At 39.5% G+C, this 117125-nt stretch overlaps 3 protein-coding genes across 4 annotated transcripts; 1 reads left to right on the forward strand and 2 right to left on the reverse strand.

Moving 5' to 3' along the window:
* Positions 1-702: 702 nt before the first annotated feature.
* On the reverse strand, positions 703-22185 carry AMDHD1 (amidohydrolase domain containing 1). Of its 2 annotated transcripts, none has more exons than XM_061205144.1 (9): positions 21849-22013; positions 19984-20090; positions 18533-18597; positions 16276-16553; positions 13961-14186; positions 12854-12978; positions 8460-8553; positions 7694-7854; positions 703-822 (listed from the first exon to the last, which is right to left on the reverse strand). In XM_061205144.1, the coding sequence occupies exons 1-9, from the start codon at positions 21983-21985 to the stop codon at positions 759-761; spliced, it is 1257 nt and encodes a 418-aa protein (XP_061061127.1). In that variant the 5' UTR covers positions 21986-22013; the 3' UTR covers positions 703-758. The 2 variants fall into 2 exon arrangements, with proteins under 2 accessions (XP_061061127.1, XP_061061128.1); XM_061205145.1 differs by lacking the exon at positions 703-822 and adding an exon at positions 5544-6369 and having other exon boundaries at positions 21849-22185.
* Positions 21984-65460, forward strand: CCDC38 (coiled-coil domain containing 38). Its single transcript, XM_061206638.1, has 14 exons — positions 21984-22178; positions 29393-29558; positions 31077-31141; positions 34201-34364; positions 34476-34556; positions 44991-45148; positions 47274-47363; positions 49574-49631; positions 52751-52820; positions 54369-54520; positions 55817-55952; positions 60846-61051; positions 63160-63253; positions 65347-65460. The coding sequence occupies exons 1-14, from the start codon at positions 21984-21986 to the stop codon at positions 65458-65460; spliced, it is 1749 nt and encodes a 582-aa protein (XP_061062621.1).
* Positions 65461-66533: 1073 nt separating this feature from the next.
* Positions 66534-74570, reverse strand: SNRPF (small nuclear ribonucleoprotein polypeptide F). Its single transcript, XM_061206639.1, has 4 exons — positions 74340-74570; positions 72300-72425; positions 67268-67332; positions 66534-66664 (listed from the first exon to the last, which is right to left on the reverse strand). Exons 1-4 carry the CDS (start codon positions 74568-74570, stop codon positions 66598-66600), a joined length of 489 nt encoding a protein of 162 aa, XP_061062622.1. The 3' UTR covers positions 66534-66597.
* Between the last annotated feature and the right edge of the window lie 42555 nt (positions 74571-117125).

The following is a 117125-nucleotide window of genomic DNA, read 5'->3' on the forward strand; positions in this document are numbered from 1 at the left end:
TCCTTAATATGTCTTTGTAAACAACACTTTTTAAGTCATAATTAGTTCTTAAGCTGCTTTTTCTTTTATTCATTGAATCATAGTAAAGAATAGTCAATAGGTCAACAAGAGATTCTGTGTAAAGGAGTTAAGGAATGAATATAAAGATTGCTATTGGAGTGGTTCTCAATGAATTGTGCATTTCATATTTATCAAATGTCACTACACATATCAAAAAAAGGATTCAGATGCTTTTAAACTGCAGTAGGAGGTTAGTGTTATTGCTACTTTACCATGTGTTAGTACTCTATTCACATTCTTGTAATAACCCAGCTTAAGAAGCCTCATTTCACAGGTAAGGAATCTGATGTTCAGAGTTAACCAACCCCCTCTCTATAATGGTAATCATTAAAACAAGGCCCCGTTGACAAAGGTCAGATGCGCCCTAGGATGTTACCCAATCTGTTCCCTCCCCTCCCCCAAAAGAAGATAAAGAACCTCCTGGAAAGGCTTAAGTGTAATTGTCCCGATGAAGGATGGGTCACATGACTTCTTGGCTTCCCGAAGCTGTGACTTTGCACCCTTCTGTGCAAACATGAGCAAGGCGCTTTCCAAGTGCAGGAATGTGAAACCATGGCTCTAACAACTGCAGCTGGTCAAGGAAAGGACAGGCACACTTGCCAGCTCGCCTACCTGATTACAGCCTTTTCACAGTAGAGTCTTCTCTTAGGTTGCAGCCTGTCCACAGGAAAGGTGGAGACAGGAATGCAAACCAAAATTCAGTGAAGCAAAATGTCCTGAGGAACCTGTTTGCTGAAAGGTGGTTCTTGATGCTGTTCTTTGCTGAAATGTAAACACACAAATGAAGTTTATTCATTCTTATCCACGAGCTGCAGTGGAGCCAGTAAACCCAGTGGTTTGATGGCTGTTCGTCACTGGTATGGGGCGGGCTGGTTTCCCACATGCCCGCGCGGTCCTCTGGGGCCCTCTGTCATTGAGTTTTCTATACAGCTCTGTACTGTGCCATCAAGGGAGTTTCAAGGTAAATGTGGAATAAACTAAGGCTCAATTGTCTTATGTCATTGCTGTATTCTTAGATTTTTATAACAAAGTTTAACACCTTGTCAGGGAAAGGTTATTCTAACTGCAGTTAATTACATTTCTGTAAGATTTCGTCAGTGAATGTTCACACGGTACAAAGTGTCTTTAGAAAATGTGATTGATTCGGTATGCATTCTCTCTCTTCCCCATTGAGGAGCCCAGAAGAGCTGGAGGCATCACAATTTCTGCCCCAGTGAGCTCACCTGGGCTTCTTCACCTGTTCTCTCGGGGCAGCCACAGAGCAAACCCCAAAGCGCAAGGGATTTTCAAGCTTCTTTTGTGCCACATTTGCTAATGTCCTGTTGGCCAAAGCAAGTCACGCATCAAGCCCAAGTCAGTTTGGGAGAGTAACACACAAGGGCGTGGGCGTGTGGTTTGGGGGCTGTAGCTGTCACAGTCTTCCGCATACATGAAATTCCACACACAACCTGAAAACTTCCCAGGAAGCTACTTTTCATTACTACTTAAAACTTGTGTCTCCTTTCCGAATCTGGTCCCTGGATTATTAGCTTTTTTATTAAACCTTCTAATTATCTCATGAATAGCATGATCATTTTGCATTTGGGGGTTTACTTTGGTTGAAGGTATTAACTTATTAAATGGAAACACTGAAATTATACCAGAAAACAAAACCACAAAAAGAGTTGGAGGAAATTCGCTTCAGCTCAGGGCACAGGCCTGGTTCGTCTCAAGGGGGTCCCATTCCCTTAACTGGGTGATTAGTTCAAGAGACAGCGGAGGTTGCAATTTGGGCCAATGAGACAGAAGAATTTTACTGCAGGCTCGAGAAAACACTTTCTCTCCTGAGAGCCGTGACAGCCAGGCTTTCTCCCTCTCCTGCTTGACCTCAGTGAGAAGGCACAGAGCCCCTCTGGCTGCTGCCAGTCAGCCACACCTGGGGGGGCCTGGCCTTGGGGCACCGCCAACGCTGGAGGACAGAGCAGAGGGAGGGAAGGGATCTGGGTCTTCAGGATTACTGAGCGGCTGGGTAAACGCCTCCCGAAGCCTGTCCTTCCTGTGAAATTCCGAGGGGGAGCTAATGAACTTCCTTATTTTTTTTTTAACATCTTTATTGTAGTATAGTTGCTTTACAATGGTGTGTTAGTTTCTGCTGTACAACAAAGTGAATCAGCTATACGTATACATGTATCCCCATACGCCTCCCTCTTGTGTCTCCCTCCCACCCTCCCTATCCCACCCCTCTAGGTGGTCACAAAGCACAGAGCTGATCTCCCTGTGCTATGAGGCTGCTTCCCACTAGCTATCTATTTCACATTTGGTAGTGTATATATGTCCACGCCACTATCTCACTTTGTCTCAGCTTACCCTTCCCCCTCCCCGTGTCCTCAAGTCCATTCTCTACGTCTGAGTCTTTACTCCTGTCCTCCCCCTAGGTTCTTCAGAACCATCTTTTTTTTTTAGATTCCATATATATGTGTTAGCATACGGTATTTGTTTTTCTCTTTCTGTGAATATTTACTTCACTCTGTATGACAGACTCTAGGTCCATCCACCTCACTGCAAATAACTCAGTTTCGTTCCATTTTATGGCTGAGTAATATTCCATTGTATATATGTGCCACATCTTCTTTATCCACTCATCTGTTGATGGACACCTAGGTTGCTTCCATGTCCTGGCTATTGTAAATAGAGCTGCAATGAACATTTAGGTACATGACTCTTTTTGAATTATGATTTTCTCAGGGTATAAGCCCAGTAGTGGGATTGCTGGGTCATATGGTAGTTCTATTTTTAGTTTCTTAAGGAACCTCCATACTGTTCTCCATAGTGGCTGTATTAATTTACATTCCCACCAACAGTGCAAGAGGGTTCCCTTTTCTCCACACCCTCTCCAGCATTTATTGTTTGTAGAATTTTTGATGATGGCCATTCTGACCAGTGTGAGGTGATACCTCATTGTAGTTTTGATTTGCATTTCTCTAATGATTAGTGATGTTGAGCATCCTTTCATGTGTTTGTTGGCAATCTGTATATCTTCTTTGGAGAAATGTCTATTTAGCTCTTCTGCCCATTTTTGGATTGGGTTGTTTGTTTTTTTGATATTGAGCTGCATGAGCTGCTTGTAAATTTTGGAGATTAATCCTTTGTCAGTTGCTTCGTTTGCAAATATTTTCTCCGATTCTGTGGGTTGTCTTTTCGTCTTGTTTATGTTTTCCTTTGCTGTGCAAAAGATTTTAAGTTTCATTAGGTCCCATTTGTTTGTCTTTGTTTTTATTTCCATTTCTCTAGGAGGCGGGTCAAAAAAGGGTCTTGCTGTGATGTATGTCATAGAGGAACTTCCTTATTTTTCAAACCAATTTTAGTCAGGGCGTTTCACATTTCACTGTGCCATTTCCAGAGCTTTCCACCCAGATTTCTAGCACCTGATGCCTCCTACTGTCTCCACCAAAGGACTTGGTTAAGGTGTCTTGCCAGAGTCCACTCACGCAGCACATACCTGAGTGCCTACTCTGTTCACTAAAACCAGATTAATCTTTCTACCACAACATTCTTGTCCTGGGCCTAACCTGTTCAGAAACTTGCAGTGGCTTCCCCTGACTTTAAGAATGAAGTTCCGGGACTTCCCTGGTGGCGCAGTGGTTAAGAATCCGCCTGCCAATGCAGGGGACACGGGTTCGATCCCTGGTCTGGGAACATCCCACATGCCGCGGAGCAACTAAGCCCGTGCGCCACAACTACTGAGCCTGTGCTCTGGAGCCACGAGCCACAACTACTGAGCCCGCATGCCACAACTACTGAAGCCTGTGTGCCTAGAGCCCGTGCTCCGCAACAAGAGAAGCCACCGCAATGAGAAGCCCGTGCACCGCAACGAAGAGTAGCCCCCGCTCGCCGCAACTAGAGAAAGCCCGTGCACAGCAACAAAGACCCAACCTGAGTCGATCTGACCTTGTAGTCCCCGCCCCCACTGAACCCTCCACTCTAGGAGGACTCAGGCACCCCCCCTTTCTGAACACCCCATGATGCTCCATCTCCGGAGCCTTTCCCTCACATCAAAATCTTTCCAACCTCTCAAGCTGAGGATGGCCATGCCCCTTTCCACCCAGCCATGGAATTGTTTCTTGCTGGGTTTCACTTTTCCACTTTACTCCCCCATAAGCATCATCCATTATATTAAGGAATTCATATGCTTTTTCCAATATACGTAACAAGTATTTTCCTTAACACTGCATTCCTGGGTTGGCCTGCTGAGTATGTTTTAATAAGCAGTTTTTTTCACTAGGACCGTATGTATGCTTGTGCAGCCATTCATTAATTCATTCACTGATCACCTACTATGAACCAGTCACTACACTAGATCCTGGGGACATGACCAGGCCCCTGCCCTCTACTAACATGCAATCTAAAGGGAAAGACAGTTTGATTGCAATGCTATAGAGGCTATCATAGAGGGATGGGAGCTTGGTGTGGGGGGCAGTGGCTAGCTCTGATTTCCCACTTAGAGAAGAGAGGGCAAGCACTCCAGGCAGAGGGAACAGTGCTGCAAGGCCTGGAGCAGCAAAAACAAATGGCGATTTTGAGGCACAGTGTGAAAGTCCACGTGGCTAGGGTCTAGACCACAGCCCTTCTCAGACTTGAACGGACATACAAATACCTGTGCGCTTGTTAAGACCAGATTCTGTTTCAGCAGGTCTGGAGTAGAACTGAAGTTCTGCATTTCTAGCCAGCTCCTATGAGTTGCAAGAGCTTACAGGACACTGGCCTGGGAGGACTAAGGCAGTGCCGGGTGGGTATCTTCTTCTGCTTTCATTCAAAAAAGACATGAACACTACTTGTGTAGAGTGAATAACTCCTAGAAAGAAAATAGGAAGTGCTTCACCTTTTTATTCCATAGGTATAAGGATATACTTCTATGTGGCTTGGGTTCCAGGACAGACCTAATCTTTAGCTTTGGCCTTTATATGTATCTCCTGCATCCCAAACTCCCACCATCGACTAGGAAACCGGTCATAGGGGAGGCGTCGCCCACAGCAACTCGTGCTTCCCACACCCCCCTCACGGCTTCTTCGCCAAGCACGTGAGGAGCAGAGCTCCAGATACCCCACGCTACTAGCCAGTGATAGCGATGTGCCCTGTTACCCTTAACCTTCTGACAAGGGGTATCTTGAGTTGATCTATGTTGAATACAGTAAAGCCTCATTGGTTCAGGCTCTATTAACTTGAAATAGGTGATAATATGGGTAGTTAATGTTTACTTCTCTAGTCATTTCTTCATAAATAGGACAAAGTTTTATCATGCAGTTGTGATTGTAAGAATGATCAAAGCGTTTAAAAACATTTCAAGTAAACACATGGCTTTAGAAACACCCATTTATATAATCATCCACTTTTTCTTTATGTAATCCACTTTCTTCTGTAATTTGTTCATTTCCTAAAAGGTTCTAATAGACAACACCACTGATTGGCTTCCAGGGCTGTAAACAACAACAATAATAGTGACAGCAAGTATTTATTGAGAGCTATAGATTTTTTTATACATTTGTAATGTGAAGAATCAAAAACTTTAAAACTTTTTTAAAAATTACATTATTGGATTTGGTCAAAATGCATCCATTACAAGAAGGTCCCTGTACTTGTGTACAAAATGACAAGTCTTGAGCTCTGCTGTGAAGCTCTACTGCAAGGGTTGGGAAGAACACCGAAGAACACCCTCCCTCAGAGGACCCTAAGGCATTCGAAGAGCATCTAGAAAGACAATCTGCGTGGGGAAAAGAAAAACTATTTGCTTATTACAGATGGCTACATTTTAGCTTAGTTTGTGGCATTTGACTTGGATTTCCCACTTCCTCCCCCAATTTTCAGTAAATATAGTTTAAGAATTGAAATTTGAAAAGTAGAAACAAAATGGGAATTTTAAGCCATGTCTACCTATTTGCCAATCTGCATTTCCCCACAAAGGCATTTCTGTGATACTCCATCATATTAACCTGCAGAATATTTATAGAAAATCTTTGTGAAGTAATTTAATCCTTTGAGATTATCATCACAAATGGTTTACTTGCTTATACGTCCAGGTGCACATGTTAAAATAAGTGAATCCCCTGGGTTTTTCAAGTGGATAAACAAAATACAGAAATAGATTTAAGTGACATCATTCTGGTAAACTACTAAGGTATTTTAACTTTTAATATAACTGTACTGACTTATACAGTGGAACCGTGTGCTTTTTCCTTACAGATCAATCATTTTTTATAGATGACTTTTCCTTTAGCTATAACATAATCAATTAATTCGTGATGGCCTCCAAACTGGTAAATCAAATGCTCCCATCTAGAAAGAAATCAAACATAAATGGATACAAGTCAAAATTATCACTCTGTCAATAAACGCTAATTTCAAAATACATTCTCTAAAAATTTTTTTACACTTAGTAGTTAATATTTGGGCTTTTTAAAAAATGGTAGAGTACTATGATAACTAGTCTATGATAAATCCAATATTGTTTAATGATATTAAGTATTTGATCTTAAAATATTTGATTCACATTAGAACAATGACTCTAGATCAGTGCTTCTCAAACTTTAGCATGTATCTTTTTCACCTAGAAGACTTTTTAAGACAGAGATGCTAGGCCCACTCCTGGAGTTCCTGGTTTGGTAGACTGTCCAAGAGGCCGGAGAATTTGCATTTCCAACGAATTCTCAGAGGATGCCCTTGCTGCTGGGACTGCACTTTGAGAACCACTGTTCTGGACTAGGAGTTGGCAAACTGTGGTCTATGGGCCAAATCTGGCCTGCTGCTTGCTTTTTATTGTTCTTGAGCTAAGATAGTTTTGTTTGGGGTTTTCTAAATTATGACTTAAAATGAAAAACAAAGACAATAATATTCTGTGACATAAAAATTATATAAAATTCAAATTTCAATGTCCATAAATAAAGTGTTATTGGAACAGTAAAAAAAAAAAAAAATTTGCTTCAGTTAAATGATGCATGAATGGTAACATCAGCATCACTTTTGATAGAGACAATGGCTTATGACCCTTGAGAGTAGAATTATGGAGCCACTCTCTTCTGTGGAACATGAGGTCCAAGGCCTGGCAGAGGCTTGCTAGGGTCCAGACACCATAGGATTCACAACTTTAAGATTTAGAACAATAAGACTCAACTTGTTACACTGGAGGCCCAGGAGGCAGCAGGCTGTGAGTGAGTAATACAAAACAAGAGGCAGGAAAACTGAAGCAAGGCTTTTGGGATCCAGCAGGAATGAGAAGTCAGAGAGGTAATGAATCAGAACCAGGATGACAAGCCAGAGTTGGGACCTGCGTGGCCCAACACAAGCAGAAAAGGTCAGAACCCAAGAAGAAAAACAAACACAGGCCAGAGGGCACAAGTCCAAAGTCCAGGTAAACAGAGCAGAAACCTGGAGATCTATGAAAGATATAAGATGGATGAAGAGACCAGAAAAGTTGGTCTACCCTGCAGTTTAGGACCTGGAGGGAGACTTTTTGCTTAGAAAGGGGTGACACTGAGAAGACTGGGTAGCTGCTGAGCTTATACAGAGCCTGACACTAATAATCAGTGGAAAAGGGGTTTAAACCAAGTCTCCATATTACAGTGGGCATACAATAAAATGGCTCAGTTGGGAGAACACTCACCTGGATGAATTGATGATAATGAGATCTCCCTGTTTGCCTACTTCCAAAGATCCATGAGTGTGAGATTTTCCCAGGGCATAAGCGGCATTGATGGTGGCAGCGGCCAAGGCCTCGGGCATGGACATTCTCATGTTCACACAGGCCAGATGCATGACCATCGGCTAAGACGGGAAAAGAAAAGCATTGGAGAAAAGCAACAAAACGGCAGCTGCCACCTAGGACATTTCTCAACACAGCACAACAAATAATGATAGTTAAATGTATAAGTGGAGCTGGCTAAATTAGTATGAGAAAAGTTAAATTTACATTTACACGTAAAGATTCTTATGCTTTGGGGAAGATTCGTTTATTATAGAGATTACTTACCCACCCACCCCCTATATGTATTTAATATTTATTTATTACTTTTCGAAGCCACTTACTGTGTAAGATGAAGCTCACCTCCACACTTACTTACTAAAACTTACTAAACTTCTTGGAGCTCATGCAATTCTGAGAGGGGAAATAGGTTACTGTAAAACCACAATGCCCAAAGGCTGCATCAAAGCATAGTATCAATAGAACCTTCTCTCTCCTCTCTCAGCCTGGAGGCATTCAAGTGGCACAGAAATATCCAATTACACTGCTGTCCACACTCTTTTCTTGTTTCACAGGAAAATCTTTTCAGATCTTTGAAACATTTTAACAGTTAGTGAAATATTTTTAAATTAGTTATATGCTTGGTAGAAGTTTCATAGACTATGAAAGGCACATTAAAAATAATTACCATTGAAAAACAATATGCATTAGGGTTGAAATCGCTGCCCAGAGCGACTATTACCCCTTCATCTAACATTTTCCTGGCTCGAGGTTGCTTCAGTCTAAGGAGAGGGAAAAAAATGATGTCACTTCTAGAGAAGTAGAACTTTTGAAGAACAGATGTTCAGAGTTGAAGCAGACTTAAGATATCCAACCCCTTCGTGTTCTGGAAGAAGAAACAGAAACTCAAGATTAAGTGATTAGTGGTGGCGTCCAGCAGAACCCCAGGACTCCTGATTTTTATCATCCTGCTTTTGAAATCACTTGGCTATGGCTAACTTTTTAAATTTGGGATTATCATGACAATCTTTATATATATTCAGAGATTCTTGCGAAGGAAGAAAACTTAAAATTGTTTTCAAATGTAATAAACTTTTTTTGACTCCCAAATATAAACAATGAGGTTTAAATAATGTTTTTTAAATTAACATTTTGCAATTTTTTGTTCCTATCTCTCCCTCTCCTTTTCTGGGGGGGAGAGGGGGTCTCAAACATTATTATAGGTCCTTTAAATTTTTGAAGGCCCAAGAAACTAATATGTAAAATATTTGTGCTCCTTCCTGGATTGGGTATCTCCCTGACCTCCTTGCAAGTTTTTTAAAGTAACTGCTCTAAGAAGAAGTTCAAAGGCCTATCTGCCTATCACCAGGTTTTACTGGAACAAACAGTTAATTTTCCTGGCAGGTTGGGCTTTCTCAGACAGGTATTCTAAGGGGGCCTGGGCTCACTCTAGGGAGGCATCCTGGAGCTGTTAGAAACTATGCCATTGTTTGTTCAAGTATCATAATGTTGGGGAAGGTGGGTGAACAAAATCATTTGTGCTAAGAGTCTGTAGGTTTATAGGCAAGATTGAGGCTTAGTGGAGAGAGGGGCTCAGAGGAGCCTGAGTAAAGTTTGGTAAAGGAGAGACCTCCGCTGGGAAGCCTTCCCAGTCACCTAGTTGGCCCTCATTTCCTCTGGCTTCCCCAGCACCCCACACGCCTCCATTTTAGAGACAATAGCTATTGTTTCATGACAATGATAGTGGACTGGTGCTCAGCCATTATGAACCTGTACTGCCCAGGAGTTGTCTTTAGAAAAAGCTCCTGAGGGTAACCCTGACCCCTCCTTTGAGACCCTACTCTAGCCTTCAGTTCAATTTGATTGATCGGTTGGTTGTAAAGTATTGAGACTACTACAGCTGCCCCTCTGCTGGAAAGTCCAGCAGGGGCTAGGAATCACTGAAAGGATGATTTCTTTTTCTTATAATTTGTCCCAGCACCCAGTCCTGCCTCTGGCTAATTAATATTTTTGATTGAATGAATGAATGATACTGTTATATTCTAGGAGTGTACTAAATATGGCAAAGAATAGAATAACTTTATAGCTGTGCTCAGAATAGGTTCTATTTATGTTTTATACAAAGTCCACCTAAGTTTGGCATTCGAGGCTCCCCACAAGCTGAGCCCACACTTCTTTCAGGGCCTCCTTTCTCATCCCTGCCCTACGCAATACTGCCCTCGAACCACTGGGGTTTTCTATTTGTACATTTCTGAGTCTGCCGTTCTCCTTGCCTAGAATATCCACCCCTCCCTGAAATGCATTCATATTCCCAGGCCCAGCTCACATCTCGCCCACCCATGCTCACTTTCCCTGGTCACTCAGCCAGAAGTGATTATCCTTTTCATTACCTCTATAGGTCTTACTGTCTATTCATTTATCATGTTTCATATGCTTAGACTGCAAATTCCGTGAAGGACCATGTGTGTCTTATTCACCATTGTGTCTCTAGTACCAGCACAGTGCCTAGTATTAATAGCTGATCGATTATGTTTTGTTAAAGGAATTCTTTAATTTTTTATTATTGTGTTTTCATTGCACTTCAGTTTTATTTTCTCCCCAAAATACAGGGACTTCTTGGCAGCCTCAATGAAAAGCATATGGTATCTAACACACGGAGATCAATAAAACTTGCCTGGTCATTAATTCAGCCAGTCATTCTAAAACCATCCCATTAGTGAAAACTCTGTGCCACGTACTAAAGCCTCAGAGTCATCCTTGAGTCGTTTCTCACAGGCCACATCCAACCCATCAGAAAATCTTGTTGGCTCCCCCTTAAAACTATATCCAGAATGCAACTCATTTTTATATCCCTCTGCTACCATCTTGGATCCAAGTCATCATCATTGCTTGCTAGGATATTTGTTAAGACCATCCTAACTGGCTTTCCTGCTTCTACCCTCAAGCCCCTTAAAATATATTCTCTTCCTAGCAGCCAGAGGGATTTTTTAGAAAAATAAGTTAGATCATGTCGCTGTGCTTTTAACCACTCTCAGTGGCTTCCCGTGGGCTTCCTGTCTGCACCATGAACTCAGCCCTTCAAGAACTGCCCCTCTTTCTGGCCTTGTCTCCTATCTCTCCCTGCCTGGCTTGTGCCTCTCTGGCCTCACTCTTGTCGTTCCTCAAATACTCTCAGCGCATTTCTACCACTGCGCTCACCGTCCATCCACTCAGAACACTCTTCTAGTTATCCCGGCTCCTTCCCCCAGATACGGCTTGCTCCCTCACTTCCTGGAGGTCTCTGCCCAAATGTCCCCTCCTCCGAAAGCCTTCCCTGACCACCCTAAAAACACAGCACCCTCCCCTCAAACACTCTCTATCCTCTCGCCTCACTTGGATTGTTTTCGCGACACCAAGCATCACCTGACATTTTCTATGTTCATTGGTCGGTTTGCACATTGTCTGTCTCTCCCCATTAGAATGTAAGCTCCTTGAGGACAAGACTCTGTTTTACTTGTGGCTGGATCCACAGTGCCTAGAACAGTGCCTGACAAGTAGTGGGCCCCCAACACACGTGTTGAATACAGAAATTAATCAAGGATTGGGGGTACAGAGGTGACACTTGCCCTTGAAGCACTCCCAGTCTACGATAGGCAGTTTCCAGGACCACTTAAAATAGTGTTTCTCTGCTAGGACAATGCGTGAGAGAGGTGGGTGAAGCAGAGATACAGAGTGAGGAAAGGGTAGACGTTAAAATTTCCCTGCCGGTCACGCTGACGGCCTCCCCTCCCTTTCCTGAACTACTTAAGGAGGAAAAATATATGTATGTACAAGGCAGTAAAATTATAAAGGGGGCTCCAGATAAACTAAGGTGAATGTGTCCTGAATAAATTTAAATATTACACACAAAGATGCATAAAATAATGATTAAAAGAAGCCCTTGCATGGCATAAGGCAATGGTTATTCTGGAAATGAGAGTCAAGAGAGTTCAGGGCGCAGCAGGGAAACCTGCAGGTTCCTCCTGATGGAGAGATCAGAGAAATACAGAAACAGAGAAGCCAGAGAAGAGCGTGGCCTTCTCTTTGGTTGCCCCTGTCATCCAAACAGGATGCTAAACCCATCCTGTGGTGACGGCACGTGGCAGCTGCCACTGGCATAGGGACAAAGTTCAGACTTTTAATGCTGAACTGCCCTCCAGCACCGCAAGTCTCAGATTTTTGCTCTGTCTTAAGAGATTCAAGGCGAGTTAAAGGAATCCTTTTCTTTTATAAAAACTTATTCCTTGGGTGGTGGAATATTAACCAGATTAAGTCTTGATTGATGACTCTGATGACTATTGAGATTTGCAAGAAAAGCAGCTGATCATACTGAGAATAGTTATTGATGGATATTTCCTGATGGTAACCTACATTATGTCTACTCTTTAAGAGAATAGTAATAAGAGAAATGTATCATTTTTTATATATGTGTATAAAATCATAATAAATTTGAAAAAAGCACTGCAATATTCCTTTCTTCTCCCTTATAAAAGTTACTTGAACCTGTTTTTCCAATCCCTCAGGCATAAAAGATGGACTACATGGGCTCAATCCATTGAGGGCACACAGCCAAAGCCCCGGGGAGATGCCACAAAATATACTTAGACATCTCCTCTTTCCTCCCACTCCCAGGATTTATGAGGATTATGGTTCCCACTTGTATCCTCTTAGAAAGCAGCTCATTCAGATTCAGAATACTGTGAAATATCCCTAATATCTTATGTATGTTTTTTAAAGTATAAAGCCTATATCACTATTTTCTAATTATAAAAGTAATACATATTGCTTTTTAATTGGAAAATTCCAAAAATGAGGAAGAAAGAAAAAGAAAGCGCCACTCTCCCCAGTAATCCCACCACGCAAACACAATTTGGGTCTAAGCTCCTTCCTCGGGGTAATTCATTACAAATATCATACCAGTATTAGCATCTTCCATGAGCTAAGTTTTCCTGATCTGCATTTTTAAGGGATTTGTAAGGGTGATGAATATTTGGGTATCTTGGAAGTCTGTGTCTCCACAGCTTATACTTGCAGCTTTCATGCTGGGGGGAGAAACAACCTCACCTCAGCATGTAGGCCGTGGTGGGCAGGAGGACAGCAGAGCATCTGGCCGCTGCCATGGCAGCAATGCCTTCATCACTCACTTCTTCCAGGTGACTGATTGCCTGGGCTCCCAGTTCCACCCCGAGCTAAGCAGAATGGGCAGAGAGACAGAGAGAAGTTTCACCAACAGCAACAACAAATCGATAACATGCCAGCAAATGGTTTTTCCTGCAAAAACAAACAGCACTCTATTATTAAGATTTCTTGCCAACTATCTCTCGTGAGCACAAGCTCGGTGATCTGAAGTGGGCAGTGTTGTGAAGTGGATCCAGACATATTTAGGAGGAGAATTGGGAGGACTTGCTGGTTAGCTGAAATGCAGTAGGTGAGGGGGAGGGAGGAGTCAAAATGATATCCAGGGTCTCAACTTAGGCAACAGATGGATAATGGCATCATTCACTGGGGCAGGAAACACAGGCAAGATTTGGATGTGATATTAAGAGATCATATTGGACGTGTGGTGGTCGAGACACATGTAGAGTATCTACATCTGTATTTATGCCCCAAGGGCAGTTGTTTATGTAGCTCCAGGGCTTAGAGGAAAGAGCTAGACCCCCAACTGCAGGGATTTTGTGCATCTTACTGCTGAATTCTCAGTGCCTAGAAGAGTGCCTGGCACACAGCAGATACTCAAATATTTGTAGAAAGCATGAATAAATTAATCTGGAAAAGACATATAGATTTGAAAATCATCCTGTGGCCATTAATGGTATGCTCCACTAAAAGTCCTCTGGATGCTGCCACAGAAAGACCCTAGAAGCTACATGTGGAATTAACAGACTGAGCTAGGGTGGCTTTGTGTGCCAATCAAAATAGGTTGTGAATTTAGTAAATGAGATCACAAAGGTGCTTCTTTTTTCTACTAGTATCACCAGGAGGAAATAATAAAAGTAAATGATCAGCAAAAAAGTCTGGGATTCCAAGGCTCAACCACACCAACCTGCACATATTTCAAACAAATTTCCCCATTCTCTATCTTTTCAGAAGGTTACTCCTTCCTTTGAACAAACTCATTAAGTTTTCCACAGCACGAGTGTTGACAAAGGAAAAGCAAAAGGTCACCCATACCTCAGCAGCCTTCATTGGGTGGAGTTCATCCCCATGGAAGTTAATCTGTAACCCCATATCTTTCCCACTTTGAAGAATCCTTCTGGTGGAATCGAGATCAAAGACGCCCTTCTCACAGAACACATCTATATTGTCAACGTGTATTTCCCCATTTCTGCCAAGTTCCTTCAGCTTTGGGAGGTGGTTATTGATGATGTCATCAGCGGCTTCAGCAGCAGTTTTTCCTCTGAGGGGAGAAGAAAGTGAGATTACCGTGGGCAAGTTGGTTTGTTTTTATTTAAATTGGAGAAAGGGTTTTTTTGGCACTTGGAGAACCTGAGAAATTGTAGGTAAATGACCCCAAGCCTCAGAAAGGTAAAGAGAAGATCAAAGCTATAACTCAGGACTCTTAGCAATCAGGATGAGCCTACATAGAAGAGGTATTGATAAGACTTCTGTATACACTGACCCTATAGGCAGAGACTCAGATGGTTCATCCATTCTGGCACATCTGGGTTGCCTTTGGGAATGCCTGGCTGAAAAACTGAATCTTCTTGTCAAGGACACGTAGAGGACATCCTGGATGCTTCCCTGACAACCCAACCGTGAGCCCCTTACCTGGGCCAAGCTATTACCCTGACTTTTTCTTCCTCCACACTGTTTCTAGAAGCATCTGCCTAAGGCTTTCTGTCTCATCAGACATAGGGGAAGAAGATAGTAGGAGGCCCTGAAATTCTTTCTAAGATTCTGGGGTAATTATACATGAGAAAGTTCTGGGCTTTTGAAGTCAGACACAGAGCTGCGCCACTTGCTAGCCGTATAACTTTGGACACATGATGTAGACGTCATTTGGCATCCTCTGGGCCTCAGGCTTTATCTTCGGGGATCAAGATCAGACCTCAGAGGCTCACTGGCAGATGGGGAAATTTTCTGAAAACTTCAGCCTTGTATTTGGCACACAGAAGGCTCTCAGCAAAAACCATCTGAGTGGGTAGACAGAGGTGGACTCTGAGGAGACAGGTACTTATATATGCTGTTTCTAATTCTCGAGACAACCATATAGGATAAGGGTGTTATTTAGCTGATTTACAGATAAGCAATTCATGTTCAGAAGAGTAAAGTGATCAAAACTTAACTCAAAATCACCTAGCTGGAAGTAGCTAAGCTAGACTCGAACCCAGGTCTGGTGTCCCTCCAAAGCTGAGACTTTTCTGCCATGTCACATTGTCTTTCCTACTCAAAAAAAAAACCAAAACAGACTATAATAGACAGGATATCCCAAAAGTCTTAGTGCAGTTTCAAGCCATAATAATTTCGGAAGTATAAATGCTAAAAACATACAACAAACATCATTGGAAATATTAAGTATTTATATTTCTTTTCTACTTAGTTCTGTAAATTTTTCATAATAATTTCAATGTTAATTTTTTTAGTTCCTTTGATTAAAGATGATAAATGAAATATTAACATTAAAATTTTATTTGTCAAAGTTCACAGAACTAATAAATGTAAAAATTTTTTAAATGATTAACTTTAAATGATTTAATTAACTTATTAATATGATTTAATTAAATGGGCTATTTATGTGATTAAACCATTTTTGTAAGCCTGCAGCATTTATTATCTAAGTTAGTTATCACAACTTAAAACTGCACTAAGACTTTGGAGACACCCTGTGAATTTTCAAGTCCTGGATTTCTTTTGGATCGTTTGGTTCTGGGACTGCGGGCCTTCTGATCTAGTAATTCCAGGACGGATGAGATGCAGAAGCAGAAGGGGAGAGAATTCTCTATAGCAAATCCATACGGGAGGAACTTTTTAGATAAAGAGGAAAGCTGAAAAAAACATTGACAGCAATAAAACAAAAATGTTTGCTGCTAAACAAGCAAACAGATGAACAAAAATAAAAACCTCCCTAAATCATCTTGACTTCAAGATTTGATCTACCTCCCATGGGGTGTTACTCAGTTCCTGAAGTGCCTTTGTGCTCACTGTCATGGGAAACTATTTAAATTAATATCTGTCATTTTAAAGGACCTATCAGGGGAATTTCTTTTTGTTAACCAAGAGTTTTGAACACCTCCTCTTCCTTCACTATTAAGGGACTTGCAAACGGATGGGTCTGGTGAGGCCCGCCTTCCTAAACCCACGTGTGTGAGATGCCTGAAGGTTAGAATCAGAGCACCTTTCCAAAGGCTCTACTGGTCCCTCTGCAAGAGCTAATGTGCTGGTGCACCTTCACTCCCTGGAGAACGCAGCCCCACTAAGGCACCACATGAGCCCTTCTGCGTTCTCAATACCCTGAGTTAAACCCCGGTCCCTTCGGCTGAGGTTACTTTGGCACCGAGTGAGCCCCGCAGTAAGTGGCTGAGATGCCGATGTCCAGCTCCCGCCGGGCGCGCTCAATCACGCGTAGCATCTTGAGCTCCGTCTCCAGGCTGAGGCCGTATCCGCTCTTGCACTCCGCCAGCGTCGTCCCCGCTCTCATCATGCACCCAAGCCGCTGCCGGAAGGAGCTGAACAGCGCCTCCTCCGAGGCCTGGCGCGTGCGCTCCACCGTGAAGTTGATCCCTCCTCCAGCCTGGTGGATATCCATGTATGTGGCTCCTGCCAACTGAACACACGGTTCACCCTTAGGTCTGCAAAACGCAGGGAGGTTGCAGGCAGGTCTACAGAACCTACGTACAGGGGTGATATTCGACATGACTGACAATCGATATGGCACAGGCACCAACCGATCAGGAAGGATGGTGGGGCACACAGCTCTGGAAGTCCCTACTCTGCCAGGGTGGTGGGGAGTTGCAGGGGTCAGAGGTGTTTCAGGAAGGGACTGGGGTGGCAGAAATGGGAGATGTGGGGAGGACTTGGGGCCTCAGGCTAGCAACAGTTTGCCAACAGGCACAAAAGTATTTCGGTATTTTAACAACCCAGTCAGTCCCGGTGTGTACCAGCTAGTCTCAGTACCTATGAGAAAGCAAAGCTTAGGCGATTAGGGACCTCACTGTGGTTATTCAAGTCCCCACTAAGAGACCCAGAGCATTTCCACCCCTCAGTAACCTAGAGTTTTGGGCCCGACCTCTGTCACTCAAGCAAATAAAGAGGCTCTTTCTGGGATCCCACTGGACCCCTGTTACTCTGGGCAGCAGGGAGTGTGATGCAAACAAAGTGTGCCAGCCTGGGGGGCTCCCTTAATCACACCCTTCCCTTCTGTTCTTAATTCTGTCACGTTCAAGTTATTGCAAACTCGAGCTTTTAAGGAAAGTTTCAATGGTTTTATAATAAATGATCTTCGTTCATTTCGTGTTTAAAAAAAAAAAAAAAAAAAAAACCCTGATGGGTTGGGCCCTTTTTGCATCACTTTCTGCATCATAGAATGAGACAATTGGACCGTAAATCTCTAAGGTTGATTTTTGGCTCTGAAATTCAATGATTTAATAAAGTCTTAAAAACAGTTCTAGATTGTTGAGAAAGGTAAACAATTTTTGAAGAAATTTTTTCTTTTTCTGAAATAATCCAATTTAGCTGTTAGGCTGCACAGGTTTTTAAAAAACAGTGTGAAGAAAAGACATGGAGGGAACAACCTGAAAAGGCTACGTACTGTAGGATTCCAACTCTATGACATTCTGGAAAAGGCAAAACTATGGAGACAGTAGAAAGATCAGTGGTTGCCAGGGACTGGGGGGAGAGGGGGATGAATAGGCAGAGCAGAGAGGATTTTTGGGGCAGTAAAATTACTCTGTATGATACTACAATGGTGGGGGCATGTCATTATACATTTGCCCAAACCTAAAGGATGCACAACACCAAGAGTCAACAGTAATGAAAGCTATGAACTCTGGGTGATAATGATGTGTCAGTGTAGGTTCATCCATGGTAACAAATGTACCACTCTGGTCAGGGATGTTGAAAATGGAAAAGGCTGTGCTTTGGGCAGGGGGCAGGGAGCAGTGGTATATGGGAAATCTCTGTAGCTTTCATTCAATTGTTCTGTGAACCTAAAACTGCTCTAAAAAATAAAGTCTACTAAAAACAAGGAAATAAACAATGTGCAAATGGCTCAAACCAGGGATTTGAGGGTTGACTGCAGCTAATTAATGACTGACAAAGACTACAATTTATGTTTCTTAATAAGTCTCATTTTTCTGGAAAAAAAGCAGGAACAATATAAGACATTTTATTTTTGTGATTTATAATATGTTTTTCCAAGTTTGACCCCAATGAATGGTGATTTTCAAACTGTTTCCTGGAGTCCCTTCAAAGGCTACCAAGGGATTGAATGAGGAAAAGAGAAGAGAGGAGAAATTAGTGAGCAAAGCAGGGCAGCTCTATTTTAAAAGGAGGATTCGGCAGCTAAAACATCTTGAGAACTATTATACTTGAAATGACTGATAGCCCTGGGCACAGTATAAAGATTTGGTACCAAGTTATAAATTGGTTAATTTTGTTGTAATTTATTTCCATAGTCCAAGCCAGTAAAAATATCCGTTAAAAAGACATGTAGACATTTGTTGTAAAGTCTAACAGCCTACAAACTCTAGAAAACACGTCTATATTTGTGCTTTATTTTGATTTGCCATTGTTTATTGCAGTTACCTTCATCGCAAACTCATGAACTCTTTCACCAGCCCATACTGGATGTGTGTGTGCATCCACTAAACCTGTAATCAATAAATCAAATCACGTTTAAAGTTAAGAAACAGAAAGCACTTAGACAGCAGGCAGACTCTACTATACGGTTCTTAGGAAAGCATGATGGTGGTCAGCCATCTTGGAGGAGGGTGGAGATGGGAGAATTTGTGTGATTCCAAGAAGACTCCCGGCATGGTTGGTCTAGAAGGCTCTAATGGAGGAGGGTGACTCAACATGATGAAAATATCCCCTAAAGAAATACAGCTCCTTTTGCCCAATAAATCCATGCTCACCAAGCAACCTTTTAAAACAGGATGTCAAATCTATTAGCTGAACAAAACCAAGGACTATATGACCGAGGAAGAATCTGGGTGTGAAAAAGAATACTACTACCCCTACCCTCAACTTTGAGCAGGAAAAGTATAAAATCAGAAAGATGAATCTTTCTTTAAGAAAGAAAAATATTTTAATTCAAGAGAAACTATAAAATGGTCACTTGAAACTTTTGTTTATCCCGGTACAATTTGGTAAAGTCTGTCCTTCCAGAACATTCAAAGTGCCTTATGGATTAAATGGCTCATTAGTGGTTCTGATCGGAGTAAAATCAAAAGTCCCTACCATATATTCTCTACCATATTCTGCTCTTTCTCAGGAGGTTTCACCCTGACTTTCTCTCCTGACCCCCAAGGGCCAGATAGTAGAAGCTCTGTCAGATGCGCACAGCACGCAAGTATAAATCCTAGCCTCTGTGTTTGCGCAGAACTCAAAATTTGTGAAATTTGTTTCAGAGGATGACATAAAGCCATAAAACATAGAAAATGTAGGAGATGATGGCTAATAAACTGATTCTGTTATCAATCACTAAAGATACAAATGAACTTCAGTGAAATCTCTAGGGTTTTTTGGTTTACGTTTTTTCTGCCTGGAGATGGGTCCTTTGTTTCATACTCTATACAAATTTAGAGTACATTCTGGAATTACAGAGAGCAATTTGCTGTCTTTGCCTCCCCTATGCCATGGATTAATAAAATTCTTCCAACAGCTTTTGAACCCAAACCCAGCACAGCTGGTTCTCTTCAGCATATGAGTGGGAAGAAGTGGAGTGAATGAATGCGTGTGATTCCCAGCTTGCCCTTTACCTGTTTAGAGATCTTGGGTAAGATATTTCACCCCTAAACATCAGTGTTCTAATCTGCAATGTGTAGATAATGATACTTACCTTACAGGGCAGTTCGGTTTCATTCAACATGTAAGTGCGTTTGTAAAGCAGCTAGACATTTACTAGTAGAAATTCAACAAATGGTAGCTATTATATTTTCATATTATTGTGAGACCTTGTTTAAAACAAGCTACTACTCTTCCTCTTTACACTACTAAAACTGCTTTCAGGGCTTTACTGAAAAAGAGGTTAATACCTGGCAAGATGCATTTCCCGGAACAGTCAATTCTTTCTTGAAATGTTTCTTCTGAAAATTGTTTTTGGATAGCATCAGCAGGACCGATGGCTTTTATGAACCCATCTCTGAATAAAAATCAAGAAATTATTACTAACTTTGGGGGAAATATTGTGAAAATTTTGACCAATGATCATGTTATCGATGCCTTTTGGTGTCAGTCAATATTTATTGTATTTCCTTCTTGAGCATGTGTCTTTGGAAATTGACTCTAGCCACATGCAAGGCAAAAAGTCAAATCAGGTGTACCAGAGATTGCTAATTGTTCCCCAAGATCAATGTTCCCTTTTCCCACAGTGCTAGATTCCTAAAGTTTAGCTGGAGGCATGACCACCCAGAATAAAGACTACCTTTCCATGTCTCCCATCAGCCAGGTGTGGCCATGTGACTAAGTTCTAGCCAATAGGATCGTTTTCTCTGCCTACTTCCTACTGGCTGGAATGTAGACACCATAATGAGAGATGGCACAGCAATCCTGGACGTTGGCGTGCCTGTGAGCAAGAGGGCAGTGCTCAGCTGAGCAAGACAGTAGGGGTCTGGATCCTCAGAACTCCGTGGAGTATGGCCATCAACTAGCCCTAGGTTCCTACATCCATGCAATTCTGTTAACTCATTTTTACAAATTTTTGACAGTAACACTGGGAATGTTTTTATTCCTTCGTTAATTAAAAACAAACACACACAGAGTCCCTAAAAGCTGGGCTCTTACACAACCTTAAGCAGCCTCAGATAAGAGATGAGACTTGTGTAATCGCAGTGCCATGGGCTCTCCAATTCAGATGGGCACCCAACCCCCATTCCCACTCCAAGTCCACCCTTCCAAACTTTGGCTGTTCTTTTATTCTCAGAAGTTTAAATGAAAATAACTGAAAATGTCCTCTCTTGCTGGTGGCTGAATCTTAACTATCTATCATCCCAAACCATCGCCATCTAAACGTTTTCTGTGGTTCTCAAGCTTTGGGGTGCAGACGAAGGGAGTGGGAGACGTGCTTTGTAAAAATTCAGATCTCAGAACTCCACCCATAGAGATCCTGATTCAAAAGACCTGGGGATAGGTGGGGACGGGGTGGAGGGGATTGGATGAAGGTAGTCAAAATGTACAAACTTCTAATTAGAAGATAAATAAGTACTAGGGATGTAATGTACAGCATGATAAATATAATAAACACTGCTGTATGTTACTTATGAAAGTTGTTCAAAGAATAAGTCCTAGGAGTTCTGGTCACACGGAAAAAAATTTTTTCTACTTCTTTGAATTTGTATCTATATGAGAGGATGGATGTTCACTATACTTACTGGTGATTCATTTCATGATGTATGTAAGTCAAATCATTGCGCTGTACACCTTAAATCTATACAGTGCTGTATGCTAATTATATCTCAATAAAACTTGAAAAAAAGAAAAAGATCTGGGGATGGGGGGGGGCGGCATCAGAAGTCTGTCTTTAAAAAAAAAAATCTCAGGCCGTCTGAGGCAGGTGGTCCCCCGTCCACACTTCAAGAAGCATTGGAGAGAACCCCTACGCCTTCAGATTGCTGCAATTATATTTCATCAGCAGAGGCGGGATCTTGATGCTCCCCAGTGGAATGTGCTGCTTGAGAGAGGTTTCTTCAACTGAATGACAACCAGAGGCGGCCAAATACATTAGCAACAGGCGCCTAAAAGGCAGGCGTGCCAATGACTCCCTGGGTGCGGAAAGGCTGTTACCGCGTTCCCCTCCACAGCGCACAAGTTACAGAAAGAGCACCAAGCTGGGCCTTGGCTGACCGGTCCCCCCAGCACACGACCCGGGGCGCCCGCAGCTCCAGAGCGCGCGGCCACTTACGTGCCCACCACCAGGCTGGCGCCCTCCAGCACCGCCAGGCTGTGCAGCGCGTCCCGCGCCAGGAAGCGCTCGCCGCGGGCGCACACCAGCACCACTTGCCGCGCGTTCTCCAGGAGGAGACGGTGGCCGCCCGCCATGTCGCCGCGCACCGCAGGTCTAGCGGAGGCTGCGCGGCTCTCGCCGCGGGCGGCAGCAGGGGGTAGAGGGGGCAGGTCCGCAGGCGGCGCCGCTCGGGGCCAGCAGGGCGGGGCGGGGCGGGGGGTCGTAGCAGCTGCCAGTCCAGACCGCCTGGGATGCGCGCCTCCCCCCACTATCGAGCCGGCAACAGGAGTACCAGCAATGAGAATGATGATTAGTAATAAACGTTATAATGGAATCTTCTCTTTCCTGGTCGCTTTGTCATGCTCTGGGTAAATGTGGTAGAGAGTCCTGTCCCTACTTTACAGGTAAGGAAACTGCGGCTCAGCAGAGGGGAGAGAGAAAGGCGGGCTGCGACGATCACGTGACCTGGCGGAAGGGAGTCACCGAGGGCGAGGGGGCCCGGAGGGGGCAGAATGGGGGAGGAGGGGGACCTGGGTAGGGGCAGGGGCCGGAACCTGGGACAGAGTCCCGGGAGGGAACAGAGTGGGGTGAAACCTCTGCCGAGAAACTCGCGGCGGCCTGGGACTCGGGGGGCCGCCCGCAGAGGGAACCCGGGGATGGGGATGGGGAGGAGAGGGAGGCGGTGGGGGGGGGGGAGGGCGTCGCTCCAGGGTCCGCGCGGCCGCCAGTACGGTGGCGGGTGCCGCGCACTTTGCGGTTGGCCCCGTCCGCTCCCGGATTCCCTACCACACGGTCCCCGAGATGAAGGGGGAGCGGGGCAGGGGAGGATAGAGCCGAGACTAAAAAATCGATTGGCGCCTTCGCCCATCTTCCCCTAACGCCTTCCTGAAGGATAGGTTGGAACGGCTCGTGAATGCAAACTCGTCGAGGTAAGACTGGTTTCAGCTCAGTGTCGCCCACCGCAACTGTATCCGGTGGCACCTGCCCTCACCAAGATTGGAGACCAAATTAAGTTTGTTTAAGGAAGATGGTCTGTAATTCTTAGCCACATCTCTGCCTGCCTGTCAGTTGCTGTGAATACACTGGCAGGCACTGGGTTTGGAGTTTCTCAAATATTTTATTTTGTTTATACACTTTTATTAGAAGCTCTGTGTTAGGCCTTGTAGGACATTCAAAGATAGGAAGGCCCTTTCCCTGCCCAGCAAAAACTTTACAATCAAAAGGAAGACACTTTATGGACGCAAATAACATATGATAAAAGAAAGCTGCGGCCAGCAAACCCACAAAATATAAAAGTCCATTTTTTTGTCGCTATAAAGCCATTTAAAAACGAAGAACAGAAAGCAAAATCTCCTTTAAATGAACACAATAAATACGAATATACTTAAGCTTCATATTATGGCCATGAAAGAGACAGATCAGACAGGTAGGAAAGAGAGAAGAAAAAAGAAGAGGGGGGGAGAATTAAATAGATAATGTGAATAAAAGAGACCCTAAAGGGGAAAAAAATTCATAGATTACTCACAGCTCAGACACACAATCAGAAAGAGATGTGAGTCTTTCACAGTTTTAAAAAGAAAGGTATAATATATACAGAGAAATAATACTATAAGAGAAGTATAAAATCCAAACGGAACTTTTTGGCCAACCCATAGAAAAGTGGAAAATTGGGGCTTCCCTGGTGGCGCAGTGGTTGAGAATCTGCCTGCTAATGCAGGAGACACGGGTTCGAGCCCTGGTCTGGGAAGATCCCACATGCCGCGGAGCAACTAGGCCCGTGAGCCACATTACCGAGCCTGCGCGTCTGGAGCCTGTGCTCCGCAACAAGAGAGGCCACGATAGTGAGAGGCCCGCGCACCGCAATGAAGAGTGGCCCCCGCTCGCTGCAACTAGAGAAAGCCCTCGCACAGAGACGAAGACCCAACACAGCCATAAATAAATAAATAAACAAACAAACAGTGGAAAATAGAAACACATAAAGTCACTAATTCATAGAGAAATATTAACATTTTGTTTATAAAACTTCTGCTAAAGACTTGAATCTGCTACATTTTGCAATTATAGGCATATTTGCAGATTTTGCAATTAGAGGTATAAACTAAGCATGGGGTGAAATTATAGGAACATAGAAGGCTTTGGGGTTCAGTAAACTTGTCGTAATCACACTTCTGTAACTTATGAGCTATTTGACCTTGGGCAATTAATTTCTCTAAGCCTTATTTTCCTCATCCATATCATGGGGATAATTGATTCTACTTTATGGACTTGTTTGAGCTTTAAATAAGATGAAATGTAAATCACTCAGCCCAGTGCCTAGCTCTAAAGAAGTATTATTATTATTATTATTACTATTAGTTTATTTTAATCCTGCTATTTGTCTTGCTGGTCAATTAAGTTAAAGATTTGATTTCAACCAATAGTCCTTCAAAGAATATACCATGTTCTTAAAGCTTACAAGCTCTTGGTAAGTCTAAAAGAAATCATACTTTTTATTCATGGGAATTTATATCTGTGGGTGAACTGAGTGTATCCAATTACAGTCCAGATAGACAACATTCCCCAAAAAGCCCCTGCAAACAAGAGGTTTGTAGAAGCAAGAAGGTTAAGAGTGGACTTCTCTCCTCTGGTCATTGTTAAATAATTATAGAGGGGTGAGGATAACACTTTTTTCCTCAGAAGTAACCAGCATCCCTGTAGCACTCCTTGGTTTACAAAGTACTTTTCACATCATGGGACTCAAATTGGCTGATTTCTTTCCCCTACTCTTCCTTCCTCTTGAACTCCAGTAATATTTTCAGTTTGCAAAAGGTGCAGTCAGAAATGTCAACAGAAAAGTCCATACCAAATAGCTAGCTTGACGCCAGCAGGTCCTTAAAGGTCAAGCTGAAGGTAATTTCCTCACCATCATGCTCTGCTTCTGACCTAATGAAAAGAGGCGGGTCACGGAGCAGGCCAAGGACCTAGTGGCCCCCGGCTTTCCTGTAAATAAAAAATTGCTAGTGCTGGTCTCCACGCACTATCCCAGGACACAGTTCACAGCCCTTTCTCCTAGTATTTGTCCAAGTGGGCCGGAATGAGGTGGGAAAAACTTGAAAGGCATTGAGTCTGAGAGAATCTGTCTAAATCTTCATTTGCATGTGGGGGACAAACAGAGCTTTCTATCTCCTAATGAGAGAATCTGCAAATCCATTTTCACTGAATTGTAGAGAGAGTTGTCGAGAAAATCAAACACAAACTGCTTCAGATAACATGTGCTAGATATTGTTATTGTGAATTCATTTAGAATTGGTCTAGGACTTTAGGTTTGGACACTATAAAACCCCATTCCTCTTTCTCCACTTCCACAAAGACTGGAATAATAAGAATCAGCCCTAAGGTGAGTCAGATTCCCCAAATTTGTACGGATATTGGTGGTCAGTTCCTCTCAAAGGACCGGGTTTCAATAACTTTAATTCAGGGTTCCTTAGGAAAGCTAGTTGTCAGTTACCTCTCCTATTCTTTTCAAGTGCTGTGGTTATTCACAAGACAAAGTGGACCAGAAAGAGGACAGATCTGGATATCTACTCTGAAGAAAGTATAAGCAATTATTTTCCTATCAGTCTATCATGAGTAGGCACTTCCCATACATTATCTGTGCTTGGAAATTGCAACAAGGCTGTAAGAAAGGTATTAGTATCCATACTTGATAGAAGCAGCAGCTAAGGTGTGCTGAGTTTACTCGGGTAGGCCTAAGAGAAAGAGCTGGGTGGAGTCAGAGGCAGGATTCAAACCTGCCTGTTCCCAAAGGCCAGGGTCTTTCCACAGTGCCATTCATGCTGCCCCTACGATGACACGCATCAAAGGACCTGACTCAGCCTTTTATATAATGTAGTGACCATGTGTGATTGCATAATGTTAGAATAATGCAAGAATTAAACCAACCAGCATGGTGTTCACTTGGAAGAACAGTATATTTTATACCCACATCCCCTTAGATGTCTAATATTGATAGATATCTCAAACTTACCATGTTCTAAACTGAAACTTTGCTCTTCCCACCCACCCCTTCCCCCAGAGACAGCCTTCTCTGTCTCTGTTGATGGCAACTCCATTCTTTATTTCCTGGGCTCTTTATCTCATACCCCACATCCAAACCATCAGCCAGTCATGTAGTCTCTACTTTCCAAATATATCTAGAATTTGACCGCCTCTCACCACTTCCACTACTATCCCAAGAGACCCCATAAGCTCTTGCCTCTCAATGGCTGTAACCTCCCAACAGGTCTCCCGATTTGACCCTCAACCTCTTCTATAGTCTCTTCTCAGCTCAGCAGTCAGAGTGATTCATTTAATGATCTTTATTCCACTAAGTAAATGACCTACAGGGCCCTTGTTGTCTCTTTGACCTTGGCTGTCACTCCCCTTCGTTCACTGTGCTTAAGCTCCACTAGTTTCCTTGCTGTTTCTCAAACACACCAAGTATCTTCCCTCCTTAGAGTGCTTTCTCCATGAGCTGACACTTATATAACACTTACTGTGCTCCTGATGCTGTCCAAAGGGCAGGACATATGCTAACTCCCCTAACAATCCCACAAGGTAGGTGCTATTCTTACCATGTCTTTTGAAAGGTGGGGAAATTGAGGGGGGAGGATGACGGAGCATAATGAGAGTCCATGCTCTTAATCACAAGCCTGTGCTGCCTCTAAAACTGATGGCTTGCAATCACACACCACCATTTTCAATCCCTGGTTTTCTGAGCTCTTTATCTTTTTCATCCATCAGAAGTTGGATTTGTACATGTATTTTAGATGTGAATTTGCACGCATTTGCTGTGCAATCCAACAACATTTTCCCTCTCATTTGGGTGCAGAGCCTTTGTTTAGTCATTCTGCTATTTTTATTTTGCACAACAAAGACATTCACCAGCTTCTACTTATTTTTCCTGGTTGATACACCATATTGGTTTAGTTCGGGAACTTTATAATCCCTTCCTAAGCATAGCTGGTTCTCTTCTTCTCCTTTATGTTCATCACCAACCCTTCATTAATCAATAGGGGGATTAATACATATGGAAATATAGAAGTATAACAACTTCTAGGGACTACTGATTCTCTTTACGTGTACTATGAATTACCCAAGAGATGGAGTAAGAGCAGACGTCTGCCATTAGCAGTTGGCTTAGAGGAATGAGAACTTCTAGTTTTTCTATGAGTGAAAAAGTGCCAGAACCCATGAATAAAGATGTTTATTGCAGATAGACTTTTAGGATAAAGGGAATGAGAGTAGGGATGAGGAAGGGAGTAAATTTAAATAGATAGAAGGATTGAAGAGGGGGGAAATGTGACAAGAAAGAGGTGAGCAGAATCTTAAGGGTGGGGATGAGTGCTGAGCATAAATTTAAGAAAATCTCCTACAAATCTTTAGTATTAGCCATCCAAGTTCCAAATACATCAACCCAACAGATTGTTATCAATTTTTCACCAACCTTTCTTTTCTACCTGTCAGAATGAACCTAATGCCTGTGAAAAAACTTCAGTAATCTGGAAAAGTATAGTATCAATGTTGTAGGTTTTTATTCATATTTTCTCTTTTAGACACTTTAACATAGTTTCTTTTTCTCCCGTTCATCTTTGTGTTTATAGTCACTAGAAGTAAAATCACAGGCTAATTAGTAATTATTAGCACCTGGTAGCTCCCACATACTGAATTCATCCTGTATTCTAGGCATCCTGCTTGGTTGTTTATGTAAACCTCACTGAATCCTCATGAAAGCCTTAAGAGGTGGAACTGTTATTCCCATTTTATGAAAGGAAACTGAGGCTCAGAGATGCTAAGGGATTAAAATGTAGGCTCCATGAAAACAATGGTTTTGTCTTTTTTTGTTGTTGTTCTTTTAAAAAAAAATTGCCCTCTCCAGCACCCAGAACCGTGCCTGACACACAGTAGGCACAAATATAGTTTGAATGTTAAATGAACTTGCTTACACATCTGTAAGTACCAAATCAAGATTCAAAATCAGATTTGTCCACTCCAAAGTCTGCATTCCTGATCACCTGCTACAGTGCTGCTGGAACATTTGGGTCTTAAACGTGACTCATTGAGATTACGGAGGCTTATGTCAATATTTAAACGGGCAGGACTTCCCTGGTGGCACAGTGGTTAAGAATCCGCCTGCCAATGCAGGGGACACGGGTTCGAACCCTGGTCCGGGAAGATCCCACATGCCGTGGAGCAACTAAGCCCGTGCGCCACAACTACTGAGCCTACGCTCTAGAGCCCGCGAGCCACAACTACTGAGCCCATGTGCCACAACTACTGAAGCCCGCGCACCTAGAGCCCGTGCTCTGCAACAAGAGAAGCCACCGCAACGAGAAGCCCGCGCACCGAAACGACGAGTAGGCCCCGCTCACCGCAATAAGAGAAAGCCCGCATGCAGCAACGAAGACCCAACACGGCCAAAAATCAATAAATTAATTAATTAAAACAAAAAAAATTTAAACGGGCAGCCTGAGATAGGATGTTTTGTCCCATTGTTCCTGTTGTGAGCACATCCTTTTATATAAACTCCTGAATATACTTTTTACCTCAAATGAAAACATCATTGATATTTTTTTCATTGTAAAAATTACATAAGCTCATTGAGAAATTTGAATGATACAAAAAATATATATAAAAATCTGGACAAGGATTAGGGTGAGGCAAGTGAGGTACTTGCCTTGGGTGCAAAATTTACGGGGGAGGCAAAAACTCAGCAATCAGAATAAGCAACATTTTAATTCACTATTGTAAGAAATTAAAATTAATGCAAAAAAATCCATGATGAACAAAATATCAAAATTTTAAATAAAGACAAGATCGGTGGGCTGGGACGAAGGTGTGGCAAGTAAGGCACTCACTCTCAGGGTCATACAAGTACAGAAGCAGATCCATGGTTTGGATTTCATGAGGTTTGCTTTGCTTATTACTAGAAGTAAAGGTTGATTACAAAAAATTTTTTAAATCCTAATTAGAATGAGGGGAAAAAATCTAGAAATGCTTACTAACCAATTCAGCTGTGAGGTGATGGTTTTCTGCATGTGTTCTATAGTTTGAAAGTATCCGATATTGAGAAAAGATTCAAGAAATGGGAAGCCTGATTTTTTTTAATGTCTACTGGGAAGGTCCATTTGCTCTCAAGTTTTCAGTTCCACAGAACCAATCCTTTCAAATCGGTGGAATCTCCAAGAGACCTGCATTTTGAGCAAGACGAGATCGTGAAAATAAAACCAGAACACTTTCCAGTCTCCTGTTCGTGAAGTTTATGTTTAATCAAGGTTGAATGTTCCTATCTTTGTGCTCAGCTTCATATGAGAAGGAATTGAAAACTGGCACAATCCTTCAGACAAAAGAACTTGAAGTTGCTTGTTTAACGAATTAGTAATGAGAAAAGGGCTTGTTGCAGATGATAATTTTATATACAATCACTATTTTAACACATTATTTTTGTATATTAGAAATTCTGTTAAACTTTTTCACTTGGGCAGGAAAAATTTATGAACCACAGCATGAAAATCTACCAAAAGTCTACTTTTTCATCCCGAATGAAGAATCGTTCACACCTGGGCCAAATAGGAATCTTCGCTGACAACGGTGGTACCTCAACTGAAAAACTGGGGCTAGATCCCACTCTTATTCTCAGATTAACAGAAGGTAAGGCTAAATTACTGTTTGATTGAGAATATTGTTTTGAATATTTACTGTTAATGTTAGGTTTGGGGGCTTTTCTGGAGGTGAGAAAAACAAAGTATGCAGTCTCATAATATGATAGGGGGTCTTTGTAAATGGGGGTTGAGAGTTGGGAGGAAATCTATTTTAAATAAGAAAACATACCTTTTCCAAGAAATAGACTTGGGCTTCCCTGGTGGTCCAGTGGTTAAGACTCCATGCTTCCACTGCAGGGGGCGCAGGTTCCATCCCTGGTCAGGGAAGTTCAGTGGCCGCGAAGTGCAGCCAGGGAAAAAAAAAAAAAAAAGAAATAGACTGTGACTCATTTTCGTGGCTCTAAGGAAGAAGGTCACGGCCAAAATGATACAGTATTAGAGCTATTAGCTCTGGCCTTTTACACTCAGTTCTACCTTTTACACTCATCTCATTTCAGATGTAGAAATACAGAAACTTTCTAAAGAGGAGCCTTGACTGTCCAGGCCGTAAAACTCTTATGTCCAGAATCGGGAAGCTCATAGAATTAAGCAAGTTTGCCTGTTGTTGAAAAAAACATAACCTGTTTTAATGTTCTTTGAAGGCAACCTGTTAAAATACTACAAGCTATTCATTATTGCTCTATGAATGAGGGCAATCTGGTCATCAAAATGTCATGGGCGTTTCTTACTCATCAGATCAAGAAGTGTCTATAAATGAGATTGATAGCAGTTTTGGGTTTTTTTGTTTTTTTTTTTTGTTTGTTTGTTTTTTTTTGATAGCAGTTTGAAGCTAATGAGGTTAAAGTGGTTAATGGTACGATGATGGAGTCATAAAATCTTCCCCCAAATGTGTCTTGTCCAAATTTTTAAATTGAAAATTAAAAGGAAGGAAGGATGAACACACATGGAGTGCCCAGCATTTGCTGTGGTAACTAAAAAAAAAAAAAAATTTTTTTGGCTCCCAAAATCCATGTACTTTCCCAAATTGTGGGGAAAAAAAAAAAATCTTCAGAGAACAAGAAAATCACTTAGGAAAGGACTTTGAATTCAATAATTAATGTAGAAGAAGGAAGCCATGTCAACTTATTTAGAAGCTCTTGGAGGTGCATATTCTGCACTGTAATTGTATGAAAAAGAGGCAATTGCTGGGCAACACAGTGGTACCAGTGACTATACCTTTCTGCCACTTGTTAGCTGTGCAGTCTTGGGCAAGCATCTTGACATCTCTGAGCTTCAGGACCTCACATACAGGATGGGGATAGTAATAAGAACCTTACTGGGGTTATTAATAGAATTAAATTATATATTTAAAAAGTCTAGTGAAGTTCCTGGAATATGGGCATAAAATAAATGGTAGCTAATATTATTAAAGTAATTTTTCAGTGGTTAGGAAAAGGTTTATCTGAAGGTATTTTTTTTAAGTCAGATACATACTGTATGCAATAATTTAATTACATACCTTTTATTTTATACAACATCTTTGAGGGATAATGAACCAAACCTAAGTCTATTTCAATTTTCTTTAAAGGTGCAGACACAAAAAGGACTGTCCATGAATTTATTAATGACCAGAGAGACAGATTTATGCTCGAGGTAGTTAAAATAATTTCTTTCTCCCATTAGCCGAATAGAAGAATTCCTACATATACCTGCCAAATTTTCACCTGGACATTTTATTTTTCCATTTCATGCCCCAGATACATTGCCTTTCCTACCTTGAAGATCTAGCCTCTTCTAAACCCACTTCAATTGGGGCTTTTGTTCTCATCATTCCACCAACACCACTTTTTTTTTTTTTTTTTTTTTTTTTTAAACATCTTTATTGAAGTATAATTGCTTTACAATGGTGTGCTAGCTTCTGCTTTACAACAAAGTGAATCAGTTACACATATACATATGTTGCCATATCTCTTCCCTCTTGCATCTCCCTCCCTCCCACCCTCCCTATCCCACCCCTCTAGGTGGTCGCAAAGCACCGAGCTGATCTCCCTGTGCTATGCGGCTGCTTCCCACTAGTTATCTATTTTACATTTGGTAGTGTATATATGTCCATGACACTCTCTCACCCTGTCACATCTCACCCCTCCCCCTCCCCATATCCTCAAGTCCATTCTCTAGTAGGTCTGTGTCTTTATTCCCATCTTGCCACTAGGTTCTTCATGACCTCTTTTTTTTTTTTTTTTTTTTTCCCTTAGATTCCATATATATGTGTTAGCATACTGTATTTGTTTTTCTCTTTCTGACTTACTTCACTCTGTATGACAGACTCTAACTCCATCCACCTCATTACAAACACCTCCATTTCATTTCTTTTTATGGCTGAGTAATATTCCATTGTATATATGTGCCACATCTTCTTTATCCATTCATCCGATGATGGACACCTAGGTTGCTTCCATGTCCTGGCTATTGTAAACAGAGCTGCAATGAATATTTTGGTACATGACTCTTTCTGAATTATGGTTTTCTCAGGGTATATGCCCAGTAGTGGGATTGCTGGGTCATATGGTAGTTCTATTTTTAGTTTTTTAAGGAACCTCCATACTGTTCTCCATAGTGGCTGTATCAATTTACATTCCCACCAACAGTGCAAGAGTGTTCCCTTTTCTCCACACCCTCTCCAGCATTTATTGTTTCTAGATTTTTTGATGATGGCCATTCTGACCGGTGTGAGATGCAACACCACTTCTATTGCCAAATTCAAATGGTCATTTCACAGTCTTCCTTCTACTCACTTCCAGCAGGTGTTGGCCCAGGTGATCACCCTCCCTTGAAACAGTTTCTTCAGCTGGTTTCCAGGCCTCTCTATGTCTTGGTTCTTCCATGGCACTGGCAGCTCACGCCTTCATAATTTTCTTGTTCCTCTTCACCCTGATCTCCAAATGCTGGAATGCACAGGGCTCACACCTCACCCCACGCTCTATCTACCCTCCTCCAGGCTGGAGGCTTTAAATTCCACTGCCCTGTTAACAGCTTCCAAGTTTACTTCTCTAGCCTGATCTTCTTTCCTAAACTCCAGACTCACAAACGCAACTCCAGATTAAACAACTGTAATCGTAGTTCTTAACATCTCTACTTAGATGCTCCATAGGCATCTCAAACTTCGCATTTCCAAAGCTGCCCCTGCTATACCCTTCCCTGCCCCTGCAGATCTGAATCTCAGGCAGTGCTCCCTATCTCTGTAAACAGCAATTCCATTTTTCCAGTTGTTTATGCCAAAAATATTGGAGTTATCCTCAACTCCTCCTTCTTACAGCCCACACCCAAATATCCTTTGGAATATATTTTTTTCCAAATATATCTATAATCACACTACTTTTCATGACCTCCTCTGCTGCCACTGTAGTCCGTGTTGCCAGTAGCTCTTGTGTGAATTATTGTTAGAACTTGTGAACACTGGTCTCCTGCTCCCACTTTTGCTCTCTGTAGTCAGTCTGTTCTCCACACCTGCCCCTCCTTTGCTGAAGACCTCTGGTGACTTTTCTGGTCCCCAGCTCACTCGCTCTCTGACCTCATTCCTACCACTCTCTGCTCCATCACTCTGCTCCAGCCACACTGGCCTCCTTGCTGTTCCTGGGACACACCAATCATGCTCTTTCCTCAGAACTTTTGCACAGGAGGCTTTTCCTTCTGGGAGGAACATTTCTCCCTCAGATATCTGCATGCTTTGCGTCCTACTTCCTTCCAGTCTCTGTTTAATTTTCACCATATCAGTGAGGCTTTCCTGGGCTAACCCCCTGCCCTTGCCCACTGGACCACTTATTCTCCTTTAGTAGACACCCTGCTCTACTAGAGTGAATACTTCGTAAAAGCAATGCTTTTTGTTTTGGTCACTGCTCTATCAGTACCACTTAAAACAGACCTGGCACACACGAGACACTCAGTAACTACTTGGCAAACAAAGTAATAAATGAAATATTTTGGGGTTGTAAACTTGGAGTATCTAACTTTTGGTTGTTGTTTCTTTAAAGTTATCTCATTTCCATATTCTAATCCATTTATATTATAATATATGTGGCTTTGTTTATACTTTATTTTTCATGAATGGCATTAAAAACCCAAGTGGATTCTTATATTATGTACTAAAAAAAAAAAAAAAAAAAGCAGCTAGCTATCAAAGTTGTATTTGGGGATCTAAACAGGGTGCTCTGAGGCTGGTTAAACACCCCCCCCCACCCCCTTGGAGGAATCACTGGAACCTGACTCTCCCACGGTACTTCCTACAGGAAAGCTTTTGTGGCTACAGCCACAATCGGGACAGCCCAATTTCCCAAGGCCCAGAAAGTATTGGAGGGACACTGAATAATACTAAGTAGACTTGCTCTTTGGAGGGATATGGAACCCTCCCCCCTTTTTTTTAGGATAGAGCCTGAGGGGATACATAGCTATTTTGATCTGCGGGACCATTTTGGAACAACATTGAGCCTCTTTGTAAAAGTGAAAGAAAGGCATGAGTCTCCGTTGTAACTATCCTGAAAATAAAATCCCTACATGCAGTGAAGGCCGTAGCCCCAAGATTGGGCATACTATTATTTCTAATACAAGTGATCACAGACCAGGCCAGTTATTTTTCCCTTTGTTGTGAGACCGTTGAAATGTGCTAGAAATGTGGAATCATGTTCTTGATGCACTTCTGTTTTCAATATTCCTAGTATGCTCTGTCAACCAAAAGAAACACAATTCAAAAGTTTGAAAAACATGCAACAATGAAGGAAAGACAACTCATGAAAGCAGAAAAAAAGCTCGAAGAAGACGCAATGGCCTTTGAAGAGTTCCTTCGAGAAAACGACCAGAGATCTGTAGACGCTCTTAAAATGTTCGTTTTTTCACTCTGGCCAGATCGCCTTTTTCCCTCCTTCTTTCTTCTTTTTAGTTTCTCAGAACACAGCCCAATACAAAACAAACTAACAAATCTGTTTCTTTTCAGTGCAGCACAAGAAACTATAAACAAACTCCAAATGACAGCAGAGCTGAAGAAGGCGAGTATGGAGATACAGTCGGTGAAAAGGTGAGGCCAGGCACCGTCTTCTCCTCATCAAGTGTCCTTGCCCCACTGAAACCTACTTGTGCCTGGCAGGACCTCAGTGGGGCTAATCCTGATCAGTTGATGATTTCTAAGTATGATCACATTTTAAAAGTAAGTAATCTGTCGATCAAGGATTATCTCTACCTGGGTGCCAGGACACAGTGACCTCTGGCTGAAACATTTCTCTAACTTGTCGTTACAGAAACCAAGAAATTAGTTGAAAAGAAGTAAACCAATGTTAGGGGTAAACAATAAATTATTTTCTAAGTGTCCTTTTTTCTTCATTCTAAGGCACTGTTCTTCCCCCATTTTAACGTCTCTGAAATTGGGGTGCTTTTATATTTTTACAGTCATCTTACAATTATAATTGGGAGTATTTTTTATATTTATACTTACACTTGGTTGAAACTAACTTGGTTGATATTAAAAACCGGATTTATGTACCAATTTTTCTTAAGTCAATCTCCCAAGGCAGTAGAAATAAAAGCAAAAAATAAACAAATTGGACATAGGCAAACTTACAAGCTTTTGTACAGCCAAAGGAAACAATAGACAAGACGAAAAGACAGCCTACAGACTTGGAGAAAATATTTGCAAATGATGTAACTGACAAGGGCTGAATTTCCAAAAAATACAAACAGCTCGAATAAGTCAATAACAAAAAAACAACACAATTGAAAAATGGGCAGATCTAAAGAGACATTTCTCCAAAGAAGACATACAGATGGGGACTTCCCTGGCGGTCCAGTGGTTAAGACTCTGCGTTCCCAATGCAGGGGGCACGGGTTCGATCCTTGGTCAGGGAGCTAAGATCCCACATGCTGCATGGCGCAGCCTAAAAAAAACAAAACAAAAAACAAAACAAAAAAAAGACATACAGATAGCCAACAGGCATATGAAAAGATGCTCAACATCTCTAATTCTTAGAGAAATGCAAATCAAAACTACAATGAGGTACCACCTCACAGTGGTCATAATGGCCATCATTAAAAAGTCTACAAGTAACAAATGCTGAAGAGGATGAGGAGAAAAAGGAACCCTCCAACACAGTTGATAGGAAGGTAAATTGGTGTAGCCACAATGGAAAACAGTATGGAGGTTCCTCAAAAAACTAAAAATAGAGTTACCATATGATACAGCAATCCTACTCCTGGGCATAAATCCAGAGAAAACCGTAATTCGAAAAGATACACACACCCCAATGTTCATTCCAGCACTATTCACAGTAGCCAAGACATGGAAACAACCTAAATGTCCATTGACAGATGACTGGATAAAGAAGATGTGGTACATATATACAATGGAATACCACTCAGCCATAGAAAGGAATGAAATAATGCCATTTGCAGCAGCATGGATGGACCTAGAGATTATCATACTAAGTGGAGTAAGTCAGAAAGAGAAAGACAAATACCATATATCACTTATATGCGAAATCTAAAATATGACATGAATGAACTTATCTACGAAACAGAAACAGACTAACAGACATAGAGAACAGGTTTGTCATTGCCAAGGGGGAGGGGGGAGGGGTAGGGAAGGATTGGAAGTTTGGGATTAGCAGATGCAAACTATCATATATAGAATGGATAAACAACAAGGTCCTACTGTATAGCACAGGGAACTATATTCAATATCCTGTGATAAACCATAATGGAAAAGAATATGAAAAAGAATGTATCTATATATATAATCGAATCACTTTGCTGTACAGTAGAAATTAACAAATTGTAAACTATACTTCAATAAAATAAAATTTTTCAAAAAAGAGTAAAAAACTGGGATTTATAATGACAAAAATTACAGGAGCAGGAGTTGGGATAAAATTATTCTAATACCAGCTACTCTTTTTAAAACCCGGATATTTTCTTTTATGGTCAAGTGGATGTCAACTTGATCTAATTTTAAATACCTCAAGAAGCTTCCTTCTGTCACATCCTTAAACAGAAATTTCACGATCCAGGAGACACTTGGTCTTTGTATCGAGTCATGCTAAAACTTGTTTTTTCTTTTTGAGGACTCAAGTGTTTCTCTCTTTTCTAAAACTAAGTCCTAGACTTACATCCCAGACTTTTTTGGGAGGAAGACAATAGCTTGTCTGAAACACAGCAAATGAACTGGATGACAGTGTCTTGGAAACTATTGCTACTAACAAAATGTGTGTTTCAAACGCATTCTGGCTTCAGCAGCCTCTTTCGTCAGGAACCTAAGGTTGAAAGTGCTCCAAGACGAAGAATCCTGTCCTTCCTTCCTTCCCTCCATGATATAATTAGAAGATTCTCTTTATAGAACTAGAGTACCAGCCTCTATGTTTGCATAAAGTACAGTAATTATACACAATTGCCACCCAGTTAAACCTTCCAAACAGCCTGGCCATAGAGAACTTGCTTCTTGTTTATGTGTCTTGTCACCCTAAAAAGGTGCAAAAGGTCATGAAAAACAGGCTGGTAACAGAGCAAAGGGATGCAGGCATCTGCTATTTATTTCCTCTTCTCTTTTTGGGCTCAGGATGACCCACAGAGGTCCTCTGCTGAAGGGAGGGCTGGACATCTGTTTATAAAGAGAAGGGGAGCTTATTCTGAAGCTTTTGCTTGGAAGCTGTGCAGTTCTAGCCATTTTAATCCTGTTCTTTGTAGCACATCTGAGAGGCTTTCAGTCTAAAAATACTGTGGTGGTAGAATGAGGGGTTCCTAACATCTTTTGACGGGTGATACATGAGCCCGCCATTTATTGACTCTTGACTATCACTCCCAGCAGGGCTTAAGAGAGGTTCTGAGCAAAAGAAGTACTGAGGCTGAAGATAGAGGAGTAATATCGATAAGGGTTTTGACAAGGGTATGGATAAGGCAGGCTCTGAAGGATAAGAGTGGAGCTCCCTTTCACAAGGACCTTCATTGTTATTTTCAACACTCCTTCTGGTTCCATTCTGTAACATGATTTTATGGGAAAGCAATGCGAGGCTGGGGGAAGGCTTTCTGTCCAAGTCGCCGGGTATTGTTGAGAGCGTGAGCATCTGAGTCAGACAGACCCAGGTTTGTGTGCTGACTTTGCTCATTTACCACACAGATGACTTTGCAAGTCATTTATTTCTTTTTCCAAAAGATAGGAATAATAATATGTATTATTATTATTATCATCAGTATTATCCTGTACTGAGGATGAAATCATACATGCAATGTGTCCTGCATATTACCTGGTACATAGATGCTCGCTGAGTGTTAGTTTCCCTTCTTCTTCTTACATAAGTGCCATCTTTTGCTGTCTTCTAATTTCTCCCTGTGTCTAAAACTTAATACAATATTTCCCTCAGAAATAAGGAGAGTAAATCTATTGTTACCAAGCAAGGGCTCACTGCCTGATGCACATAGCACCCAATACTATGGCATGGGCTTTTGAGAAATGAAAGAGCTTTATCACGAGGTCGACCGACAAGGAGGCAGGAGGCAGGGCTAAAATCTGTCTCCCTGATCCAGGATTTGGGGCGAAATGTGAGGGGTTGGGGGAATAGGCTGATTGGCTAGTCTTAAGTCAGTCCACATAAGCTACTCGTGCTGCTGGAAGCCAGATTTTCCTCATTTAAGGACTCTTCTCTTTGTAAAGGGCTCTGGTGGCAACATTTCTATTCTTTAAGTTCGTAGACTGAAGATTCTTTGTTCTGGGGTCCTCCTGGAGACATGGATTCTTGTCTAGCACATGCACGGTGCCGTCTTTAAAATAACTCAAGGTTTGATGAATCAACAACCTATTTGAGGCAAACCAGTTTAAGTTGGTCAATGTTTTACATGCTGTTTCAATTTCCTTTTTCTTTGTACATCTCCTCAGTCTTGAGGGAAAGAGGGCAAGACCACCCTACCTGCTCCCTGCTGATTAAAGGGCTTGGATTTTTATAAGAGGAATGAAATTGTTTTACACTTAAATGTAACTATTTATGAGTCCCACCTTGAACTCTTACGTCTTGGCAATCATCATGCGAGTTGGGGAGGCCTTTTTAAAATAAAATGCAGACAATAAGTACAAAATTTGATGAGTAAAAGGATTAACTCTAAGATACACAGAACTATAACTCCTAATTTTAACAGTCCTTCAAAAATGGACCTTATTTCTTTGGGAATGCAAGAAAATATGTTATTTTTAACATTTTTAGTGATTGAATTTGGATTTATATAGGCCTGATCTGGACTCCGGTTGAAGATGTCTGCATCTTCTCTTCCTGGCCAGGTGGAGCCTTAGCTCTCCTGTTTCTTTTGGAAAAGTAATTTAAGGTCAGTTAAGGGCCCACACGTGTAACGGGGGGCGGGGAAATCGGTAGTGGGTTTCCCTCCCGTGTTAGGACGGTCGGGTCCTCCTGTTTCCTCCAACGATGGAGAGTGTGCCCTGTTTGGGAATTGTCCATTCCACTCAGGTTGCAGCTGATTCTCAGGGTGTTGATTTTTCCAAGTTTTAAGGAGGATCCAATCCCCTGAGATTATGCAGTGCAGGGGAATGTCTGTGGGAAACATTTATGGACTAGAAACATATTTAGGTATAGCAGATAAAGTAACACCTGGAGACTGTACACATTCTATAGTATCTAATTCTTTTATAATACGATCATTTTCAAGACTACAATAATACTTAGTCTTCAGGAAGTGTCTCCCATATAACATTTCATAAGGGCTCAACTGGAACTTACTTCTAGGGCCTACCCTTACCCTAAGCAGGGAAACTGGTATAAGACCTTATCCCAAGTTAAGTGGATTTCTTGACATATTTCGGCAATTGTCTTTAAAGGTACGATTCATCTTTTCAGTCTTTCCCGTAGACTGAGGTCTCCATGAAGCATAACTTCCATGGTATTCCGAGCGTCCCAGGCACCCCTGAGTTACCTTGGCTATGAAAGCTCCTCTGTTGTCATTTAATTGAATGAAGCAACCCAAAACGAGGGATAATTTCTTTCAGTAAGGCCTCTGTTACCTTGGAAGCTTTGTCTGTCCAACGTGGAAAAGCTTCGACCCATCCTGTGAAGGTGTCCACAAATACCAGCATATATTAAAGTCTATTTGCCAGTCATTTCCTGGTTCTGTCTCTCGGGTTTGCACCCCTTTTATTACTGGGGGTGGCCCGGTTTTAGTGTTTCTGGCGCAGATCCTGCAATTCTGTATTACCTTTTAGATGGTCCTTTGCATCTGTGGACCAACAATAAACTGTCGTAGACAATGATAGGTTGCCTCCCTCCCATGATGCATTCCTTGATGTAGATGAGTAGTAATTCTCTCCATTAAATAAGCACTAGTCCCTATTCAGTATAAATCCAGCCTTGTTTGGTTGTTTGGTACTGATCACCCTCTAAGTCTTGAGAATCAGCATGAAATCCCCCTTACTCTGCTCTCTCTAAATCCATTTCTAAATACTGAGCTTAAACAGGAGTAAGTGGAATGAGTGCTAGGGCCTTAGGATCTGGGTTTGGGGTTCTGGCTGCCCATTTTGTAGCCTGATCAGCCAAAATATTTCCTTTAGCTGTATTAATATCAGTCTTTTGGTGGCCCGGGCAATGTACTATGGCTACTTCTTCCAGCATTATAATAGAGTCTAATAAGGCCAGTATCTCCTCTGTGTGTTTAATTTCTTCCCTTCCTGATGTTAGTAGATGTCTCTCTTTCCACATGGCCCCATGCGCATGCATGACAGAGAAGGCATACTCAGTATAAATGGTTACCTTTTTCTTAGCTCTGAGGCACAGGGCTCTTATGAGGGCCATGAGCTCTGCCTTCTGGGCAGACGTACCTGGAGGGAGGGCTTCTGCTTCTAAGACTTCCTGATGAGTTACTACTGTGTACCCTGCCTTCTGGAGGCCCCAGTCCACGAAGCTGCTCCCGATCATAAACATATCCATATCTGCATTTTCTAAAGGCTGATCCGTTAGGTTCGGACTGCTAGAATAGACTTCTTCAGTCATTTGTATGGTATGAGATGCCTTATGGCATTCCACAGTGCACTTAATGGCTCATTGTCATTTCCTTTAAGAGCCTCATATAGGGGTTTGGCCATGAGTCCAAAGTTAGGAATCCAAATACTACAAAACCCAGCCATTCCTAAGAATCCTAGCAATCGCCTTCTGGTAGTGGGTACAGCTACCCTAGCTAATGCTTCCCTTCGATCCAGCAATAAGGGATCTTTTCCTTTTGATAACTCAAATCCTAGGTATTTTACAGTTGGTTGAGAAATTTGTGCTTTTCCCCTGGAGACTTTGTCCCCAGTCTGCCAGAAAGTTTAAAGTGAGGGTTGCATTTTGGTCTGAAGCTTCCTTAGTTTTACTAGAAGCAAAGTATAAGGATTTGGCATCACAGGATGTATATCCCCTAACAGTTTGGTTAATGGCTTTCAAATCCTGTACAAAACGATAATCTCTGGCCCCGGGTTTTTGTACCAGCAGGATTGGAGTGTTATATGGGGATTGACGAGGTCCGATTAATTGGCACTTAAGAAAGGTGGTTATCAGAGGGTTTATACCTTTCTTTGAATGCCTGTTTAAAAGGTATTGCTTTAAATTCGGAGCCTTGGTGCCTGGATGGAGTTTTACTACTATTGAGTCAGGCATCTTGACTCTCCCTGGCCTTCCTGCAGCCCAAATATCCGCTCTTACCTTTTGTGGAATTTCCTCAAGGACGGGTCTTCCAGTTGTAATAGTGCAGCTCAGAGGGCGCAGGTTTAATCTGGGAGTACTTTAATGTCTGGTGAGAAAATCATTTAATTTTGTTAGTAGATCTTGCCCCAACAAGGGAACAGGGGTATCAGGCATGTACAGAAAGCTGGGCTTTAAATATGTTTTTTTTCCAGTTATATAGATCAGAGGTAGAAAAGGGGGGAGTGCACAGATACCAACCCCCTGGGTTGACCTTGGTCATCTAGATCGGCAGGAACTTGTCTTAAGGGATATTGCCCTGCCTGAGGCAGAGGATCACGTGAACTGAACTGAATACCCTGTCATGTACAGGGAGGGGAGTCGATCCCTTCTGACTGTCTGGTAAGGAGGGTACGAGGGTAGGGCTGGTTGTGGCTGTAGGAGGATTGTTGGTAGAAGTCTTGGCACGCCACGCAGGACTTCCCCCTTCATATGGCGGGAGGGCCACAGGGCACCCAAGGAGGAGCCAAATGTAGTAAGTCGAGATCATCATTAGGCTCTGACTGCAGGCAAGACAGGCTTTTTCTGAGGGTCTTGCCTCTGAACCATGATTTTACATCTATTCTGCAAATTCTTATTCTGATATAAAGACCTAATTTGGTTACGCTGCTGAAAAAATTGCAGAATAAGTTAGAAAAAACAGTCAAATGACTTGTACCTGCTTCCTCTTGATCTGAGGAAAGTTGATATTCACAGTGCAAGGCAGAGCTGATGGTAGGACAGCCAAGATTTCTCCATGTGGAAGTCCATCCTCTGGAGGAAAAAAAAGCCCTTCGTGAAGCAGGAGCTCTGTTGTTGGCTGACCGGGCTGCCTCCATCGTTGTGCTCCAAGTACTTTACTTCTTGGCCAGCAAAAACACGGAAGAGCCTGGAACAACTGCCGTTAGCAAATGCCTGCCGCCTCTTCCCAGCCTCCGTGGATTGGGCCTGACGTCAGTCTTATCAGAGACTCGACATCTGTGGGATGCTGCAATGCTGGCTGCACCTGGAAAACCCTTGAGTTCATGGGAGATGAAGGAAAGCACCAGGGTTTGCCAATCTGGGGCTCAGGGCACACTTTGTTCCTTTGTAGGAAGCACCTGGGCACACTTGGGGCTTGCCCCCTCAATGACTCCACCTTAGTGCTGATTCTGAGGGGTTAGCTGGCCCCCCTGAGAATGGACGTTTGGAGAGAGTGTGCAAACAAGCAACTCCTAAGTCAACATTTAGCCGGTACCCCAGGTTTCAAACCCAAGAGCTGAGAACAGTCTACGGATTGCAAACCTCTAGAAAATGGCCTTCCCTCACTCCCCCCGACCCCACCCCGCCCAGAACAGCAGACAGCCTCAAGAGGTGTGAGGGAAAAAGCAAGAACCATACAATTTGGGAACCAATTCCATCTCCTAGTTTGGTTTCTGGAAAGAAGCAAGCAAATGCAGTAGTGACTATTCACAACTTGGCTCTATGAATTCCCCGGAGGATCCAATGAGGAGTCAAAGAGGGCCAGCGTGGATGTGAGGGTTCCCTTAGAGAACACTGAAAAACTGTCCATTAGAGGTGATTGCCAAGAACTGTGGCTTGAAAGTCACCCATGCTACCAGCTGCTGAGGAAGCTGCCCAGCAGTTCCAAGACTGTAGTCAGTTTGGCCAGAGGCTCCTAATAGTTTTCCCCTGTGTGCTAAGGGCAGGCTTGCCTATTGCAGAGGGGCCTGTGAAAGTCCAGACTGCCTCACTCGCCAGCTCAGAAAACTTACCTGATGAGGAGGGTGAAAGAGGTGACTGCACCACCTGGAAGAAAGTGAAGTGAGGAGGCTGCTTTAGACTCAGTCGCAGCTGAATTTGAGAGAGGAATTCAGGAAGATACAGGCTGAAATACCCAAGCCCTCACTTCCTTTCTGAGCATGTTGGTGTTTAATCTTCCTGGTAGACGACCAAAACATTTTACCTCCCCAGCAGAGATCACAGGCGAGCTAATCTAGACGTCTGGGCTATTTCTAGGTGGAATGCATTCAGCCCAAGGCCTCCATGTATGTAGCCCATGGCCTTAAGCACCACGGCCAATGTTTGTTCCTCCAAGCAAACTTTCCTTTTATATATAGAGAGACTTAAAAGCAGTTCAATGCTAACTCCCTGTTAGTTTGGCTCATGCAAAATAGGGTTAAAATTCTCAGTAAGGGAAAACCAAAATGTGTCCAATTATATAGAATTCCTTTAACCCAAGAACAGGGTATGTTCCTCTGGGATGGAGGATTTTCCTGCTTTACACGCCCTCATTTCTCCTTTACCCTCTCACCCCAACAAGGTAATCAGGGCTGGTTCCATTAAGGATACACACCTGTATCAATACCTTCAGGCAATCATATTAGGGACAGGGGAGAAAAAAAAAAACCCACACCTCCATAAGGCAAGGTTTCTAGTCAGGGAGCAATGTCTTTGGTCTCCTGAGTCAGAGGGCCCTCATTCATATCTGGTTTAATAAAGTTCTGCTACAGTCATACAAGAGCCAACCCCTATCAGCCAATCCTAACAAATAAAAGTCAGACACAGACAAACATAGATGAACAATGAAACCAAAGGCCCGGGGCTCTAACCCAAGGTTCGGGAATCTAACCCAACAAAAATCTCCCCAGGTTGGAGCTCTAAACTATAATCCCAACAAGGTTATTAGACAGGCACAGGTGCATTTTAATGAGCTTACTCACCCAAAACACCTCTGATCCAGGAGCTGCTTCTTTTCTCAAAAGTGAAAGTAGCACCAAGGAAGCTGGAGTGCCAGGCTGGGGAAGCAGGAACATGACAGGTGACCCTCTAGACAGATTCGGTCTGGGTGGCCACTCTGGATTGGTGGCAAGGCACACACTCCACTAAGGGCCGCAGTGCCTCTGGCAGGCACTCAGAAGACCTATGTCCCTTTGTGGTCGCCAAAATTGTTCCAGGCAAGGGCTCACTGCCCGATGCGCATAGAAGCCGATACTATGGCACCGGCTTTTGAGAAAAGAAAGAGCTTTATTGAGAGGTTGACAGGCAAGGAGACAGATTTGAGAGCCTTGCCTCCTGTGGTCTTGCCGCTCAACCTCTCAATAAAGCTCTTTCTTTTCTCAAAAGCCGGTGCCATAATATTGGCATCTATGCACATTGGGCAGTGAGCCCTTGCCCAGTAACATGATCATCAATCTATTCTATGTGTGCATATCCTTGGGCATGTTTTATTCAAATAACATTCCTACAGGTTTTTGTTTTTTTTTTTAATTTATTTATTTATGGCTGCATTGGGTCTTCGTTGCTTCTTAGGGGCTTTCTCTAGCTGTGGTGAGCGGGGGCTACTCTTCGTTGTGGTGTGCAGGCTTCTCATTGCGGTGGCTTCTCTTGTTGCAGAGCACGGGCTCTAGGTATGCGGGCTTCAGTGGTCGTGGCACATGGGCTCAGTAGTTGTGGCTCGCGGGCTCTAGAGCGCAGGCTCAGTAGTTGTGGTGCACGGGCTTAGTTGCTCCGCAGCATGTGGGATCTGCCCGGACCAGGGCTCGAACCCATGTCCCCTGCATTGGCAGGCGTATTCTTAAGCACTGCGCCACGAGGGAAGCCGTCCTACAGGTTTCTTGCCTCTCGTCTCATATCTTATTGAAGCCCATATTTTTATGGCCATATTTACAATATTTGTTAAGCAAATTATTATTCAAACACATGACCAAGAAAATGACTTTTGTAAAACCTTTTTTAAAAAATGAACATGCTTTCACACAGATATATCTAATCATATCTTTATTTCTTTTGAGTAGTGAAATAGCAAAAACAGAATTCCTCCTTAAAGAGTATATGAACTACGGATTTTTTCTGCTGAAATTGTCTCCAAAACAATGGCAAATCCAGCAAGCAATGAAAAGGGTGTCAAAGAATAAAGAAAATGTGAATGTCATGCTTCCAAGTATAATGACAAGTAAGTCCCATATTCTTAAGTTCAATTAAGTAAATATCCCTAATTCTAAAATATTCTGCCTCAATGTTTGTTTTTTATTAGTCAGAATTTTTATTTTAAGCAGAACCTGAACAATCCCACTATCCCACTATCTCTGATATTATAAATTATTAATTTGGAAACTCAGGTTAATTTCAGATATGAAGCAATAAAAATATATACATGGAGAAATAGAAAATACTTTATTTGTAGATAGTATGATAGCATACCTACAAACCTCTCCCCAGTAAAAAACCTGGAAAACAAGTTGACTTATTAAAGCGTTCTATAGAGTAAGTGGACACAGAGTCAATTATACTTTATTAACCTAATATGTCAAGCTAAATAGATTAACTTTATTAATTAGAAAATATACAAGGGAATTAAATCCAAGAAAGCAATAATAACCTTAATTGTGTGACGAGGAGATTTGACAAATGAGAAATGTGTCATGTTTTTAGATAGGAAGGTTGATTTTGTAAAGCTGCCAATTTTTCTGAAATTAATTATAAGTTTTATGGAATTATAATAAAAATGTTACCAAAAATTTGTCAGGGAGTTGGGTGTTGGGTTAGGTAGAACTTTGCATAATGATTCTGAGGTTCCTCTAGAAAGATAAACAAATACTTTTGAAGCAAGAAGGTAACGGGGGGGTTGTTACTTATCCTTTAAAATGTTATATAACATATTATCACAGAGTCTCAGAAATTAAAACAGTATGGTACTGGCATTAGGAAGCCAGCTCAATGTACCAGGAATAGATCCTATTACATGTAAGAATTTCGTAAGTGATGAACCTAGGGTCGCAAATTGAAGAAGAAGACTTATACTTCCAGCAACCTTGGGGTAACAAGGACCAGACTTACCCTCTTGCCTGAAAAATATATGGAACAACAGTTTTAAGACATCAGACATCAAGGAGCAAAGCAAAGTAATCCCTGAGAGAGGGGAAACAAATGAAATGAGTCCTGTGCTCGCCTCAGTGTACTGCCTGGAGAGCATTTCCAGGACACAGCATGGGGATGGGGTACTCAGCAGTCCCCATGGATTGAAAAGGCAGAGCTGGGCGTAGGGAGGACATGGTGGCTGGAGTTCCTAGGGCAGAGTACTGGAGGGGAGAAAGCCACACAGAAAGAGGGTTCTGATGATCTGCATTCTTCAGCTGAGAGCTGATCCTGAGCCTTAGGTGTGAGAGCTTTTACACCACTGAAATCGGCAAATTACAAATCAGGGAGAATCTTTTTCCCAGAGAGCCGGTTGTTAAACATTTGTCAGCACACCAGGGGTGGCTGCCCTGCTCAGTTCTCTTGTGTCCCTCACTGTGCTGAGTGTGATTAAATCAGATCATGTGTATAAAGCATCAAGCAGTTAAACTCAATACATGATGTTTGACAAGAGAGAAAACCCATGAAAGGAAAACTGAGAAGTATTTGCATTTGACAACTTAAGATTCAGTGCTCCTAGACTTCTCATCTAACTAGAGGATGCTCAGAAAGCAGTGAGGGGCTTCCCTGGTGGCGCAGTGGTTAGGAATCCACCTGCCAATGCAGGGGACACGGGTTCGTGCCCCGGTCCAGGAAGATCCCACATGCCGCGGAGCGGCTAGGCCCGTGAGCCACAACTACTGAGCCTGCGCGTCTGGAGCCTATGCTCCGCAACAGGAGAGGCCGCAACAGTGAGAGGCCCGCACACCGCGATGAAGAGTGGCCCCTGCTCGCTGCAACTGGAGAAAGCCCTTGCACAGAAACGAAGACCCAACACAGCCAAAAATAAATAAATTAATTAATTAATTAAAAAAAAAAAAAAAAAAGAAAGCAGTGAGTCTCAGTCCAGAGGAGTGAATGGCTAACATTCGGATTTTAGCGGTTCTGACAGACTGATATGGGAAACAGAGACCTCCTCAGGCCCCCCAGGTCAGTTCTCATCCATCCCGCCTGCTCCAGAGACCAGCCCTGGCCGTCTGCATAATACATTTGCTGGTTACCATGTCCCCATCTTAAATTTCTGTCCCTGGAAGTTTTCACAATAACTCTACCTTCACCCTGAAACAAATCTGTCATTCTCAGAAGTGTTCCCCCCTCCCTACCTTGTTTATTTTCTGTTCTAGAATTAAGTACAAGGAGAAGAGAGGGCAACATGGAGTTGTCCGGGAGGATATCATTTTCAGAAGACGCTTCTCTGGGAAGGGGTAGCCAAGGTAACACTGGAGCTTTGGCACTTCACTCACAAAAACAAAGCCAGAACAGGTGCCCATCTCAAAGTGGAGATCCAGGACCTATAAACTAACCTGGAAAACAGAGGGTAGTGTCCACATCACCCTTAATCCTGGGGAGCTAGGAGTTCTGTTTCTCTCTCTCTTGACATTATTACAAAACTCAGAGAGGTGGGCGAATGGACAGAACTGGCAGAGAAGTCAGGGGCAGAGGATCTGGCATGAGTTGTCCCTGGCTGACTAGCACATCCCCTGAGGTCCTTCCTGGCTGGACCTCCTCATTCCTGTGGTTCAGGCCTGCCTTCTGGTATTGATGGACCCATTCCCAGGGCCCAGCAAACCAGGTCAATGGCAACCAGGTGACTGCCATTGGCCAGTAACTCAGGGAAGTAACTGGGAAAACCGAGGAAGCTCTACCATGCCCATAATCAACTCCAAGAATGCCTTCAGCCTCAGCCTGCCCTGCCCTGTAGTCATTCGAGTTTGTGACGCCCCCCCACCCCGCCCCATGCAGGCTGACTTCTGGTGACTTCTTCTCTCCTTTATCCTGTCAACCACTGGAGGTATTTAGTGGTGCAGGTAAAGCTCAACAGTGCAATCTGCCTGCCCAGAAACAACCCTGATATAAGTACACTTGGCCAGCAGATTGAGAAAGTGAGTTCCTTCAGACTGTGAGGCCAATTAGGACCCAAATTATTTAAGACATATTACTTTGCCTGTTAGAGGATCTGGAGTAGAGTGTAGGGGAGGGGGGTGGAGGAAGTAGGTGGTGGGGTCAATGTCTTCTTCTCTTTAAAATCTTGAATATAGAAGTCACTCAGTTTAAATAACATCCCTTAACAAGACGTTTTAGTAATATGTGTTCCAGTATCAGTTTAAAAGCTTAAGATGGTAATTTATGGCGGTGGTAGAATCCACTGGTTCTTCATCCATTTTCTTTCCTTCCCCCACTCACCATGTATATATATTGGAGGCATACAATGTATCGGGTACTTTTTAAGACTCTGAGTACACAAAGACCAATAGGACATAGCTCTGCACCCTGGACCTATACTATACAATACAATACAATAGGGCAAACGATACAGCAGTGATAGTGAGGGGTCTGGGAGCAAAAGCAAAAAATGTGATCTATGCCTGAGGCATTTAGAACAGTCTTTTTTTTAATATATATAAATTTATTTATTTATTTACTTTTGGCTGTGTTGGGTCTTCATGGCTGTGCGCGGGCTTCCTCTAGTTGCAGTGAGCGGGGGCTTCTCTTGTTGCGGAACTCGGGCTCTAGGCATGCGGCCTTCAGTAGTTGTGGCGTGCGGGCTCAGTAGTTGTGGTGCATGGGCTCAGTAGTTGTGGCGCATGGGCTTAGTTGCTCCATGGCGTGTGGGATCTTCCCAGACCAGGGATCGAAACTTTGTCCCCTGCATTGGCAGGCGGATTCTTAACCACTGTGCCACCAGGGAAGTCCCAGAAGAGTCTTTAAGAGGAGGTGACGTTTGAGCTGGATTTTGAAGAATAAGTAGGAACTTCCCAGGTAGAGGGTGGGAGAGTGGGACCTGCTGTGGTTTCAAGACAGAATAGCACAAAGGGTGATTGGAAGTCACGAGAGCACAGGCATGAGGAAGCGTGGCCAGGCTGGGGTGGGGACACCTGGGGGCCAGTGGATGCAGAGACCCAAGACCAGTTTTGCCCACTTCTCAGTTTCAGACCAGGGTCAGGCCCAGACACTGGTGTCAGGGGAATGAGTGCATGGGCGATTTGTATGGGCCTATGGTAGGTCTCTCCACAAGATGTAATAATTGAAGTCCATCATTTTTATTTTATATCTTGATCTTTTAAAATCTGTGATTAGAAATATGTATGATTAGGTAAAAATAGAACCATGGTTTGTATTTCACCATCTACGTCCCTGATTTGTGACCTTTAATAGTTGTGCCATGTTTTTGACAATATGCACCCCCCCACCCCAAACAGTGCCTTTGATTTTATGCTTGGAACCAAAAGTAGTAGAATAAAAGAGCTCTATTTCCTATATGATTATTATTCTAATAATAATTTTTAAAAAGTAATGGGCATATCGGTGCAGAAAAAATGAATTATCTTGTACCAAATAACAAGGACTCACTTCTAATTACATGTTATTTTTTTCACTTCCACCATCACCAATGACATGGACTTCGCCTGGACATTCTGAACAGCAAAACCGCGCAAAACGACCACTCCCACCCTAGAGCAAAAGAAATCATCCTTATCAAAGTACGGTACATATTGATTAACTCTCTTGGAAACTGTGAATTTTTTTTTTTTAGCAAATATTTCTTTTAGCCTTTCTTTAACATATGTACCACGTATCCACACCCACCATAACAGATGCCGGAGGTAGTGGTTCCATGTACTCCTGAGGTGACCAAGCTCTCATAGGCCTCCCTGCATCCTTTGATGAGGGCCTACAACTGCTATTTGCAGAAACTGCCTGCGCCCTGCATCTTGGGTCTTTGCCTCTCAGAATTCACTGCCCAGTTGTTTGAATCCACTGCTGACTTGTGTGTTTGCAATTTTACCATGTCATTCAAAATTGCTGCAATAAGACTATAAAGCATTTTTTGTTTCTTCCCTTATTTGATTATTGACTCATTTATACTCATTATTTCATAAATTGGTAGTTCTCAACCCTAGCTACCCCAGGGGAGCTTTTAAGAAAATATGTTGATGTCTAGGATGGGTGCATCAGCCCCAAAGGAAGGATCTGGGCCAGCACTGTATTATCCATGACAAAAGCCAACACAGACACTGTGCTCTGAATTCCAGGGGCCCTGGGGTGACTGCACTTCTGTGGCATTTAGGAGTCACTGTTTCATTGTGTTTTTAATTAAATTTTCATTTTGAGATAATTGTAGATTCACATGCAGTTGTAAGAAAAAAATACAGAGAGGTCCCACTACGGTTTACCCAGTTTCCCCCAATAGTAACATCTTACAAAATTGTAGTATAATATCACAACCAGGATATTGATATCAACAGAGTCAAGATACAATCAAATACAGAATATCATAAGGGTTCTTCATGTTGATGCACACAGTAATACTCAAACGTCATATTCACTCTCTCAGAAAGCTCACCACTCTCCTAGTTTCTTTCATTTACTCAGCACATATTTATTGAGTGCCCTGCAGGGCCAACAATAAATAAAAGACAGTCTCTGCCCTCCAGGAGCTTACCATCTAGTGAGGGAGACAGACAAGGAATTCGTCAGTTACACTATAATGTGATAAGGCCATTGGAAGGATAAGCTCAGGGTGCCACAGGCATGCAAAGGAAGGACTCTCAGCCCAGAGGAGAGGTAAGGGACTGGGAAAGCAAGGGCGGGATCAGTGAACACCCTCCAGATCAGGTGGAATCTAAGCTGCGTCTGGTGAGGAGGAGTGGGTCAGTGAGGACACGCTCTGGAAGAGGGAGGGGACTTCTGGGACAGGGGTGACTGGCGTTTGGCTCTGTTCAGAATGGCTGGGCCGCAGGGTGCAAGTGGGCGAGGCTGGAGGGGTAAATAGGTATTGTATCATGAACAGGGAAGCAGTGGTGCCATCCAAAGGAGTCTATGTTTTGTTCCAAGTGCCCTGGGAGCCACTGAGGGTTTTAGCAAGTGTGTGACAGAGACCCAGTCAGATCTGCATTTTAGAAAATTGGATATGGTGGTATTTTAGAGAATAAAATGGACAGGGATGAAACTAGAGGTGGAGGGGCCAGTTAGGAGCCTGTTGTCACAGTTCATCAGGTGAGAGGTAATGGACTGCCTCAACCAGACAGTGGCAGCGGGAACAAAGAAGGAAAGGCTGTGGGACACATCAGGGAAGTGGTATTGACAGGCTTCCCCTACACTTTGGGGGAAGTGTGAGGAAAAGAGAGTGGCCACAGATAACTCCCAAATGTCTAGTGTGGCAACCGGGTGTATGATGTTGTCATTCAATGATACTGGAAACACAGTAAGGGAAGCAGGCCTGGGAGGAGGATAAGCAGTGTGATCTTGGATGTGTTGGTTTGAGCTCCCTAGCAGACACCCAAGTGGATATTGGTGTCCAGTTAGAGGCTGGCCATTGAAGTCCAGAGCTCAAGAGAAGGAGAGAGAGATGTGAGAGTCAGTGTATTAGCAGTGGTTGAATCTGTGAGAGAGGATGAGATCAGCCCAAAAGAATGGTTAGAATGAGAGGCAAGAAGGCTGAGGAACCACAGACCCAAAGAAAAGGAACCTCAAAAGGTAAAAGAGTATCAGAGAGGTGGGAGAAGATTGATTAGAAAATGCGATCACTGAATCCAAGAAGAGTGGCATGGACAGCAGTACCAAATGCTTTCTCAGGGGATGTTTCCCAAATATTCATTTACTTCTATGGCCCTTTCTCAGTTTTCCTACAACTTATTTCCCATTGCCTAACGGGCAGCTCCAGGTAGGTTATTTTGTCCCCTCAAACTCAACATGAACAAAGCAGATCTTAATCTTGTTCTCATCCCATCCTTTAACCGTTTTCCTTCCTGTTAGTGCAACCTCCATTATTCCAGGCTCACAAACTACAAGCGTTGGAGTCATCTTTGTCTCTTCTGCTTTGGCCCCAGTAGCTCTTTCTATTCTTGGTTCCCATGAATTCTTTCTTTCATGCATCTCTAGATTCTCCTCCCAAGCCCCACCCATTTACTCACTTTTCCCATCATCACTACCCTCTACTTGAAAGTGTTACTTACCTAGATCACACCAACAGCCGCCTTACTCTCTCCTTACTCCCTGCCCCTCTTAATATTCCAATCATTTTCAATTTATCCTTCTTAAAGGATTTTTCCAGAGCCACCTTGCAAGCCATATAATTATTCTTTAAAGATGTACCTCATCACCCACCCCACCCCCCAACCAACATTTCCTCAGCCTGATCAGAAGATATTTTAAAAGGTAAAATCTACTCTTAAAAAGACAAATATTGTGTTACTTGGAACACACGTTTTGTTTTGAGCACTAGAGCACATGTTTAGTTTCTCAAGAAGACTGCCTTAAAAAGGACAAAGCAGATGTAGCAATGTAGATTGTCATGTGTTTGTTTAATTTTTTTAAAATTTGAAATTTTATAGATGCACCTCAAATAATTGGTATCATGTGGCATGGCCCTTCCTTGTGGTCTGTTTGCGTATGTCACCCTTGTCTGGGACTGAATCTGATTTTCTTTTGCATACTCATGGAATCCATGGATTCCTGCAATCAGCAATTCCCTAAAAGGCTAAACAGGCTATTGAAAAGAACTATGTTACAGTTAGGTTCCAAAGACAATTTAGAAATGAAAGCAAATCTGTTGACAGAAAGTGGCTCAGAAATCAGGCATTTTCTTTTTCTTTTACAGCCGAGCTGAAAGTATCAGTTCAGAAGACAGTTTGGAATTCTTTTTAAATGATGATATGGACTATGATCTGGTAACCGGATTATCTTTCTTGATTTAAAAATTGTGTTTGGTGAAAAGTATAGATGCTCATTTCTTCTTTTGAAATTAAAATGTCCTATTCCAAATATTCCACAACTTTCCAGAAGAAAATATGATTTTGATACTGTTCTCCAGTTATATACAGTTCATCTTTGTCATCAGACATTTAATGAAAAATAAATGTCAGGACTTCCCTGGCAGTCCAGTGGTTAAGACTCCGTGCTTCCACTGCAGGGGGCATGGGTTCCATCCTTGGCCGGGGAACTAAGATCCCACATGCTACACGGTGTGGCCAAAAGATAAAATAAATAAATAAATAAAGGTCTATAAGAAGGTAACAATTTAGGAGATATACATTATCTACAATCTTCCTGTAAAAATAACCACCTTCTGATTGTTTATCATTTTATTGGGGCTTGAGATATACTGGGTAGCTGGACTGTGAGATAAATTGACCTTCAACAAAACAGCCCTGTATGTTGTTGGTTGTATGGCTACAACCCTGACTTTGAGCCAATCCCACCCTAAATATAACCACAGAAACTCAAAACGAATGAAAAACACTTGAAAACACCATCCATGTATTATGTATAGCATATCTTATCCAAGCCTTTTTTTTTTAATTGTAGAAAAAACATAATTTACCATCTTAACCATTTTTTAGTGTATGGTACTGTAGTGTTAGCTATAAGCACACTGATGTGTAACAGACCTCTAGAACTTTTTCATCGTGCAAAACTGAAACTATACACCAACTGAACAACTCCCCTATGCCCACTCCCTCTAGCCCCGGGCAACCACGTTCTACTTTACATTTCTAAGAGTTTGATTACTTTATATACCTCGTAAAAGTGGAATCATGCAGTATTTGTCTTTTCGTGACTGGCTTATTTCGCTTAGTCTCATGTCCTCATGTCTTCCAGGTTTATCCATATTGTAGCAAATGACAGGATTTCCTTCTTTTTTAAGGCTGAATGGATATACCACATTTTCTTTACCCATCCATCCGTTGATGGACATTTAGGTTACTTCCACCTCTTGGCTATAGTAAATGTGATGAACATGGGTGTGCAAATACCCAAGTCATCTTGCTAATAATTAAGTTTACTTAAAGTAATATAAACTTATACTTAAAATTTTGGAATATAGAAAATCATTAAAATGTGGGGAGAAAATGACCTTCACTTAGCCTCCTGTCTTTCTCGTTCTTCTGTTCCTCTCCCCTTACCTTTCCCTAGACCTGCCTTTCCCTTTTTCCTGCCCTTGCCTCCTCCTCTGCTCCATCCCTTCTTCTTTCTCTTTTCCTCACCCTCTTCCTTTTCCCCTTCTCTAATAACCTTCATCTCCCCCTAACACCCAAAGTGCTCTCTTCCTGAAGGCCAGCTCTCACGTGGAAATAGGCTCCTTTGTCACTCTCTGCCCATGTCTCCCTCATAATCAGAACGGTATTCCTTTACCCCACTGTTTTTTTCCTAGATGTCACATGTACATAGGTAGCATGTTTTTAAGTGAATTATAGTCTTCATTATTGATTGATTAGGAGCCAGAACTTTATTTCAAAGAACCCGAAGAGTTACTTCAGGTCCTCACAGAGCTGGAAGAGCAGAATCTTACTTTGGTACAATACTCCCAAGATGTAGATGAAAATCTTGAAGATGTAAATAAAAGAGAAAAACTTATACAGGATAAAATGTAAGTCATTAAAAACAAGTAGGCTTATTCTATTAACCGATTTCTAACCAGAGATAAAGTCCAACTCATTTATGTATGGCCCTTCCTTGTGGTCTCTCTGGATTTAGGATGGGATTTTTGTTAATAATAGTTTACACTGAAGAGTGTAAAAGGTAGAAGTTATATTTACACAGAATAGACTGGCTTTAGTTTAATTTTAGTCCCTACTTTCACTTGTCAAAATATTTTCCTAGCTAGCAATAATAAAAGACAATTTAAAAGATTAAAAAGAATTGAAATGTCACCTACTGCCTTAATTTTTGTTCAATACAGTTTTATGCTATCATCTGGCTAATCAATTCATGCTTTGGATGATAATGCTAATAAATGCATTTTCCTTGGCTGTGACTCTCAGCAAAAGTTTTTTTTGTGTGTGACTTAAATATTATATCATTTTATAATGTACATATTGATATATCAGGGCTATTATAAAAAAGGATTTCTGTTGGGAAGGAGGCTGGATTTGATGACTCACAAAATTCCTTTCTACTCTAAAATTTTATATGATTACAATTTTGGAAAATAGCTTCAAGTTGCAGAGAATAGATCTTTATATCTACTCATTCTAAAAATGTGTAGAACCTTTTTGGGAAGAGTCTTCTGGATCAGAAGACGGCAATCTTTTTAAATAGTTAAGTCAAACTACATTGAACTTCGGAACATATTAACTTGTTCATAAGTTAAGAACCTAAAACCATAATCTCATAACCACCCAGTAGACTACTGTATCCTTTTAATCCTTGTCTCCTCTCTCCCAGTCCTCAGTGTATGGGGCCCCCGCCCTGACAATATGATTTGAGGGGATGGGGTGGGTATGGTTGGGCAGGAAAAGGGGATCTATATCAGAATCTCTAAGTGAGTAGTCAGGAGTCTGTACTTTACCCAGTGGCTCCTCAGATATTCTGATTATCAGCCAGGTTTGAGAACACTGACATACTAGGTCACACAGCTTGGGCTCCCAATACCTCAGCTCTGCTGCTTTCTATTTGGGGGACTCAGGGGAACCACAGAAGTGGGGGTGGGGTGAGAAAATGCTTCCTGATGGAAGTTAAAAAGCATCTGTGCATTTATTTTTCTCACTTTAACCTGAAAAGTTGCATGTACTTTGTCAATGTCTTAAAATATAAACTTGTATTTGGCTTGCTAGACATAGGATGTTGACACATGATCTGGAGGGAGTGCTGAAGCTCCTGACTGATGGCTTATTTCACTAAACCACAAATTACAGACAAGGGTCTCTTTCTTCTTTTGCAATAGAAATACCAACATAGAGTTTCTTTTGGAACACAAGAAAATGCTTAAGGCTAACTGTGTAAGAGAAGAGGAAAAAGCAGCAGAACTGGAATTAAGGTCCAGGCTATTTAGTTTTGGAGAATTTAATTCAGATGCTCAGGTAATCATTCTTTGCCTGTAGTAATTTTATTTTGGCTCATGATAATAATAATCTGCATTCCCTGTGTATTAAGCATTGGAATAGGGGAATTAAAGCAAACCACAAGTCCCAGGTTGATGATAGAGCCAGGAAAGCAGCTTGAAACTAATTACCTTGTCAATATGTAATAGCTAATTTACACAGTAGATAGAAAGCATTCAAATTGGCATTGGAGTTCTCTTAAAATGTTACAAAGTATGAGGCTTCCCTGGTGGCGCAGTGGTTGAGAATCTGCCTGCCAATGCAGGGGACACGGGTTCAGGCCCTGGTCTGGGAAGATCCCACATGCCGCGGAGCAACTAGGCCCATGAGCCACAACTACTGAGCCTGCGCGTCTGGAGCTTGTGCTCCGCAACAAGAGAGGCCGCGATAGTGAGAGGCCCGCGCAACGCGATGAAGAGTGGCCCCCGCTTGCCGCAACTAGAGAAAGCCCTCGCACAGAAACAAAGACCCAACACAGCCAAAAATAAATGAATAAATAAATTAATTAAAAAAAAAAAGTTACAAAGTATGATGCTGAGATTTCCCCACCTATAAATACATTTCTTTTAGTCAGTATACATATTACCACACATATGAAGTAGTTCACTACCTGTGATCATTTTGGTATTAATTTGAGGGGCAAATAATTAACAGAGGAAGCACTGAATCAGCACTGAATGGAATTATCTTCCCAACAGTGAGCTTGTAATAGATTGTGGCCTCTTTCGGGTCTGCATGGATCCATGTGTGCTTATCTGTTTGCATGCTGGTTTCTCCCAGCTCCATGCAAACCCCAGGGTAGGGATTGTCTTACCCTATCTAGTCAGCTAAGTTTAGTGTCCTCATAAAGTAAGTGCTCAATAAATGTTTGTTGAATGAATGCTTAGGTTAGTTTTAAGACCCATAACAAAATCCAGCTAACATTGGTTTTCTTGTAAAAATCTCAAATGAATAAAATTCAAAACTCATATGTGAGACTAATATCACAACTATAGTTATGAACTTGATTTTCAAACAGAGGTAGATTTAAGGGGACTCTATCAGAAGATGACTGTGCTCCCCTACCCATAGGTGGGCAGGGTTATAAAAGACAAACCCGTTTATGGCTCCTTCACAGCCCACATTTCCTAGGGTGGCATAACACCCGGAGGTAGGAGGGGATGGGGCTGTGCACTGCCAGAGCAGGAAGTGTGATGACAGCCACCTCTCAGTTCTTCAATGCTGGTTTTTTTTTTAAACCTTTTTTTAAATTGTGGTAAAATATACATAACATAAAATTTACAATTTAACCATTTTAAGCATACAATTCAGTGGCATTAAGTATATTTGCAATATTGCATAGCATCACCATTATCTATTTACAGAATTTTTCATCATCCCAAACAGAAACTCTGTACCCATTAAACAATAATTCCCCATTCCCCCACCTTCCAGCTTCTGGTAACTTCTGTTCTACTTTCTGTCTCTATAAAGTTGCCTCATATATATGGAAGCATACAGTATCTGGACTTCTGTGTATGGCTTATTTCACTTAGCATGTTTTCAAGGTTCATCCATGTTGTAGCATGCCTCAGAATTTCATTCCTTTTTACAGCCAAATAATATTCCGCTGTATTTTTATACCACAGTTTGTCTATCCATTCATCTGTTGACAGACACTTGGGTTGTTTCCACCCTTCAATTCTGTTTTAAATAATTCTGAAACTGATTAACATGAAAAACATCAGGTGAATATCAGTGGTATCTCCCCATGCCCTCCACCAAGCCCCTTTCATCCAAATTTAGGGTGACTACGAAAAAAAGTGGCATCTCAATACTCAAACTTTGAAGCAACCAGAGCCCTAAATTGAGAAGATAGAATTGATCTGAAAATTACTTTTTTAAAGACTATGACATTTGGGTCACAAGTGTAATTTTGGCATCCGTGTATTATATACTCTGGGAAAATGGAGCTAATAATTCACAGTGTCTCCCCAAAATGTGAAATGTTGGGGCAGAGAAGCAGAGGCAGAGCAGGACAATTGGCAGGGGAAAGTATTCTTTTCTAAGGATTTTCCAGCTTCCCCACTCCCATTCTTTTCATATGTTGAAATGTGCAAAACATAATCCTTTATGAGTGAATAAGCATAGCTGTGTCTAATTTTGACATTCATAAATTATCATAGGTATTTTGGAGCTATGAGTATTTTATTCTTTCAAAATTTCCACACTCTTAACTGTACTTAATCCCCTAAAAACATTTTTCCTTGATTCAATATTTTACTTTTAAAATAAAATTTTAAACTCAACTATAATGTAATATTGAAAAGTACACAGATCCTAAGTTTATCTCTCAAGGAGTTTCCTCAAGGTGAACACACCATTACCACCCCCAGAAGCCTCCCGCATGCCCCGTTCCAGTCTCTACCATACACCCCGTTCCAGTCTCTACCATCTTGACTTCTCTCACCATCGATTAGTTTTCATGTTTTTGAACTTTATATAAATGGAATCATGTAGTATGTCTGGCTTGTCTGGTTTCTTTCTCTCAACATTATGTTTGTGAGATTCATACATGTTGTTTTGTGCAGTTGTTTGTTTATCGAACATGAAATGGAATGTAAGCTATTCCGTTGTTCAATTTGCAGAACGTCCTCATCTCTTGTTTTATTGTTCTTTGGCACAGGGAGCTAATCGAGTTCAATTGCGAAAGTTGTTTACAGTCAGCACTCAGCAGAACATGACATGGATTAGAATTACAGAATCCTTGAGTTGGAAAGGACTTTAAAGGTCATCTAGACATCTACCCCCTCGCCTATCCAGTTTTGATACAACTATTTCTCCTAAACATTGCTCTGGTCAGATCACTTCCCACTCACTGCTGAAGGCATCCAGAGTTCATATCCAGTATTCAGAGCTTTTCACGGTCCTGTCACGATCCTGTCCCGCTACACAGCAGGAGGCAGCAGCTCCTCCCACTTCTTGCAGCCTCTCTTGGCTGCCCCTCCTCTGAGGTGCTCTGGGCTGGGCCCGCCATCTGGTGGCAGCTCCAGGGACGGGACTGATACTTTACTTCTCTGTCATCTGTAGGCCTGGGCCTTGAGCTCCCTTTTTCCTTGTCCTGCTGCTCTGTGGGGCCAGGCCCCCAATCTCTTTTTCATACATGAGTATTTTCTTTAACCTCATTCCCCAATCCTACTTCTTACACTGTTCTTATCTTAATAAAATATCTCTCCTTGTCTTTTCCTCTCCTGTTTGACAGGCAGAACTTAAAAAGAAAACAAGACATGCTGAAAGGTCGCTGCCCATCCATCTCTAAAGCTCTTTCTAAGTGTTCAAGAGGTTTCCCCACGAAACTTCCATCAACTACTAATCATTCTCATATTAAAGATGTTTTCTCAGAATATATATTTTTAATGACCCACATTGCAGTAATTTTTTTCATATCCAAGTACAATATTTTAGCCCCTTGATGAGTTACTTATACTTTTTTCCTTTTATATTTTTCTATATATCTAAAGTTTCTAAAAGGAATGTGTTAATATAAATAGGGAATACAATAAATGTTATTTAGAAAGGGAGAGAAAAAAGAAGCTTTATGGCAAATAGGACTTTTGCTTTTTTTTACTTTTCATTATTTTGTATTTCTCCAAATTTCCTAGAAGCAGCATGTTTTAAATATAAATAGGGAATACAGTAAGTGTTACTTTAGAAGAAAAACGGGGGACTTTATGGCAAACAGGACCATCAGAAAGCTTGTTAAACTAGGAGGTGGGACAGACAAGCTGTTTGAAGTAAACTATTGGTAACAGATCTTGACTTGTAATTAAGTGTTGGTGGCTCTGTAATGAGTCTGTGGTTTCAGGAGGGGTCTCCCATGGCTCCTGGAGCTACATCTGTCTTGAGTATTATTTGTCCTTGGCTTTATGGTGATTCTCATCTTCCTGAGCAGAAGCAGGAATGGGGGCAGGATGCTACCTGGAGAACGATTTACTTTGCCCAGAAGTTTATTGAGATCCTTTTATCTGCGAATGCCGGGTACACAGTGGAGAGACAGAAAGTTTCCTTATGGTCCCGAAACATGTTACCTACAAGCTCGAGCATCTCTACCAACAGTTAAAATGGCACAGTGGCCAGGTACAGGGATCAGCAAGGTTTGGCCTAAGCCTCTGCTTAGACTAGAGTACTAGAATGGCTTCCCAATGGAGAGAATGAAAACTCCTCAAAAGGTTTTATAGGCCAGCTTAGGAATCTGTTGGCTTGTAACTTTTTTTTTCCTCTTAGAGAATGCATTCATTTATTCAGCAAACATTTATTAAGTGCACAGTTATGTGCAAGGTGCTGCTTTAGATATAAGTGTAAAAATAAGAAATAGCTCCTGCCTTCCAGGTGCTTACAGTCTAGGAGGGGAGATAAGGCGTGTACGCAAATAACTATCATACAGGATTATAGATTTAGCAAATAGAATAGTAAGTGCAAAAAAGGGAGCTCACACACTGCTAGGAAATGCATTAGAGTGGGAAAAAAAAGGATTTAAAATGTTTATATAGTGTCTACTTGAATGGGAATGATACACAAAAACATTCAAGCAAAAAGACAATCTGTCCTATTAAGTTACTTTTTATACCTAGACTGAAATATTTTTAAAGAAAATAATCCAAGGTGTTACTATAGTAATGATCTGACTATAAATTATAATATAAATTCAATGCTGCATTTTCTCACTGTTCTATGTTGTATTAAAGTTTTTCTTTTAAAAAAGGAAATATTTAGAAGAACATAAAAGCCTTTTTCATTATAATATAGTAAAAGGGAATTTTACGTTTATTGAATGAACAAGAAAATAGTAATGAAATTTTACGTTTTCTGCTCTCCTTTTCTTCTCCACCTCAGGAAAAACTGATAGACTCTCTTAGTAAAAAAATTAATCAAGTATACAAAGTCTGCATTGGAGATGCTGAGGTTGGCAGCCTCAACCCAGTTCAAAAGCTGGTAAAAGTAGAGTCTCGCCTGGTGGAACTGAGTGATCTCATTGAATCCATTCCCAAAGAAAACGTGGAGGCAATTGAGAGGATGAAACAGAAAGAACGATGGCAAAAGTACAGTCACTGTCTTATATAAATGTAGTGAAAGACTTAATGAGAAGCTGTTTTTGCTTGGATTCCACACACATTAAGGAAGTCTGTTATATGGCAAGTCTCTATTATACGCCTTATAGAGACACAGTGGAATCAAACCCAGCCCTGCCCTCCTCATGGAGCTATTATTTAGTGTGGAGACACATAACATCCATATTCTTACGAAATAAATATCTCGTTATCAATGGTAAAACGAGCACTGTGAAGGAAAGAGTTCATCAGGGGCAAATGACATAGTTTCGGATGGGCAAGGGGTCCTTCTAGCCTGAAAAAGTGAATTTTCAGAGTGAATATTCACTACTTACATGAAAATTTTCAAAGGGCTATCATGTAGAAGGAGAACTATACTTGTGGTGAAGGGCCCAAGACTAGAATTAGGAGCCTTTCATTGGAAAACTACAGGGAGACTCAATCTATGAAGGAATTGTTTGAAAGTTAGAGCCATGTAATGAGGGTTTTCCTCAGTTCCTAACTGCCAACACTTACATACATCACATTTACTCATTAACTCATTTATTTCTCAAGATAATCTCATGAAGATTATCATCCCTGGAACACATACCACCACCCTCACCTCCACCCCTGCCCAGCCCCCCTGTCCCCACATCTTTGCCTAGCTTGGGGCCTTTCCCGGAGAATCCACTGATTTACAAATTTCCATACCAAGTTAAATAAGGATTTTATGTACACACTACCTTTGAGGCAATGATTATTATAAATATAATATGATCCTTAGTATAATGTAGCATATAGAGAATGCTTATAGGTGGAATAATGTTCATGTTATAGCAAAAAAACATGTTGGCAGGCATACTAGAACTATGGCTATGAGCATGGGCATTAGAGCTGACCTGCCTGGGTTCAATCCAGGTTCCGCCATTTACAACTTTTGTGGCCTTAGGCAGGCCACACAACCTCTCTTAAGTTTCAGTTTCCTTATCTGTAAAATGGCAGTAATAATGGAACTTATCTCACAGGGTTGTTGTGAGGATTAAATTAAATAATCTATGTAAAAGCGCTAAAGCATGCTTGGCATATAGTAAGTACTCAAAGAGTAGCCATTAATATCAGATACTTTGTTACTGCTTACATTACTGGGGTGGGGGGGATATTGTTTCCTCCATATAAAAACAAAGTCCAGAAGATATTAAGGTGATCCTGATGGGATTTTATTGAATATGAAGCAAATTTTTAACGAAATCATAAATGAAAGATCACTCCTTCCAGAAGATGACCTTTGACTAATTACACTAAGAGCATTTGCATCTTGTAATTTCTATTTCCAGTAGTGATACATGAATCTAATTCCAATTACTTATCATTCTTATCAAAAGGAGAATTTTACTGGATTTTTCCCATGGTTTGGAGGCACCTAACATAACACCTAATTTTGCATAAAAAATGTTCAGTGAATTTTACATCGATAATTATATACGTCCATAAAAAAGCTATCACTTGTCCAGTGGTTATTCTGCACCAGGCATTGGACTAGACAGTTTGCATAAGTCAGCTCATTTAATTTTATCCTCATAACAACCCTGAAGAGAACAAAGACAAATAGTATTTCTTGGCCTTAATTTGAGGATAACATTCAAAAAGATTTACTGGAAAGTATGTTTTTGTGGTTATCCATTGAACTATATACACTTGTGATCTGTGTACTTTTCTGCACATTATACTTCAACAAAAAAGTTTAAAAAAGGGGGAAATAGCTGGAAATTAATTCAAGTGGCCGTCACACGGATTAACTGCGAAGTACTGAACTGTAAATGGAGTGATGAGAAAGCTTTGCTGAGGTGCTTGTTTTAGACCAAGATTTGGGTAGATTTTACTTCTTCCAAAATGGTGACATGCATTTTCTTCCCATTTCAACACAAACAGGATTTGTTGTTGAAATTTCACCTGAATATTCAAAACCCATAGATTTGGGTGAAGATGAAGTATTATTTTCATTTAACCTTAAAGGAAACTTTATAATATTTAGATAATTCTTTACCAAATAGTAATGATGTAGGTCTTTTTTACTTTCTGTGATTTATAGTTAGAACAATGTCTTCCCCTCTTGACAGGCTGCGTGAAGAGAAAGTGAAAGAAAAACAAAAACACCAGGAGGAAAGGCTAAAAGCTGCTCTGGAAAGAGCAGTAGCACAACCAAAGAAAAAGGTTTGTGTTTTGTTATTAATACGTTCCACTACGTCAATGTGTGAGGGCTTCTGTGGTGCAAAAACAAAGTACCTAACTCATCTAATTTATCCAGGTTAAACTTCAGTAAGATTGCTAACAGCTTAAATTGATCTCTCTCTGGTTCCTTGCTACTTTTAGAATGATTCAAATTACTGGTTCTACAGTTCTCCATTAGACTAACTTTTTGGTAAAGGAAACCTCTCCCCTCTCCTCTTTTTCTTTAGCTCCAGGTGCCATGAAACTAGAGAATTAAAAAAGTAATAGTAAGTGAATTACGTATTACTGGAAGGGTCTTTTAATCCTCACATTGTAAAAATAATGAGACTTATAGTTGAAGTTAAAATAATTTACCCAGAGTCACTTCAGATTTAGCAGCAGAATCTGACCAGAAGCCAAGGTTCTTCATATTTCAAGATTACCTGTTCAATAAGTTTAGAATTGGGCAGTTCCAGAGGGCACATGGTCTATGACTCCCCCTGGGTGTGAAGGGCCTTTTGTTTCTGTATGCCACTCTCCCTCCTCTGAGCTAGAGTCTGAAGTATATTCCAGGAAGGCAATCTCATAGTTATCTGCAAAGCTAATATGGACATTGATTCTCACCATAGTCATAGCTAACCTATAGTGAATGCTTGTGCGCCTCACAACCAGCCTTTGAGGTAAGTACTTAAAGTTCTGAAGTATGGTAACTGTTAATATGTACTATGTCAAAAAGTGATGATTAATTTTATTTAAATAAGCATTTCATCTTTAAAAGGGTCTGTACTTATCTAGTTCAACTCTGCCTATGAAGACCTAACTTCTCTTCTTCTAAGAGAGAATTAACCATTCATCACCCTGCTACATGTATATACTATTATTTACTAAACTCACCAAATTAAAGTGATTATTTTTTAATATATTCATCTTTCCTTTTAGACCATGAATGAGTCTTATGACCTTTGTATCCCCAATGCCTGGCACATAGTGGACACTCAATAAATGCTTACTGAATTAACAAACTAAAAATGAGAATGAAAACTAAATCTGGAAGAAAACTGGAGAAAGAATGTTGATAAGTCAACAATGTATGAAGACTTCTGAAAGAAGATTTTACTCTTTCAGAGGACATTTAGGACATTTCATCACTGGCAATTTTCTCAGACAGAAATTAATAACAAAGGTTATCAAAGGAGATCATCACCAGTGGGGGAAAAAAAATATGACATTAGGAAAGGAATTCAAGGATTCCAGTCCTCTAAGGATATTTTTGTTGTCATAATGAGGGGAGGATTGCTAGTGCTATTTAGTTTCCTGGAGTCAGGAATGTCAAACATTCTGCAATGCAGGGGACAGTCACACACAGGGTTGGTGCCCCTTTTGAGGCACAATGGAAACGTCCCATCAAATTTCATGTCCAACAGAAGTTTTCTTATCCATTTAATTTATACAAATTCAGATATAAAGGCAAAACAAAAAATAAATAAATGAGTAAGGAGAAGGGGGAGAAAAGACTCAAAGAGAAAGATTAGTATGATATACTTGAGTATATGCTCCAGAGAGAATAAATAGGTATGAACTGGGGTATCCCTAAGCCTCTCCTGGTGGAACCAAGAGCCAACAGGATTTCTAGTGCCTAAGAAAATAGTACATGGTTTTCTCAAGTTTTTGTTTTACAGGATTTTTAAATGCCAGTCAGCTGTTGCTTAGCAGAGGAAAGTGATCTCTTCCAACCAATGGAGTAGAAATTAGCTATGGCAGTTACTGAGAAATGAAGTGTTGGCCTCAAACATGGAGTTTCTCTAAGCTTAGCATATCGGAAACACAAGCTATCTGATGACTTTATCTAAATCCTCCCACTTCCCCATAAAACCTAACTGCCCTGTCTTCTGCATACCATGGTGCTCCATTCGTTACTTAACTTTGCCTGCGTTTGGACATCCATTAGGTTATCAATCCCTTTGTAATTGGGATTATTATTTACTATTTTAAACTATATTATTCTTAGGAAAAATCAAGTTAATATTAGTATTTTAGTTACACTTCAATAGAAAATGGTTATATGAAAATATTAAGTACTTTTTCTTTTGTTTCAGCTGGGAAGACGACTTATCTACCGCTCAAAACCTCCATCTGGTAACAAACGTGAACTACTTTTAGTCAAGGATACAAGAACAAAATCACTGGAGGAAGAATATTTTTTCACTTGAATAGGAGCAGTAAGACATTTATAACCAGAATGCTTTAGGCATATTTTGTAGATTTTTGCTTTTCAGTAATGGCAATATTCTGCCCCACACACAGGCCTAACCAATTTCAGGAAGACAGGTTCTTACTCTAAAAGGCCCTTAGGATTGGAAATGGGAGTTATTTTCTTTTGTTGAAGACCTTTATTATCCATATCCTAACCATTATTCTATATAGCTAAACATTTATACTTTCTGTTGTCCCAGGTGGGGATACACATCCAAAGTGACCTTACTGATGTAACAGTATGGTGAATGACCATTTAAGTGCAATAATGGCATTCTGACAACATAAGACTTTAAATAATCTTTTTTTTTTCAACCAGTCCACAGGAAAATTCATAGTGTAAATTTTATCACTGTGGAGTATACATTTTAACAATGTGCAACTCTAAAATATTGATTTGAGGAGTTTAAAACTTAAATGAAAACTACTAGATTATGTTCTCATGAGAACATAATGAGACATAACCAACCATGAGACTGATTTTTAATTCACATTAAGGGGTTCTGTTCAGAAAACTTAATTCTCTTAAGTGAACAAACCGTATGTCTTCAGCCTAAATGTCAGTTCACAATTTCTGTTGTGTTCTATACTCAAAACCATTTTAATTTTCAGGTGATGTTTCAATTTTAGCTGTAATGTGCATATCATTTAGCTCACATTGATATAGAATTAACATGTAACTTATTGACTACTAAGTAAAATAATACAGTCTATATTAACTCTAAGAAAATATTTAACTTTATATGTGTCAAAAGTGGCTCAAAAATAACTTTAAAAGAAACAGTTGCTTTTAAAAGGTCTCAGTTAATACACAATTACAAGGGCTAAAATTGACTTTCATAAACATTTAGAGAGCATATAAATAATTTCCCTTATAGAAAAAAAAAAATACAGCATTGGGCTTACATGAAAACCAACTTGAATAAAGTTGGGTGGCTTTTAAAGCATTAGTTCTGTGAATAATTTTTCAACTGTTTCAACATTTGAGCTCTGCATGTAAATATCTGAATATGAATAGCTCACAGTCAAGTTGAAAAACAAACAAATCTTTATTGTCTACAAATATATATAAAAAAAATTCCCCCCAAAAGATGCTATTCTCTCATTTCCCCATCTTCTTCTTCTTCTTCAACACCCCTGATATAAAGGACATTATTACACCTGTAAACAGAAAAATAGTCCATTTTGTTGTTCCAACAAGAAACCATATAAGATCTGAATTACTACTTTTATTAGATTTTTTCATTACAAAAATATTAATGCTAAAATTACATCATTTCTTTCTCTTTTTTAAAAAAATTTACCTTTGGTTTGTTAAAGAGCACGTGACACTCATTTTTATACCATGCGGTTGTTATAAAATGGTATCTTTATGATCTTCCAAAAGGAATAATGACTAGAATTTGGAGATGTGAAGCTAGTTCTAGAAAATAAGTATAATATGAATCCTAATAGCAGCCAGACCCACCTAAAATTCAAAACCAAGCTCTTGCAAATAAAACCACTGAAAAAGGTAGTTAAGAGCTAGAAAGTTTAATATCAACACTAGAAAAACCTTAAGAATGAACAGCTCCAAAATATTTAAATCTGCTTTGACAAGTTTAACAATTTCAAGAATCTTGAAGTCTAGTTGTAGAATGTTATGTTAAATTAATAGTGATTAAAAAAAAGTAATTCTGAGATTGGGGCACTAATAGTTTATTTAAACAGGTATTTTTACTGCTCACCAGTAACTCCTTATATAAACTACTGATGTTTTGTTACCTTATTAAAACTTCACCCAGATGTCCAGATAATGCTCCATCTATGTATTCTTCTGTGTTTGCAAGCTTTAAATAAAAAGAAAATATATTAGTATAATCACACAAGAGGAAAATAATATTATACACCTAATATTGGTGAGAGAACTTATTAACTGAGACCTTTCGGTACCAATGACTCATATTTACCTACAATAATTAGAAGATTAGCTTTCTATTACTACTGTAGTACTTTTTGGTTTCATACAAACATTCAGTAAAGTTAACATTGATGGATGTAGAACTGATATATAATAAAGCTCGTTTCAACACAATTTTTTAAATATCTCAATAATGTAATATTTCTTTCTATTAAACATTAAAACAACATGTCAAGGAAGACAGTCTCCAATTTATGAATAAGCTGTGAATAATTCAGGTCTAAAGAAACAGACATTAACTTTTCTCAGAGTAATAGCATTATATCATACTGAGGAACCCAATGGGTACAAAAGCTATGGCTAAAATACCAAATACTCTTATATTAGTCAACAACCAAACTAAAGAACTGAATAAGAATTTTTAAAAATTATGTGCTAATAAACAGGAAAAAAATAAGTTCTTAAGAGGAGGTTTAATTAAGAGTGACCTTTATAGTTACTTTAGAGAACTCTATTATTTCTAATTTTACATCAAAATGTTTAGCTTTCCTTTTACATAAAGATAATAAACTTTACTTATAATTTTAAAAAATTACAATCAGTGCTACTGGGACTCACAAAAGAAATGAACAAGATAGAAAGGAAACAGGGACGTTTCCTTCATTAACTAGGCAAGTGGGCAAAGGGAAAGAAAAATAGGTCTTAGAGAGGATATAAGGTAAGGCATTTAAAACATGTTAATGAATTAATAATGCTACTGGATATTATTCCTTCTCCTATAGAGAACAAAAAGTAACCTCTTATACTCAGGGGATATGGTTTTGTCTGAAATTGTTGCCAACAATTAGTTTTGTATGCAATAGCTCTCAGAAATAATGTATTAACATCAACTAATTTTTTTAAAAAGTGATTTCCAGCAGATGTTCACCAACATTTAGCTGGTTTCTAAATTATAATAATGCTCCAAAGGCCTTCTACCACACTTTAAAAAAATTGAACTATAGCTGATTTACAATGAAGTGTTAGTTTCAGGTGCACAGCAAAGTAATTCAGTTACACATACATTTTTCAGATTCTTTTCCATTATAGGTTATTATAAGATATTGAATATAGTTATAGTTCCCTGTTTTATACAGTGGGTCCTTGTTTATCTATTTTATACACAGCAGTGTGTATCTGTTAATCCCAAGCTCCTAATTTATCTCTCCCCACTCCTTCCCTTTTGGTAACCATAGGTTTGTTTTCTATGTCTCTGAGTCTGTTTCTGTTTTATAAATAAGTTCATTTGTATCATTTTTTAGATTCCACATTTAAGTGATATCATATGATATTTGCCTTTTTCTGTCTGACTCACTTCACTTAGTATGATCATCTTTAGGTCCATCCATGTTGCTGCAAATGGCATTACTGCATTCTTTTTATGGCTGAGTAATATTCCATTGTGTGTGTGTGATACATATGTACCACATCTTCTTTATTCACTCATCTGTCGATGGACATTTAGGTTGCTTCCATGTCTTGGCTATTATAAATAGTGCTGCTATGAACACTGGGGTGCATGTATCTTTCTGAATTAGTGTTTTCTCCAGATACATGCCCAGGAGTGGGATTGCTGGGTCATAATGGTAACTCTATTTTTTAGTTTTTGAAGGAACCCCCCCATACTGTTCTCCATAGTGGCTGCACCAATTTACATTCCCACCAACAGTGTAGGAGGGTTCCCTTTTCTCCACACCCTCTCCAGCATTTATTATTTGTAGACTTTTTAATGATGGCCCTTCTGACCGGTGTGAGGTGATACCTCATTGTAGTTTTGATTTGCATTTTTCTAATAATTAGTGATGTTGAGCATCTTTTCATGTGACTCTTGGCCATCTGTATGTCTTCTTTGGAGAAATGTCTATTTAGGTCTTCTGCCCATTTTTTGATTGGGTTGTTTGGTTGTTTTTTTTTTGATATTGAGTTGTACGAGCTGTTTGTATATTATCACATTTTAAATAAAACCCCAAATTCTTACAATCCCTTAAAAGGTCTCCCATGACTACCATTCCAATCTTTCTATCATACTTCCTGTAACTCACTCTGCCCTCACCTTCTTGTTGTGCCTTGAAAAGAAAAAGCATGTTTCTACCGCAAAGCCTTTGCAACTTGCTGTTCCCTCAAATTGGGATGCTCCTTCCCCAAACACTCTCTTCAGTTGCTCATTCAATTCTGGTCTCTTTTTAAATTTACTTCCTCAGAGAGGCTTTCCCTGGCTATCCTATCTAATATTGTACACTCTTGTCACCCTCTTCCATTTCTGCTTTCTTTTTCTCCATAGCATCTATCATTACTGATATCATATCACATTATATTACCATCTCCCATCACTAAAACACAAACTTCTTGAGGATAGGGACTTTGTTTTGTTCACTGGTGTATTCACAGTGCCAGGCACATAAGGGGCTCTCAGTAAATATTCACTGAGTGAACAAACTCAAAAGCATCACCAATGTGGTTAGTTACTCAGAGATACATTTCATAACTCTGGTAGGTTCACTAGGAAGCTATATTACTTCTAAAACCAAATATTTGGTGGGAATTCTTTATTCCTTTCTTTTAATGAGATATAATTCTTATAAAATTCTCTTTTAAAGTATACAAGTCAGTGGTTTTTAGTATATTCATAAAGTTATGTAATTATCACCACTATCTAAGTCTGGAACATTTTCAGCACAATGGATATAGTTTTCAAATTTCTCTATGGCCTTGGTAAATGATTCCTGCTTAGGGAATTTTCCAGGCCAAAACCATGCTCTATAAGAACTTTGGGGACCTGAGCATTGTCTGTTCAGGTGGTAAACTCTTAAATTAAGGAAAATCTCAGCTTTGGGCCTACAAGTGCTCCTATTAGTACTCTGCCTACAGCACTACCAGTTTGGAATACTTGGAGTCACGATTGGTTTGACCATCTATCTAGGTACCCTTTAAAATTCATTCATCAGCCATTAATCAGTGACATAAATACCTGCGCTTCAGGAAAATATAACCTCAAACTCTTTCTTCAAAAACCTGGCTGAGGGGCTTCCCTGGTGGCGCAGTGGTTGAGAGTCTGCCTGTCAATGCAGGGGACACGGGTTCGAGCCCTGGTCTAGGAGGATCCCACACGCCGCGGAGCAACTAGGCCCGTGAGCCACAATTACTGAGCCTGCGCTTCTGGAGCCTGTGCTCCGCAACAACAGAGGCCGCGATAATGAGAGGCCCGCGCACCGCGATGAAGAGTGGCCCCCACTTGCCATAACTAGAGAAAGCCCTCGCACAGAAACGAAGAAGACCCAACACAGCCATAAATAAATAAATAAATAAATAAACCCAAAAGTTTAAAAAAAAAAACCTGGCTGAAAACTATTGAATTAAGCAACAAAAAACCAAACACCCCAATTTAAAAATGGACAAAGGACATCAACAGGCATTTCTCCAAAGATATGTAAATGACCAATAAGCACATAAAAAGATCTTAACATCACTAATCATTAAGAAAATGCAAATCGAAACAATGAGATACCACTTCACACTCATTAGGATGACTATTAAAAACAATCAGAAAATAACAAGTGTTGGTGAGGATGTTAAGAAACTGGATCCCTTGTACATTGTTGGTGGAATGTAAAATGGTGCAGCTGCTGTGGAAAACAGTCTGGCAGCTCCTCAAAAAATTAAACAAAGAATTACTGTATGATCCAGCAATTCCACTTCTGGATACAGACTCAAAAGAACTGAAAGTAGAGACTCTAACTGATATTTGTACACCTATGTTCACTGCATTATTCACAAGTCAAAAGGTGGAAACAATTCAAATATTCACCAACAGAAGAACGATTAAAATGAGGTAGAGTTGACCCTTGAACAACACAGGTTTGAGACCGCATGAACGAGCTGATGCAGAACCACGGATACGGAGGGCCAACTATGGACTCAAGCATCTGTGGATTTCAGTATACCAGGCAGGTCCTGGAACCAATCCCCCAAGGATACTGAGGGACCGCTACACACAATGGAATATTTCAACCATAAAAAGGAATGAAATTCCGATACATGCTACAACATGGATGAACCCTGAAAACACCATGCTGAATGAAATAAGCCAGACACACAAGGACAAATATTGTAGGATTCCACTTATATGAGGTTCCTAGAATAAAGACAAAAAGAACAGTGTTTACCAAGAGGCAAAGGGAATGGGGAGTTACCGTTTAATGGGTACAGAGTTTCCCTTTGGGATGATGAAAAAGTTCTTGAAATGGATAATGGTGATGGATGCACAACCATGTGAATGCAGTTAATGCCACTGAGTTGCACACTTGAAAATGGTTAAAGTGATAAATTTTGTGCTATATATATTTTACCTCAATTAAAAACAAAAAACAAAACCTGGCTGAAACATTTACAGAAGCTAGTTTAACAGACAAGTAGCCAGTTCATCAATTCTTTTGGTCGGTCTGTCTTCTCCCTCAAGAATTGCTTTTATCAAATTACTTTGATGTTGTACATTTAGCATTCATCAAAAGACTTAAGAATTTCACCGGAAAAGTTTCTCTCAGAGCTAAGTGCTGGGAAAAGTTTTGCTTTTTCTGCAAACTCTAGTGTATTTGTCTTATGGCATTGTGAATCAAATGTCTGAGCTCTTCTTACTTTTATCCACTAGGAGTCAAATCTGTGCTTGAATTTTGGTTTAATATGTCTCATACATAGTTATCACAGTTACAACACCCTCCTTGGCCTTGACTTTATTCCTGAATTTTGCTCTGTGTTTGTCAATTATATTAATTACATCTTTGTAAGTCACACTAAACCTTTGAGGAGTCAGATGAAGAAAAATAAATACAATTTAATGATCTTTGTAACTCTTCAGCTTACCTGCATGTTCATATAGCCATCTACAGACACCAGGTAGCCTTTGTACTCCATTCCCCACTTAAGCTTCACCATTACTGGCTTTCCTGTTAATCCATTGAGGAAAGGTTTGGGATTGAGGGGCAAACTCTGCACAAAGAACAAAAAAAGAACCCAACTGATTATTTTTCCTTAGTTTGGCTTCCATTACCCACTCTCTTCTCTATCAAATCACCAATATTTTATAGTTCCAAATGAAGCAAAACTCTTGATTCCCTCTCACATTATTACACAATTTTCACTTTTGTTGAAGAGCATCAGAGAAATTTAAATACCCAGTTAGCCAATTTCACCTTCAATCCATCAAGACTCATAAAAGTATTCATTGTTCACTTAAGAAACACTGAACACCTAATATACATCACTCACTGTTCCAAGGCCATAAAGAAACAAAGGTAAAGGCAGAAAAAAGAAAAAAAAAAAAAAAAAAAAGCAGATAACAGTCCCTGTCCTCAGGCCCACAGTGGGAGGGGGGAGGGCCAAAACACATGCAAACAGACAATTATTTTGCAATGTAGTAAGAGGAGATATGCTATGTACAAGGGTACCAAACAATCAAACAATCCAGGGTTAAAAGAAAAGGAAGGGTTGCCTGAAATAAGTAATGCCTCTGTTTTAAAGGATGAGAGGTACTTCCAGAGGGAAAAGGACTGATCTGGCGGGGTGGGGTGGGGGGTACCTATGTAAAAGAAGGGAAGAGTGAATCAACAAGGGATCTCAGGGACACACAAATTAGTTTTGTATGAGGCTACAGAAGGAGGCAGGGGCAGATCATGCGCCACGATTTTCAACTGAATTCCAGGAGCTAGGACTGGGTCTTCTTTGACTTCGCAGTGCCTCCTACATATGGGCAGTCACTTAATGTTTATTTATTCAGCAAACCGGTAGTACCCCCAGTGAATTCAGGCTTTTCTTCCTTTCCTCATCTGCTCACTCATCGGCCCAAAGAAAGAAAACAACCAAGAAGCTTGGCTACTAAACCCCTCTAGAATAAGCACATTCAGAGTGATCTCAAATGGGTCTCCAGTTTTCACTCTTGTCTTTCTTCAACTTTTTAGCCACACGGCAAGTAGTATTTTTATCATACCATATCTCTGCTTAAAATGCTTCTATGGCTTCCAACTGCACTTGGAGTGGAACCCAGACCTCCTAAAACGGCCTAAGAGGTCTTGCCCGACCCTATCTCATGACCACTATCCTTGCAGGCGGCTGTGGCTTTCTCTCAATTCCTCCAGCTAGTCAGGTGTTCCTTCCGGCCTCAGAGCCTGTGCTCCTGTTCCCTGAGCTTGAGGTACACACGCTTCCTCCTGCTCTTCACGGGGCTGCATTTCATATCGCTTAGGTTTCAGGTTCAATCCTTCCTCCAAGGGATGCCATCTGTAACCACTCTTCTAACGTTACCACGGCGCCCCCTCACAGCACCCTGTTTGCTCCCTTCTTAGCAGTTAACGTTATTCGAAATTATGTATTTATCGTTGTCTGATTAATGTCTGAGTTAACCTAGAGCAGGGTCCGCATCAGTACTTTTTATCCTATATTCCTAGCACCTAGAACGTTACCTGGCCCTGGCAAGCGGCAGGCGCTCAGTAAAGCTTTGCTAAACGAGCAGGAGAATGCTCAAAGCCTGGGCTCTGTATTCCAAAGAGCTGCAGGGTCCCCCAACAACACGGGACGAAAGCGGACTGTGGAGTGTGATAAGTGGGACGTGAAAAACCGCTGCATTTTTACCCCAGCCCTGTGGCCCCAGGCAGCAAGGACACCTCAGGCTCGGATACAAAACGAAGAAGACGGGGAAGGGGGCAGGGGCACTCCTGGGGAGGGGAGCGCTTCGGAAGGAGGGCGCGCCTCAGACACCCAGAGCAGGGAGAAAGGGGCTGGCCACCCGGCGCGCCGCGCCTCACGCGGATGAATGGGAAACGCGCGAACCAACCACCAGGCCCAGCAAGGCTGGTCACCCGCTCCCTCTCTCTCTCACGGGACACTGGCCGCTCTCTTTCTCCTTACCATCGCGACTACTGCTGCAGTAGTGGGCAAATGCTGCAGGCTACTCGCCGCCGACCCAGCTGTCGTCCGACCCTCGTGACTGGAGTAGCCACAGCAGGGTCCCAGCCGCGTAGCTTCCAGAGAAATGGCCGCCAAATAGCAGCGTGACCTTTCACCTCCGACTACCGCTCTTCTGGCTTCTGTGATTGGACGCAAAGAGGTGCGTGCTGATTGGAGAAGGTGGCTGGGCATGTCTCCTGGCAACCAGCGGCGCCGAGCGGGTGCGCGCCTCCCTGGCAGTGCGCGGCTCCCTGGCAGTGCGCGGGCCTGTGGGAAACTGGCTGCTCCACGCCAACGGGAGGATACCTGCGAGGCTGCAAAGGCCTTGAGGCGGCTCGGGTTTCTCGTTTGTTCACCTACCTCGAGGGTGCACTGTGTACCCTGTAGAGTGGACGTGATGTCTTGCCAACTTGGCTAGTGGGGGGTTCCTTTGTCCTTGTACACCTGGGAGAACGAATTTGGGGCTCTCGGGTTTCCTCCTCACTTTCCCACAGGATCTGGGCTGGGAGGTCTCCTCTGACACGGTCGCCTTCTCTCTGTTCTGTAATGCTCAATGCTCATGTCAGCCCACTTCAGGGGAAGTGGGAGAAGCAAGACTAGATAGGCTAAGGGACGTGAAACGCACCGAAGAAAGTCAAGTACAGAATATATTTCAGATGAGGTTAGATGGAGTCTAGAACATGGTGTGGTGGGCGCCCGCTCCATCTGTTTCTTTTGCGTTGTGAGCAGAGGCCCGCTACAGTCTTTATACTGCATGTATAGCGCAGAAGGTGGAGGATGTTTACGCTATCACGGATTGATCCTTCTAACGTAAGAGCGGAATTGTTGGGTCATACAGTAATTCTGTACTTGACTTTTTGAGGAGCTACCAAACTGCTTTCCACAATGCCTGCACCATTTTACATTCCCACTAGCAATGTATGAGATTTCTAATTTCCCCACATTCTCACCAACACTTACTTACCAATAAAAAATATTATCATAGTCATCCTAGTAATCCTAATAATAATAAGCCGTCTCATTGTGGGTTTGGTTTGCATTTCCCTAATGACTAATGATGTGGAGCATCTTTTCATGTGCTTATTGGCCACTTGTATATCTTTGGAGAAATGTCTGTTCAAGTCCTGTATGTCTTTTTATATGTTCTATTTCTGGAACCCTTGAATGTATTGCCTAATTTGAAAAGTCATGTGACCATTCTGGATCTCAGTTTCTTCGCTGATAACAATGAAGGGATTGGACTCGATCGGGGTTTTCAACCTCAGTACTAGTGACATTTGGGGCCAGACAATTCTTGTTGTGGGGACTGCCCTTTGTATTGTAGAATGGATGTATTGCAGCAGTATCCCCAGCCTCTACCAAGTAGATGCCAGTTGCAACGCCCTCCCTCCAAGTTGTGACAACCAAAATGTCTCCAGACATTGCCCAGTGTCTTCTGGAAGGCACAGTCGTCCCCTGTTGAAAACCACTGGGTTAGATCAATGATTTGTAAACACAGGCCACAGACTTGGATCACTTTGCAGGTAGTATTGAGGCTTTGCAAACTATTTGTATTATTAAAAAATAAACAGGGCTTCCCTGGTGGCGCAGTGGTTGAGAATCTGCCTGCCAATGCAGGGGACACGGGTTCGTGCCCTGGTCTGGGAAGATCCCACATGCCACGGAGCAACTAGGCCCGTGAGCCACAACTACTCAGCCTGCGCGTCTGGAGCCTGTGCTCCGCAACAAGAGAGGCCGCGACAGTGAGAGGCCCGCGCACCGCGTTGAAGAGTGGCCCCCGCTTGCCGCAACTAGAGAAAGCCCTCGCACAGAAACGAAGACCCAACACACCCAAAAATAAATAAAAATAAATAAATTTATTTTAAAAAGTTAAAAAAAATAAAAAATAAACAAAACAACTAACAAATCGTACATTTATTAAACAGGGACTGTATAAGAATGATGAAAACCTGATGCTTCTCTGCTTTTGATTAGAATGAAATCAACTCAAAATACAAATACTAATTGATAATCATGGATCAGAAGCTCTGATTGGCATTTATATACGTATCTGATTTATAAAAACGGGAAAGCAAATTGTCAATAAATGATGTTTTTTAGTTTCATAAATCATAGATTCAGTTTGGGGGGAGGGTAGATAATAAACCCCTTTGGGGGTAAAAAGGCTGGGAACCCCTCAGCCAGCTGACCAGCGTTAAATACTGACTTTAAACACAGTTCGGTTCTTTGCCGTACTTCCACAAGGTGGCAGTGGTGAGTTTTGAGTAAAATTTCTAATCATACAGGCCCTTGGAAGTTAATCTGTTCAAAAGGGGACTTCACTGTTCTCAAAACACAAACAACACAGAACAAAACCACATAGAACTTCTCCCACAGTCTCCTGTGCTGTACAGTCCCCATCCCCCTCATCCCTCAAATGTTTCCAGTGAATCAAATTTTTAAAAATAAGCTTGTTATTCTACTTTTCATCTGTTACCCACCTTGTTGCTAGAAGTATCTCTAACCTCCCCTCCTCCAAAATAAAATGAAAATCTGGACATACTACTCTGCTACCTTTTTTGGTTCCCATTTACCAGCGGCCTAAAACAAGTTCCTTGCCAAAGTTTCTTTCCAGCTTTATGTCTTTCCGTTCTGTCCCACAAACCACAAAGCTGGCCTTTGAATCACAGGCCATGTTTTTTTTTTTACAACTCTACGTACTTACACATGATACTCTCTCCATCTAGAAATCCTTTCTCCTGTTTGCTTTGCCTGGAAAATTCTTATCTCCATGATCCAATTCAAATGGGCACTTTAGGTCTGAAGACTTCTCTTAAACTTCCCCAGGCCATTAGTTATTCTGTCACATGGCTCTACACCATCTATCCTGTTTTAACACCAGCTACCCTCTATTTTAGAGAAAAAAAGATTTTGTTCATTAACTCATTTGTTGCTGTTACATTTCGTTCCCTAATGCAATGCACATCATTTTCCACATTCTGTTGGCTAGAACACAGTCACATGACCTCACCTAAGTCCAATGGAGGCTGGGAAATGTGCTTTGTCAGTGCACAGGAGGAAAAGGCAATGTGAACACAGAGTGGTCTCTGCCACACTCAGAAATTCTACTGTAACAATTAGGTTACTTTTTACAATTTTACCTAATCTCTTATATGCCATCTGTTTACTTACACTCATTCTATTTTAGGCTGTATATCAATATTGTTATCCAGCTTCATTATCACCTTTCTTTGTCCTGGGGTATTTATCAACTATAATTCCAATGCTGAAATAACTACTGTTAAATTTTGTTATCATCTCTTCTCTCTATGTATAAGTGTATGTATTTTGATATAGTTGAAATAATTATAAATTTTTATCCTATTTTACTTAACATAGTAAAAATAACTTCTTAGGAGTGTTTCAGTATCAATATTTTTAATGGCTGCATAATATTTATCATATATTTAGATATTATACCCTAATTGTTGGGATTTAAGTTGTTTCTTGATTTGTTACTATATAAAATATCAATCTAGGAATATTCTATTTATGTATGTATATTTCTTTCCTTTATGTCCATGTATCTCTGTACAAGTCTTTCTGTAACATGGATGCCTCTGTGCTACTAGAGGTAGTTTAGCATAAAGTATGTGGACTCTGGAATAGGCACTGCTTGAGTTCAAGTTCTTTCATGGACCTTCTGACTTTGAGTTCTTCATTTGTATAGTGGGGCCAACAATAGTCTCTACCTCCTAAGGTTTGGGATGACTAAATTAGTTAATAATTAAAAGAGATCCTTTCCTTCTTGAAACTTTCATTCATTTATTCAGCAAATATATATTGTGTCACAATGTGCTGATCATTATTCTAGGGGCTGTGGATGCAACTGTTCCAAAAGGAAGGGACAATCTGTGGGAGAAACACACCAGAAAGCAAAGAAATAATTACCACTATTATGTGCTGAAAGGAAATGAACTGGGCAAGGAGATAGAGAAATGGTATGATGGAAAGTGAAACCAACTCAGATAAGGAAGTTCTATTTTGCTTAAATTTGTCTAAAGACCAGTCTGCCAAATGACGAATATACCAAAAATTGCCAAATATCTAAAACAGGTTGTTCAGAATGTTCACTGCAATGGTTTCACCGTCAGTGAGTGGCAAGGGTACAGGCAAAGCTCCAGTTTACAGTAGAGAAGACAGCAAAACCTTTCTGACGGAAAGTTTACCCTCAAAGAGTGCTAGGCATCCTCAGATGAAATACACACGAAATTGATAATCAACTGAGCTGAACCCATAAATCCATGCAGGAAAACAGCTGTGGCAAAATGACTGCAGTGAATCTTGCATGTAATGAAAATTTCAAAAGCAATCAGTAATTCAGCAAGTGTGTGTTTAGTGAATTGACTTCCTTCTGGAAGTCAGAGAAGGCTTTTCTGAGGAGGTGATATTTAACCTGAGACCAAAAATATGAGAAGGCATAAAAACTCCTCTATTCGTAATAATTGGAGTACTCATATAGTACATATTAGAGATCGTTCTGTATTGTGGTATTTGTGTACATGTATTTGACATGTACTATAAGTTCCTTAAGTGCAAGGTAAACAAAAATTCAGTATTTGGTTACTGATAAATGTTGACTGAGTGTGGTGAGACAAACAAGTGTCTGCTGGACCATCCCTGTGGCTGTCTCTGGGTTGCTTGGTAATAAGCTTGCTGGGCTTGGTGGCTCCTTGCCCTCTCTCTGCAAGGGTTCCAAGTGCTAGCACAGCTGGGCAACTAGTGTTCCCAGCACTGGTATGGAGCAACCCTGAGCAGCTGGCAACCAAGCTCAAAGACCAGTTTTCCTCTACATGCAAGGCTTTTCTCACAAGGAGGGGCCAGGCAAGTTTGCTTTTCTGGAGCACAACCCTTGAAGTATCTAGCCATGCCAAGCCCACACGTATCTGTCCATGGGTTGCTAAACAGGCTGCTGACCCTTCTGCCTGCAGATTCCTGCCTGCACTGTTTGGCCCTAGCCCTTCACTCAATTGGATAACACCCAAGGCAGTGTTCCACTTTGCCAATATTGAGTGAATGAAAGAACACATGGAAGAAAATGATGACCAGACTCAGCTCTGATCTAGATGATCCCACAGGCATACTATAGTATAGAAATATAGGTGGGGAAAGCAATAAATCCTTGAAACTGCAGTCTTAATGCTTGTTTCTCTTCTTCCAAATAGGGAGCTCCGCTGAAGATGCTACATTTGTTAAGCATAAGGTATCGCTGCTCTTTCTAGTCTTAATTTAGGTTGATGCTTTCAGAGAAGGAAAACCTTGCCAATGGTGACCAGGTATGTGGCTTGTTTTTTATTTCTTTTTTTTTTTTTTGCTTCCACCTATAATAAATTAATTGTGTATGGAACATAAAATAAATATTAAAGAATACATTGATAATCTGTTATGGTCAGTTATTTCCTCTTTTTTCCCCATCTTTTCTCTTCCCTTTTCTTCTCTCCCCTTTCATTCCTTTTCTTCAGTAAGCATCTATTTATCACTGACTCTATTACAGGCTCTGGGGATACAAAGATTAACAAATAGAGGCTTGGTTCCTGCCCATGTGGAACTAACTGGACCCAGTTAACAAAAGGAAGAAGAAAAAACACTTTCAAGGCAAGGAAAGGAAGGCAGAGTAGAAAAATAGTGAACTACAAGGGACTAAGCAACATCTTTTATTTTTTCCTACCTCGGTCCTACTCAAATCCTTATACAGTTTTTCCTTGCTGTGTGCTGTCTTCTCCCAGCTTCTCATAAATCCCACTTGCAATAATCATCAAAGGGTTCTACTGATATTACAGCAAGTTAACCATTTATTTTATCATATTTTCCAAGATGATCCTCAAAAACTTCTAGGAAAAGAGAAAATAGTACCTTTACAGCAGAGAAACTGGGCAAACACTGCCTTAACTAAGTAATGAAGGTCAAGATGACCAGTGATGTCTGTGGATCTCATTTAATCTGCCAAATGTGTATTCTCTCCTTTGCCAGTTAACGATGAATGAACCATCTTTGAAACCAAAGGAAGTTCTGTGCACGAAGGGACTTCTGAAAGTTTTGGGGTCCTCAAGTGTTATTTGCTTTCTCCTTAAACCCTCTCCTCATCCATCCCTGCTCTCTGCTGAGACTGTCTTTTCTACTTTGAGCTTGATTAAGTGCATTTGGCCTACCAGTCAGGGCCACTTCCATTGCCATCATGCTTAACAGAAGTTGCTTTAAAATTGTTTTTATTAAAGTTTCAGACTCTTTCAAACATACAGAAAAAGTGCAGAAAATAATGTGGCAATGTGAAACACACTCCATCTCTGATTTAGCACATTCTAACATTTTGCCATATTTGTCTCCCACGCCACCCCACACTCTTTAGCATAGAGAAGTTCCATCCCTTCATCTCATTTTACAGCTCCTGACCACAATGCCAGTACTACCCCTTTGAGAGGGACAGCAGGCTGCGTACCTGGATCTGAAATTGACCATGCCCATCTTTAGCTTTTCTAGAACTTGTTCAACTTCAGCTTTTCCAGACGTTGCCAAACTGTTCTTCAAAGTGAATTTGTATTATTTAGGGTTCTTCAGAGAAACAGGATCAAGAGGTTCTGTGTATATATGCACAGACACAGACACACAAAAACACAGACACACACACACAGATTATATCATATACGTATAACATGGAGAGAGAGACAGACAGAGACAGACAGATTTTATTGAATTGGCTCACAAGATTGTGAGGGCAGACAAGTCCAAAATTTGTGGGGCAGGCCAGCAGGCTAGAGATTCAGGTAAGAGGTGATGTTACAGGCTTGAGCCTGAAGTCTGCAGGGAAGCTCAGCAACTGAAAATTTAGGCAGGGCAGTCTTGGGGCAGAATTGCTTTTTTCAAGAAACCTCAGTCTTTGCTCTTAAGTCCTTCAACTGATTGGGTGAAGCCCACCCACATCATGGAGGGCAATCTGCTTTACTGAAGCTCTACTGATTTAAAGGTTAATCACATCTAAAAATATACCTTCATAGCAACATCTGGACTGCTGTCTGACCAAGCAACCAGACACCATAACCTAGCCAAGATGACACATCAAATTAACGATAACAGGGTTGTACCAATTTACACTCCTACCAGCACTGTTTGAGAGTTCTTGTTGCTTCACAGCACTACAAACTCTTGTAATTTTGCCAACCTGCTTAGTGTGAACAGGCATCTCGTATTAATTTGGATTTCCCTGACTACTAGAAACCTGAGCATCTTTTTGTATGTTTACTGGTCTGAGTTTTCTCTTTAGTTATTTGCCTGTTTAAATCCCTTGTCCCATTTTACATTGGTTCTTTGACTTTTTCTCATTGACGTATAAGATTCTTTTATAATTCTGGATAAAAATACCTTATAGGTTATATGCATTGCAACTTTCTTCATCTTGGCTGTAGATTTTAGTCACTTGGGGAGCTTTTAAAACTCTAGGCACCTCAGCTGTATCTTCATCCACTTAAAATCAGAATCTCTGGGAATGGGACCTATGAATCAGTACTTTTAAAAGCTCCCCAGGTGCTGACTATGTGCTTCTGAGAAACACTGTCCCAGACTGTGGCCTGAACTTTGATTTTGCCTATGGTATCTTCTGCCACACAGAAAATTTTGATTTTAATGTTTTCAGTTCACTAATCGTTTTCTTTAGAGTTTCTGCTTTTCGTTTGGTTTACTTTTTTTCTTTACCCAATGTCACTAAAATATTTCCCTATATTTTCTTCTTCCCATCTCTTTTGTAAATTAAAATTTTGTGACAAGAATTTCTCTACATATATGACTAAAATTCTTATTTTGACAGATTATCAGCATCTTTTTTCTAATGTGCTGTTATGGAACTAAGAGTAACTTTAGTAAAAGTTGTGCAAAGTATTTATTTTTATGATGTGGCTATGTTATAGGTGAGAAAACTTTTGATTCTAATCGTTGTGTTCCAATTTTAGAGCTTCATTTTCATTTGTGTTAATATCAAAACTTTTGAAGGGCTATGGCTTTGCTGATATATTCTAATCCAGCTTCAGCAAGAGCTATTAATAATATGTATTGTCCCAATAAGAAATGTTTTAATTACCATTGACTAAATTGGGGAAGAGGGAATACTGATAAAATATTTTCAGAGCTGAAATAGTATAAAGTGAAGTGACTAACTTGGTTCAACTCTGAACACAGGGGAGATATTTAAAGTAGTGGGAAGGTAGATTTGAAGAAGCATAGGTTGAGGCTGGAGTCTACACTTGATAAACTTGCTTAATGGAACACTATTGAAGCCTGCATTTAGCTTCCTTTGTGACTAACACCAGAAAAAGAAAATAAATCTTTACTTCTATCTTTAGTGTTTTTTGGAGCGTGTTGCTTCATGTTGTTTTGTTCTTTCTTCTCCATACAGCCCATGTGTCAAATTTTCATATTTTCTGTGTTTGTCCAAGTTTCTTTGCTGCCCCTTATATTTGTCAAGACTTTTGGTTGCATGTAACTAAAACCTAAGTCAAACTAGCCTAAGCAAAAACAAACAAACAAACAAAAACCCTAATTATAGTTTCTGTTTTCATTTTTGTTGCAGCAGTATGTATGTTGGTGAGGAAACTATTGTTTGGAATCATTCACTAGTGGATGAAAGAAATTTGGAAGCAAGTCAAGAGAGAACAAAATATGATTTAATAGAAGAAAGTAAAGTTGTTTGCTTTATTAATGTCGCTTTATCGATGCAGAGTCCTTTGGCCTTCTTAGAAGTACTGAAATACATTCCTTACAAAAGGACTCTCAGTGATTTAAAGCTCTCAGTCTCAGCACTATTGATTTCTTTTTATTGTGGTAAAATATAAATAACATAAAATTTACCATGTTAACTATTTTTAAGTGTATAGTTTATCGGCATTCAGTACACTCACATTGTTGTACAACCATCACCACCATCAATCTCCAGAACTTTTTCACTACTGACATTCTGGATCAAATAAGTCTTTGTTGGGGTTGAAGGGGGGTGTCTGTCCTATATATTGTAGGATGTTTAGCAGCATCCCTGGCCTCTACCCATTAGATGCCAGTAACATCCCTCCTCCCCCCAAGTCTCGACAATCAAAAATGTCCCTAGACATTGCCAAATGTCCCCAGGAGGCAAAGTTGGCCCTAGTTGAGAACCACTGATTTAAAGAGGAAAAATTTTCATTGTAAATTGTGTCATTTTAACTGTGAAGAAATAACTTTGGAAAAATGCATTATGGGCATTCATTAATATCAGACACAGAACTATTTGTAACTTGACTATGTATCAGATCAGTCATGCTTTCAGTAGTAAACAAATAGAGCATTTAATTGCCACAAGAGTGATAACATAATCACTCTGATTGGCATTGCTTCAGAATAGCTAAGACTAATCAGAAATAGTCTAGATTGGAAATGACAGCTTTACATGCATGACTGAATGTGCATGAGTGAAAAATTGTTGAAGTGTAAGGTTACGAAGTCTATTTTAGTTTTTTATCATAATTACTGCCTATTTTATAGAGTGACATCAACTGGCTTACAGGAAAATAGCCATTCTGTGTTACTGTCAAACACAAAGAATATCCTTTGTTAAAAAATTATTTTATTTGATCTTGTTAGCCAATATATAGTAGAGTTACAGTGAACAAGACAATATAGACAAATATTTGAGCAATATATTAATTGTATCCCAAGAACTGTGAAATTTCCCAAAGCCAAATATGATTCTATGTCCTTTTCTATCCAATGTCTAAAATGATGGACTTTGAGTAGCACTTTAACTTTGAAGGCACTGAAGAACATGTCCATGTGTTGTAGAAATGTAGTGGGCTGTTATTCAAGGAACTGTAGAAATGAAGCACCTAATGTTATTCACAGTGTTCCAAATAGCTGATATTTAACCCCAGGTGTGAGAACCAGTTAAGATTTAAAAAGTCAGATTTATTCCATACCAGATTAGTTCTATTATTTACTTCTAGCAATTATCAGGTTATATTAGTTATAGCTGCTGCAATTCTGAAAAAAAAAATTTTTTTAATATTACCCTTGGTCCCATTGATATTTGGTGAAGTCCCTTGACCTCTGTAGGCCTTAGTTTTGCATTAGTCAAATTAAGGGATTGAAATAGATCATCTTAAGGACTTTTCCAGCTTTAATATACTATTATTCTCTGATAGTTTAAATTAGTAGCTGGAATGAACTGAAGAGTAAAATAAAGAATATCCCTTGAGTTGTAACTATGGCTTCAATTACAGGAGATTAACCCTTCATCCTCCCAAAGACAGAATAGCTTTTCAGTAAGTGTTTCATAGCTTAAACCTTTCAGTTTTCCATGTATGTTGAGAATGTTAGGCAGTAAAATATAATTCTTTTAAAGCCATACACTGTAAAATGAGATTTTGCAATGATGCTGTTAACATCTGTATCTTGATTCTCAAAGTATAATAGAGCAATCAAAAATGTAATAATTTAAGAAGGGGAACTGAAACTGATTCTGTTTCTATCCAATCATAGATAACAAATTAGATTTTATTACTGACAAAAGATTAAATTTATCAGCAGAAAATATTTTTATTCATAATATAATTTACTTATCCATAATTATTTAGACAATAAAAATTTTCTTCTCCTTACAGGAACTTATTATGCTTGGGGGAAAGCCTAGACTGTTCTTGGATCTGTATAATAATAATATTTAAGCCAGCAGCAGCATCATTATGACTGCCATTTATTGAGCACTTATGTGCCTACACTTTACATATCGCATTTAATCCGTACAGCAATTCTGTTAAGCAGTTAGTTATTTAGAGTTGCTAAATAATTTGCACAAAGTCCCACAAGGAATAAGCCTCAGAGCCAGGATCTGTCTTTCTCCTAACTTTGCTCCTTAGCACTTCTAATCCAAACTGTAAGAAACTCAGGGAAAACAAACAAACACGATCAATCTTAATCCTTAATTCCACACGTAATTAATAGCCTAAGTAAGAGCGAAATTTCTATACTGCAGACTGAGTGTGAATTATTTTGACATATGTGATTGTCCACTTAATTACCCATACACATGACCTTCTGTATAGTATCAGATTCATCTGTCAGTCTCCAAATTAGGTTTTGGTGAGTGGTCAAAATTAGGATCACTCTTATATCCGAATGTCTGCTATTCTTTCATTCTCTGTCTGTAAGCAGATAGAGTGCCCACAGAAAGCTCCTGGGAGTTTAAATTAGAGGAAGACTTTCTTAGCTTCTTACAAACCTACCCTCTCTTTTGAATGGTAGTCCTTCATAGGCTTGCTTAAAGAACAGACATTTTCCCACAGCCCCCTGCTGATTCTGACTGAACAGATTCTCAACCCCCTGCTGACTGGTGAATATATCGCTTATCCTCATCTTTACTCTTTACTGACAGCCTTCATAATAACTTGTTTAGAAGACAAATGGCATGGCAGAATCTCTGACAACTCATTAAGGAAGAATACAGTAGATTTCTGCCAAATATCACTACCATTTTAATGTGAACTAACAGCAGTTTTTGTCATGATGGAAGAAGGAAAAGATGCTGCTGACAACTGCTGCCTTCTGTCAAAAGCAGCATAATGTCTCTTTGCACTGTTTTTAAAGAGAGATTTAATGACACATCAACGTATAGATTATCTATAGCATTTTGCCTCAGCACATCCCTCTTCATGGAATGCCTTTCTCTCCCTTCTCTGCTGACCTTTCCAGAGCCAGCCCAAATGGTACATTCAGTATGATCCCTTCCCTGTCCCCCATGGCATCACTCCTTCCTCTGCGATCTGGCAATGCTTTTTTTTTCTACTTCTGTTATAGCAATTAACATGTTGCAATATAGTCTGTATAATTATTTGTCTGTCTTGAGTCAACTAGAAGCTTCTTGAACACAGGGACCATGGCATACTTATTCATCTTTGCATCCCTGGCACCCAGAACAATGCACAGAGAAGGTGCTGGGTTACTGATTGTTAAATGACTTGCCTACCATAGGATAAGTCTTTTCTCATTGGGGTCCAGACCTACTTAGAGTATGGTGATTGCGATCATGGAAACCACTGACAAGTCCCAGCTCTGCTAATTCTTTGACATGTAGCCTCTTCATTCTATAAAATGGGGGTTGTAATGGTACCTACCTCGTGGAAGTATGTTTCTGCAAGTGTTTTCAGTTTTTTTCATAGTTATAGATCTATTCAGGTTTTCTACTATTCTTAAGTCAATTAATGTAATTTATATTTTCCTAAGAATCACTCATATCTTGTTTTTATTTACTTTCATAAAGTAATAAGTAGTCTGTTGATTTCACCTATGCATTTGGTCATATCCCATTCCTAATTTGTATATATATGTGCTCACCTGTCTTTTCCTCTTTCTAGAGAGAAATATGTCAAAATGTTAATATTTGGCTCTCTCTGGGTGATAATATTATGGGTTATTTTTATATTTTTCTGTTTTTTCCAAATATTCAGAACTCAGTATATATGTTACTTACATATTTGCAAAAAATACTTAAAGAAAAAAACTCTTTCAATTCCTGTATTTCCAAATAAGAAAACTGAGACCAGGAATATCACTTAAGTGGAACAGGGTCTTAGATTGGAACGAGGAAAACTGCTGGCTCAGCCACTTTTTCCTGAGCCATGAGGTAAGAGTCATGAAACCACCATGGTTTCTCTAGTTCTCATCTGATATAAAGAAAATGAGCCACCAAACCGTCTCATTTGCTCTTGTTCTCATCTTATATAAATGTGAAGTTTGTTAGAGTTGGGTAAAATATCACGAAGAATTATCATTGGGGCCTAACTCACCTTACATGGTGGATTGATTTTTTGGTGACTCAGCATATCGTTACCATAGAAGATAATTACTATAGTGATAAAGGACAACTTAGTTAATATGTGAGGATAATACATATGGCAATGAGTGAAACATCTGAATGTGTAATTGGAAGGTGGATGCTATTTATTTAATGTTTTAAAATTTCCTGTGATTCTATAGTAAGATTTTTAAAGGACAAATATTTTTGGATTATCTAGTTTGAATCTCTTACTAGACCTCAAATAGAAATGTCTTAATTACCTTGTTAGGGACATAACTACTTTCGAAGAGACTTTCTACAATTGGATTTTAAGTATTAGTTAACTAGGTTACTACACTGTAAATCATTCAAGGAGAGGCAAGTCATCTTAACTCACCTTTTAACTCTAAGTGATTTGCCTGGTGCTGATTACATAGTAAATACAATAATAATTGTGTCCTTTTCTACTAGGATATATATAAGCATTATGAGAGCAAAATCTTTTCCTTATTTCATTGTTTTAAGGTCATAACCAAACCTTAGCCCTCTGTGTGACACAATGGAGGCATGTAACAGACTTTTTTAAACTAATAGTGATAATAGTGGATAACATTTATCAAATGTGCCAAATATTGTGCTGGTCCCTTAAATGAATTATTACATTGAATCCTCATGATAACTCTGAGTTACTGTTAACATCTTCATTTGACTGAGGTTTAGAGAGATTAGGTAACTTATTCAAGGTCACATAGCTTGGAAATAGTTTGGGCAGAATTTGACACAGGTCCGTCTGATTCCAGAGTTTTTGCTACTTTGATCACCAAACTCAAGAAATTAGTTAAAAGAGTGAATGAACTTTCATTCACAAAAATTTGTATTTATTTCATCACTTTTCTTAAAAAAGAAAAGGATTTCTGATTTTACGAACACCTTCCTATGGGCAGGAACAACTGCAAGTGCCTATGAGATTTATTTTACTATACTTCAAAGACATACCATTGTTTTATGTACCAATTATGTTTCAGTTATAATTACAGGTATCATTTATGTATCAATATAGGTGTCAGTTATAATTGTAGACCCCACTGAGGGTTGGTAATATCCCAATTTTAGAGATGTTGAAATATGTGCCTTAGAACAGGTAATTTGTGTGATACGTACATACATGTGTTTATTGCAACGTGAAGTTTTTTCTGTAAGTTCTGAGGCAATACAGTGTAGTAGTCAAGCATGAAGACTTTGAAGCCAGTCTGCTTCTTATTTGCTTGCAGGCCTGGGAAAGTTATTTAATTTCTCTGATTTTAGATACTTCATCGATAAAATAGGGATAATAATATTTCCTCTGGATCATTCAAAGTACACTTCATTAGACCTAGCTAAGCATTTTTAGTTTGATTTCTAAAGCCTTTTGCAAAAGATGGATCTGGTTCTTTGCTTAAAATATCTATCAGCTCTCAGAAGAACTGCATCCATTATTTCTGCCTGTATTTTATTTTCAAATACTATCTTTTAGTTCAAAGACTTGTCATTGTCTTCAGGAGGTCTCCAGTTCTATGACGCCCTAAAAACAGCCGTCCTATCAGGTTATTGACACTGAGCTCATGGTAAGTACGTGACGTTGGGACTTCCCCTGCGGTCCAATGGGTAAGACTCTGCGTTCCCAATGCAGGGGGTCCGGGTTCGATCCCTGGTCGGGGAACTAGATCCTGCATACATGCCACAACTAAGAGTCCGCATGCCGCAACCAAAAAAAAAAAAAAAAAAAAAAAAAAATCCCGCATGCCTCGCAATGAAGATCCCGTGTGCCACAGCTAAAACCCGGCACAGCCAAAATAAAATATAATTAATTAATTAATTTAAAAAAAGAATGTGATGTTAACGAGACACGTTTCCATGCATTCACTTCCCACTGTAAACCAGTTAATTTTGCATAAAGAAAACTTCTAATCCATAACTACAGCCTACACTTCTCATTCCAGCCATCCAGGCAGGTGCTTGTTCCATATCTCTTTGCAACTGGAAGATATATAGTCATTCATATTTTCTTGATTTCTTGCTCTCTCCTCCTCTGTCTCACCAGTTAGTCTTTGTACAAATAAACCTCTTAGCTCTATTCAGGTAGCAACTGAATAGAATTTATTTTTGTCAGATGAGGCCCTCATGGGTCCAGTGGATCTATTTGGAATGTGCTAGGCTATTTGTTAACTAAGGTGAGCTATAATGAATTTTTGGAGGCAAAAAAATAATGTATTTTTCTGTAAGACTAGGAAATGTTTTCTGAATTTAAGTTTAGGAACTATAAGATGTGGGGGTTTTGTTTGATTCTGTTGTATGTAATCCTGATGGCTAAGAAAGAATAAAGACGTTGACACATGTTAACTTTGGACAGAGGATGTAAGAATGACTATTTTCTCTTTGTTTCTTCCACATTTAAAACACTTCCTCTAGGAAAAGAAGCCTAAATTTCTGCTCTTCTTTGAAAAGGTCAGAAACTACTTCCCTAAAACATTATTTGATCATTATAAAACAGTGGTTCTCAACCCTGGCTGCTCATCAGGTCATCTGAAAATATTTATTTTAATGCCATGCCTGAGACCAAACACAGGGATTCAAATTTAATTGTTCTGAGGTGGGACCTGGGCATTGTTATTGTTTAAAAGTGCCTCTAGGTGATTCAAAATTGCAGGCAGGTATGACAGTCACTGAGTTAACATGCTGCTTTATCTAAACATCTCCCCAATCTTTTAGTAGCTCCTTGGGAAAGGAACTGTTTCTAATACTTCATTTTATTCCTTATAGAACATTTGATTAATATTTGTAGTTTGATTGAAGATAAAAAGGAAGAAGGAAAAGATATGATCTGTTATCTGAACTTTATAATACAATGATGTAATTGTGATCAATCAGAGACTCAATTAGTTGATTTCTGAGTATTTATCTTAGTGCCACACACTTATTTTATTATCAGGCTTAAGATAAATTTCAATGTCTATTCCTGCTATAGGAACTAGAAATTTTACGTCCATGAACTGAATAATAATAGAACATGTTCCAGGACCCTTGTCAACCTGTTCAATGAACAGGTGATTGGCCATATGCCAAGGTAATCTGCTGCCCTCTAGAGGGTATTCTGCTGTGAAAGATGAAAACAGAATTTCCCTATGTATATTCCAAAGTATGGGAAAAGTTATGAAAAAAGAAAACAAAAAGGTTTCATGGTCAAATCATTTGGAAGATGCTATACTATCTCTGTGTGGGGAAATAACAATGCAAACTAACAAAATAAAGACTGAGAGGTTCTATAATAAAGAAATTTGTTTCCCACACTAATTGGATTATTTTTTCCCCTACCTAACTCCTATTGATATTTGGGGAACTAATATTACACAAACAATATTTTGTATTAATAATCTACAAATAAGAGTTGGGATTTGGAGAAAGTAAAGGTGAAAACTTAATGAAAGATTTCTTAAATAAGCTATAAAAAGGGAACAATTGACAAAGTAGATGCAATAAAATGAAAAGATCCCACACCTATGCAGTGATGTTTTGACTGGAGGGATACAATCTGACGTGGCAGTGTGATGTGCCATGCTATAATATTCATGTTTCTCTTTCTTCTTGGTTTTTATCCTAATGAAACATTTGAGATGTTTGTACTGTTGCAAAACAAATGGAATTGTGACTTTTGCTTTATAATATATGAAGTTGACTTCATATACTGTCAAACGTACCAGCAATAACATTCAACCAAAAAGGTACGAACAGCGAGAGGCTAGGCATAATGAGGTTCCACCCAGAAGTTCAGTTAGTACAGAGGTGGACCCCACGTACGCAACTACAACTGTGCTTTCCTCAGGCTAGAATGATAGCAAGTTTAGTAGAAATAACATACTTTTAGTCAAGAGACTTGGGTTTCAATCTTTTGTGTCACTGATTTTGTGATCCTTGCCAATTATATGCAATTCTCCTCGTGTATAAAAGGAAGACATACAGAGCTGTTGTAAGTGTTCAGTGAGATACTATATGTGAAAATGCTTCATACAGCCTCTGATATAGTAGGTGCTCAACAAATATAAGTTCAATGTAAAGATGATTGGTGAGCACAGAGATAATGCCAAATTAAAGAGTCGAGCGAGGGGTCCATATAGGAGGAAGCTGAAACTGGAGGTAAAAACTAAAGTGACCTACTGTCCCATCCCAGTTTGCCAGGGACTGTCCCAGTTTTTGCACTTAAAGTCCTGTTTTGGGAAAACTCTTCAGTCCTGGGCAAACAGGCATGGTTGGCCACCCTGACTCAGAATCCAGAATAGGTGTGCAAATGGCAAGGGTATGGACTGCAAGAAAAAAAACAGTGGTGAGAACACAGACACAGTCCGGGAACATTAGGAAGAATGGTGCTGAGATTGACCAATATTTCTCAGGCAGATGGCAAATCAGGCTCAGCATGTGAGTAGGGAAAAGCCCACAGGTGGAATGTGTCAGTAGATACACTTGACTCAATTGAGGGAAACTCAAGGTCCTATTCAAGTAGCGCCATACAAGAGAAATTTGACACAACTAATTTCTACAGTGAACAATAAAGAAGAGATAGTCTCTTCGATGAATAATGCCGGAACAATTGTTATCTATAGGAAAAAAGAAAACAAATTCGCAACCTCACACAATACACAAAAGTTAGCAACATAGAAGCCTAAATATTTAAATCAAAACTTTAAACATTCTAGAAGAAAATAAAGGAGAAAAGCTTGCAAAAGGATTTCTTAAGCTGTAAAAAGGGAAAGATAGATAAAGTTGATTACATTAAAAAGAAAGGATCCTATGAACATAGTGAAGAGCCGAGCCATAAACTGGGGAACAATATTTGCAGTGCATTAAACCTACAAAGTACTTATATCAAGAGTATGTGAAGAACCCCAAGAATTCGGTAAGGAAAATGCTAGCAATCCAATAGACACATGTGAGGTATAGGCAATTCACAGTAGAAACTTGGGTGGTAAAAACGTATTTTTTAAGAAGCTCAGTTTTACAACTAATCAGGGAGATGCAAATTGAATATAAAAGTATATACCTGAGCACTACTTTCTTGGCATTCAGACTTACAGAAACTCTCAAACGTGTGCACAAGGGGTCAAATATGAGTGTTCACTGTAGCATGGTTTAAAAGAGCAAGACACTGGAAACAACCCAAATGTCCATCAATTGTAACATATATTGTGCTATAATTTAGTCAATGGATTACTACCACACAGCAGTTAAAATAAATGACTAGAGCTAATGATCCACACAAATAAATCTGAAAAGCATAATATTGAAACAGAAAGAGCAAGCTGCAAGGATTTATACAGTATGGTATTATTTATATCAAGCATAAAAAGTGCAATATTATAAATTTTACAGGTACATAAATATGTAATAAAAAATGTAAAAACAGCCCCAGAAATAGTAAACCAGATAGTGGTTACTTCTGAGGAGAAAAAGATGAAAATGAATCAGGAGAGAGTTCACAGGGCATCAAATGTGTCTATTATGTTTTACTTTTAAGGTATCTGAAGCAAATACAGCAAAATGCCAAAATTGGGTGATAGATCCATGAGTGTTATTTTATTCTCTATACAATACTTCTCTCTGTGCTTTGAGATTTTTTTATGAAAGTAAAAACAATGTTATCGACATTTAAATTCAGATTATTTCAAAATTACTCTAAACTGTAAAAAAGAATGAAAACAAAACTATGCTTTTAAGAGTTGATCAAGCCAAGTTTAACATTATTTCCAAAGAATAAGATAAAGCTACAGTGTCCTTATACATATTTCACTGCCACTTAACCAACACTAGATGTCACTTTACTTCATTCATTTAGTTTAATGTGAGTGCTTTTAGTTGAAATTAGATGAACTTGAGTATATCTTATACATTTTTTTCCTCCAGTTGATATAGAGAACAAGGAAAACTGAGAGTGTCTTCTGCTATATATCCATCCTGGAAGGTGAGGGACATGTCTGTTTTGGTTCATCGTTTTTATCCTCAACATCTGCACATAATACATTTGCAAAAATATTGTTAGCTGAACAAAGGATATAAGAGACTTTAACAGAAGAAATGTTTAATATTACCAAAATCTATAACATTATATTTAGAACAGTTTTTCTTGCAAATGGCAGCTAGGTATTTGAAGGGTTTTCCAGGGAAAGTTTGTGGTCAAGGGGGATGGGACATCATTTCAAATCTTTCTTTTTTTTTTTTTTGGCCATGCCGTGAGGCTTGCAGGATCATAGTTCCCTGACCAGGGATTGAACCTGGGCCCTGGCAGTGAAAGCGCCGAGCCCTAACCACTGGACCACCAGGGAATTCTCCTTTCACATCTTTTAATCCAAAGTTGTATTGCATTTTTGTTTTGTTTTGTTTTGTTTTATTTTGTTGTTGTTGTTTTGGGGGGTTTTTTAAATTAATTTTTATTGGAGTATAATGGCTTTACAATGTTGTGTTAGTTTCTGCTGTACAGCAAAGTGAATCAGTTATACGTATACATATATCCCCTCTTTCTTAGATTTCTTTCCCATTTAGGTCGCCACAGAGCACTGAGTAGAGTTCCCTGTGCTATACAGTAGGTTCTCATTAGTTATCTATTTATACATAGTAATGTATATATGTCAATCCCAATCTTGTGTTGCATTTTATTGGAGCGCTGGATCTTCCATGAACAAAGACTCCTTAAATCAATAATTGTTACCTTTTTAGGGGGATAATGACCTTTGATAATAATGAAAACCATGGACTCTCTGAAAAATTTCATATCAACACATAAAAATTTTTCATGCAGTTTCTGCAGATTTGCAGACCTCGGCTCATTAAAGCTCATGCATGGGCCCCAGATTGAGATCCCCTGCTTGAGATAGGCAAAAGCACTTGCCTAGGTGCTTTTCCCAAGCCTCTTAAACTCTGCTTTCACTCTGGCAATAACTAGAATGTGCGTCTGAGGCCTGCACACATGATGGGGGCCTAACGATTTGATCGTGTAAATGAAAGGTATAGAAACAAACCCCGTAAATTCAGGTATTAACCAATCATGAGCAATATCTACTTTGGAAATATTTGGCTTATAGATATGAATCAAAGTATTTACATATATATATGTTTTTTCCTATCAAAATATTTAAGAAAAGAAAAAATGTAATAATATATTTATTTGCTAAGATATTTATTGAAAGATTGCTCTTCCCTGCGGAGCAAACTAAATCCCAGGAATTGCTCCACAAATTAAAAATATTTCCTGTGCCCCCTTGTCCAACTCTTTTCATTTTATGCATTCTAAATGGAAAGAACTATTTTAATTTTTTATTATTGATTTTCTTGCATCATAAATAGTTCAAAAGTAATCTTTAGCACCAAACTAGGTGATAGTAGTTGATTTTATGAATTCAAGTTAATGAAATTTCACTACATAGTGTAAAGATACTCAAAATCAAATAAGTCTGAAACCTCTTTATCTTCTTTGTTTCAAATTCTTCCCTTATTCAAAAGGCCCCCTCTCTTTCTAGGATCTCTCAGTTCTGTTAGTCATTCTCAATCTACCAATATCAGGTGTTGAAAGACAAACAGGGTTCTTCTTTAACATGCCAATTCTTTTTATTTAAACAACTTAGGCCATAGTTAACAATAGACATATTGGGCCAGTTTTTTTAAATTGTGGTTTTACTCAATAGAGATTATGTTAATGCCATGAGAATTGCACCAGACTTTATTTTTCTCCTATTATGCAACCCTACTACATGTGCAAGGTCATGGTAAAATAAACTAAGAGTATTTTAGAGTCCTGATTTGGTGCAATGACTCTGTATAGAACTATCAGGTTATAGCACCCATTGTGAAATTACATGTAGAAAATGGAACCTGCTATAAGAGAACAGAATCTGGCTTGGGTTCTCATTATTTGTCCACCAAAAACTTTCACAACCCTAATAGATAGGGAAGAACATATGGCCTTTATCAGTGGTACAAAAGGCTGCATTGCAGCTGTTTTATTTGGGCAAGTGAAAATTCAGAGCTCTGTTTCCTTAAAACAAAGACCTGAATTCTGATCCTTCTTTATAATTGACAATGCCCCTAGGATGTTTTCTTAAAGAAAATGATCAATATAAACTTTTTAACTCTACGGAGAAAAACATATTTTCACAGCTAAATATTTAATCATTTTTACCCAATAAAATCTCTAAATTTTCAGTTATTGATTTAACTATTTCTCTCTGGCCTTAGAATTTAGGAACATTTGAACTTTTCTTCATAAAAACTATTAGTATAAGTGCTTCATTGAAAGACCAACCTTTTCCTTGGAGGAAATCATCTTATATGAGTAATGGCTTAATCAATAGACTCGTATTTCTAGTTCTATAGCCAAAATCTTGTAATAACATTTGATCATTTTGCTTTTTGCTTTTATATTTTGCTTTTATATGATAATACCATATGCTAAATTTGAGTGTTTATTTTACCATCATTATTGACACTTTAAAAATCATTAGCTTGTTTTAAGGTTTAGAATTTCTCAGTTTGGGGAGTTCAGTGAGGACGGTTGGGAGATAGCATCAGACCCAGGCGTTCCTAAAAGCTGGTACCACCTCCTCATGCTGCTCCTTGGAAAAATAGACTTTCTTTCTGTTTCAAGTTATGTCTCCTTTTCCTTGAGTTGTAAGCGTACCTCAAGGTCTTACAGTCTTTTCTCCTTCTTATTAACATAATAGAAGTAATTGGGGGCAGATGGGAATCCAATAAAGGATAATTTTGGCCAAACAGAAAATATGTTACACTCCTGATTAAATCCCACCTGTATTCCTCACCCCCAAAGAATGTTAAACGTCACAAGAGCAGAAATCTGGTCTGTGTTATCTCCCACAGAATCCCCAGTGCCTGAAAGAATGCCTGGCACATCGAGAGAACTGTCAGTATTGACTGAATGAATGAGTGAGCGAATCCAGTGTTTAGGATTGTGTGACTCTGGCTTTGGGATAAGAAGCCTGTCTCAGTCCTCGCAGCCTCCACTCGCCAAGTAGCATCATGATTTTTAAAGATTACCAAGAAGAATTCTTAATTTTAAACATTCTTCAAATTCACAGAGAAAGTTCTACCTCTGAAGTGATCTTTATAAAATGGTCTTTATATATTTTCTGGTATCCTGAGTCACTAGGTTGTTTAAAGACTTTCACAAGTTAATAAATCAACTACATTTATTTTTGCATACAGAATCACTAGATTTTGTCGAATTAGATTCATTTTATATATTTTAAGAGAATTTTTTAAAAATCATAGACACCATTGGTTTTGGTATCAAACAAATACTAGGTAACTATAATCTGTGACCACTTTAACTCACTTATACGGAAGGTCCCCGATTTATGATGGCTGGACCTACGATTTTTTGACTTTACAACAGTGTAAAAGCGATTCACATATAGTAGAAACTGTACTTTGAATTTTGAATTTTGATCTTTTCCTGGGCTAGTGATATGTGGTACAATTTCTCATGATGCTGGGCAGTGGCAGTGAGCTGCAGCTCCCAGTCAGCCACACAATAATGCGGGTAAACAACTGATAAACTTACAACCATCCTGTTTTTCACTTTCAGCACAGTATTCAGTAAAGTACATGAAATATTCAACACTTTATTATAAAATAGGCTTTGTGTTAGATGATTTTGCCCAACTGTAGGCTAATGGAAGTGTTCTGAGCACGTTTAAGGTAGGCTGGGCTAAACTATGACGTTCGGTAGGTTAAATGCATTTTCAACTTATGATATCTTCAATTTACAATGGGTTTATACGACTATAATCCCATCGTAAGTCAAGGAAGACCTGCACTCAAATCCTTAGAGTTCCACAGTGTTCTTTGCTTGAAATCTGAATTTTTATGAGGCGAATCTATATCACAAATAATGCTGAAATATAAGAAAAATTTAAGAAGCTTCTCAACCTCATGTCTAATCATTTGAGCTGGCCAACAGTGGAAGGGCCATCTACCCTGGAAAAGGGTAAACACCTGGCTAGAGTGTGGACTCTGCAGCCAGACCATCTGTATCAGGATCTTGGATCAGCCACTCACCAGCAATGTGACCTGAGGCGAATCACCTATCTTCTCCTTGCCTCACTTCCTCATCTGTAAAGTAGGGATGATGAACATACCTTGGTCATAGGGCTGTTATGAGACCACTTGAGTTAATGTCTGTGAACTCTTCAGAGCAGTACCTGGAGCATAATTAGTGTTTTGCTAAACAAACAAGAAACATGTAACAGTAGATGTTAAATGGCTATCATCCAGAGATGTTATAAAAGAGATTTTTGCACGTTCAGAAAGATGACATCTAAGCTCCCTTCCAGGCTAAATTCTATTATTCTACTCACCTCTGTGTACCCTGCTCCTATGACACGCCTACCCAGTGTATCCCAAACATTCTTTATTCACTTTAAACCTTCACTCCTGCCTTTGGAGAATGTCTTCCCTGCCCTTCTTTAGCTTATCCAAATCTTAGCTGCTCTTCTTCTTCTTCTCCTTCTCCTTCTCCTTTTTCTTTCTTCTTCTCCTCCTCCTCCTCCTCCTCCTCCTTCTTCTTCTTTTCTTCTTCTTCTCCTCCTCCTCCTCCTCCTTTCTTCTTCTTCTTCTTCTTCTTCTTCTCCTCCTCCTCCTCCTTCTTCTTCTTCTTCTTTTCTTCTTCTTCTCCTTCTCCTTCTCCTTCCTCTTCCTCTTCCACCTCTTCCCCTTCTCCCTTCTCCCTTCACCCTTCTCCTTCCTCTTCTTGGCATACCAGTCTCTGGTGTGTTTTATTGCTTTATATCATTCTCTCTTTGTTTTACGTGCAATTATTGTATTCTCAATCAGACGTAAGCCTCTTGAGAACAGTCTTATGCTTCACTTATGTTTCCCAGCACATAAATAAATATGTATTAAATGAATAAATGGTAGGGGGAAAGCAAATCAGAAATCAATTCTTCAGTGATAATTAAATGCAATTAAAGTGGATTATATATCCAGTGTTTATATTATATATTATATATATATAATATATATCCAATAAGCAGTTCTTATTCCTAAAGAAATGTTGGTTCATAACTCCTCCTTCACTTTTTTGTGGTCTGATCTACTGTTGGTGAAACATTTGTGGATTAGCTGGTTTCCCTTCATTCCTTCTCTTCTGAAATGTGTGGTAAAGTAAAAATGCCTAGAGCAATAATTTGTGGATAAAAAACAGCTGCACATGAAAAATAATTGATGTGGTTTTAAAATTACCCTGAGATGGAAATTAAAATGCCTTTTCAACCTATGCTCTAAAAAGAGTACTGAAACTAATTCCTTGTTAATCATGAAATGGAAGCAGAGGAAGACACAAGTTTTTGAATAGTCAATTGATTTTGGATAAGTAGAGGTTTTAAATTTTGTTACCTTGTATTTTAAAATCTTCAGTTCTATGAAAGGACATAGCTGTAGTTATGTAGTCTTATCTATACCGTTAGTAATGTGAGTAAATTGTTTTCCATAATTATAAATAAGAAAGCTGATCACTCTGACTTCTTTATAAGTTAATTAAAAAAAATTTTTTTTGTAGTTTTAATTCTTTTTCCTATTATGCCTCTGATATTTTCCGGGAAGTAAACCAAATGGCAAATGTTCTTTATTCATCTTTTTTCCAAGGGGAGGTTATCAGTGTGTGCTGCCTTCATGCCACCTATACCTGGTATGCAGGTATGTGAATGATGCCAGACTTTGGGACAAGACTGGAGAACTCACAAAATAATATTCTATTAACATGACACAGACAACACTTGACTGACTTTTTAAACTCTAGATCTACATAGACCTATCCTTTCTAAACTCATAAAAATACTTTTTTTCTATTCACTTTTTCCTTCATCCGAAATTCTTAGCTCTAGAAGATACGCCTGTTAAGAGAATTCTAATTTCCTGGTTTTCTTTATATAGAGAATGCCTGAGAAATATTTAAAAACAATACTTTCCTTTAGAAAGAAATTAAGCAGGAAATAGAAAAGGTTTTAGTCATTATTATTTAAATTGCTGTATCTCTTAGCTAATTCACACAGGAAGCCTAAAAATTAAGCAGCATTAAAATGGGATGCAGGGCTTCCCTGGTGGCGCAGTGGTTAAGAATCCACCTGCCAATGCAGGGGACACAGGTTCGAGCCCTGTTCCGGGAGGGCTAGGTGGATGTACCTAGAGACCTAGAGTCTGTCATACAGAGTGAAGTAAGTCAGAAAGAGGAAAACAAATACCGTATGCTAACACATATATATGGAATCTAAAAAAACAAAAAGGTTCTGAAGTACGCAGGGGCAGGACAGGAATAAAGATGCAGACGTAGAGAATGGACTCGAGGACACGGGGAGGGGGAAGGGTAAGCTGGGACGAAGTGAGAGAGTGGCATGGACTTATATATACTATCAAATGTAAAATAGATAGCTAGTGAGAAGCAGCCGCATAGCACAGGGAGATCAGCTCAGTGCTTTGTGACCACCTAGAGGGGTGGGATAGGGAGGGTGGGAGGGAGACGCAAGAGGAGGAGATATGGGGATATATGTATATGTATAGCTGATTCACTTTGTTATAAAGCAGAAACTAACGCACCATTGTAAAGCAATTATACTCCAATAAAGATGTTTAAAAAAAATTATATAAACAAGTTTAAACCTAAGCATGGGTTTTAGGAAAAGTAACAGGCTAAGACAGTAAAAGGCAACTACTCTGAACTAAGTATCTAAGGATTAAAATAGAATTAAAGCAATAATTACAATAATTAGACAGATAGAAAGGCTTGAATTTCAACCACACATTAAATATATTTTAGGCATTTAGAGTAGGGGAATTTGAATGTTTTCCTATGGACATTTTGCTGATAAATTTTTAAAAATCCATTGACAAAATACATTTTTCAACTATATGGAAAAAGTATAAAAGAAATAATAACTCACGTAAGTGCAGACTATGTGCAAGGCATATTCCTAGAACTTTACTTGTAATGACTCATTTAATCCTCATAACAAGTTTATGATGTAGATACTATTACTATCCTAATTTACAGATGAGGAAACTGAGGTATACAGAGGGTAGATAATTTGCCCAAAGTCACTCTGCTAGTGAGTGGAAGATCTGGGATTCTTCTAGAGTTAGAATGCCAGAGTCTGGTCTCTAAGCATCTCACTATTCTGCCTTTGCAACATGATCAATAATCTTTTAATTCATTTTTGTTAAAGCAATATGAATTCATGGTTAAAATCGTAAGTTAAGGTATGTTGTATTACAACATGGAATATCCAAATAAGTTCTATAGAATTTTAAAAAATATGAGTACATGCTAGAAATCACATTCTTGGGCTACAGGAACTGAAAACATGTAGTGATATTGTAATTTTTTTGTAGAAAAAAAATTAGAAAAAACAATCCACTGCCCCGATAGGAAGAAAATAAATAATAGTTAACTCTTATTAAATGCTTTCTATGTGCCAAGCATTATTCTCAGTGCTTTAATTAACTTATTCAATCCTATGGAAACCTACAAAATACATGTTATTATTAGTCCCATTTTATGAATGAGGCTAAGTGGGCAGTAAAATGCTCACTGTCCCCTCCCACCTCTATTCTTTATTCCTGGAGATTTCTGGATCTTTGGTGTTTTCTTATTTTATATTGTTAGGTAATTAGAAATGTTTAGGTGGCTTTTTCTGGTGAGGAAGGTTGGAATCATTGATTGAGTTGCAGGATAATGTTGCTTAATGACAGAATAGGGAAAAAACCCATGACAACTTTAAGGCATTTTGCTTTCTACCTGCCATGTAACTACTGCATAATCTAGTTTAGCAGAATGGTAATAGCCACAGGCTCTGGAGTCCAATTTTTCAAATCCTGGCTCTGTCTCTTCTTAGGTGATCTTGGGCAAGTTCCTTAACTTCCAAAGATAGTGCTCCTGAGTGGATTACAGGGAAACATCCCTGCCTCGTAGGGTAGGGATGGAAGAGGGCAAGGGGAATAGGAGAAGTCAACATGTGAAAGGGAATGAAAGGAAGGAGGTTATAAATTATCTAGAAATGTCTCCTCCTATCATCATTCAACATTTTCCATTACCTATTTGATGTTTCCTATTTATTTAATGATGAAATCTGTTCAATTTCTGTTAGCGTCTTCTTAGTCATATGAGAACTTTCTAGAATGAATGTGCTTGTATGAGAACTGACCTACCAGGCCCACCCATGCTGCTTACAGTGAGATCACTTTTTTGCAGCTTGTTCTCAGTCTGTTTGCCATCTTTCCTGATGTGTCACCAATGCTGGCTGAACCACACCCACAAAAACAACTCAGAAACAGATTTTCTTTAGCCACATGTGACATTTGTGAGTTGGGATATTTTATTTTATTTTATTAATTTATTTATTTTTGGCTGCGTTGGTCTTTGTTGCTGGGCGTGGGCTTTCTCTAGTTGCGGCGAGCAGGGGCTACTCTTTGTTGCGGTGCCCCGGCTTCTCATTACGGTGGCTTCTCTTGTTGTGGAGCACGGGCTCTAGGCGTGCAGGCTTTAGTAGTTGTGGCATGCAGGCTCAGTAGTTGCGGCTCGCGGGCTCTAGAGCGCAGTCTCAGTAGTTGTGGCACACGCTCCACGGCATGTGGGATCTTCCCGGACTAGGGCTTGAACCTGTGTCCCCTGCGTTGGCAGGCAGATTCTTAACCACTGCACCACCAGGGAAGTCCCGGAATATTTTAAATTAGGTCACATAGGTATCTAATTGATCATCCTTTTTCCATTTTCAACAAGTATTTATTGAGAACTTATTCTGTGCCTGACACTGGTGATATAAGGATGAAGTAATACAGTTGATGTCCCTGGCCACCTCATATTAGTGACAAGCCTAATATACCTTATACATTGCCAGGGCAGACTGTTTTTATTTTTTTCATTTAAGTTGCTTTCCAACTTTTGACTATTCATAACTTTTTCATATAACCTGTGGTCTCTATTTTAGCCCTCTGCTTAGCTTCTATGCTAGCATCATTATTTGCAAATGTGTCCAAGCATCCAAACTTTATCCTTTTCTATCAAGGTCATGACTGATCTACACTCCTCTTTTGGCTCCATCCAGTGCTTTTTTTCTGATAGCGCAAGCTGGTTGCATGTGCTTACTTTGCACCCAGCACATATTATTCCCTTTGTGGTATTACCCCCTGTGAGGTCTAAAACTGTGCTATCCAATACTGAATGAATGAGTGAGTGAAATATATATATAACTTGAAACTGCGGATGTACAGCTATAAAGATGAATTGGCTACAATCTTTGCCCTTTTTAGTCTATAACTAAAGACCTGCCTTTCTAAAGAGAACTTTATGGGTTCAGTCAGATAAAATTAACTTTGACATTGCTTGGGCACGAGATGAGAGTTCAAAAAGTTGAGAATCTGGTGTCATTGTATGTTTGGCATACATCATTAACACTGACATTTCTTAGTGAGAAAGTAGCAGCTATGCTATATAATCCTCTCTCTTTCTCTCTCTCTCAAGAACTTTTTATGGCAGAAACTAAGCCACAATGCAGTTTAAATTTGGAACTAAGCCAAGGCCTACAAATAACAAATGCTGGAGAGGGTGTGGAGAAAAGGGAACCCTCCTACACTGTTGGTGGGAATGTAAGTCAGTGCAGACACTATGGAAAACAGTGTGGATGTTCCTCAGAAAACTAAAAATAGAATTACCATATGATCTAGCAATCCCACTCCTGGGCATAGACCGGAAAAAACTATAATTCAAAAAGATACATGCACCCCTATGTTCATAGCAGCACTATTCACAATAGCCACAACATGGAAACAACCTAAATGTCCATTGACAGATAAATGGATAAAGAAGATGTGGTACATATATATACAATGGAATACTACTCAGTCATGAAAAAGAACAAAATAATGCCATTTGCAGCAACATGGATGCAACTAGAGATTATCATACTAAGTGAAGTAAGTCAGAAAGAGGAAGACAAATACCATATGATATCACTTATATGTGGAATCTCAAATATGGCACAAATGAACCTATCTACAAAACAGGAACAGACCCACAGACATAGAGAACAGATGTGTGGTTGCCAAGGGGACTGGGGGGTGGGGGGAGGGAAAGACTGGGAGTTTGGGATTAGCAGATGTAAACTATTATATATAGGATGGATAAACAACAAGGTCCTACTGTATAGCACAGGGAACTATATTCAGTATCCTGTGATCAACCATAATGGATAAGAGTATGAAAAAAAGTATCTATATGCGTATGACTGAGTCACTTTGCTGTACAGCAGAGATTGACACAGCATTGTAAATCAACTACAACTTCAATAAAAAAAAGGGAACTAAGCCAAACAACTATGATTCATTATTATCATTACCACCTTACCATTATCTAATCACAAATATTATTATTACTACTAGTGAAATTTGTAATTTATTAGTTTTATGTTGACTCTTCCCCCAAGCAATTCACCCAACTTTCCATTTTTTTACCTCATCCGAATTGTGTGTTTATATAAACGGAAGTGACAATTTACTTAATTACATAATACTAAAGTTAAAGAACACTGAATCAATACTGATTTGGGGTGGAAGAAGAGGCTACCCTACTAAAGCTGTATTATAGTAACCTATCTCCTAGACACAGTATTTTTCTGCTTGCAGCCGAAGAATCTTTTTGAAACACATTTATGGTTATTTTTGGAGCCAGACATTTGCAGATTGTCACTACTTGCTTGAGAGAGGACCCACAGTCCTAATTACAGAAAAGTGAAACACACAGGCAAGGCCACTACAACAGCCTTGCAGGTTGTGCACTGCAAATTTCAGGAAATGCCATTCACAGAGACAGTGATGTGAATGGTGCCTCTGATGTTGTGCAACAAAGCAAGCTGCACATTTGGAAGTACTGGAAATATTGTAGGAAGATACAAAGAACGCTTCATTAATGTGCTAGGTAGACCCATGGTCATCTCATCGTCTCTGAAAGTACTTTCATTTTTTAATTAAGTTTTTCCTGGAAGCCATGAATATTAAGAAGTAATTTGAATGTAAAGAGAAAGATAATTTCTCAATAGGGTATTGATTTCATAATCAATATTCAATTTCAAAAAAAATACACCATTGGAAATGAGAAAAATGATTTTAAAACATGGACTTAGAAAGTGTGTAAAGAGCAATTTACCTAGTAGAAAAGGAAGGTAAGGGTATGGGAAATGATTAAGGTAGGATATGACTCTAGCAATAGGGCAGATTAGACAACTTGATTTCTCTCAGTACAAAACACCTAGTGCTGGGTTAAAAAAAATCTTTGAAACACACTGCTTACCTCACAAAATAATAAGGGAAATCACCGGTCTTTCAGTATTGTGACTATTCAAAATGTACTAAGTGTTCTAGCCAGTGTAATTAGCAAAGAAAAACAAAAGTTTTAAGGTTTGGAAGTAAACCATGTGTATACACATATGATATGATTGTTTATACAGAAAAATCCAAAAAGTAAAAATATCAGAACTATGAATTTAGTAAGGTTGCTAGATATAAGATCAATACACAAAAAATCAGTTATGTACCAATATCCCAACAACGATTTTTAAAATATTATTTTTAAAAAGATATATATAAAAATAACCAAAAATAGTGTCTAGGAATGTCTGATTAAAGATTGACAAGATTTTTATGAAGAAAAGTATAAAACTATTGAAATGTCTTAAAGAGGACTTACATACATGGAGAGTTATACCATACCCATAAAAATGTAAATTCAATTTCCTAAAAAAGTAAATACTCCTAAAATTAACTTTTAATGTAATACAATTCCAATTCAACCCAACTCAACAGATGTGAGTAGTGGAATAGAATTGAGTTGCTGGTATTTGAAGTGAATCTGGAATTCTCTGGGGAGCCTAATATAATTAACGGTACCTCTGATAGAAAAAAAAAAAATCCCTGTAAAGTTTGTTATCAGAAAGATGAATGCTCAGATATATGTATACTGCAAAGAGAAAAGCTGTCTTATATACCAAGAACTGGATCGTAATGTCAACATTAGGAAATTAGGAATGTGATTTCTTGGCAAAGGAATTGCTATCTCAATTGCAACATGGCATTTTTCATCTATGACTCAGAAGGGAAGTCTGGAATACCAGCCCAGTGCCTAAGATACAGACTCCAGGTTTCCAGATCTAGAGAGGAGAATGTTTTAGCAAGTGTACCCTGCCACACATGAGAGCATCCAAAGCATCCAGAGGTATCTGAATGACTATACCTCACCCAAAGGCCACTTGTTAAACTATAACAGACATGCCACCTGTTCCTTCAGAGGCCAATAAGTGATCTTTGAACAGGGTTGGAGTTAAAAAGTAAACCTATGGTTCACGTTTTTGGATTGCTATAACTAAAATGCAACAACTGACTTGATATAAGTATGCAGTCAGTGTTTGCTTCTAAGATTGGCTCAGTGTTTACATTTTAAAGGAAGAACACATATATTTTGAAAGAGGTTTTCCAAATAGTCTGATTGCTTCTGAAGGAGCTCTTAAAATTATAATACTACGTAATCAGTCAAACTTTCTGTACTACAGTTACCTTTACAACTCTATAACTGTGATTTTCTGGTATTTTACAGTGAAAACAGGGTCAGTTCAAAATATGAGATTATAGATGTTGTTTTTAAGAGTTATTACTTTTTAATTAAAAATTATGAATTCTCAAGAAGACAAAGATAAAATAAGCTTTTTTTTTTTCAATAGGCGTGAAACCATCATTTAGAATATGGAAAAATCTCAGACTAGTGACGTGATTGGTGTTTCCTTTCAACATTTTCTTCTGTGTTTCTGGCTTACCCTCTCACCCAGCTTTTCCTCTCATACATCCTCTTCATTGTTAGAAAGAGGTAATAGGCAAAAATGAAAAACTTCATGAAAAGCATGCATGGAAATCTGTTTCCTCCATTATAAACTTTAAGTGTAATTAAGTTTTTTAATTTACTTTTCTCTTCTGTTGTTTTGTTCACTAGTTGTAAAAAGTGAGTATAGGACTTCCCTGGTGGCGCAGTGGTTAAGAATCCACCTGCCAATGCAGGGGACATGGATTTGAGCCCTGGTCCGCGAAGATCCCACATGCTGCAGGGCAACTAAGCCCGTGTGCCACAACTACTGAGCCTGCGCTCTAGAACCCGCGTGCCACAACTACTGACCCTGCGAGCCACAACTACTGAAGCCCGTGTGCCTAGAGCCCGCGCTCCGAAACAAGAGAAGCCACAGCAATGAGAAGCCCGCGCACCGCAACGAAGAGTAGCCCCCGCTCACCGCAATTAGAGAAAGCCCGTGCACAGCAATGAAGACCCAACGCAGCCAAAAATAATAAATAAATAAATAAATAAATTTTTTTTTTTTTAAGTGAGTATAATTTTAAAAAGGTGAAAACAGTAAGGGTATAGATGACCTGAACAGATCAGGCAATTTGACCGAGTTGACATTTACAGAATACTCCATCCAACAACAGCAGACTCACAAGAAGTATACACCAAGATAGACCATATTCTGGGCCGTAAGACACACGTTAAGAAACTTGAAAGAATAGAAATCAAACATGGTATGTTCTCAGACCACAATGAATTAAAGTAGAAACAAATAACAGAAAGATAACTGGAAAATCCCCAAATATCTGGAAATTAAACAACATACCTCTAAGTAACTCATGAGCCAAAGAAGAAAATCTCAAGAGAAATTTTAAGGTATTTTGAATTAAAGAAAAAGAAAAGTACAACTTATCAAAATTTGTGGGACACAGCAAAATCAACTTGCTTAGAGGAAAATTTATAGCATTAAATGCATATATCAGAAAAAAAGAACTAAAAACAATAATCTAAGCTTCCACCCTAGGAATCCAGTGAAAAGGTTAAAATAAAACTGAATAGCAAGCATAGAAAAAAATGTTCAATTTTGCATATAATCCAGTAAAAGAAAAGCAAATAAAAAATCACTTTTCACATACTGAACTAGGAAGTTTATATTTCTAAAGTATAATACCCAATGCTGGTATGGGTGAGGTGAAATAGGCACCATATTAGTGGTAGTTGTACAGATTGATGTAACCTTTTTGGAAAATAAATTTGGCAACGTGACCTTAAATGTATTTAACGTGGCCTTTAAATGTATGTATTTGACCTGGTGTTTCCATTTTAATGATTATAAACAAATAATCCCAGATTAAGAAAATATTTAATTCACATAAATAGCTATAAAAGTATTATTTATAGCAAAAATCTGAAAATAGCCCAAGTGTCCAAATAAGTGTGGCATTAAGTTGAACAAGGAATATCCAATCACTGGAATAGTTAATGGCCATGAAAATTGATATTTTGAAATAATTTCTAATAAGTTAATAATAATAAGTGAAAGGGTATGGAACAAAAATTGTATGGATAGAAATACAATCAGAAAGAAATATACCAAAATGAAAACTGGTTTCTTGGTATGATGGGTTTGCTCTTTTCGCCACTCTTCCATATTTTCCAAAGACCCATGATGGACATAGTGGCTTTGGAGAACAGTGGTTTGGATTACGGTCTCAGCTCTGCTGTGCGAGCCTCAGTTCTCATTTGTAAAGTGAGGATGATGATTGAAGGTCTCTCCCTAGTGTGACTGTGAGGACTGAAGGTGATAATGTGTGTCACGTGTTTAGCACAGGGCCTGCCGTGCTTTAAGTCCCCAGTAAACACTAGCTATTGTTACTGGTTATAATAGTTTAAAAAACAATGTCCCATCCAGAGTAAGCACATTAGGACAGGTTCATCCAAATTTGCATAGGAATTTTTCTTTCTATTTACTGATCCCTTTGGATTACATGCATATTCAAGATATTTGTTTACTGATTGCAGGATATTTTGAGTCCATAGAGGGGCAATTAAATATCCTTTTGTATACAAAAAAGAAGTACATACTAGAAAACCACAAATGTATTTGACTCTCTTCGTGTATTTAAAAGTATGCATATAGCTGATTCACTTTGTTATACAGCAGAAACTAACACAACATTGTAAAGCAATTATTCTCCAATAAAGATGTTAAAAAAATAAATTAAAAATAAATAAATAAACAAAAGAAGCATCAAAGCGTCATGGGAAAAAATAAAGTACTATACCCAGGACCACACCAGTGAGACTGAGAAAAGAATTCAAAGCTACTGTTTAGCTACATATTACTTCAAGTCTGCAGGTTTTGATTTTTCTTTTTTTCCAGAGTAAGAGATAGTAATCTGTACCTCTTTCTTTTCCCCTGTTGGGTTGGTAGGAAGCCAGAGAATATGATAATTTCACAGAGCAAACTTCCTATAGGGTCATTAGTAGACTGAGAAATCTCCTACTGCTTCAGGATTGTTTTTAATATAAATTCTAATACTGCTTGAAAAGTGTTAATATAATTCTATATGCTTTCATTACCAAAAGCAGAGTTCTGTCCGTAATAGGGATATCATGTATTCTAACAATAATCAATCATTTTAAAAGAGGATTCCTTCTTTTCTGTTTGTAATAAAACCTGCCTTCATTCAAACATTCTTCTTTTTTTTTTTATAATTTGTTTAATTTATTTATTTTTGGCTGCGTTGGGTCTTCATTGCTGGCACAAGCTTTTTTTTCATTGTGGCGATCAGGGGCTACTCTTTGTTGCAGTGTGCGGGTTTCTCCTTGCAGTGGCTTCTGTTGTTGCGGAGCACAGGCTGCAGGTGCGCGGGCTTCAGTAGTTGAGGCACGCGGGCTCAGTAGTTGTGGCTTACAGGCTCTAGAGCGCAGCCTCAGTAGTTGCGGCGCACGGGCTTAGTTGCTCTGCGGCATGTGGGATCTTCCCAGACCAGGGCTCAAACCCGTGTCCCCTGCATTGGCAGGCAGATTCTTAACCACTGCGCCACCAGGGAACTCCATTCAAACATTCTTGAAGGAAGGAAGAAGGTGGGAAAATGATGTACTATTCCTTTATGATGAAGGAATCTTCTACAGTTATGTTAGAGAGACTAACTGCATACATGAAAAAGTGCTTAGACTTCACCAGAGCAATGACTATTTTCATATTAATTTTGTATTAACTTTGGCTTTAAGGCCTTTATTCCTCAAGTTTAATAGGCACTATTTCTGTGAGTAAATAGCATTTATAAGTAGAGAAGGTTTAAAGTAGAACATTGGAGGTGCTATTTTGAATTTTGCAGGAACATAAATGAAATTATTTTTACTGTAACCTTGAGTGGCTATGGCCTTCCAATTTCTTTTACTGCTCAGTTTATAGGCTTTCGAAATGTATTAATACCCTGAAGCTGTCACCTTGAGCTCTGAGGATGGTGTTATGGTTCGACATTATTTAATGAGGTTCTCTGATGTTCCTGGTAACTGAATCTCTCTTCTACAATGAGGTCCATTATACTGAATTTAGGGTTAAAGCAAATTATGTCACCATTTTGCCCTGTAAATTGCATTGTAATCTTGTGAGATTTGAAATAAAAACATACAGAAAAGTGCTTCTGTTTGAAATCGCAGCCCAAGTTTAGTATTAAAAAATATCCAGTGAAATTAAGATCTATAGGTAAAACTTAATTAGAAGCATACCTAGCTTAATTAGCAGCTTGAATACATTGTCCTATATTATTTATCTTGAAATCACACTTGCAGACAAAGTTTGTTTTTTTTTAATTGCTGCTTCAGGATGCAAACTATTATATATACAATGGAGGTATATATAAATAACAAGGTCCTACTGTATAGCACAGGGAACTCTATTCAATATCCTGTGATAAATCATAATGGAAAGGAATATGAAAAAGAATGTATATATATATGTATAACTCAATCACTTTGCTGTACAGCAGAAATTAACACAACATTGTAAATCAGCTATACTTGAATAAAATAATTTTTTAAAAAATTGCTGCTTTAGGAGACTATGGGCTCTTTAAAATCAACTTTCTAATTTTTGGACACTAGTTTATTTGATTTTAAGCTAAATAGCTAGAAAAATTGAGTAGGAACTTTGTGCTCTAGACTGCTGATTTAGGAGTACTAGGCACAGAGAAGGCTCAAGCCCAGCTTAGTCACTGGTCCTAACTAGCTGTGTAACCTTGAGTGGACTGGGGCCCATGGAATAATAGATTTTAAATGTATAATTTCAGCAGACCTCAGTTTTCTCATGTCAAAAAAAGGAGGTTGGCCTAATAACATCCAAAGTCTTTTCCTATGCCAATGTTTTATCATGATAATTATGAATTAGGTAGTTACAATACTGATGGAAAATGTTCTTAAATTATCCACTCTTCTTGGGGATTTCAATTTATGGTTTATTGCTTATTGTTTCAACTGTATCTTTTTTTTCTGGCCACGTGGTGCGGCTTGGGGAATCTTAGTTCCCCGACCAGGGGTTGAACCCAGGGCCTTGGCAGTGAAAGCAGCGAGTCCTAACCACTGGACCGCCAGGGAAGTCCCTCAACTGTATCTTTATGTAAATCATTCCTAAACCTGTATCTGGACACTTGACTCCTCTGCCATTCTCTCTAGTTCAACCTGTTCAAGGCCATCTCCTATTGCCCCACCTCCTAAACCAACTAAATTTCCTGATTCTCCTATTCTTGCTAAATAAACTATTATTTTCTTCAACTAACCAGATTCAGAGTCACCAAGTCATTTTAACTTCTTCCATCAATCCCATGATCAATTACAAAATCCTGTCAATTCCTTAGTTTTTTTGTTTTTTCTTCAACCCCTCTCTCTCTTTCCGTTTTCCCTATCATCATCTTGGTTTATATCCAAGCCTCCTCATAAAGTAGCTCTCAACACTCCTTCTAGGTCTTCCTTTTTCTAATTTATTATATTATATGCCACATCTAGATAATAACAGCTGTAATCATGAAACTTTCCAACACAGATCTGCTGGACTCACCAAAGCATTAACTGTTTGGCCCTAGTCTACTTTTTCTCCTCATCTCCTACTGACCCTATAAATCCCCTCTCCTATTAGACTCCACTCACTCTCCCAGAAGGCACTTTGTGTATTCACACCTGACCATTACAAGCAAGGCTCACCCACACTGGCCACCACATCCGTCCAAACCAGTCCAATTGTTAAGAGCTCAACTATGCCCATATCCTCCATGTAGCATTTCTAACCTCCTGGGCCCACAGCATTCCACCTGCTGCTAATCACCTATTTATATGTCGCTAATCAGGTATCACTTTATCATATTCTGCCTTAAGTTGTTACAACTTTAGGGACTTCCCTGGCAGTCCAATGGTTAAGACTTCGCCTTCCAATGCAGGCGTGCGGGTTCGATCCCTGGTCAGGAAGCTAAGATCTCACATGCCTGGCAGCCAAAAAACCAAAAACATAAAACAGATTGTAACAAATTCAATAAAGACTTTAAAAATGGTCCACATCAAAAAAATCTTTAAAAAAAATTTGTTGTAATTTTAAAATAAAAATGTGATCATAACAATTATATGGTATTGCTGAAAGTTTCGAAGCTAGAGAAACATTCATCTCTAGTATTTTTGATACATTCCGTGCCTTTTTCATATGTATGTTTCCCATCGTTCTAACTAAAGCATAAATATAATTTTGCTTCCTGTTTTCCCCCACTTAATATATAAGAAAAAAACTATAATTGAGGATAATGAAGTGATCCATGGGATGATAGAGGGGGCAACTAACCCTGTTGGAAGAGGAGAGAGCAAGAGAGAAATGTGTCATGGTAGTTATTGTCTGAACTGAATTTCCGAGGACCTGCCAGAATTAGCCAGAAGGAGAAGAGAAGAGGAGGCAAAGGAAGGCAGAGAGTATGCAGAAACAAGAGGCATGAAGCCCGTTACCCACTCAGAGACTGCAGGAAGTTCACTCTGGGTGGAGCCAGAGACCCTGTGGCAGGAACTGGTACATCATAGCAGGTTTGGGTGCCAAGCAGCATGAATTCCATCTGTCAACGATGTGGAGCCATGAAATATGTGAATAGGTGCTTGGGCCAGATGCACTAGTGAAATTACTAACATTTGATGACATACACAGTACGTCTACTTGACATTCAATCTCCTCTTCCTTCTAATAGAAGAAGCCTGATTTTTTAAGGGTGGCAATGTGCCCAGTTAAAATATTCACCTCTTCAGACTTCCTCAGGGTCTGGAAAGGCCACATAACCCAGTTCAGGAAATTAGATATAAGCAGGTGGGTGGGGCTGCTGGGGAAGCTTTTTAAGACTCAGATGGCATACATCTTTTTTCCTTTTCTCTTTTCCATTTCTCTTGCCTAGAAGGGGGATACAAGTCCTGGAGGTGGAACAGCCATCTTGCGACCACGAGGAAGAAAACCACGCAAGTCCTGATGACTTCCTTGAGCAGCTGCACTTGTTCTGGACTGTATACCTCCTGACTTCCTGTCATGGGAAGAAAATCAATCTCAATTTGGTTAAGCTAGTGAGTTGAGTCCACGCAACTGAATGCAATCCTATGTAATATAATGTTATGTCCATTTCTTAAAGATTTGCAATGAACTTAGCATATGAAAGATGCTGAGAAGTCCTATTTAATTTTGTTTAACCTAATATTGATATCATTTGACAATAGAACTGTTTTTCCTCAGAACACTTAGTATATCTCACCGAGCATGAGTATTCTGCAGAAGTTTGGAAAATACTACTCAATTGTGTTGATCCAGTAGATGGATAGTTGTGACCTTCTACTAAGATAGGAAACACAGGAGGAGTAACCTGCTAGGGGAGAAAGATAGTGAGTTTGAATTTGAGATGTCTAAGTGGAGCTGTCCATTGACAGCCCTGAGGCCCACGAGTGACGTTAGGGAGTAAACAAGGTAGGTGGTAGTTAAATCCACGGCTCAATGGGTTCAACTGTAATTGTTAAGGTAGAAAATATTCTAGAGTGTTTTTACCAATGAGGAAATTGGCAATCTAGTCTCACACCCTTTCTTTAACTGCCTTGCTATGCCACCTCTCTTGAAAGAGGAAACGGAAAGAATACTGTGCTTAAAGTCAGACACACTGGGGGTTCAAATCCTGCATTGTCGGTTTACTTAGCTGTTTGACATTGGCTCAGATATTTAACTTCTCTGAGCTTCAGTTTTCTCATCAAGTGGTTGACAACCTAACCATATAAACTTGCTGTGAGAATTATGAAGTATTCAACACTGTGCCTGGTAAATTGCAGCTGCTCCATCAGTGCCAATCCCTCTTTCCCTCTAGTTAAAAAAGATTTGTTGCTTCATACTTTCATCTCCTGTGCAGTGCCTTTTATACAGCTAAAACAGCATTTAAAATTAAGCCAGGGCAACGATTTCATTTCTGCCTATTAAATATCCATATATAACTTGAAGATGGAATTCTAGGGCAGGTCAAAAGAGATTGTATGTACTTGATGGATTTGTACTTTACTATATTATGTATTTAACAAAACTTAAAGTGCTTTCAATGTGTCTTGCTCTTTTCTACCATTTCATAAATATAAGCTCATTTAATATTCATAATAACCTTATTAATTAGATACTGTTATTATTTCCATACAGCAAATAAGGAAATGGTTGCACCAAGAGGTTAAATAACTTGCCCACACTCACACAGCTAGCAGGTGGCAGAGCCAGGCTTAAAATCTGGGGAGTCAGACCCCATAGTCCATACTCCTAATTACTATACTGCTATATAAAAGATATAAATAAGAGAAATTACCCATATTGCTTACTGTTCTTTCATCCTCATGAGGCCTTTGGTAGACTGTTTCTTTATCTATTTCCCTATGTTTAAAAAAGTAGTTATTTGTCTCTGAGCATCCTTTCATTAATGTCAGAAATAGCAATATGTATAGAAAGTTTTAGCTAAGAGCTATTTTGAAGAGAAAATGTTTAAAATTTGTGTCAATACAGTGCTGTCCAGAGTAGCTATCTCTGTAACAACAACAGAATTGTTCTTGTTTGTTTGAACTTTCTAGACTCCATATAATTAATTTGAATATGAGAGAGCATGTGTGCATTTTTTTTTTTTTTAAGGAAAGTACTGCTTACCTTCCTGGAAGAGCACATGTATTTTCAAAGGCTCTTACTCCCTTCCTAGGAATGAGCAGATGTAGCCAGGAAGCAGATGAAATAAGAAACACAGTGCCAGTGGCAGGAGGCTTAGATTAAAGCTTAAGGAAATTCCCAGGATGGTGTTTTTAAAGGGCATTTGAAGGGCATAGACGAGGTAGAAAACAAAATATAGGATTATTTCAATGGAAACAATTCTCCATTTCATTTTCTCCTAGAAGTCTTCTAGTTCAAAAAGAGAAGATTGTACTCATGGAAAACTGATGGATAAGCAATGATTAAAACAAACAAACAAACAAATCTGGAAACCCATGCCCTATCTCTGGTGTATATTTATTGGATGATCTTAATTTGGCATTTATATCTTTCACATCATTTTCTCTCTCTGAAAATGTGCAAAATTATACCTGTTCCTTCCCACACATGGATGCTTCCAGGATAAATGAGATAATGTTTATAGTTCCATGGAGGAAAGATAATAGGTATACTAAAAATATCACTATTTCAAAGTCCCTCCTTTCCTTGGAAATGCATAGTAATACCAATGTATACTGTGTTATTGAATCAAATTTTCCATAGAAGTGATGATATTTTCAGAAAATAGATACTTATCCCATTCAGGAGTAACAGTTTCCTTTTAAAAATTTAACCATTTTTCAAATTTAGCAATTTGAATTTGTTGCTTTTTTTCCTTAATATTTATTGAATGCTTGCTATCTGCAATGTATTTTAGTGGAACTCTTTCCTTCTGGTTAAACAAAACATGTTTTATGTTTTATTAATGACTCTTTAAGACATCAATATATAAAAAGGGGATTTTAGTTTGCTTCAAGCATAATATCAGCTGACATCATAAAGCTTCTAATACATTTTTAGGCTAATGAAATATAAGCCCTAGACCTAAGTTAAAGGAACTACTAGTTCAGTTTTATTCTACACCGATTCAGACAAACCTGGAGTTGAGTTCTAGGTGCACAGTATAAAAGCAACATTGACAAACTGTGGTATATCTGAAAAGGGGTGAATAAGATGGTTAAAGGTTTGGAAATCATGCTACATGGGCAATTAAACACTTGAAGAAGAGAATAGTTAGGAGGAGCAATAAAACTTGACTTCAAATCTTCAAATACTTATTAGAAAAGAGATTGGACCTATTCTGTATTGTTGCAGACAACTAAACTGTAAACATAGGTAGAATTTTAAGAAGAAAGATGTCACAGTTAAACAAAATAGTACCAAAAATGAAAAGGGCTGCTTTTGAGGCTTTTGTTTACTGAGGTTTCTAGAACAGAAACTGGATGACCATTGGACAGAAATTTTGTGGAGAGGATTCATGATGGGGTAAGAAGTTGGCCTCAAAGACCCCTAAGGTTCCTTTTGATGCTAAATAATCCCATGATCCATTAGAAACCTCATTTACTGTACTAAGTTATACTAGAGTGATACCTTTGCAGCCTTTTGGTGCTTTGCCTCTAAACTAAAAGTCTTCAGATGGCTGTGGGGTTTTTGGTCCTTATGGCTACTTTTTTCTTACCACTTTGCAACTCATTCCTTGTTTTAATAGGATTCTGCTTCATTCTACTTTGTTACTTCTAATATGCTATGGTCTAGTATAACAGCATAACCAAACTTATTAACATTTCATGAATAATTTAAGTGAAGACCTAAAGAGCTCTCCTGTGAATAATGTATTTGGTGCATGGACTTTTTGCCACCTATTTTAGTTCTTAAAGGCCCTTTTATCTTTCTTTCAAGTTCTCAGGAGTAGTCTAGATTTGTCAATTATGTGGCTTCTGAAAACTGGTTATCAAATTCCATGCTAAGCTTCCTACTAATTCATAATTTTTTAAAAAAATTCTAAACTCATTACTAAAATTTTCAAAAACACTTAATCATAGGCAATATATGCTCATCACTGAGCAAGATTTTCCTGAGGTAGGTAAACTTTTCCTGTATAGTTTCTCCAAAATGAAAATAGAAAAAAAGAAAAAAGAAAAAAAAATTTTTTTAATGAAAATAGAATTTATAACTAAATTAGACTATACAACCAAATGAAATTTATTAGAATGCTAATTACTTTTCTCTCCTGAGCTGCTTCATCTTGGTATAAACGTACAGATTTCTTTAGAATATGGAGAATCATTCTGATTTCACTGGTTTTCTTCTTAATCCCTGCTCTTAGTATATAGTAATAGTTTTAACATTACTCAGTCAAAAACATTTAATGAAAATTTATTATATATCTAGCAGGTGTTCTCAGTTAAGAATAAAAGAAAAACGTAATAATGTTTTATATAGACTAAGTATAAAAGACTGCTTGACCATTAAGGCACTTACTCTCTTGTTAAAGGAAACAGGAACCAGTTACAGAGCAATCAAGGAAGTATATTATCAGGCAGGACTGGTGCAGATATTATGCCCCTAACACTTGTAATGAGAAATGGAGTTCTGCCTCAATATAGTAGTATCAGAAGTTAGTAATAAAAGTGCATTTTCTTTCTTTTTTTTAAGATTTGCTTTGTTAATTATTAGTTATAATTTCCTATCATTTATTTGGTAAGAATAATTTGGAGACGTGTTTCACTGACTTCATTGGGAGCATGTCTATAAGATATGAAGAAAGCCCTAACATTGCCAATATTTGAAAAATTTAAAGGGTTTATTTTCTAAAGTGTTACATAAATTGCTGTTCCACACCTTTTGCCACTTCCCAGTGTTGGCCAGAATAATTTTAATGTCTCCCAAATGGATGATGCTGACCTTGCCCCAGTCCCTCCTGGGAGATATAAACTTCTTACATGTCCCCAGCTGAGTCAT

This window comes from Eubalaena glacialis, chromosome 11 (genome assembly GCF_028564815.1).
Source record: "Eubalaena glacialis isolate mEubGla1 chromosome 11, mEubGla1.1.hap2.+ XY, whole genome shotgun sequence".
In the NCBI taxonomy this organism is placed as follows: domain Eukaryota; kingdom Metazoa; phylum Chordata; class Mammalia; order Artiodactyla; family Balaenidae; genus Eubalaena; species Eubalaena glacialis.

Excerpts from the sequence above, each read along its gene's own strand:
- CCDC38 (XM_061206638.1), top strand. The coding sequence starts at position 21,984 with ATGTCGCCGCGCACCGCAGGTCTAGCGGAGGCTGCGCGGCTCTCGCCG. Across the intron at positions 31,142-34,200 it reads GAGACAGATTTATGCTCGAG|TATGCTCTGTCAACCAAAAG; the intron begins GTAGTTAAAATA and ends CAATATTCCTAG. Across the intron at positions 54,521-55,816 it reads AAACTTATACAGGATAAAAT|AAATACCAACATAGAGTTTC; the intron begins GTAAGTCATTAA and ends CTTTTGCAATAG.
- AMDHD1 (XM_061205145.1), bottom strand. The coding sequence starts at position 21,985 with ATGGCGGGCGGCCACCGTCTCCTCCTGGAGAACGCGCGGCAAGTGGTG. Across the intron at positions 18,598-19,983 it reads CGGGAAATGCATCTTGCCAG|GTTTAGTGGATGCACACACA; the intron begins GTATTAACCTCT and ends TATTGATTACAG. Across the intron at positions 14,187-16,275 it reads GGGGCTCACTCGGTGCCAAA|AGGAAAAACTGCTGCTGAAG; the intron begins GTAACCTCAGCC and ends TTCTCCCCTCAG.
- SNRPF (XM_061206639.1), bottom strand. The coding sequence starts at position 74,570 with ATGCCCAGCCACCTTCTCCAATCAGCACGCACCTCTTTGCGTCCAATC. Across the intron at positions 67,333-72,299 it reads ATGGCTATATGAACATGCAG|CTTGCAAACACAGAAGAATA; the intron begins GTAAGCTGAAGA and ends TTTTATTTAAAG. Across the intron at positions 66,665-67,267 it reads CTGGGTGAAGTTTTAATAAG|GTGTAATAATGTCCTTTATA; the intron begins GTAACAAAACAT and ends TTCTGTTTACAG.